Source organism: Tinamus guttatus, unplaced genomic scaffold, assembly GCF_059628265.1.
Source record: "Tinamus guttatus ecotype Peru unplaced genomic scaffold, ASM5962826v1 Tinamus_guttatus_pri_ptg000033l, whole genome shotgun sequence".
NCBI classification, from domain to species: Eukaryota; Metazoa; Chordata; class Aves; order Tinamiformes; family Tinamidae; genus Tinamus; species Tinamus guttatus.
Genome location: NW_028288567.1, coordinates 1,508,240 through 1,652,418, shown reverse-complemented (window position 1 = coordinate 1,652,418; position 144,179 = coordinate 1,508,240). Strand labels below are relative to the sequence as shown.

General features: G+C 42.1%; 4 protein-coding genes across 5 annotated transcripts in view; 1 reads left to right on the top strand and 3 right to left on the bottom strand.

Moving 5' to 3' along the window:
• Positions 1-4,021, bottom strand: part of ATF3 (activating transcription factor 3) — a 7,193-nt gene extending 3,172 nt beyond the window's left edge. Inside the window, exons 1-2 of one of the 2 annotated variants that reach the window (XM_088531888.1) lie at positions 4,014-4,021; positions 413-573 (exon numbers count right to left, since the gene is read on the bottom strand). In XM_088531888.1, coding sequence (XP_088388014.1) covers positions 413-481 — 69 coding nt within the window. In that variant the 5' untranslated portion in view covers positions 482-573; positions 4,014-4,021. Of the gene's footprint in view, positions 1-412; positions 672-4,013 lie in introns of those variants that run through there. The other variant, XM_010215976.2, reaches the window with a different exon arrangement.
• A 67,313-nt stretch (positions 4,022-71,334) lies between these two features.
• NENF (neudesin neurotrophic factor) lies at positions 71,335-74,860 on the bottom strand. Its single transcript, XM_088531390.1, has 4 exons — positions 74,738-74,860; positions 73,513-73,573; positions 72,516-72,619; positions 71,335-71,871 (listed from the first exon to the last, which is right to left on the bottom strand). The coding sequence occupies exons 1-4, from the start codon at positions 74,858-74,860 to the stop codon at positions 71,695-71,697; spliced, it is 465 nt and encodes a 154-aa protein (XP_088387516.1). The 3' UTR covers positions 71,335-71,694.
• Positions 74,861-76,176: 1,316 nt separating this feature from the next.
• PACC1 (proton activated chloride channel 1) lies at positions 76,177-92,840 on the top strand. The gene is made up of 8 exons (XM_088531871.1): positions 76,177-76,232; positions 79,343-79,439; positions 81,067-81,276; positions 83,277-83,431; positions 84,684-84,826; positions 90,167-90,311; positions 91,524-91,628; positions 92,594-92,840. Exons 1-8 carry the CDS (start codon positions 76,197-76,199, stop codon positions 92,753-92,755), a joined length of 1,053 nt encoding a protein of 350 aa, XP_088387997.1. The 5' UTR covers positions 76,177-76,196; the 3' UTR covers positions 92,756-92,840.
• Positions 92,841-95,558: 2,718 nt separating this feature from the next.
• Positions 95,559-132,960, bottom strand: PPP2R5A (protein phosphatase 2 regulatory subunit B'alpha). Its single transcript, XM_088532048.1, has 13 exons — positions 132,751-132,960; positions 117,023-117,219; positions 111,829-111,930; positions 108,200-108,292; positions 105,401-105,531; positions 105,174-105,233; positions 103,844-103,952; positions 102,060-102,113; positions 98,779-98,829; positions 97,697-97,816; positions 97,467-97,594; positions 96,674-96,775; positions 95,559-96,067 (listed from the first exon to the last, which is right to left on the bottom strand). The coding sequence occupies exons 1-13, from the start codon at positions 132,899-132,901 to the stop codon at positions 95,935-95,937; spliced, it is 1,431 nt and encodes a 476-aa protein (XP_088388174.1). The 5' UTR covers positions 132,902-132,960; the 3' UTR covers positions 95,559-95,934.
• Between the last annotated feature and the right edge of the window lie 11,219 nt (positions 132,961-144,179).

Below are 144,179 nucleotides of genomic sequence, written 5' to 3'. Positions count from 1 at the left end.
TAGCATGGACAAAGCACAGCAGCGGTAGCTCAGTGCAGCCCACGTGGGGCTTCGTGGACAGGCCACACTGAAGCGAAACTGCAGCAACTTACTCCAAGTTCAGCCACAAACAGGCAGAGAGAGAAGTTTAGCTCTGACCACTGTGAAGCACTGCCCATAATTAAAAATAATCGTTTAATTATTGCTCATAATTAAAAGTAAAAGCATTCAACTAAAGCCCACTTAACTGCAGTGAGAAATACCATAGGGCTTTCCAAAAGCACCTACAGAAAAATCAAGCAACAGGCTTTGAAGGATCAAGCCTACTAAATGCGTTTAGGTGGAGCAGTTGGTCTGTAGTTGATATAATTAGTGGTCTTGCCATGAAATCTGATCAGAGCCCTAATCAATCACACTGACATGCAATTCGCACCTCTGCTTTCATGATGGACGCTTCCACCGGCCTTTCAGAGACAGTCACCGTGTCCAGTGTGGAAGACATCCTGTGGGCTTGGCGCTTGTTCTGAATGGCGAACCGCAGTTCCTCTTTCACCAGTGGGGTTAAATTTGTGAAATCATCAAACCCCAGTGACCCTGCAGGGGACAAAGTGGGAACAATTGCGGAGGCGCTGACTTCTAATGCTGATACCTGGCCAGAGTGTTGGACCATCATTTTGCTGAAAGGTAAAGAAAAAAAAGATGATAATAGTCTTTCAGCAACTTTAGAAAAGCAAAACAAACAAACAAACAAAAATCTGCTAGAGGCATATTTTAAACTGTGAAATAAGACTATAATTCTTGCACTGCCTCAACACCCATGCCCTACATACCCCCATCTCCTGCTGGAGTCAAGCAATGAAGAATTTGCTCACTAGCAAAAACTTCTGCTTGCCTTCTGGTTAAGTTCAATTTGGTATTTAATGCTACTAGCATATCACACAATTTCTAGATCTCTCTGAAACTTAAGATGGAGTGTTTATATATGCATACTCTAAGGCTTTACCCTGGCAAATGCTATTATTATTTAAAACATAGAAGGAGGTTAAGAGAATCTCCATTCTCAGAGCTAAACCATCAAATTCCTGCTTGAAATGGAAAGAACAAAGTTCGAGCTCAGACATCCTCAGGTAAAGCTACAACAGCTCTTGTAGAAGCTGAGGTTTTCTGGGCATGAGCAGCCCCCAAAATTATCCTGCTTGTTTTTACACGGGATTGTTAAGATCTGGTTATAGATTCCTGAGCAGGAGTCGGCACAGGCATGAAGATGGGGTTTCAAAGCACAGAGCTAGCTGGAGGGAAGAAGCCCTGAGGAATGAGAAGTCATTTGTTTCATTCCTTTGCTCTTGTAAAATCTGAAACTGTCCTCGAGTGCCCTCCGCAAGGGTTTTAAATTCTTAAATATTTTGGTCAGATCTCCTGCTGACACAAAACAGTGAAACTGAGGAGACTTCAGGGGAATTATGCTAATGGATACCACCGGGATGGATACCCTCCCTTCCGTCCAGCAATTTTCCTAAGGAAATGAACCTGGCTGACGGCGCTCTCCGCTCTCCTCTTTTTAGTCACCTTCCTGTATTTTTTTAGCTGGTTGAGCAACAACAACTGAATGTGAAAGAGAGCGGGAGCGGTGCCCTCTGTGCTTCGTGTAAAGCGATGGCCCCTGGGCCACCAAACGGCCCGGCCGGGCGCCCCAGCCAGCCCAGCCGGCGCTGTCCACCCAGACACGGCATCACAAGAGGCCTGGGATGAGGGGCGATGGCTGAAAATCCAGAGAAAATAGGATTATTCACAAGGCGAATTGTCCTAAATTGGACTTTACCATAATGTTGGGGTTTTTTTGTGTGTTTTTATTATTATTTTTAATGGCTGTTGGGGCAATTACAGCACTTGCTATCTACTCTTGACTAGAACTGCAATAACTGCAGCTAAGTCAGTTACAGCTACCTTGGTGCAGGTGGGCAAGCAGTTGCCTCAGGGCAGCCACATGGGTTAAGTTACGTTTCTGCAAGGCCAGCCCAGAGTTGAGCAGTTCCCTGCCTGCCCCTCTGTAAGAAGACCAGCAAGAAGGGTTGGGGCATCACCCCATGCCTTGACAGAAAGACAGATTTTGCGCAGGGCTATTTCAAATACTGCGCTGCAAATCCACCCCGGGGCGAGCCAGAGGAGCACCCAGCTCATGCTAAGTGAGGGCAACATAAAAACCCAAGGGCAGCAGATTGCCTCTTGGCAAAGAGTGGCCTTGCCCAGGTGCAGCGGAGCCCTCGCTCGCAGGCTCGGTGGCCACGGCGCAGCGGGGACTGCCTGCGTTCTGGCGGTGAAATCCTGAACCCACTGCAGGCAAAAGGTGTTTTTTGTTTGACCTCAGCAGGGCCAGGATTTCACCTTTGGTTATTAGAGGCGGGGAAATTATTTGGAACAATTTGTTATTCAGAGAGATCTTGGGAAATTTATGTAATTCTGTTCAGAAAGCCCCTGCTCATGAGTCACATTTAAAGTACCAATATGGTTTAATCCCATAATCTCAGAAAGCAAGTGGGTACCCTTTTTCAACAGGTCAGAAACCTCCCTATAATTTCCAACTAAACTCCTCCCAACGCCATCTACCAATTACCAATGTCCAACAGGTTCCCAACAGCGTCGGAGCCGCTAGCGGCTCCGGAAACCCCAGCTGCGTTCGCTGTCAGGCCCCTTGGCTCCCGGGGACGGTTTCATTTGACAAAGTTAATTCTGTTTAACGCACTCAAACTGGGAGCCTTAAACTAACAGTAACAGCCTAGGAAGAATTCATGGGGCCAACAGTTTTCCAGCACTAGTGGTTTATTCCTCTATCCATACATTCCTCCCTGTAGAAACCAAGAATGTTCATATTTTAGCCAGGTGCCTGGGCAATTGTGTCCACATTGCATTTCTGCTAGTGCCGAGGGCAGCACTGGCACTAGTGAGTCCTGTACTATGCTGAGATATCCTTGGGTGCTCTAGTTGCTCTCTCCTTGACTAAAAAAAAAAAAAAAGAGAGAGAGAGAGAAGAGAAAAAAAAGAAAAAAAAAAAGGTGGGAGAAGGGTGGGAGGGTGCCCACCAGGAGAGGAAGCTCAGGGGGAAGCGCTCTTGGCCAGGGAAACTGCTGCTGTCCCGCCTGAGCAGTGCTCCGACCTTCCCAACATCCGACTTTTTGTTATTAAATAAAATAATAATAATAATAAAGCAGCATTTGACTATCTCTTCCTTTCTCGTAGTTTTCGTCCCCCCAAAACAAAACAAAACAAAAAACAAAACAAAACAAACAAAAAGCTCTGTCTATAAGTCACCCAGAGCAGTATCTCATTTTCTCCGCGTTTGTAAGGACAAGGAGCTGGGGAAGTACCGGGAAGGAGACCGAATGGGAGTCCCTGTCCTGCCAGGGCGGCCACCCCGGGGTCCGGCTGCCGCTGCGGCCGGGACGCGGGTCCAGGCGGGACCTGCCTGGTCGGCCGGGACCTGCCCCTGCCCCTGCCCCTGCCCCTGCCTCGTGCCCGGCGCCGCGCTCCCCTCCGCCGCTCCCCGAGCGAGGCTCGTCCTCCCGCTGCCTCTCGCTCGCTCTTGCCTCGAGATCCCCTTTCCCACCTCCGCTGGGCGCTTGCCGCTTGTTCGCCCAAGTTTTCACCTGAGGATGCGGCCGCTCGCGGCAGCTCCCAGGCTGTCGCTCGGGCTCGGACCCGCGCTCCGGCGCGAGCGCCTGGAGCGGCCCCGCCGCTCCTTTCCCTTTCGCTTCGCTGCCGCCCGGCTCGCACCGCCCGCCGCTGCTCCCGCCCGGGAGCTGCTTCCCCGGCGCCGCGGCAAGCGCAAACCCCGGCGAGCCCCGCGGAGCTCCCACCGCCGGCTCTGGAGCTCCCGGCGCCCCGCACGCTGCCGCGGAGCGCGGGGAGGCGGCTAAAGGCGCTCGGGGCAGGAGCCTCGCTCCTCTGCACGAGTTTTGGCGGAGGCAGCGGGGAAGCGGCGCATCCCGCCGGCACCGCGGCCGCCCCGACGGCGCGGGCAGCCCGCGGCTCTCGCCTACCTGAGCTGCTCCCGGCAAGGAGGAGGGAGGGAAGGAAAGCAGGGAAGGAGCGGGCTCGGCGCCCGCCCGCCCGCCGCTCCGCCGGGCTCTGCTCTGCTCGTCGCGGCCGCCGGAGGGGAGCGGAGCGCAGCGCAGCGCCCGCTGCTGCCGCCGCCTCGCTCTGCCGCTGCCCGCGGTTGCATCACCCGCCTTATATAGGCGCTGGCGGCGGCGCTGGCATCCGCGCTGGCGGCGGCCCCGCGCTGATGTCATGCTATTAATAGCGGAGCCGCGGGGGGGGGCGAGGCGAGGCCCCCGCGCGGTGATGCAAGGCGGGACCGGCCCCGCGCGGACCGGGCCGGCCCGACACGAGCGTGCCCAAAAGAGACCCCTTCTCCCGCCCCCCGAGCCGGGCCGGGACCCGCTTTTCCTTGGGCTGCCCCGCGGAGGAGCCGCCCGGCGCCCTCCGGGACTCGCCGCGACAGCGGGAACGAGCGAGGGTCGCGGCGAGAGGGCGGGAGAATCCGGGACCGGACGGCGCTGGAGGCGCGTGTGGCCCCTCGCACTCGCACTCACACGCGCGCATCCCCCTCGCCGGCCGCCTCAAGCGCCGGCGAAAAGTTCAGCTCGCGCGCGGAACGGGGACGATCCGCGCCGCGGCAGGACAGACCCGGCCGATGGCGTGACAGGGAGTCCCCCCGGACAAACAACAACAACAAAAATGCCCTCTCGGCAGACACGGCAGCTCCCTGCGCCCCGAGGGTTTCAGGGAGCGCGAGGAGCCCGCCGCAGGACACCGGGCAGCGCGGGGGCTTTGGGCTCCTTCTGTTTCCCCGCCTCCCGATTCCCTGGATAACAGGAGCTGCCTCCAGCGGCCCCCGAAGTGCCGGGGCAGGGATTTGCCAGGGGAACCCCTTCCCACGGGAGACCCGCGCTGCCGGCGGAGCCAGGCGCTGCTTTCCGGCCGCGGAGCGCACGCACCGCGGGACCGCGCGCGTTTGCGCCGCTGCCGCCAGCGCAGGTGCCTCCCGCATTTACCGAGCGTGGAGAGACCAGGACCTCCGAGACGCCTGGGGACGTCCCAGCTGCGTGAATTCAGATCTACAATTTATAGCCTCGGCCAGATTACAATTAATTTCATAACGTTCGACGGGGCTGCATTACGATAACATGTCTCCAGCTGTTTATTCTGGGAGCTATTTTAACGAGGGAATTAAATTGCAATTAGATTTTTTCCTCGTGTGAGAGCCAGCCTCACCTCGGCGGGTGCCCGCCTGTGTTTGCACACGCGTCCCCGGGCTGCTCGCGCTGCGCGCGTGCGTCCTCACCTGCGCACACACCAGCCCCAGCTCCTTCCAAGCAGGCTCATCACCTTGTCTTTGTTCATCTGTATTAATCAATATCAAATATAATATATATAATGCCAGGCAAAAAAAAAAAAAAAAAAGCTCTCCGGAGAGGTCTAGAGCAAGTTGTACATTTTGGCTTGGAGCACTCTACGAAGTGCTTTTTATTACTACAAAGGCATAATTTTATCGTTCATGCCCCACTCAGAAACAGCTGGCATCATTTTTCTCAAACCCCAAAGAAAAAAATATCGCTCCCGAACGGAGGCCAAATGTGGAAAATTTCATCTCAAGAGATAATTGGTTGGAAACTTTGGAGCATGAAGTTATTGTGGAAACGGTTTAGCAACATTAGTTTTAGTGGTCATGACCAGGTGCTTGCTGTAATTCTGACAGAGAGATTTAGCAACTGTCCGTTCTCGGTTTACTAGCTGGATTATAAATGGAAACTTATCCAGAGTATTTTCAGCTAAATAGAGCGATGCCACAGAATAATAAAGGTGAATAAACAAAAGCAATTCCCTCTTCCTCTGTGGCTGGAAGTACCTTCGGCAGAGAAGTTGAAGGGTCACGAAAATTTGCTGAACAGTCTCAGCACTTCCCCAAGCAGGCAGACGATTACTTTGTTTTGAATTGGACCAAACTAAAGCCAACACATTTGTTTTTTGTACAGCGCTTCTGCATCACCGCTGGCACCGCTATTGGCAGCGAGCTACACTTGGTACTAACACCGCCGGCTGTGGTACTTCCCCGGCGGCTTCGGAAACGAGAGCGCTCCTCCCAGCAGAGCAGACCAAGGGATTGCTCCTCCGTGCTTTTAGGATTAGGCCACTGAAACATGCCCTGGCTTGAAATCCTTCTGTAAAAAAAAGAAAATGAAACCTCAGTGAAAAATAAACTGAGTTCCAGTGCGTCATGTAGGTCCAGTCCGGCTCCCAAGGTTAACTTCACTGAAGAAAGACATGCCATGAAACTCCAATTCCTTAAAACCTATACACAACTATTAAGAATATCAGGGAGCCGAAGGGTACGGCCACCAGGCGCTCTAACCTCTGTACCAGGTTCCTCTCCCAACGCGCCCCTCAATGCTTTTCATTTGCCTCCCTCCGAACACCACGGTGCTTCCCCGTTTGCCCGTTGCTGTAGCAGAAGCCCCAGGGGCCGACGCCGCTGCAGCAGCAGCGCTCTCGGAGCCGCGAAATCACCACATGGGCGTCAGTCACCTCTGCCTCCCCTGCTACAGCCCCAGCGCGGGACGGGCACTGCGTGTTCTCTCCGAGGAGAAACACCTCCCCGAGGAGCATCTCCTCCACTGCCCTTGCAGCCTGCAGGGAGAGGAGCGAGCTCCTTCCTCTGCTTTTCCTGACCTAATCCTGCCTCCGCATCCCTTTGCACCGCTTCGGACACAGTGACTATTGGAATAAGGCTAAAATGCGGTTGTCCTGCGGAGCTGCCTAGCAAGAGACCTGCATCCTCACTGCGGGGAGCTTTCTGCCCTCCCTTGTCTTATGGGTTGTGAAACCGTATGATCCCAGTCAGAACACCGCCATAAAATCCAGAGCTTGCGTGGTTTTATGGTCATGCAATTCCACTCATCACAGTCTGGGGAAAATACACTGAAATGTACAGAAAATGTGCAGGGAAATCTTGAGTAAAATCCATTCCAGAGGTTTTAATTGTATTAACTTTTGACACTGCTGTGACCCTGATTGGTCCTGTTTTTCCCTCCATGGCATGTATATGAGAAGGAGTTTTCTGCAGCTCAGACTTACTGCATTGCAAAATCAGCACAAATTCCCTGCCAAGGAAAGGTTTTCTGCATTTCTGTGATGGGAATTGACTTTTGCCGTGACTTCGGCTACACAGCACATTCATTTCTGAACCTATGTGGAAAATGTCCCCTGCTCCCCAAAACATGCACTTGTTTTGAGACAAGTTTCACACCTGACAAGGGCAGCATTGAGACCTGGGGCTGCTCTTCCCAAAGTTCAGGTTGCTGCTGCTGAGCCAAGGGACTGTCCTGCAGTGGAAGCAGCCTCAGCAGCTCCCAACGAGCCCAGGGCTGCCGCCCAGGGACTCCCTGGGGATGCATGGACTTCTTCCAGGGCTCTCCCCAAAGGTGACTGTCACTAAAAAAAGAAGTCTAAAGTAGCCAGGGTAAAATTCACTGTGGAAGGGTTGGGCATCTCCTGGGACACATTAGGAGCTCCAAAAACTGAAGGGAGTTAAAAGCCATTTAATATTACTCAAGTGGATGGGCATGTGCCTTGCAGTGGGAAATTACCTGCTATTAAGGGCAAAATTTTAACATTGTATTCTTTAATGTTGAAGACAAGATTCGTTTGCCCCTCACTTTTCTCTCCTCAGTTTACCTTTCTTTCTTTGCTTCTTGTCATGATCACTGTCTGATAATCCTTCTAAATCCATCTCTCCTCTCTTTATTACCTCCTTTTTAGACATTCTCCCCTTTCCTCATCTCTTCTCTTTCCTATTACCTTCAAACAGCAACTTCTCCTTTCCTTTCGCAACTTCCCTCCCTTCCTTTCTTTTCTCTCACCGTATTCCTCTATTCCATCATCTCCCTTTCTGTTTCTTTTTTTTTTTTTTCCCAGAGATTTTCTCCCATTGGTCCTGCTGCTCCTGCCTCTTCAGCTTCCTGAGCTTAAATGAGTCATTTTACTTTTCTCTTTCACTTTCTATCATTTTACTTTTTGTTTCTCCCCTTGTATGATGGCAATGTAATTGCCAGGGCGTGCAGCGTATTTCAGGAGCAAGTTCTGGTACCCAAAATACCATGAGCTGCAGGGGCACCTTCCTAAAGGAAGCGCTCCAGAGCCGGGTCCATCGCTGCTGTCACGTGCGGTGTTTTCGGGGCGGCTGCGGGGGCGACAGTGCAAACACCTACTCTGTCCGGCCGAGCGCAGACTCTGGCCCAGCCAACCACATCTGCAGTTTCCTTTTCCTGAAACCTTTCAGGGTTTATTTTTTTATCAGATGGACTTTGCGCACTGGCACTGTAGTTGGCCAAGCCTGTAATTACAGTGTCTGAGCTGTCTGGATACATCCAAACAACCAACAAATAGTAACAGAAAATGAAAAGAGATCCCACATTTGAGATCCCTGGTATGAAAGAGCCACATCTTAACACAAACTGAACAAAGCAAAGTCACTGATTCCATGATAAACGATAGGCTTCATGCATTAACTGCTCTCCAGGCAGGTGTAAAACCTCTCTGCTAGAGCGTCCCTATATTGCCATCCATTTCATGGCAGGAAAAGCCCTGGCTTTACACATCTTCCTCTCCTCTCTCCCCTCTCCATCCCATCCTCTCCATCATGGTAACAGATGCCAGATTCTCGTCTGTGAGCGCGGTTTCGGACTCGTACTGAGCCTTGTCCGTGCCTCTGTGTGGACAAAGCTGCTCGCTGGGGAGAGCAATAGCACAGCTCAACCCAACTGCTCCTGAAGTCAATGGAAAGACCCCCATCAGCTTCAATGAGAGAGAAAATTAGCCTCAAGTGACTACGAAAAATCAGCATCTAGTCTCGGTGGTTGCCAGTGCTCCAAGTTCTCCAAAGGAAATGACTTCAAGGATATGTCTAGAAATTACTCATGGAAGGTGTAGCCTAAGCTTGAGTGGACTGCGACAGCTATAGCTTGTACTCCTGTAATCCCCCAGGCAAACCCAGAGGGTGAGAGGAGGGGGACATAACGTGTACTCTTCTACTGCAAGAAGTTACAGTGTTTTGGATGCCTTATGGGACCATCACGCTGCCACACACACACATGAGTGCCTCCTATGAGAGTCACCTGTTCCCCCTGATTTCACTCAGAACTGTTTGATACCTGGTACCATGAACAATACTGCCAGTAGCCCTTCCCACATGCGTGGGAAGCTATTCCACAACTCACCAGAAATACGTGTGTCTAGCTCTTAAACACTGATTTCCATATAAACCCCATTTAAAACAACAAAAAAAGATGTGTGGCACAGATTTATGATCTACAAGAGACTCAAACCCCAGGCTGTCACTGCAGCTTTCCCTCTGCTTATCTTGTCCTCTCACCTACTTTGCATGTGACTTACCACAAAAAGAACGCGTGAGCGATCTTAACTTCCAGCCTCTTATCTTTGCTGCTTCATTTTTTTGGCTTCAGCTGTGTGGTGACTCGCCTGGATAGTAGGTGCAAAGTGTAAGCAAAAGGAGAGCAACTGAGGAGACCAACCTGTGCGCTGTTTTCAAATCAGACGCCCCCGAGCGCGAACACACGAGCGTGCCGCTGACAGGAGCGCGAGCCCGCGATGCCCTCCGCTCTGTGGATCGGGCTGCCAGCACCGTCGGCACCACTGGTGAAGAAGAGGAGTTTGGTGGGAGACCTACGTGACTCTCAGTCCAACGGCGAAGGAAATCCGCCATCACGTAGGCTTTGCCTCCAGTGAAATGCGCCCCTCTCCCAAGGTCCTCACCCGAGGCTGGAGGCTCCGTTGGGTTCACAGTCTCCACAGCTTCCGAGGGGGAGAGGAGCCGCAGGCAGCGCAGCCCACGGCTCCCTGGTTGGACGGTCTCTCCTCAGCAGAGGGCACGTAAGTTTCATCCCTCTTCGCCAGAGGCAGGTGATGAACTCAGGACTTCTCCAGAGCGAGCGCTCTCCCTCGTGGACTTCAGAAAGGAAAAGAAAGGTAAAAAGTCAAGCCCCTGCAGGGTGCTTTGCAGCAGGCTAAGCTCCGAAGGGAAGTGTGGGGCCACCCATTGCAACGACGCTCGACTCCCCTGCTTGCAGGGAGAGGTGGCACTTGGGGCCACGCAGTGCTCGGGTGCTGCCTCGAGCCTTGCGCAGCCCACTCGCCTTTACTGTGCCGGGAGCTTAATGCACAACGGGAGCTTCTCAGCGCGTCTCCGCCTGCCAAACGCGGCGATGACCATTCCCACCGTGTCCGTCCTCATCTCGCAGAGCTGGGCTTCGCTCCTCCTGGGTTTGCAGTGATTGTTAACAGGGCAGAGTAGGAGCGAGGTGCCCGTGGAGCTGGCAGTGAGGAAACGACGGGGCTCCTCGATGAGTTGTTGTGGCTTTTGCGACCTTGCGTGTCATCGCTTGGTTCTGTTTCTCAGTCTGCTGAAATAGATAATGATATTTTTCATTCCAGAGTGAAGCATCTGAGACTCACCTATGGAAATCTTGTACAAGACTGCTGTCTTTAACGTCTAATTTTCAATAACTGTATCTCAAATCTGCAGCTTTTTTTGCTGAATGCTGTTCGATACACCACTAGCTATTCTTGCTATTCGGTGTGTGTATTGCAGTAGTATTAGCAGATCCAGTAAGGTTTCTGGGTGTTTTTTCTTTATGTGCAAGTTTTATATAGACTTATAAAATAGATGAGATCTTTCAGCCACCAAATAGAAGCCCAGATTTAGCACAGTAAATAAATATGCATCTAAACAGTCACAGTCAAAAATCTTCCTGAATTTGAGACTTTCTGTTTAGCAAAGAGCTAATATTATCCTTGATAAATATTCTGAATCTATATTATAACACAGCCTTGTGGTAACATATATTTTTTGCTATGAATTCAGGATGACAACACCTGGAAAGGTATTATATTGTAGTCTTTTGTCAAGATCAGTATTTTGGCAGTTTTCTTTTATACAAATGGGCAGATCTTTTACAGATATTTGAGGTATAGCAATTACTGTATTTTTTCAAGAATACAAAGGCTTTCTTTCTAAAGGCTTAGGATTTGCACTGATGCTGAACTGTCAAAATAAGTAAAAACCTCAATGGGGCACAGCGACATGGAGAAGAAAAGCTGAGTTTTCTGTCCACCTGTTAACACTGAAGTTTACATTAATAGCAGAGTTTGGAGGAGTGCCTAGCTATCACTAGTCACTCTGGATCTTATAACCACCTCTGTGGAAAATGGTCTTTTTTATTATTCTTTTCTCCTCTGATTCTAATATGCCTGGGATTTAACAAATCATTTAAATCTACTTTCCCCCCACCGCCGGAAAGTTATTTGGAATTGAGCAACTAATTCCTGCACTTGAGCAGGGATGCTCAGGGTTAGTGCTTGGGCACTCGCAGCCACAGCCCCGTGTGCCCAGATGATCCTCCGCGTACTCGAAGCCGGTGGCTCCGTGGGCTGCGATGCTGTTGGAAACTTCCCATTCCCGCCGCAGTAGCAGGGGCTGCTAATGCATCTTGTGTACAAGCAGTGACGAGCAGTAAGAAAAGCATTTTCTCATAGCTTAATGATCAGCTGGAAGAGTTTTCATCTCTGTATCTGTACTCAGCCTGTCACTTACTGACAGGAAATGTCTTTCCCATCAAGTGTTTTTACTGTTACACAGTAAAATGTAAAATATAAAGAGGAGGAATAAAATGATTGGTTCTGCTTTATTTACACAAATTAAATTCCCTCTGTGGCAAGTGACAAAGCAGAAGCAGAGCAGGACGCAAAGGACTGGCAGCAGGACCTGGAGCAGGGAGCCAGGAGGGCCGTCCCATATAAAGAGATTTTACAACCAATGCAAAAGAAATGAAAACCAAGAAAATTCTTTAGGGCAGCTACATGGCTAAAGGACTGTAGTTGGAGTTAGTTGGCTCCGGTCACTTCTGTTTGACTTATCGTTATTTTCTAGTTTATTATTTTGTTGCATGCTCTTCTGCGGAAGTGTCTTAGGCTCTTACGGTACAAGAGCAAGTGCAGGATAGTATTTTTAGGGAGAGTAAGATAGATTTAGGAATATGATGGAGTTACAAAATCATCTCAAAGAAATGAGACCTCATGGACTTTGCTCTAGGAAGTCTATGCCTTATAACTTCACTACATGTTTTTTTGTCAGTGTTGCAAGGGATTATTCAAATCGTAATTTGTACAGACATAGGACATACATTAAAAAAATTGGAGCTTGCTTATGCTGTGGTTTCCAGGACTAGCAAAAAACAGAGAAAATCCTGCTTATCAGAGGTTCTGGGCCACGTGAAGCAGAGCGTAGCTCAGTGCATGTGAGGATACACAGCTATCGACTTGTGGAGACAGAAAGCTGCCTTGTGAAAAGGGCTTCTACCCTGCACTCGGGCAGCTATTTAAAGTAAGCATTTTTGTATCACTAGGACTTACCAAGACATTTAAAAGCAGACGTGGGAGTTCTCTCTCTAATACCCCAGCAGTTCAGCGGGAGGTCAGTCCCAATTAATTTTGCAGGGCTGTGCCCACAGTGGCAGAGGACTAGAGCTCCTCATTATCCGCTTTGCTTTTGCAGATAAATATTGGAGGATTTTTAATGGCACTCTGCACATATTTTAAAATAGTTTAAAATCGCTTTCATCTAAACCTGTAAGGACCCAGCTAACCAAAGAGGCTGTGCTACCCTTATGTATAGAAATACACAATCAGCTTATGAGAAAGTAAAAATATAAAAATAAAATACTCAGGTAAAGGCTGGTCAGGAGTATTCAGCAGATCTCACTGTGACTTCGCTGTGTTCTGTACAGGAATTCAATACTGTATTGTTCCACTTTAAAGGAGAGATTCACCTTTTTTTTTTTTTTTAAGGACTCCTTTTCCAATAAATGGAAAGTGTAGATCATGCATATTTAAATTTGGCATATTTTCCCATAAGTGAAAGCTGATCAAAGCAAAACATGCCAGGCCACCCCATTTTAATGAGGTAGAGGCTTGCCATGTGCTGGAGAGGAAAACAGTTTCCTTACTAATGCTGAGATATTTCTTCCCCCTGCATCAGCTAAGACGTTCCACCTGGTATCAGGAAAACTGAAATATTGAGTTAAGGACTCGTCCAAATGACATCAACGTTTCAGCACCATTAAATATCAGGTAGCACACAGTGAAGCCTGGTGCTCTTCTCTCAATTTATAGTTGTGCCCTGTGCTTCAGAAGGAGCTTTTTTGGACTCAGGATTTCAGGTGGGATCAGAGCCATAAATTAGGCCCAATCTTCTGCTTCCTGGCTTTGGTGAGGACCTCTTTTAGTGCTGTTCATACAAGTACCTCCTTTTAACCAGCCAGATAAATCATCTTCCTGCTTGTAGAACAAACTAGACCTATGACAGATTAATGAAAACTGGCCATCAGCTCCTCCCAGATACAAACTAGCAAAACAGCTTTCATTTCGTCATCCAAGTTTTTGGCTTAGCTTATTTTTTTTTTGTTTTGCTTTGCTTTTAAAGCATTAGTATAAAGCAAGAGAATATCATAACCTTCAGGTAACATCTAAATATGGTAGAGTTTTTTTTTTTTTTTTTCCTGCAGATGATTTGCACTATGTGCAAAAGAGGGTATTCAGAGTATGAAGTTTTCTCAGCAATTTCCTTAGTAGTCTGTAAGAGTCTCCTGAACTCGGGCTGTAAAGCAGCCATGTGTTAAGCCAAATAAGCCTTTCACAACAAGAGTGATGGTTTTTGTACTGTTTTCTTTGCAGTTATCCATGTACTCAAGTTTTTTTTTTTTTTTTTTTTCTCTCTCTCTTTTGGTTTACAATTTTTAAGGTCAAAGGAATATTACAAAAGTGTATTTATTCCATGAATGCTCTGCACCCTTAAAATATTAGTGCACATGTCTAAGCATTTGCAGGTTTCACCACCACTTGAATGTATATACTAACCTCTCCCCTATTTTAAGAGCCCATTGTGCATATCTTTAAAAAGTGCTGAAAAGCAAGTTTCCTGGTCACACTCTGGGCCTTAGGGAGGTCATCAGCAAATCTCCAAAAGAGTAGGCCACCAGATCAGGTGATCCTATGGTTATGTTATGTTGTTTTGTTTTGTTTTATTTTATTTTATTTTATTTTATTTTATTTTATTTTATTTTATTTTATTTTATTTTATTTTATTTTATTTTATTTTATTTTATTTTATTTTATTTTATTCTCCTTTCTTTCTGTGGACAGGGATCATGGAAGGAGGCCCTGATTTATCCAGAACCTTATTATGAGTCTTCCTATCCTTGCCAGGCTTTCTGCTACGTTTTTTTGGTTGCACTGGTGTTTCAGATGCAGCCCTGAAGGGACAGGAGAGGTTGAACACTCAAACGGCTTCTCCCCCAACCCATGTGCTCCTAACCCAGGGTACCAGCAGGACAGAGCCATGGTCCTCCTCTCCAGACTTATCCTTGTAAACTATGTGACAGGAGAACCTCTACATCTTTTGGCTTCCTTACATAATTTATTACATTTATTATTTTAATATTAATTATTAAATTTAAATATATTATTTTTTCATTAAAACCTTCTTATTTCTAAAGGTGCCTTCCCCAAATAGACTACTTGCAAACTCGGGTGGGTTATAGTCACCCTTTCCCTATTAGCGCGTCCCAGACGTGTCCTTGCCTCTCTCAGCTCCCCGTGTTTAATGCCCGGGGCTCAGAGGAAAGGTCACTGGGTCGCAGTTAGTGGCCTGCAGTACACGGAAGGTCAGACCAAATCATCTGAGAGTCATCAGCTATTAGCATCACGGTGACTGCTACCACCTCGGCCACCTGCTAGCAGGGCGACCACCTATTTACCACTTCAACCTTTGCTTGCTCCAAGAGTCGTCGTCTTCTGCCTGTGCTCTCGACCTCGATTCTTTTTGGTCCCAATTCTCCGTTCACGTCCCAAAGCAGGCTTCAGTGTGGCTGCTTCTCATCCGCGCTACCGGGAAGACCATTGGGCCTTGAGGCCAGCCTGTGATACAGCATCGACTCACATCTGTGAGGTAAGACACCTAAATATCTCGCAAGGTATGGGATTGGGTATTTTTCTGTCTTCTTGGCTACCCTTCCTTCTGCTACGCCACGGATTATTTTAGACTTTTGCATGTATACCTTATTCTAACTGCAGCCCGTGTGGCTACGTTGCCATTGATGTAAGCATTAAGCAGGCAGCGGGGTTAGAGCAGGCCCTAATTATATTGCAGTCTAATAGGGAAACAGATATGTCAAGTGAGAGGTCAGCAGCATATTTTCGGAGCACGTCTCAAAGTTCACCCTGTGCGCGCCCTTTCCTTTTACTAAAATATTTATAGTTTGTTTGTTTTAAACTGGAAATATCCTTTCTGCGAGTTTCTCCTGAGAGCCATCGGGGACACAGTCAATGTACAGGACCCAGAGGTCAGTCAGTAACCAGGAGGGGAGTCTGGACGCTCTTCTTTTTGAGACTGTCTCCTATCACGGCTTCGCACAGTAATTGCTTCAGAGCAGGCTCCATCCCAGCTCTAAAACCCGCTTGGTGTCAGACCCACGCGCAGTAGAGCGGCCACGGAGCCTGCCCCGAGCCCGCCACCCTCTCCCATTCCCACACGGCCACCGCCGGCCGCATGCCGGGAGCTGCCCTTCCCAGCACGGCCTGGTAGCGCCGGCCGGCTCCCAGGGGAAAAGAAACGTGGATTAAACCTCTCCCCACCGCGACTGGGAGCGGACCTGCCTCCTCCATACTCCTACTGAGCACATAAGCGAAGCAGCCCTACCCCTTCCTCCCAGCACAGCTTGCAAGGAGGGAGAGATGCAAGAAGAACCCAGAGCCGCGGCTGGGTCTGCGGGGCTGCGGAGGATGGAGGTGCCTGCGCACGGCGCTGCCCCGCTCCGCTCGGAGGGCTGAGGGCTCCAGCCGAGGGCACCGCGCAGGACGCGTCCTACTCCCTGTGGAATGGTGGCCAACAGGCACTTGGGCCCTGTCCTCACTCAGTTCCCATGGTTAAAGCTACACAGGGCCTCAGTCGTCCTCGAGCCTCTCCCGCCGGTTTACTCTTCGCTGTAACAAAAGCAATTATTAACATGGCACGAAAACCTGTTTTGCTTTATCCTGTCATGATAAAAGTGCACCACCGCCAGGGACGACTCTCTTTTAGAAAGCAGTGGGAAAATGTTTAGACAAGAGAAAGTCTCAACGCCCCCATAACCATCTAATTTGAACTTGTAATTTGACAGGACTGTCTTGTGAATGTTTTCTGTGAGCAATTTGGCAAAGTTTAGTACATCTTGTATACAAAACCCATATTGCCACCCCTAAGTACTGTTTAGTTTTGAGTCTTTCTGGAAACATCAAGTTTGCATTGATGTGAAAATGAAATGAATACATTAAAAACAAAATTCAGCTCTTCCATGAAACATACTGCCTTATAAAATAACAGTGTGACCACATTGGCACGGTATTTATCTCGGCTTGTACTCAAGACATTAGAGTAAGGACTTCTCTCCACTGCTGCAAGTTTCAGCCACTCAGGCAGGTAATCATGACATGAGTGTTTAATTATGCCAAGTCTGGTACCTACATGCTTTGTAATACACCTTCCCTATCACGTGGCAGTAAGTCCTTTAAAATAAACACAACAGCAGTTTTATTAGGTGACTGAGTGGTTAATAGGATTTTTTTTTTTTACTCTACGCATGAGTGAGAGAACTTGAAAATCCTGACCTTGAAACACTTTCACGCATGCTTAATTTTAATCACGTGAGTAATCCCAGGGTTTCCAGTCCTACTAATATGTTTAAGCACATGCATAGGTGTTACAGCAGGACTGGGCTTTAGTGAAGCACAAAACTTAATGCCTGTTTTTTCAATGGTAAAATTAACAGCTTGACAAATTCAGTTTTCAAAGAGAATTCATTATATGAAGCACATGATAAAAATAAATCTGTATCTAACACTTTAAATGATGTATTAAAAACACTCTTTATAAATATAATTCCCAACATTTCCTAGAGGCTCAGCTTCCCAAAAACTCTGCAGGGAGAATAAAACCATGGACCTCTTCACGCAGCTAGCACGTGTCCTGTCATGGTGCTGTATGCCGTAGCCATGCATCCTGCTCCGAGAGCTTTCCGACATACCCGCTGCTGGCACGCCACGGCAGTGCTCCCTGTAGACCTTCAGTAGTGTAAAATGTGTCAGGACCTAGCGCGGGACCTCATGGAAGCCAGTCTTTGCAGGGGGGATTCTGAGGAAGAAAACTGCCCAACTCTGTTCTCCAACACCTTTCCTCCCACGTCAGGAGTTTCCCCTCACTTAAAAAAGAGTCAAAATCTCAGCTTCAGAAATCGTTGACTTTGTGAGTTTTGTGCAGAGCAAATGTCTCCCCCGAGGCATCTTCCCTGCCCACACCGCCCCACGCGGGACACCCGAGCGTCCTTCCCTGAACGACTTCAGCTCTCCAGGACCGCCGTCCTCACTCACATTAACCTGCCCCTTGCCTGCCTCTAAACACAACCCCGGGAGCTATTGCCGCTGCAAACAAAAACATTTGCAGTTCATCCGAGGACTTCCTGGCTATTTCCTAAGAGAGCTGGTGTTGCAAGTGAGCCTGTTTGCCTCTGCCGCAGGGTCAGTCTCACGTCCACCGTGATGCTCTCAAGCCCCTCGGCAGCCTTGGTACCGGCAGGGACTGCGAGGGGGTTTGCCTGTGGTTCTGTTGACGAGGGTGTACAGGCCGAATCATGTCACCTGCTGTGCATTTGGAGTAACATATTATCACGATTTCCAGAAGGCTATTTTTTTAACAGAAAAAAAATCCCTAAACTCAGTTACAAGATACTCCAAGATCTCCCCGCATTAATATCAGTTAATTTTGTTCTAAGTCAACATATAAACTAAACCTTGATGGATCTATTTCTATTTGTTCCTTAAAATTCTACCTATTTTCTATACTTAATAAATATCTAAGAGCATTTTGATTTTGAACTCAGCTCACAAAACAAGCTATCAGCAACAAAACTCAATTAACCAGTATAGGTGAACAGTATTTACAGGGTTTTAAAGTTGTGAAATTCGATTTTGCCAGTTACTTCCAGCAAACACTCCACATCACTCTGTTATTTTAAGTTAATTTGCAGAGCGTCAGGAAAGAACAAAGGTTAAATACTTGGAATTTGCCCAGGTTGTAAGTCACCGCGTATGTGCTCAGAAATGCTCATTTCTCTAGGAAGGAGAAAGGCAAAAACTGGTGGGTGCCCAGGTGCAGCTTCCCTAAACATCGGCGCGAGGAGGAAATTCCTCTGGAGTCAAGCAGCGAGGCAGGAGCTGGAAATGCAGCGCACTGCAGGGCTACTGCTTTCAAGACTGCTCGATCAAGGAGACAAGCAAAACTGTTCCACAGATACATCCTGCTACTATAAGGAATATGGGGACATGAACCTGTAGTAACCAAAGCTGGTCTTGCAATAATAGTTTATCTTCTTCAGCAATCTGAGAGGCGACTGCAGGTAGGTAGAGATACTGGCAATTAAAAGCAGTGGAGCTAGATGTAAACTCGGCCGATGCATCTGTGCAGAGGCACAGCATGCTGTGGAGGTGCATACAGCTCCTGGGGGAGTTTGGAGCAGTAACTCACAGTGTTCGCTGTGAATCTGTGACTGCCCGGTCACAGATTTCAGTAAATCTACACCTGCTGGGCTGGGCTCTGCAAAATACAGCCCTGCTGATGGGGCTTGGATTGAGCTGTGTCTTTATTTTGCCTGGTCTGATTATTTTATCAACCGGGGGCACATACATTCACACCGGTCATTGTGGCAGCAGCTGTACGACAGCAGCAGCAGCAGAGAAAACAGGAAACCTCCCAGCCCTGAGCCACAGCCTCCCAGCGAAGTGCAGTATAGTCCTCCAAAAGATACAGCTGCAACCCTCGCTCCTCGGCCACCTACGGCTCCTCCAGCACATTCAGCACTCGGCAAACCCCGCAAGGGCCCGGGACGATAACTGGAGCCAAGTGTCTGGCTCGGAGCCCGAGTAGTTTTTCCGGTGAATTAGAAGATGAGGTGCAAGCTGGACTTTTTTTTTTTTTTTTTTTGAATACTTTGCACATGTGTCATGGAAAACATGCTTTCTAGTGACACCTCTTATGCTATCAGTCTGTGTGTTTTTTTTTTTTTTTTCCTGCATTTCACTCTCTTTCCCGTTTCTGCTATTGTGAGTATTGAACAGGAAAACCGTTAACTGATTATGGTCAGTTTTAGAAGCACTAAGTGAAACTACAGTTTGGGCTGGTATCTTAAAATCAGGCATCTAGCTTGAACAGGCCAATCCTGGGGGACACCAAGTCTCCTCAACACTTCTCAAACCAACAAAAATTGGGTTCTCAGCACCTTGTAAGGCCTCCTCTGAAGAATATCAGAGGAAAAAAAAAATGAATTTCTAAATAGCAAATGTCCCAGTTTTTATTCAAAAGCTACTTGTAAACAAAGAGTCAGGAGAAAAAAAAATCCTAATTCTCAAACTCTGTTAAAAAATCCTGAGGAGGCAATACTTTTAAAAAACTGCAGGTAGCACTTGAAACAAGGAATCACCACGAAGGTTTTGATTTGTTTTCACTTTTTTTTTTCTTGCAATTTATACATTATACAGTAGATACTCCTTTTTAGTATTTATTTAACATATATTCATCATAGCTCTTCTTAATATCATTCAGACAGGTATTTTTATTACAGAGAAAAGATACTCCATCGTGACAAGATTACTCAGAATTGTCTTATTCTTACCAGTTTTCTTCCTGTGTATTATTCACACACATAAGGTTCAAAACATTTGCAAGATGACCTCATATTTTTTGTTACTGCTTCCTTTTGTGCTTTTCCTTGCTGAGAGGATGTGTGTCACTTGCATTTTGAAGTGAACTCTGGCAAATACAGCCACTACTTGACAAGCTCCCTGCTATCGCTTGAGCACGACTTTGCCATAAATACGCAAGTGGGAAGAAAACTATGAGGATTTTCGGGTGAACTACCCACAGGATCAGCCTTACTCCAGGCACAGCAGAACACTGATTCTGGATCCCTCTTCACAGCGTGCTACCTATTTCATCGCTGTACATGACCTAGGGCTTCAAAGAAGGGTAATTGTATTGTAAGACTTTTTAATTCCCTAACTTACTTCAGCTGTTATCAGCAGCTGGTTACTTCAGCTAGCTGATATGCCTTGGTGTCTTGTAAACATTCTCTCTAGTATTGTGCATTACTCATAGTTTGAAAATCACTTTGACTCCAGTAACATAATTATGTTAATGTCAAATGAGTCACAGAGAAACAGAAAACCTGTATCAGAGCTGCACCTAAGTGCCAGTTTTTGAACGCTCTTTGCTGGCACGGTAAAAGTAGGTTAGGGGGCTTAGAGGGAGGGAAAAACAACTTTCATTTAATGAGTGATGTGAAATAATGATAATGACTCATAAGGAAGCTGGCGTGACAATTAAATTCAGATTCACTGAAACATAAAATTGTTAAGAGAACAGACTGCCTGATTATTTATATCAGAGTGAGAATGAAAAATACTCAGTTATAAAGAACTATTTTCCCAGGAAAACTTTGCAGATATCTTACATGCAAACAGCTCTTGGCATTCATTATTTAGCTCAAACTCTGAAAGGAACTTATTTAAACTGACATCTTAATTAGTTTACATTTCAAAGTCAATCATCTCCTCTTTTAATTTTACCTCTATCTTATTAGTTGACACAAATGATCATTAAGGGAAAAAAAAAAGCTCACATTTTTGATCATCAGAGCAAAAAGCTGGAAGCTCTTCAACAAGGCTAAAGTTCTTGCAACACATTTTGTCCTAAGTTAAAGCCATTGAAAGGCTAATAAAGGTAGATCTTGTTCCAGAATTAAAAGAGGTGGGAACATCTGTGGCACACTGGCTGTCTCACCCTTAATGGTGGCATTTTTTTTCCTGTCATATACAAAGACTGGTTACTGTGGCATCTGCCTACCAGGATTTTACATGCTCAAACATACATCAATATCCACACATACCAACCTGATGAATAAGATATACCACCGGAATGTAAAAGAAGAAAAGAAGATATTTGCTTGGAGGGTAGCTTTTTTTTTTTTTTTCCCCCCCCCAGGATAGGAGTTTTAGTATTTTAACAGATCCTACTGACGTATCAAAGGAAAAAAAAAAAAAAGGGTAAAAGATAGATAACAGGCAAAAAATTACTCAGGTAACTAAACATAGAAAAAAAATATCATAATATAACATATCAAAAATACCTGTTTACAAACAAGCACATTTATACTAACAGAAATATATGAGAGAAGACTTACATTTCTTTAAGAGCTACATCTCCCTCCGAGCATTCCCCCTTCATCTGCTGACTTCTCATCTCATCCCTTCTGATTTTTCTGTCCACTTATGCTAGAAACCCAGTTAATAAATTAAATCTCACATGCCCCATAAGAAACCAACTGTTGTTACTAAATTGAGTGGGAATATAAGGTCATGCCATAGGTGACTAAGTACACCCTAGATTTCTCTGCGAGCCATGATCTAAATATGACGCCACAGCATCATCTCGACCTTACGGTGAGTGAGGGGCTTTATTTCGGAGCACATCCCCAGCCCGGGGATAACCTACTATGGACAACACCTGCAGCCCGAAGCTCTCCGCGCTGCTGAGCCCTAGCCGCTCGCATTTGATTTATTGCGGTCTCCCGCTTGCTACGAGTAATTTAATGAATCACTTGGAGAGCCTCGATTGCAGTATTTGGCCTTTCTGGGTTTGAGTTATGAAACAAGGGGGGAAACACACGGAAAAGGCTTCTTCCTTTGAAAAAAAAAAATTTTTTTTTCCTCCTCCTGCATTTACCCCACACAGACAGACACACATTCCGACCGCATAAATCTCATCTAGCCAGGCAGCTTTTTAGGGCAGAATATAGCAATTTCTTGTGTTTGTGACACAGCAGAGTGGATTTTCTGGTCGTAGACGACTGCCTTTGGGCAATATTGCGAAATAAAAGAAAGTGAAAATAAAAGTAAACAAGTACATGTTTAATACACAGGTTTTTAAAATTGCGACCTTAGACACCAAAATGAGCAACCCAACAGGATGCACGGCAGCATCCACCATCCCTTTGCCCATCGAGCCATCCGAGGGCGGCAGACAGAAATCGGCACTTCGGCCACTCAGGCTTCACCTAAATAACCAGATTTCGCCCACCACCGAGGGGACCGCGCCCTGAACGAGGCCGGCGTGGCAGGTAAGGCCGGCGGGGGCTGCCGCTACGCTTCCCGCGACCGTTAACGGACGCTAACCGCGCCGGCGGCCGTTAGCGGCGGCGGTTAGCCGTTAGCGGCGGACGCGCCCCCTCCGCGTCACGGCCGTTTGAACCGAAAAGAGCGGCTCTTCCCTCCCCGCCCTCCCCCCGCCGCGGTCACCTGCCCCTGCCCGTCAGCGCCGCCCCGCCCCGCGCGCCGCGGCCCCGCCGGGGGACGCTGCCCCTTTAAGGAAGCGAAAGCCCCGCGCGCGCATTCCAGCCACCCCCCTCCGCCGCCCCGCGCGGACGCGTCATCGTTCCGGGAAGCGGGTGACGTCACCCCGTCCTCCCGCGGCGGCGGCGCAGGGGCGGGAACCTGAAACAAAGGGACGAAAATAGAACGCGAGGGGCGGGCACTACGGTGGCCGGAGAGCGCGGTGACGTCAGCACGGCGGGGGGGGCGGGACCGGCAGCGCCGCTGCCTAAGGCGGCTCTGAGCGCGGCGCCTGTGCCCGCCGCGCATGCGCCTAAGGCGCTGCTATTAATAGGCGCTGCCGAGTGGTTGGAGGTGACGTAATGTGACAGGGCGCGCGTGCGTCACGTGCCCTGCGCGTGCTGGCGGTTGCCTAGCGACCCCCCTCCTTTCCTCTTCCCCGGGGCCCCGCTAACGGCTCCCGGCCCCGCCAACGGCCGGGGCGCTCGGGCCGCTGGGCAGAGGTGAGAGGCCGGGGCGTGAACGGGGATAGGGCCGGAGCGGCGCCCGGCTCTCGCCCGGCAAGGCCCTGGCCACGGGGCCGGGAGTGGCTGGCGCGGCCGCGGTGCGGGTTTCTGCTCGTAGTCATCGTGCCTCTGAGTCATGCGGGCGACACCTTCGGATTTATAGCTCCCTAAACAGAGGGAGGCTTCTCTGCTAAGTGCTTTTTTTTTTTTTTTTTTTTGGCATTGGCATTCTTGTGGCATAGCTTAACCTTCTTTTGTGGGATATTATGTTGAAAAAAATAGCAGTTGTACGGAGAGCAGCAGAAACTGGCAATGGGAGGTACTTCAGTTTCAGTACTATGCTCAGAGTGCTGTGAGTGAAGGAAAGTGCTGTCTGCTTCTAGTTTCTACACCTACTTGACTATAACAATCCTGCAGTTAGCTATTGCACAAATACCCAATGTATTCTTTCTGTTACAGCCATTCGCTTGGTGATACCAATAAAAGCGCTGGCTAACTCAGAATCTGGTCAGAAGGCTCCTTCATTTCTCATCCAGTTGCCAAACCCAACTCTGAGCTGTTCTGTTGAGTCTGGCCCTGAGGATTTTCTGTAGTCTTTGTGGCCATCATCTTTTGGGGATAAAGTGAAGCATAGAAGGGTAGGAAGGTTAGGTGGGAGCTGGACTTGGCCTTTCTGCTTTTCATTCCAGAAGTCAGGTTGTCCTACGTCAAAAAGAAGTTGTATTATAATTTTGCTTGAAGGGCTCTTGTGCAAACTATTTTGAGTAGCCTCTGGTCAAGAGGAGTTGACCACTTGGTTCTATAATTCTCTGTTAATCAGAATCCAGTGTTGCAAGAACACTGGGTTCTTTTGGTGCTTTCTCTAGGCAACTTTGGGAGGAGATGGTGCCTGGAAGTCAATAACCGTATGTCTTCCGAAGTCATTTCTTTTGGTAGACAAACCAGGTTGCAAATAGATCTTTAGTCTGAGATAACATCATCTTGGGTTGTTGGAGTTCGGTGAAACTGTGCCAGGCCATATGAAACAAGGTGCTTGAGCCGTATGCCACAGCTGGTAACTTCTGGTCTGTTTGAGACTGGGAGAAATGAGGGGAAAAATGAGCTTATCCAAGAGTTACACAATAAGCATCAAATACAGATTTTTCACCTACAGTGAAGTATGTTTAAAAACTACCTGAAAGCAAAGTGTGTGAGTTTCAGCTTCTGTCCCCAAGCAGCTGATGTGTTCGTATCAGCATGCTCAAACTTTTAGAATCGACTTCCTTGTATTTGAAAAATAAAGAATTCAAACTAAATCTAATCCAGTGCATGACATTATTTTCTTCCTGCAGTTTAATGGAGTAGTTCATTTGAGGTTATTTTCAAGTGTTTTCAATAGCCATTAATGGCCAAAATCTAGATTGAAAAACAGAAGAAAGTCTAGATTCAACCCTTGAAGCACTGGAAGGGTAGCTGAACAGTTACTGATGCTCCATTTCCATGTCTTGTTGTAGAGCAGCATACGTTTGCAGGGGGTCCTCCCCAGTTGTAAGGCATTTGTTGTGCAGTGCACTACAAATGCGGTACGAATTTATGCCAGGTAGCACTGCCACAGAGATTTCTAAGGAAAGATATTTTGTAAAGAGTGGCTGTGTCTTTTACTAGTTCAAATCCTACAGTGGAAGGGATGAAAAGCGTAGACAAGCTTTGAGATGTTCACGTCTCTCAGCTGTGAAAAAAGGTATTCTAGAAACCTGTACAAACACATCTGTGCTGCTCCTAAAATTGAGATGGTAGAGCTCTCTATGAAAAGCCTGGATTTCTTCATCAGTTTCTAGAAGCTTTAATCTGCTATGATTCCATTAAACTTCTTTTGGAATATATGCTACTACAAACACAGCTATCACCTAGAGTGGTCTTTGTACCAAGTGTGCAGATGCAGTTAATTGCTGTAAGAGTATAAATGTAAGTATATGTACACAGTTCTGCAGCCAACTCTGCAACAGCCCTGAAAAGTGTCTTTACAATACTCACCTTGCTAATAGAGATGACTGAACCCTGCCAGTTATTGGAATACCCCTGCAAAGCTTACTGTAATTCCAAAAGAAAATTTGTGCTGCTTGTACATCTCTGTCCTATACTAGAACCACTCTGGAAAGTGATTATGATCATTAGATCATTTTGTTATCCCGGAAAAAGAATTGTGCTTAGAAATGACTTTTTCCTAGAACATTGTTTTTGCCCTCCATAGCTTTACAGTAGTTCCCATAGCCGAACTGCCAGCTGCAGCCTTCCTGGAAGGCAGCGAGTGCCAAATAGGCTCAGATTATGTGCAAATTCTGCACAAGAGATGCCCTCTACAGCAGAACTATCAAAATGTCTGGATGCTCCTTGGGCAAACCTGAAAATGTAGTATATTTAATCAATGCACCAATGTCCTTGCGGAAAACACTGGGAAGAACTCAAGCAGCTACCAGGAACTAGAGGCAACACTGAGAAGCCAAAGGACAGAAATGCTTGCTTGGCACTTGGAGAATGCTCGCAGAAGGCAATTGGCGTCAACCTGCAGAGAGCCCCAGGACACAAGCCCGGATGATATGTGTATGTAAACCTCGGCGGACACCGAAAAGCCTGGCTTCAGCCGAAACACTAATTTGGTGCTTAATTCTGTCTTGATTATTTCTTTCTTTCCCTTTGCTTACTTATCCTTTGCTGCCCCACAGGCAATAAGGGCCATTCATCAGCTTCCATGAGGTTTAAGGCCCTTCCTTGTTTTTCAGTGCTAACCCCGCTTTTCTCTAAAAGCATTTGCCTTTTAAACATAGTCAAGATATATTCATTCTTATGAGAATGCTTCTTCCTAGTTTGTACTAAGCTTGAAGTTTGCGTCTTTCATCTTAGATCTGAGGAGGAGTTCGCATCCATTCAACAATTCACTTGTTTGTCTAATAAAAAGAAAATAAAAATCCTTTTCTACAATCCTTGCCTCCTATCGGGGTATTCATATCCAGGACAGACTAGAAAATGTTTCTGGTGGAAGTTAGTGATTTTCCTTTTTTTTTTTTTTTTTTTTTTTTTTTTCTTCTGACTCAACAACACTCTTTGTTTTTGAGTTGCAGAGATAAGAATTTCTCTTGAAATTCCTTTAATTATAAGCCGGAGGGTAGAGGGGGAAAAAAGAGATGATTTCTGTTTCTCAGTACCATGTTTGTGAGTTAGCTCTGCCTGAAGGAATTGCTATTTTGTTGCTATGTAATAAATGTAACTTTCCTGTGGCTGTTACGGAAATTTGGCTCTGTGACACTACTGAGTTGATTCCCTTCCCTTTTCTATGGGAGCTCTCCAAAAAAGCAACTGTGAGTTACATGTGTGCCTTCAATGTTCTGCTTCCCATTTCTCTCCTTCACAATAATAAGCCATGGAGTTCCTTTTATTGAGAACTAGAGCTGCATGTCAAGACAGTTCTTGCAGTCTTTTTCATTTTGGAGAAAACATGATGCATTTTAAATGTTTTTGAAATACCATTCTCTTATTACAGTGTTAGGTTATGCAAGGTGGAGTATGGCAGTTACCCTTAAAGCTATTTACTACACTGTGGTTGTGAATCAAATGAGGAAAGATGGGATTCAAGAAAGGACATGATAAGAATTTTTGCAAAAGTGAGGGTAATCTGGGTATGAAGGTATGAGAAGATTAGTAGAGAGGAAAAAAAAAGGGGGGGGGTTGCAAATCCTCACTGTGTACACTTCTGCCATTATTTATGAACAGTCCTTGATGAAGCATAGACATGGGGTCAATATATTGTAGCCTTTTTCCTTATGGGAATCTCCTGTTCTTCCAGCATACCAAAGTCTACAATTTGTGGCTTTGAGAAAGGAAGAAATTATTTTTTTTTCTTTAAGGTGATATTTTTGTTTGGAAACAGAAGATTTAGCAGTGATCCTGAGCATTTTTCTTTTCAGGTAGGAAAGAGCAGTGAGCAAGAGACTTAGGGAACAAAGTCTCCTACAGTATGCTTTCGGTAAGTCATTTAATGTTTTCTGACAAATAAGAGATACGATGTTGTTTACCTCACAGCAGTGTGGTGAGCGTAACATTAACGATGTTTATCTTGTAAACAGCTAAGATAAATAGAGATTGCACACTGAAGGACTTAACTGTTTCTTTTGACCTCTTACTGTTTTCTGCAGAGTGTTTCATACTGCAAGATCTGTATGAATTGAGACAATACAGCTATTCATAGAATCTGTAGTCTAAGAGTCTCACAGATCAATTTACCTCACTTGTGAGATTTATTTGCTAAGTTACTGGAAATTTGAGTAATTAAAAGTCACTTTTAAACTTCTTTCTTCAAATCTTGGTGATATTTCAAGCCATTAATATCTGTCAAATTCTGTTGTAGCTACCTGTGAATTGAAGTTATTATACTTCCATAATTATACTTCCATAATTAATAATAAAAAATAAATTATATATCTGTATGATTTCCATTTTATCATTTGGTCCATTCACAAGGTCAGGTTAGCAATGTTACCTGATAGCGTTTACTGAGACAGAACAAATTACAGAATTATGCACTTCTTGCTGCTGCAGTTTTCCAGTAACATATCAAATGTGACAGAAACAGATTAAAGCCTTACTGCTGAATTTTCTGCTCTCTTCCCCAGCCCCTCAAAATGACCATTTCCAAGACTGTAAAGTCAAAACCATTCACAGAAATCTTGCTTTCTATTTGTCTTTTCTGTTTGTTTCTTCCAGAACTTCCTGTGTCACTTCCTCCATATCCACTGGACTTTTTTCACTTGCTCTGGCAAGCAATTATTTCATATTGCTAGTGGTCTGGTAGCATGTGGCACTCTGTTTTTTGATCGTTATTCAAAAATGTAGATAACTTTATCATATAGAAACAAGCTTAGCATGCTGTAAATCAGTGAGGAATGTTTTGCAAGGCAGGAACAGTTGTATAATGAAGTGAAAACCAAATAAAAGTCACTGTTTTCCCCTAGGGGTCCTGTTTCTGTGATGTTAGATTCAGACTTTCCTTGGAACCTAGTCTGACTGCTTTATTAGATGCAAAAAGTAGAAAAAGAATCAGATCATGGCTCTTACTGAAATTTAGATGATCAGGAGGACAGTGTGCTGTGAAATATTTATCTGCAATGAGCATGGTGCTTCATAGAAATCCTTAGTCTATTACTCATTGAATTGAATGCATAGAACAAGCAAAACAATACTTAAATTTTTGTATCAGGGCAATACGTTAAACATTATCACCGGGAATGCATTGTACAAATTCTGGAGAGGAGAACTGCTGCTTTGTGGGAATTTTGTTTTTCATGTTTGGCTTCTCTGCATGCTAGTCTCACACAATATTATTTTTAATACATGAGTCTGAAAGGGCATCTTCTTTCTGCCCTACATGTAGAAGTAATATAAATAAGATAAAAGCATTTTCGAAAGTCAGGTGTGATGGTGTCCTTGTTGAACCTGATGGCAGAGCTCTTGCTGATATGAGTGATGCAGGACCTGGTGTAAAGGTTCTTGGGGTGGGAGAGTGTGTTTATTCCTGGTTTCTTTTCTTCAGAAGGATTGATGTGTGAACAAAAGCCACAGGTTTGGCTCCTAAAACACACAGCCTACACAATATTGAGTGACGATGGTTTTAAAATTTGATTCCCTTTGAGTAACTACTTTTAAGATTGTATAAATGTACTGATTTTGTTTTTAGTCTTTTTTTTTTTTCTGCTTAGTACCTCTTAGGCAAACTGTATTTTTGGCCATTGGTTTGAGTTTGAACTCAAATATCTTTCTTGTCTATGTTTATTGTAAGCAGGGTCTTCTAAGGCTTTAGTTACCTTTTGTCTAAATTTTCTGGAAAAGGTCTCAGAGTATGCAGAGCTTGCTGCTTCCTTCCTCCCGGTAAAATCACTAACTTACTTTTGAAAAATGGGTACAACATATACAATTATAAATTGATTTTTAATGCTTTTTAATTTGCTTTATACTATCAATAATAAATTGTGTTAGGGATTGGGCTACATAAAGTTTGACTGCTATTCAAGTTTATTCTGAAATAACTCATTTTGATTGCATTTTTTCTTAACCTATCATTGTTTTATTAACTTTTCAGAAAAATGAATTACAAGAATCTTTCATGATTGTGTATGTCTTAAGCCCTTTTGTAATCTGGAAAATAATATTTTGTGGTCTTTGTGCTAGACTGAACACACTACTTATTTATAAGTCTGCTTTTGCTTTAACTTCTGTAGTTCAAATTAGTTTTAATAACTCTGATTACGGTGTAGTATGCTGCCTGCCTCCCAGGCACTTACTCTGTCTTCAGTGCAGTCTTCAAAAGTACTTGAAAAACACAGATAAAGAAATCCACTTTTTATTCTTCTGCTATTTTGTAATTACTATACACTTTTTTGTTTCGTAATTGCTGTTCTGCTTAAATGCTAAGTTATTTAGCACTGAAAAGAAGCAGATTCTTCAGCTGTTGAAAATGAGTGCATCTGTAATAAAGGTTCTTATGATTCATTTTTGTACTTGTCAGTTCTTTGAAAACATAACTCGAAGTCTAAAAAGGCATATGCATTTTTTAATGATCTATTAGAATGTGTTCCTATGGCACTGAGAAGATCAGTGATAAAAAGATGAGGTGAACGCTGATAATTAAAGGTAAGATTAAGTCCCTTGAGATCCTTTTATTGTTAGTGGATAATATCCTGTGCCTAATAAAGTAGAAATTACCATTTATTTTGAAAGGAACTAGAGAGGGCTAAATTTGCTGAAAAGCTCTGCTTTCACTCAGACTTGGAATATGGGGATTATTTGTTGACATGTGTATTTAAAACAAACAGATGTGAATACCAAACGGATGTTTATCGGGAATGTTTTTATAATACGTTTGAACATAAAGACTAGGCGACATATTTTTGATCAGTACTTAATGATTTTTGAGGAATTGTATATTCTAATAGATACAATTATATTTTGTTTATAAATTATTTTTTTATTTTCAGGTCCTCATTCAGTTACAAGATAAAACAATTCTATAAAACATTGAGCTGCAATAAAAATCTATATACAAAATAAAATGACCATCTATATAAAAGAATATCACATTGACCTAAAGCTAGTGAGTACTCAGTATTTTTAAATAATTTTCAGAAATAAATTTTAAGGATGAGGTTAAATCTTAATTTCTGTATGCATTCTCCCTGAGCACATGAGGGGCTATCAGCAAATAGCTGATGACATTTAACAAGGAATCTAGTACTTCAGTATTAACTGCGTTTACCACACATAGTAGCATTATTTTAGGAGGATATTACTATTTTAGCACTTCTCCTGTGCTGTTCATTCTCGTCTTGTGAACCCTCCAGGAGCGAAAGAGATGCTGCATGTTCCCTAATGGTGCAGTCTCTCTTCTGCCCTCATAAAAGCCCTCCATAGGGTTGAGGAAGAGCGAGGGCAGTGCTGTTTGAAGTTGGTCTCCTCCATGCGAGGATGTGGGATGGCTGCTTCCAAGTGCCTTTTGCAGGCACAGCTCTAGGAGACTGTCTTGTAACCGGGACTCATGAGCACCAGAGGTGGTTATGATATTTCTAGTAAAAAGAGCAAAGGAAGTTGCTCGGAATTGTTTGTAATGTTCTTTCTTTTCGCTTCATGTTTCTCAAACTTGAGCTCCACAGTTTCTGTTTTGTTATAGTGATCTAGCATCTATAACACACAAGTTATTTTGCTGGTACTCTTGTTAAAAACAAAAACTGCCTGAAATTTGGGCAATTGATTACTATAAATTACTTAAATTATTGTTATATTAATTTCTGGTTCACTTCATTGATGAGTGTTTTACTGTTCACTTGTGCAGAGGACTTTCTCAGTCTTTACCTGGTTCTTCTAAATATGTAGGTCCATAATAGAGCATTTAGTCCCCACAGGATTGTGTTTATAATTTAAAAGAGCACAGTAAACTCAAAGGTGGAAGAGTCACACATAAAGGGAGTAATGTTTTCCACCCTTTCTGCACAGCTTTCTTCTCACATGTATGATATAGTACGTAGTAGAAGGTAGCAAATGTGCTGAAAGCCACTTTTTCTTTTTTTGCTATCTTCAGATACCTTTTCTTCAAAACCTCATGGTTTACCAAGTAGTCTTATAAATCTAGCAGTGGGGATGACCTTGAGGTTTTGTGACTTAGGCTGACAATTGTGTCAGTAGAGCGTTGCAAAATATTTTAGTAGGACAGAATGTCCTTTCTGTTTTTATCAGCTTTTTGCAGGCTTCAGTTTTAGGATGTTGAACATCAGTTTCTTTTCTGATGATTGGCGCTGTGATTGCATAGGGTATAAGTCATATGTAGTACTTCACTGGGTACAGATGCAGACTGGAAGCAAATTTACAGAGATGAAATAGAGCCTTTTCTGAAGTTTGCTGTGCATGTCTATACCATTTAACACTACGTATGTGGGGATACCTAAGCTTGTTCTGAGCAAGCTCGCATTATCCACGTGTCACAGCACGGTGTTTGGGTCTTTGATGTGCTCTTGTGGCTAGCTGAGTTCATGTTAGAACCTATACCAAGAGAATATGCAAGCTCAAATGGTATGTTGTAAGGACATCTTTTCCGTTGCTGAAAGTGGGAAAATCCTGTCTAGAAGAGAGGGGCGAAGAGCACCTCAAACCATATGCTTGTGCAAGTCTATTAAGGCAAATTCAATATAGGCCGTGATCGTGTAGTAACAACTTTATTCTATTCACTGAAGCATAGATATATTAAACAATGTAAGAGTGCAGTTTTAGGCAATTATGTTCTGTATAGTTAAAATGCACAAAGCATGTTCATAGGGCAAAAAGCTGCTTCTTTCCTAGGTTTGTTTATGCATTGTTTCCTCTATCTCCTTAGTGGTGTTAAACCCTGGGAGAAAGGAAAGAGCATCTTAAATAACAGCAACTTGTTGAATGAATAAGAAGTAGGTAATAGTAGGTGGACTTAGTATATGCAGGTCTGCAGCAATGACAGGGGTTTTAGCACTGTTTGCTAAGCCTGTGTATATAAACTCTAATGAACGTGGAGCTGAAATATTTGCCAGATTTCCTGGAAACTAACTTTAATTGTAACTGCTCAGAACACAGGGAGTCTGACTACTCGGAGACCATGTATTGGTTTAGGAGCTTAGTTCAGTGATCCTTATTTAGCATGCGCCCAAGTGCTCAAAACCACCTTCTCTTTCTCCTGCACCATTGGCTTGTTTGACCCAAGAGCTGTTGAAAGCTGCACAAGTCTCTCCATTGAGCCTGTTTAGTCAATCATCCTATGACTGTATGCTAAGCGTGTGTTGATGAATTCCTCGCAGTTCCTAATAGACACCCACACAAAATGGAAGACTATTATTGGCCATGGTTGCTATTACTCAGTTTCCAGTAATATCTCATTTATATTTTCAGCATGAAACCCTCCATCCTACACAATGTTACAACTGAAATGTGTAAACAAAAGGTTCTTGCCACATAAAGGGAATAGTAAGAGCAACATTTTCTAAACTTGGAACTTTCCCTAAATCATGCTTACAGATCCATGTGACATGTTACAAAAGTTGCTTATATCACTGTTTGGTTTTTGAACATGACTTTGAACTTGTAGACAGCGAAAGGTTGCAGCCTTCTGTAGGTGGAAGGGCACAAAGGGCAGCAAGTTGCGTAGTGAAATGGAACTGTGACTCAGCCCTTGCCCGAGAGTAACACTCGCTTCGTTTCTGCTACTTCCTCCTAGTTATCAAGAAATGTCTTAGAGCACTGAAAGAATGAAATGTTCTGCCCATTTAAATAATTCTTTCAAAACTTGCTAAAAATAGTGAACTGCAGAAAAGAAAAGAATAACTGCCGTATTGCTTTCTTTGCTGCTAAGTTTGGTAGGTATGCCTAACTTTAGGGGCACAATGCCTATCAGTCCTTGCAAACAGGTGCCATAAAATGTTAGACAGATGAAATATTTCTGTTGATATATCCCCTCTAATATAATTCAGCTTTGCTATATAGGTGTTTGTCGGCTACTGTAGCACAAGTGTGTTGGCCACTTTTTTTGTGCTTGGTATGTAACTTGGACATCAGAGATGGAGAAGTTGCATCGGGATAGAATGGTCACTGCATTTTGTGCAGAGCTTTCTGACCTTTATTTCTTTGATGCGGCTGTGAACTGGTACTTCCCCATTCCCTGAACAACTCTCTCTTGTGTGAACAACTTAGTGTTAGAGGTAGTTTTGTTGGAGTACTCTTTTTGATGAAGTATGTTTTTAATTTCTTTGTTATTGGGAAAACATAGTTACTCCTGTGGCTCGCACATGACAAAAAATCCAAGGTTTCCATATTAGTGTCTCCTACAACTCTTGTAGATTTGCCCCAGGACAGCATGTCAGAGGTAAATGCAGTGTGTGTGTGTGATTTTTTTAAGAAAGGGATTCAGAAGTTGCCAGTGATACTGACAGGATTGTTTTCTCAAAGACTCTTTACCCCATGTTCTGATCCTGACAAGAGGAATGCCTAGTCAAGAATTACAGAATAATGCAAGTTTGAAGGAAGTTCTGGAGGTTATCGGATTCATCCCACTGCTCAAAGCAGGATCCCCTTAACATCAGGTTGCTCAAGGTCTTGTCTGGTGAAGTTTTGAGTGTTTCCAAAGGTGGAGATTCCACAACTTCTCTGGGTAATGTGCTCCAAAGGTTGACTCTCCTCATGGTGAAAAGCTTCCTAACATCTGATCAAAATTCCCCTTGTTGCAATTTGTGTCTGCTGCCTCATGTTCCACCACTCTGCATTTGTGGAAAGAGTTTGGTCTCATCTTCTCTACGCCCTTCTATGGAAATGGAAAACAGCAATAGGATTCAGACAGATTCATTTCTGTTGGAGTGCTGCTTTAATACTATTTATTTAATACTATTTAACTCTCCTCAGTAGGGTTGAATGCACACCTCTTATCCTTGGGGAAAGAGAAGGTATTCTCCATCTTCCCAGAACAGTATCTTAAAGATCACTAAAAAGCCTCAAGAGAGAAAACTACATTTGCATATCTCAGATAAAATTATGACCTTTCTTATGGCAAATAAGAGCCAAGGCTTGTTGCTTTCTAGCAGTGTCCACTGCTCAGGTCCTGATAATGTGTATTGTGTGTGGATTTTAAAATTAATTATTTTTATAAATAAGATGACTTTGTTTGTAAAGGGGTGAGGGTGAAAAAGACTGAAGAGAGAGTCTGTGGCTTGATGGTTGTTCTTCAGTCCCAGACTCCAGGTAAAGTTAAGCCTATTTGGCACTGGTCTGATTATTCTGGAAGACCTTAGTAACTCTTATTAACTACAAACATATGCACTGATCAGCAGTACCAGCACTCTTTATTTTTACAAGGGCAAAGTCTTTTGAGATTTCACTCAAGTTTTTGACAAAAACCAGTTTTGACTTTCTCTTCAATCAGCCTGTTAATTTTCCGTTCTCCTTCCTGACTTCATGGGCACAAGGGACACAAGAGGTCCACAGCCTCACATTTGTCCAAGTTCCTGTGTCATTCTAAGCTGAAGCCTTGGCGTTATCCTCTTCCTGTCACACACAGGAAGAATGAAGTATCTACTGTACTTTCCATCAATACTTTCTAACTGAAATACCCTCTGGACTGTATCCTTTTATTGAGGAGCTAGCATGTCAGGTTGTTATAAGGTTCTAGGTTACCTTGCTATTCAAAACAGCACAGGCTATTTAGTAGGGAAGTCTACCTTTATTCTGCGGAGCAGTTACTTGGTCATCCATTCGTACCATTGCAAAAGCACTTTGCCCTTTTGAGGGCTCATACAGTCTTGGTAATATTCTTCATGTCTTTTAAATATACCACCATCTGAGCATTTTTTAAATGCGTCTGGGAATTCACAAAAAGAAGAGCTTGTGAACACAAGAAAAGCAGCAATTTTGGTTTTTAGACTTGCCTGCTATATAGAGTGTGTTCTACCTGTTCTTCTGTTTCACTGTGTGTATCCAACTGAATGATAGAACTGGAAACAGGTCACAGTGGTGTTTAGTTGTGGATTTTAATTAATGGCAACATTTAAAGTACAACATGAACTAAGGTTGTGGCAAAATCAAATTTCAGATTCGCCACACTCCCGAAAGCTTTCAGGAGTGACTCCTGCATCAAAAGTAATAGTTGATCGGCATTAAAGTCGCATGCATTGGCCTTTTGAAAAATAAAGGTACTAATTCTTATAAATACAAATGCAAAAGCTAGGGAAGTGAGAGCACTTTTCATCCAAGCGTGTAGCCTGTATTAAAAACTATAAAAGAGCATAATTATAAATTTGTTAATCTCGGTTAAAAGTGGCAAATTGTGTTGCTGTTACAGAATTTTCAATTCCATTGGCTCGTGCCTCCTTGAAGCAGCCTGTTCATTAGCCGCTGCTGAGCTCTGTACTGCCCTGCCTAAGCCCTGCAGGTATCCCTGGAACCCTCCTGAGGCTGGAACAGGCACGTCTGGCTTGTGCTGCAGCCACTGTTATGACTGCATGTTTAATTACTAGGAGTTAACATTTTTTCCTTTATGAAGGCAAATCTTGGAGACACTACTCTCTGGTTTTGTTGTTTCCGTTAGTCTAAAATAAAAGACTCAGATGAGAAAAGAATAGATATTATTTTTTGTGTGTGAAAAATCTGTGCCAGTGTGAACATGTTTTACATAGAAAAAAAAATAGTATTTTGGTTGCGCTTAGCACTTTCAAAAAGTTCTAAGCAATAGTCTACACAAAAAAACTTTAAAGTAGCTTTGAATAGGACTTTATGGTGTATATATTCTAAACAGTGCTGGACTTTGTAGATGCAAATACGGCAATAGCAGAATTTCTTTCTACATGTGTAGAATCTGTCATGTGTAGTTGCATCATGTGTAGATCACTGTTGAGGACCACCAAAATGATTGCTCAGTGGTGACAGTAGTTCTGCTTTATAAGAACGCTTCTCTGGGAACTAGTGATATGTTGAATTTCCATTAGTTTCACATGCGAAATTAAGCTTTCTCTTCCCTTTATAGCTGATTAGTTTTCCCTGAGAATGGGAATTTGACTAAATAATTCTGTTTTATGTCACCAGTTTAGAATTTAAGTCTCTTAATGCGATTCTCTATGTATTTATTCTTAGTTATAAAATATTGTGACTTAGGTACATGTTAAATCCAAGTAGAACTGTTCTAGATAACCATCCAGTAACAGGGCATGGATGTCCATATTAGTCTATAATCTCATCTCTTCTGTCAAAATTTTGACTAAGCAGTGTCAAATTCACAAAATTTTACATAAGACATTACTTGTTAATGATTAAAATATGTCTAGCATTATTTTAATGCATATATGAACCTGACTCCCCACATGATATGGGGATATCAGTGGGAATTTTTAGTCCTATACTCTAGTAAGGCTTTTTGGAAAGAAACTAAGTATTGGGATTTTGTGTGACTCACTGTGGTAGGTAATTCTTAATCTCTGAAGAATATATGATCATTGGAAAGTACCATGTTGTTTGTATAAGAGGTATTTGAATTGTTGAATATATTCCCAAATACTAGATTAGTAAAAAATGTTTTACGTAAGTGAATTTTGCTTATGGAGAAGTTTCACACTAGCCACAGTATGCCACGGACTTGAAGTAGATGAGAATGTATTTGTTTTTCTCAAGTATATAATCTGGAATGACAGCATAGGAGGGAGTTATTCTGTACCAGAAATCTTAGTAAAATCCAGACCCCACACAAATAGATCTAATTTTGAATTTCATTATGCATGCTGGATGTGAACAGGGCTCATCCATTCTTACAAATCTTCTAAAAAGATGTTAATATTACTACTGATATAGATGTCTCAGAGGACTTGTGTTATTTGTTCTACAAGCATGGAAAACAGACAATTCTAATGCTGAAGCACAAAGTTGTTGAAATCTCATGATTTTGTAACAAAACCAGCTGAAATTTAGTTATTTGGCGTCAGTGTTGTGAATGTTTTGGGTTGGGTTTGGCATAAAACCTTGTTAAGTTGGTTTGTTTTGTTTCATAAAGCAGAAAGTCTGGTTTTGGAATAAGATACATATTAGATTTTGTAAACTTCAGAATATTTCCTCTCACTACCAATCATTCTTATACCATGTGTTCTAAGATAAACAATCCAGGTTATAGATGATGTTGAGGTCTGCAGTCCAAACATCTGTTTTATCGTCCTTTAGTGCTGGTGAGTTATTTCCTCTGTTCAGCTCTAACTTGTCTATGGAAAAATTATCCAACTGTGAAATAAGCAGGTTTCATTATCCCCAGTTTCTCTGTGGCATTCAGCCACAGCTAAGTGCTTCCCTAGATAAGATGCAGTGTATGTATTTTTAAGCTAGGCCTTGCTCTGTACCTAGTGTTTAAAGCTGCCCTTGCTCTCCACAGAAACATTTTAGTTTTTTCATGAGGTGAATGCACTAAATTGATTCTTATACCTTGATTTTCCTAACTTAACCTTTTTTCCCCCCCATTATTTTGCTTTATCTGGGTTAATTCCTCTTCTCTTACAGTACTGTATATCTGAAATTCAACTATAGAAACCTTTGCTGAAGTTTACATAGTGTATCTTTCTTCACTGAAGTCACATCTCGCATTTAGTTACTTACTTCATTGGGTTTATGTGCTTAAATGCTTGCTGTTACCAGGCTTTAAGGGTTTAATCCTTCACAGCACTTAGTTATTGCATCACATACATAAGATAAAAAGCCGTGACCAGGATGGATAATGCTCCGGTTAATGTGATGAGAACTGCAGCTGAATGATAGTCCTCTCAGGCAGGTTCATTTTCCCTCCCTGCTTCGCTTCTGTTTTGAGCCTATGAGAGTTTGGATTTTTCTGAAGGGAGCTCAAACCAGCATCGCACCCTGAAGTGCATGAAGACGGCAGGATCAAAGGCTGCAGACAGCACTGCATAGAATCAAGCCCTAGAATTTTATTAAGGTAGTGTGAGAGGTTTATTTCACCTCTCAGGAGAAACAAATTACAGCATCCTTTATGCAAGGAGTCACTGCCCTTAGACTTGTAGATTTTTTTTTTTTTCCTCTAAGTCTATAGCCAGCATTTTTCTTGCACTCTTGCACTTGTGTTTACCTTGTGCTCTGCACAGAGTGCATAGCAGGAAGGTTATCGCTACCCAGGCTTCCCAAAAGATGCTCATAGTGCAGGGAGATTGCTGCCAGACTTCTGACCAAATTCAGGACATGCCTTCAACTGTATTTATTAATTCAGCAGGATGATACCAGTGATACTGGCTGAGCAAAGGGTGGTCTAGCACTCAAGGCATTAACATTCTTCTGACTCCAATGCCTTAGTTTTTGGCGAAGCCATCCTGCTTCTTCCAAAACTTCAAGGAATGCTGTGAATATGGTTTAGAGATTTCCTTCTGATTATGATGTAAATTCTGATTTTGTTAATTTTATTTGATCATACTTTACATATCTTAGTCCCACTGGGTGTTTTTAGGTAATAAAGAGGAAAACCCTGTCTTAGAAGAAAATAGTCTTGTGATTTGCAAAGAAAGAATAATGAAAGGCAAGCAAAATGATGTTTGGGGAAATTTGGGATTGATTAAATTAGGATTTTGGTTGTTTTTTTTTATTGTTGTCAGAAAAAATAGTGTTTCAAATACCAAATGTTTCCTTAGAATGAGCAGAATTGTACAGTCATTTTCCTGAGAAGCAGGTAGACCGCTTCATTTTGTTTCTCTTTTCCAGCCAAGCAGACAAATCCTGAGGGAAGCCAGAAGATAGGAAATTCTTTTTATTTTTATTACAATGTAATTGTTGCTTTTTAATTTTCAAGGCCTTTTTCTACAGGACATTTCTAGATGTGAAGGTAAACATGCACTGTTTCACGTGTCTCAAACTGGGGAAATGCAGTCTTATAACATCTTGCAATAAGGCACTTGGAACCACTTCCCATTGCTCCATATAGAGGGTTTAGTTTTGCCAGTGAAAAAAGCTAGTACCACTAGAAAAGGGTTGTGAGTTTTCTTATAAATTAATTTTGCATCTGATTGCATCCACATGTATCTGTGGAGTGATGTACCTTGTGAATCAGCATGTTGCTATTCCAGTCTGAAAGAAAATTATTTTCCATTTCTAACACAGATGACTGTATGTGGAATGGCTTACTGGGAACAGTCAGTTACTTCAGTCAAAGTATGTAATTAGGTAATTTCTTTTATATTTTCATATGTCACATTATTGTTTATTATTGTAAATGATCTGTTTCTGATTTCTTGAGTGAAATGAATAGCATTCTTGAAAAACGTAAACTGCCTCTGGCTTCCTTACAGTAGGTCTGTATGGTGGTGATTATGAGGACACCCATGGCTTATTATTCATCTCCAGAAGTTTAAGCAAGCAATTCTGAGGCTGGCTAAGTTGCAAAATTAAAATATGCCATTCTTATCCTTTTAAATGTAATCAGTTTGTATTCCCTGTATTCATGCTTCCCGAGGATGGCTCATTAATAATATGGAGTTTAAAAGTTAGGGTGTTACATAATTCCTTCCTGTTTCAACACTTCAAGGTATGGTAACAATAAACAGAGTACCGGTAGAAAATTTAAAGCAAGCTAAAAGCACAGCCATTTCTTTGCAGGTAACAAATGACAGTCTTTAAGCCTCTTGCTTAAAATGTTCACATTAACAGACATGGTTCACTCTATGTCACTTTTTTAAGTTTTGTGAGTTAGGGCATTAGCTTTGATAAAACTGTGATGAGAAGCGTGCACTGAGTGTGCCTGTGTTCTAAGATTTGATCTTAAAAAGTCTGCATTTGGGATTCTTACCTCTAGGAAGATGTGGCAGAGGTGCCTTTTGGAACAAAAAGCCAGTTGTGGCCAGTAAAGATTCCTTGCAAGGTTGTTAACCTCTGTATCCTTACAATGTATTTATATAGATGCCTAATTATTTCTGCAGTTTCAGCTGGAGTGTGTTTCCCAAACAAAGCAGTTGTGTAATGTTGCTATGCAGTTACACAGCTGTTACCATTTGCCCCACAGATGCCTATGTTTCAGTTATGGGTGAAGAAAGTTCTGGTCGGCTTCTAAGTCAGTCACAGTATTTTAAAGTTTTTGTGTGCATGTGTATTCAAATATTAATTAGGTAGTTAGGCTTGTTCATACTATTATTATTACTGCATTTTGTCAAGGCACAGGACCTTTTTTCCAAAAGTGTTCTGTATTGGCTCACAATGTTGCCTACAGCACTATGGCAATAGAGCTGCTTGACAACAGCCTCATTAGAATCAGAGTGCATGTGCTGCATTTATCTATTAAATCACAGATTAGTTTGATAATGTGTATGCACTAGAAGGCTATGAAAAAGTCAGTCTTTACTTTGAGTGCATGTGTTATTATATACAATTGAAGATGCATAAAAAGGCCTTGTTCCATTTCATGGAACTAGGAACTAGGAACATGATGGTGCTAGTATTTTTTTTCCTGTCTTATCAGTCCTTGTCTTTCTGCATAAGAATGACGTGTCCACACTGCAAAGCCTTATCTGACTTGCATGATTTTTCAAAATACTTATCTTATTTAAAACTTGTCTAGCAGTTCCAGAGAACAGTAGGACATGAGCTACCGGATATGGTGCCATTATAATCTTCCCCAAATCTCTATATTCATCGCGGAGGAACCAAGTCCTTAAAAAATATCTTGAGATTAATGTGAAATATGACGGCTATTTTTTCTAACAGCTTCTTAGTCTAGATTTGGACAGCAAATCTGTGGCCCATAGGAATCTGGGTCAGTTCATCTATGTCATTATCTAAGTGTAACAGGTGAGGGGCTGTGTTTCATTACACACGCTATAATGGGGTTTAGCATGCAAATTAGGGAGTATCACTTGGCTTCTCCAAATGTGTGTATTCTGATGAGCAGGCCTGTGAGAGCAATGATAGATGTTTCTTGTTGAAGTGGGAGGCAAGTACTTAATCAGTGCTCAAAACACCAACATAATAAAAAGGAAGACACTTCAGTTTCCTAGATAGATTCCTCAGATGATCCTTTTAAGATCAAACTCCAAATCATGAACCACTGGAGTTTGTGTAGTGAATGTCACACTGACCTTGCATACCACCCATAATGAGATGGATCTGCAAGTTGACATCATTATTTAAATCTACCTGTGCTGTGTTTTACCACTAGAAGTCTTTGCTAGGCGTCTCTGCTCCTTTACTAGGAGTCAGTCCTGTTGCTGCTCTAGGTGGGCTGTCTGTCCTGTCAGTCGTATCCGTAGCAGGCTCTTCTAGCAGGTTTGCCATGGATTTGCCTTTGGATAATCCTTGTAGGAGGTGGGATTTCTCTGGAACTGGAAGGCATTCATCACTTTGCCTTAGGCAATAACAAAGCTGTATTGTATGTGTCACTTCCCCACGGCCCTAATCAAAACTTGGTTGATTTAGTCATTGTCAAACTGCAGGAGTGAGAGCATAGTCTGCAGTGTTTTAAAATCCTCTTTTAACAGAGAGTTATTTTGTTCTTTGCTAGACCCTTTATTTTGATGGTTGCCCAAGTTAATGGGATGTCTTGGGTTCAGATTTTAATGTTAGGTTGTACGGCTGCCAAAGATACGTGCTTACATTTGTAAGATCTGCATTCCCTGAAAGTGTAGGCTCAGTGTATTAAGACTTCTTGACTTACAGCTGCTAAAACTTGAACCTTTTGTTTTGGTTTTGTTTTCTTGCAAATAATCATGGATTCCCTGCATACAGGGTTGCTCAATTCCCAAGTTTCCCCTGACTCCTGTCACGGTGTGTTTCAGAGTTGAAGACAAGATGTTGTCCTCTTGGGTTCTCCTCTAGTAAGGATTAAGTAATGAGTAAGATGCTTCTGTCTTGTACTGCCTGCTGTTACCTTGCACTTGTTTTTCTGTCCCTTTAAATCAGGACACCAAGGTGCCTTCGATCCACATACCGGAGATTCTGCTGCTTTCCTCCCGTGAATAGAACTGCCTTGGCAGTTGTCTCTGTTTTTTGACTGAAACTTAAGATGTCTTAATTTCTATGTATTTTATCTTTCTGTAAAATGCTTCGTATGCTGTAAATGAAGATGAAGATGCATCATCTTGGAGTCGAGTCACATGTTTAATAGCAAATGACTTGAGCTTACTGTATTTTCGTGTAATTCTGTGCTGTCCTTTCCAAAGAAACAGCACATGATTGTTCGTAAGCTTGCCATACTGAGGAGCAAATTTGATAAGGCTTTCAGAAACTGCACCGTAAGGCTGGTAATTGCTGTGATCCAATGAGGGAGCCCTCTGTGGTGGCATCACTGGAGAGGGGAAGCGTGGTGTGACTGCTGCCGGCTTCTCGGATCACGCCGGCCAATGAAAGATTAATGAGGAGATGCTGTTTTATAACAAACACGTAATGCTGCCACCAGGTCACAAGCTGGATTTGCACCAATCAATATAATTCCTTCTCCTAAAGGGAGCTAATGATAGCATACTTATGAGAAATCAAACGGGCTGCAATCTAAGACAGCCTGCAAGTTCTTATCGTGTCAGCTTTAAGGAAAAGGTATTCATTTTATAAAGTCATCCAAACCTTGGAAAGAAGAGTTTAAATTCAGGGGGAAAGTGTTTCAGATTGCTTGAGGGGAGGAAAAAATAAAAGCAACAAAACAATGCCCCCCTCCCCCACCAAATCTGGAAAATTCAACTAAGTGAATGCTGAAATTGAGAATACATTAGAATCAAAACTCACTTCAATATACAGGAGAAAAAAAAATATCTTTTATTCTCAGAGTTAATAGTTTCTGAAAGAGTATACATTAGAAACGAGTATTTGATTTGACTTTAGGGTTTATGGATCAGGTATACCTTAATGTCTGTACTCCTATTCCTAGCAGTGACTGAGTCATATTGACCCATCTGAGCAGGGCTGGAAAGAAATTGGGCAATCCTTCTCCTGCCCTTGTAATGACAGATGTCCAGATAAGTTTCTGATGTAACTTAGATGAGTCTATAGATTTTTTTTTTAATATTACTCCATAGTTCCAGAAAGTGAGTATAGGACACAAAGGAGGGTATGTAATTCAAGTATTTCCGTCAGAGCTGATCCTGTGAGAGACTGGACAATCTGAAAATTAGAGAGAAGAACAAGAAAGACAAACCCAGCTTTTCTTCCTAACTTTGCACTAAAACCTCCGTGTGTGACTTTGCAGCCATACTTCTTTCTGGTAGTATTGTACTGCAAGTTGTTGACAGTGAGTTATTGTGGCTACTCGTGGAATAAATTGCTGTAAAATATGAATAACGGACTTCAAGTTTGAAGCTATTTATTGTTAAGTCTCAGTTTTCTGAGCTTCAGAATAGGAACTTCCTACTTTTCTCTTAAAAATGTATTTAAATTCTGTAATGATAGATTCTACCGAAGGTTTTCATAGAGGCGTACTGTGGTCTTTTCTTTATATACAGGACAGTGCTGACCTGATTTCAGTTATTTCTTATGTATGAAATAATATTTCCAAAGATAATGACAGATTTTTTCATTAATGAAAATTATATTTGCCTAATATTTAGGGTACTAGGTAATTTCTGCCTAGTCCTGTAACATCATAAACTTTTAAAAAGTTAATAATATATCTAACAATATAAAGTTCCTAATACTTGAAACAGATTGATAGAGTGAAATTTGTCACCGAAAATGTCAATAGTGAATTTTAAAATAACAATAACTGGCTCTAGAAAGGACTGTAAGTGGGCAAATACACATTAAAAGCCAGGAGAATCTTTGTGCTATCATCATTCTCCAGGAGGACAGGTCTACCAAAACACTCCCTTGCAGTGAGTAAGCAACCTATTTGGTGAGTAAGGCAATGAACAGCGATTCTAAGAGCAATTACAGGCTCGTATTCTACCACTTCTGCACTGTCGTAAGAATATATTGTCATTAGATGGCACTGCTTAATGTTTAGCTTTGTGGTTTTCATACAGTAGGACAGAGAACAAATTAATCAAATCTAGTTGCACTATGAGATTGCAGTCAGATACTTGTTTCAGTCACTGAAACATCTTTTTTTAATATGATTTTTTTCCATCTGTATCAATTGTATTTTGTTTCTAGACTGCACCATACTCCAAGCCAATTGTGTTTCTTGGGTTAACTTGGAATTTTCATGTTATTCTTTTTTTTTTTTTTTTTTTCTCCATGTTTCCTTTTTTACTCCTGTGAGTATTTAACCTTTTTTAATAGAGCACCTTTCGCATAAAGGGTGGGATTTATTAGAATCCCTTCCTGGGAGAGGAGCGTGGCCTGCGAGGCAGTGCCTACCCTTGGAGATGGGCACGGCCATGTTCTCACCCTCATGCAGTTTCTTGGTGGCATTACATAGGTTGCTAAACTACATCCCTGAAGTGCTGTGAGGAGCAGTCAGGGAAGATTGCGCAGCACCCTGAAGAAGCAGAGTACTTAACATTATGTCCGACATTAAGAGCACCATACATTTACTGTAAACCTCGAGTATAAACTGCAAGGTGAGTGGAGGAGCTTGTGGGGTTTTTCAGGGATCTTTCCCGAAACATGACAGTAAGGTTTCTGATTCTGGTACTATGACTTCCTAATTGCACAGGCTTGCTTTTCATGATGAAATCCAAGTTTGTCGTTCCTGTTTCTCCTTGATGGCTGATATTTCTGATAAAATTTCCTGTAAAGCTTAGGGGGTGGGGGAAAAATAAAACCAGAAACATAGCCGTATTTGTGAGGAATTGTGTTGAAATAAATTTCTGAGCTCTTGCTCTCTGGAGTCCTGGAATGGAAGATGGAAAAAAGACATGCTCAGAAGACAAAACTGATGTCTAGAGAAACAAATCTAGTATATAATGCTAATGATTTTACTTAATTAAAAAAAATAGTGAATTTCATCAGCTCATGTATAGTTTGATCATTTTTTTTCCTTTCTTTCATAATAGACCATTTATGTATATCTTTAGCATTTATCTTATTATTGTGTTATCTGACAGCTCAAGTCACAGACTTTTCTGTGATTGCTCTGCTTTGTTTTAATTCTTCTTAAATATGAGTGAAAAGACCTTCTATGACTTTTATTCTGATCAGTGCTTTGCATTTTGACGTTAATATTCCTCTATATTTCCCAGAAACATCACCCAGAATACCCTGGATATCCCCATCACAGTGAAGGCTTGTAGTTATCTATCCCCTAATAGACTGGTAAAACTCCTCTTTCTCCTAAACTGTTATTTCCAATTTGTCACAGGAACTCATATCCCTATGTATATGGCTATGCACTTTATTTCATTCTGTTTCTGTTATGGCAGATTTACTCATCATGATCTGGTGTGAAATCCAGTCTGGAGAAATGGGAGCAATTTGTTTTATTTGTTCTTGGCTGCTCCTCTCTAAAACCGGATGCTCAGTGGAACACAGTGTAGCTCCGTCGAGGCTGGTGCTTTATAATGTCCTGACTCTAGAGGGATTCTTTAGATGAGGTGAAGGGCTGTGTGACCCACATAATTTCTGAACTTAAGCCTGGTTGAGCAGCATTGTAACCGTGTTTGTGTGCTGTTGGTCGCGTATAGTCAACCAAAGCTACCATGCACAAAGATATTCTGGTGTCCCTACACCTATGTCCTGATTTATCTGCACACTAGGTAGCCTACCCACAAATCCTAGAGTTATCGAGTGTGTGATGGCAATGGGATCTCCTAGTAACTAGGTAGTTGACAGTCTGAGCATATATATGTGTCTTTTTAGTTCATGTTTTCCAAGTCAGCCTCCTGCTTGTGTTTTGCAAGTGACTTTGCAGATACGGAGTCATTTGCTAAGTTTGTATCTGATGTCATTCTCAAATTAAGCAGATGTTTAAGTGCCCCTATTTACCCTTGCAATTATTTGGAAGCGTAGAATAAATGGTGAGGGCAAGAAGCCCTTTGAAACTAGCCCTTTGGTCTTGGTTTTGCTTCAGCTGAAGTTTCTGAAGAACTTCCCTCTGATGTTTGTGGGAATGAGATGAGGTATGTTTGTAGAATAAAGACATTATATGGACTGACTGTGGTGCAATGTGTGTGAATGCAGCTGGTTTTATATGGCTAACTGTTGAAAATTTTCCTGAATTTACTTTCAATATTTCTTGTTCTCTGTCAGTAAAATGTATAATTAGAGAAGCATACTATATAGCAAACTCAATTTGAAAAATTGTTGTTTAAAACATAAAAGAGGCAGTGACTGAAGTCCTGCCAAGCTCTATTGAATACTCACATGTATTATATTGTAAACATAATATGATTATATAGTATGTTGTCATAATAATTGGCAATGGTATTGGAGTCAGTCATTGAGTGCTTTGTTCTTGTGCTAATAGATGAGAAGGGCTACAAGGTTTGTTGGCAGCAGGCTTATTTTTCCTCTTTTTTTCTTTCTTTTTTAGTAAATTAGTTTAAAAATACTTTTTTTTTTTTTTTTTTTTTTTTGAAGCTGAGTGTCTTAGGATCCTGATGGCTTTACCTCTTTATAATGACATTTGGGACATTTTCCTTAGAAGCAAGCTTCACTCAGTGCTTTTGCAGAGGCCCCTTTGCTCGTTTTCCTTACAGCTGATGCTACTACCAGTGATGGAGAATGCAGCACGGAAGGGTGGTTCAGTCAGACTCCCTCGAATCCAAGCTGAAAGGTAGCACGAGTTGAGAGAGAACAGGAAAACTGAGTCTGGAGGCTAGCAAAAAACTTCAGGTGCCGGGGAAGGAACAACTTCGTGTCAGCATCCCAAAGACAGATTAGGTCATCCTAACTCCTGCAAGCCGTGGCCCTGGGTTTGACAAGGCCACCAGGTGATGGGAGCGAATCATGGTGAGGAAGCATGGCACAGCTCTTCATTTATTTGCAGAGGTCCCAAGACAAGATAAGAAGTGGGAAATGGGCATTTAGTACAAGCTTAACACAGCTGTGAGAACGGCAGCCTTCACTGTTTTTCCATCTTCCATCCAATTCGGACTAAGACTCAGCCAGTTAACTCCAGGTTCCTGCCAAATTAGCCCCACCACACACACTGTTCATCACCATTCTTTTACCTTTACGTACATCCCGTGCTCTTTGCCAGCTGGAGTCCTGATCCAGCTCTCACTGACTGGAGTGGTACGTGATACTGCAATACCCTTCCTCGCTTCCCAGGCTCCCGCGCCTTTGCTCACACTGCTTTGAATACCTGTCCTGGCTGGCTGCGGGTCGGTCATTTTTCATGGCATCCCTCATTTCATATCCGCCCCCACTTCCTCTCAAAGTCTTCCACCTTCTGTCATTTTTTCCAGTTTTTTAGCACTTCTTTTGCTTCTATGAGTCTCCTTTGAAGTGCCAGTTGCAGAAGATGGTGCCGGGATGTATCTCTAGTTCTGCTAGTGGAGCAGGGATTGCAGTATTACCAGTTCTACACCACCCAGCTCCTAGCAGGCAGGCAGCACATCGCTGAGTTTCCCACTGAAGGGGATACCTTGGGTTTCTTTCAGAATACCTGTGTGGTCCCTGCCCAAGCAGTGGTGTATCATATTCACCTGGGTGCATGCATGTGAGATGCATGCACCCATAATCAGTGTAAACAGATCGGAAAGACAGTATGGCAGCGAGTGAAGAACAGCAGGTTTAGTTGGATCTTCAAGGAAATATTAGAATTGCCATAATAATTGCCCAACATAATAATTCGTCTGGTCTCAGTACCTCTTTTTTCTCATGAAAATGCCAGTGAAACCTCTTATAGTGCAGCACTGCTCAAGCAATATTGGGGGATTTATCCAGGTACCGAGCCATGGGAAAGAGCTGCATCTGAATCGCTAATACAACTTGGAGAAACATCTTAGAAGTTCTTTAGGGATTTCCTAGCCAGGGGCTGTCCTTGGGTAACTGTGTTTAGCTTTTGATCATCTTCAAAAGCGCTGCTCAGCGTGGTTTAGTAATTTAGTACTTTGCTGAAAAACAAATGGCTGTTACACACAGTTATCTCGATAATTTCCATTTAGAAACCACAGTGAAAATTGATACTTTTTTCAATGCTGTAGGGTTTTTATTACTTGCTGGGGTGTCGTCCAGTGTATGATGAAACTGCCATTGTTTTCCCACTAAGATGTGCACACTCTGATACACAGTGAGTTCCCAATGCAGGTATCACAAGCATTGCAAACTGCAGATGTTCCAAGTGTTTTGCTCCTCAATATTCTCATTGTTACTTATGTGGCTAATCAGCATTTAAAAACAAGGTTTGCATAGAAAGACCCTATTCATCCAGCAGGGACAGGCTAACAAGTTCCCATTCTACCCAAGGGCTGGCTGCAGTAAGATGTGCATTAACGACATGCTGCTCAAACCAGACCCAGAACAGAGGAGTTTTCATAGCGTACAAGGTAGCTGAAAATTGTTTTTCATTTTTCTTTTTTTTTTTTTCTTTGAAACTATGATGATATTTTTTTCAGTGAACTTTACACCCTCTGTGGGGAAATCTATTCATGCAACAGTACTTAATGCTGCCATTGGGACTGATTTAGCTTTGACTGTGTGAAGAAAGAAAGGAAAAAAACCTTGGTGTCTCCAGAGTCTTTTGTGGCTTTTGTCCACTCTGCTTCTTTAGCAGCCAGGCTTTTTTAGGCCATGGAAAATCTTGAAGGCACATGGGTGCCTGGGCACACACCTCTTCCTTGCAGTTTCCATGAAAGGCACTTTCTTGTGATTTCTGCAGGGCATGGCAGAATGAGGTAGAAAGGGTCCTGTTCTCAAGCTGTTAACCAGAAGTCAAGCCTGTTTATACCATGTGCATAGCAAATTCAGGAAAGGGTAGGCTTGACGCTGCTGATATTCTAAGGTGATATGTTTGAAGGCACATAGCCACCCAGGCTTAGCAAAATACACTCTTCACATGTTTACAGCCCTTTTGTATCTTGTACCAAAGAAGGAGGGGAGCACAGCTACAGCTTTTCCTTGGTGAGTCATCTTATTCCTTATAAATCTCCCTTTGATAAAATTATTTCCAAAGAGACCTTAAACTCTTCAAAGTGAGATGGTTTTGGAAAACTGGAAGACCAGGAGTTAGTGTCTCGAGCTTCCTGTGCACCGATAAACATACCTTGCTTCAGAGGCTGTTGAAAGAGATGCAGAGCTTGTAGACATGAGTGCTGCACCACTTTGGAGTCATGTTAAACTCTGTGTGTTAGCATAATACCATGGCCTTTCAGCAAGTATTGTGCAAAGTGTGAGCTGTCATCCTTTAAACAGCACTGCATTTGCATTTCTCTTGATCATCTCCCCAAGGGCAAAGGTCAGTAGGGTGACACACTATTGTTTAAGTGCAATTGATCTAAAAATATATCAAAAGGAAACTGTTGTATATGAACAAATTATGGAGAGGCTTTGTAGGGACTTGTTGATGTCTATAAATACATAAAACAAGGAAGAAGCAGCTTATGACACAGTTATTTCTGGAAAAGCGGAAGATGTGACTGTCGTTGTTACACTATGCACAGAGTCAAGCTGCTGCCGCTGCAAAAAGTGTGAGCAGAGTGAAGACCCCCAAAATTAGAAAAATAAAATGATATCCACATGAAGTGTTTTGTCCGAATCCTGCCTCCACACAAATCAGAGCAAATCACCTATTAATGTTGGTTGGATCAGGCTTAAGAATTTTGCTCCCCTCTTCTTTTCCCACTCTTTGTTTTTTTTTTTTTTTTTAAACAAAAAAACAAGTTTATTTTCCAGGGAATACCCATTCTGCCCATGAGCCTAAGGATCCAATAATCTTTAATGATTTCTGGCAGATCACAACACAGAATATTGCAAAGCTAGTAGCGGGGTGCAAGCTCCCTTTCTTGTAAGAAGGGAGAATAAAATTCATTTATTCACAGAGCAAACAGCCAGGAGGGACAATTTTGTCAGTTAGTTTGCTCTCTATCATAACTCATTATTACTCAGTCACCTGAGTTACAAAAGAGAACCCAATACTTTGTGTTCAGCCGCTGTAGAACGTACACCTGTTCAGCTACAACGCTGAGAAAAGTACTCAAACTTGAAAACCCCAGAAGACAAAGCTGCATTTAAAAATTCCCATATTGTTTTAGTTGTGAATAACTTTATTTTTTATTGTTTCCTACTTGAACTTTTTTTGAACTAAAAAACCCTGCACAAGCTAGTATTTTCTATAAAATTTTAAACCATTTAATCGTGTTAGCAAGTAAACTTCAAGTCTTTTATTAAGACTTCTCACTGTAAGGCATCTTCTCCTTAAATCATTTTGTCATTTTTTGTTCTCTCTGCTCTAAAAACATTCTGTCTAGAATGTGGAATTGATGTGGTGTTTCACTGTAGGTTTCACCAGTGTGCCTGGGGTCACATAAAGAGTATTTGGCTGTTCAGTGCATTGGTATCTGTACGTACATGGATAATACTTGTTCTTTTTGCTGCAATGTCAGACGTTTGTGCACTGTGATCCCCAATATCTTTTAGACTGTGTTTTCCAGGCAAGAGATTTGGCCGCTGAGGTAGCGCATAGTCCTAATCCCTTTGCATTTGGGTGTATTAAGACATGTTTAATTTGAATGGGGTCAGTTTATCAAGTGATCCAAATTGCTTTGTATGACTATCTTCAGCTTTTATCCTGACATATCATTTTACTAATCTTTATGCCACCCACAAATCATATTATTGTGGATGTTTAGATTTATTTCCAAATCATAGAGGAAAATGCTAAACCCTAATATATGTTTTGGTGAGGATTCTCCGTTAATTTTTGCATTAATCTGTCAGCTCTTAATCCTTTTAATGTATTTTATCGATATTGTGTTTTGCTAAGTTTCATAATTGGACTGTCATACAGCATTAAATCAAATGCTCTCCACCAATATATTGCACCATTACTGCTGCCAGCGCATCCTCTGTCTCATCAAACAATTCAGTAAGTTTATTTTATGAGATTTATTTGCCATAAAAAATGTGTTGACTGATACTAATTATGCTCACATACTTCAACTCTTTATTAATTTAATTTTATTGCAGCTTTACCATTTTATTACCTGGAAGCAGCGTCAGGCTAACTACCATTAGGTCTCTGAGTCATAGCCTTTATTTTTATTGGCATAACATTAGCACTTTTCCAGTCAAATGGAATGTCCCTGGAATGCTTTAATTTATTAAAAATAAACATTATTAGTTCTAAGGCCTCCTTAGACTTAGTTCTTAGGTGCAGTGTGGATGGATTGGCTGATATAAAAATGTTTATTTCTAGTATCTGTTGTATAACATTCTGCTTGGTTACCAAGGGAGTGGAAAATACTTCATCATCATCATGTGACATAAGAGCATATTTCCAAATATGGAATAGAAATATTTCTAAAAATTTCTACCTCGCTTGTATCTCTGTTAAAAATTTTATCATTTCCATCTGGCAAAGTTTGTATATTATTGGAGTATTGCTGTAGCCTTGATGCATTTCTTAAATTTTTCAAGTTATATTGGTGCTGTCAGCGGTGGACTTTCCCCTGATATTCTAGCTTGCGTTTTCAACCTTTGTCCTTTGTTAACTCCTAATTTGTGAGTATTATTATTGTTTCTCTTCATTTATCATATAATACTTTTTATTAGTAACTGTTACAGACGGCTTTTTAGCTGAAATTACCCTCTTCCTTGACTGTGGAATTATAGCCTCTTAACCATCCTAAGAATTTGTCCTAAAGAAGCTTCTCTCTTTTGACTTTCCCATAGTCGATTCCAATCCTCATTTTAATTAATTTTAAGATATTAAAGTTGCAACTTACTCATAGCTTGTTAACACAGGTACCATACTCATGGCTTTATGTGGAAGTGCCTTCCTCATCTGTCCTACTCATTCTATCCTTTTAATGTTTCTCCTGTGTTTCTTTTTTTTCTTTTTCTTTTTTTTTTTTTTTTTTTCAACACTGAAATCAGGTGAATCATTGCACCATGTTTGGTGATATCAATGCTGATATCAAATACTTTTGCCTGGATGATAATTTCATATTCTTTTGTTTATCATCTCTTCCAGTCTCAATATGTAAGGGCCTCAAAAGTATAATCTGTGAATATTCTTCGCTGTATGGATCCTGTTTCTTCATGGAAAGTTTGTGTGTGAACTGTCCTCGCCTTCTTACCAACTTTTCCAAGTGTTGCTACTTTACTATTTTGCTTGCTTCTACTTCCATGCAGACAGAGCCCTTCTAGTGAAATCTACCCACGCCATCCCCTCGGTTACAGCTGGCATCCAGCAGACCACGCTGTTGTGGAACGGACGCGCTTCGCTCGTGTGACAGAAGTAGTGGTATTTCTTAACAGTGAGGGTGACAGAGCCCTGGAACAGGCTGCCCAGAGAGGTTGTGGAGTCTCCTTCTCTGGAGATCTTCCAAACCCGCTTCGATGCAGTCCTGTGCCATGTGCTCTAGGTGACCCTGCGTGTGCAGGGGGCTTGGACTAGATGATCTCTAGGGGTCCTTTCCAACCTTAACAATTCGATGATTCTGTGATTCTATGTCTTATTGATAGGATACTGGTTTTAACACGGTTCGATGGCAAGGTCCCTGTTACTTACTGCACCGATAACAAGTTTCTACAAAGTTACCAAGGAGACTCTCCTGTTGAGCCACAAGGTTCAGATGAGAACCCCTGCTTTTCAAACTGCTCCTCAGAGGGGCCTGGTGCATCTGGATCCAGTCTTAGTCCCAGACTTGGTCAACATTTTATTCTTAAGGGATTATGTGCACACACCTATTCAAACCAAGGCTTTTGTTTGCTTAATTCCTAATTATTTTCTACTCTTAAAATCGCCATCATATTATAGCAATTTCACATGATGTTTTCTAGGGATATAAAATTTGTACCTGTGGTACCTGAGTGTCACACATTTTACGCTCTGTGAAATGATTTGACCAGATCATTTAGCTAAAGAAATGTTTAGGTTTCATGAGTACGTAAGAACATTTATTTCCCTCCTGAATAAAGATCACAGCAGTACTTATTGCAAAAGCAAATACAACCCTACAGCAGTGTTACACTTGATAAATGCAGAAAGAGTCACAGTGACAGGGCAGGAAGAGTCAGTGACTGAGCCACAGCCGATCTGAATCCAAACTTGTTTCAGTCTTTGACAGGGAAAATGAAATTGTCACATGGCTGCTGATTACATAGTGATTGAATTGTTTCTAACTACGTGTGCTCTGGGAGATACGCTCTGCAGCTGGAAAATCCCCAGCGTGTGACTGGTACAGCTGTATTTGATAGTAGGACCAAGGTTTACTGCAGACCTGAGTATTTCACCGTGTTGCATTTGTACCCTGTGGGTGTCAGCCTATTGCAACATGCAAGTAGCTGCCAAACATCCCCTGTGTTTCAGAATTTGCATCAGCATTTGGACATCCTCAGAACTGCTTGTATGTGCTGCTGTTTTTGAGAAAGCAAAGAGGAAATAGACTCCCAATTGCAGTGAAGAAGACAATTTATTGGTAAGAATGAAGAGAGGATCTTTAGGCCATCTGCTTTTGTGCCACACTGCCACAGGACATAAATAAATGGTTAGGAAAATGGAAAGCTGGGACTTCTGCTTTTCTTCAAGCTATTTCATGCTTATCCACCCAAATCCTGACTTTTTGTTTCTTCTGCCTGGGGCATCTTGTCAGCAATTAAGGTGGTGACTTGTTTGTGACAGGAGCTCTTTGTTACTTCATGGTACAGTCCCAAGGACAATAGGACCCGATATCTGATGAGAGTCCTAAGATTTATTGAAATACAAATGCATGGTTTCAGCTAATGTTTCATGGGTTGACTCATTCTGACCCATTGCACTCTCCAGCACCCAAGTGTTAGCACCCAGTCATGCAAACGTTCACATGGGCGAAGGGAGATGCTGATCCCTGACCCTGGAGTGATCCACAGCAGTGTTGCAGAGCAGGCGCCCAGCTTACGTGCTTGAAAGTCTCCATCGTTAATAACCGCAACTCATCGCTGCATCCCCTTCATCTCTTTAGTTGTGAAACCTTTTCACAATTCTGCCTGGAGATTCTCAGCTGGGGCAAATGCTGTAGCATGTTAACCTCACTTTTCTTCATTTTAAGCATAAACCAAGTTCCCAGACAAAACTTAATGTTAGTGTTCAAGGTTGCTTGTGCTCTGCTTTACATTGTAATGAGAGAAAGGAAAGTTAGTTTATAAGTAAATGTAATTTTTAAAATGTAGCGCTGTGGTCTATATCTACAGGTTCATATGGTCTTCATTTTTATAACATTTTTCCTTTTATAATACCTTTTAAAATTAATCTCTTTATGAGTCCTAGAGGGACCTGGTATCTCAAAATCTAAGTATTCTGTGCTTTCACTCATTTCATAATGAAGAACGATCTACAGTTTAGTTGATTTGGTTAATTACTCATAGGATAGTGAAAGATGACACAAATGATTGATAAAGCACATAGTAAGCATAAGCACAGCAGCAAAAAAAATCATGAGATGAGCTATTTTTATTACACCAGTGTGTTGGTTCTTGATTGCTGTATGTTATCTATATTTGCATGTAGCATGGTTGGGGAAGTAGTCAGATGAAAAGTCACAACTGCTTTCTGAAGGTGAATGAATCATGTGCTGATTCACTGTACACAGGCACTGTGTGCTCGACATATTTGTGCTGGACATTCCTGTACTAGCTTCCCGTCTGCTCCGCTGTGGGACCTCACTCAAAAGAGATTGATTGGGGTGCAAGTCAATGAAACAGCAATAATGCTACAGTACAGCCTCATGGGCTTGAACTGAAAGTTATACAGTTCTTTTAAATTTCACGGGTGGTTTATCATTCGGTACAAATGCGGGCCTCATCTCTGAAGTCTGTGAGATGGAATTCAGATATACAAATATTTGCATGACAAAAGCAGGGCGTGGAGAGCATTCCCATTGCTTTAAGTCATGGCCTGGAGGACACACTCCCTTCACTGGGTGCTGGGATTATGCGCAAGCGTCCCATAGCTGAGGGGCATGTTCCCATTCCAGATTCAAAACCCACCTGGACATGATCCTGTGCACGTGCTCCAAGTGACCCTGCTTGTGCATGGGACTAGATGGTCTCCAAAGGCCCCTTCCAACCTCAGTCATTCCATGCTTCTGTAATTCATGCTAAGTTGTGTAAGATGAAGATGAAGCTCGCTGCCTGTCTTGTTTCCCTGACATTGCCCTTGGTATGGAAAACCTCCCACAGCTGGAGTTTGAGGAGGGCAAGCAGGAAAAATCTCATGTCCCAGAAAACAATCTGAAGTAAAACAGCTACCAAAGATTGTAATGAGGATAGTAGAAGACTGGGGATTTTTTGCTTGCTTTTAAGACTGCTCAGGACAGAGTTGGCATGTTTTTAAATGCTGCACTTTGCTCAGTCATTTGGCTCATTTTGCAGACCTGTAGTGCTTGTTCTGTTACAAGCAAATTATATAATGTGGAAGGAGTAAGCCAACCTCATGTGCTTCAGTACAGTGATAGGTCATTTGTCAGTATGTGGAACACAGTATAGTATAGTGAAAGGAGAATCTCTTCCCCCACTTTTTTTTAAAACCTTTTTTTTCCCCAGAAAACAGAAAATTCCATGCTTGTGAAAAGGCTTCATGCTAATATTAGAGAGAACTGGCACTTTCTTTTTGTGGACAGCACATGCTCAGTATATGCTGTACCACACACAGGCTTTCCTGATGCTATTGTGACAGCATCTCAGTTCCCACATGGAAATGAAGCCTTCAGGGCTGAAAAAAACTGTTCAGGCCAGCTCAGGCATCTCAGACATTGTCATTAAATCTTCTTGCTAAGACTAACAGAGCATTAAATCCAAATGAAGGCTTCCCTGTATCTTCAGCCAGTGCGGACAGAAGTCCAAGCTATCGACTGATGCAAAGCACCCCATTTGCTAGAGAGTTGTGAGATCTGTTACTTGAGCAACAAATTTACTTCACATAAATCACAGTCCAAAGCTTTAAAATGGGATATTGCAGACCCAGACATGGTTATGATATTAAAAAGAGGCTGCATGTGCATTAAAGTGCCATGTGACTGAGCATACTACTTGGGGTGAAGTAGAAAGAGCGAGACAGAGCGCTATTAGCGACCCCAGTAATCTGATTTAAAGTACTTTGGACACTAAATCCATATGCAGGATCCTATCTAGCAAAGTACTATTAAACTTCTATATGATACTCTATGTGAAAGCTAAGCAATTTCTTTGGTATTTTTCCGGACTGAGGCCTCTGAATTCTTCTAATGAAGAGTATAATTGTGGCTCCTCTGACCTTTAGGTGGCTTAATGCAGGCATCCAAGCCGGGCTGCTGTACACTGTAGCGCGGGAGTTCTGCTTTGGCTTTCCCTTCCTACACCTACGAGCGGAATGCCAGCCCCATGTGCTCAGCAGTGAAAATAAACCCCGCGGCACGGAGCGGAGCGCTGCTGGGCGCAAGCCTTTGGGGTAGCCTTGCTCTTGTAATGCAGTCCTTGGCACTTCGTTTTCAGCAAAAGTAAACCGCTTTAATTTCCAGCTTTTCCTCCTCAGGTGATGTAAGATTACCTTATATGGAATTGAATAAAATTTCAGAAGTTTTGCAATGCAAATCTTTGGAATTACCTTGCAACATATCTGTTATCTACCCGTTATTGCTTCATTCTAGCAGACACTGGTGGTGGTATTTTTTTTTTTTCAGCTAAAAGAAGCTTTAAAAATTTTCTTTTCAATGTGAAGGGACAGAAATGAGAAGGGAGAAATGTATGGCACTATAAGATTTAATCCTAATATCTACAATTACTTACCATTGCATGTGCATGCGTTATGAACCCTGGGATCTTGAGCACAGTTTTACCCCCTTCCAATAGGCACAGAGCTGATCTCTTTCTAAGATCAAAATTTACAGTGTTCAAGGGGAAAAATGAGAACTTTTGATTCCCCTTACAGTTATTTCTGTAATTACTTATGCAAATTATCTTCCCTGTAACCAATTTAAGCTGCCTTGGATGGATGTATTAAAGATATGCATTTGTGTGGTCAAATATTCCGTTATTAAAAATTGAGGTGACCTTCCTGAAACTAGGAGACTTTACCACTGCCCCTTATTTTATGTAGTTTCATGTTTAAAAATGAATAGGCCATATATGTTATATGGCCTAAAAGACAGTCAAGCACTTGTCACTAAATCTCAACAAAAGTAAGTGAAGATTTATTGGTTATTGGAACCATTTGGGCAACACTAAGTAGTCTTGGGAATGGGGAAATAGTTATGCAGAGGAGAAAAGTCGCAGTTGAGAAGTGAAAAGCAGCAGCACAGTGTGAAGCCTGTGCTGAGTAAGCTCTTGAGCCAGCATCCTCTTTAACAAGCACTAGGAGCACTGAATGAAAAAAGCTGTCTCGTGTTCGATTCTCTGTAAAAGGGGCTGGTAGTTTTATCTTGAAAGCATTGCTGGTAGGTAGATTGAAAACTTAACAGAGAGTAGAGTCTGTTCTTGTTTCTGCCTTTGCTCTGTGGGAAGTTTCTACCCCTCCAGCAAGAGCGGAAGCACGCAAACAGGTCAAGTACCTGCATTTGGCAGAGCAGAGAGGCTGAAGCTGCGGTGAAGAGTGCAGAGGGGGAGATGCCATCATCAGAAGGCTCCCAAAAGGCAGCTGGCATCGACACAGAGAGTTTCTGTGCTCTCAGCAGCAGAGTCCTGCTCCTGCTCTGTAGCAAACGCTGGTGCAGCGACCTATGTGGCTACACCATAACTGGTGGGGTGGGAACACCACGTAGCAGACTGGAAATGGGTATCAGGCACGAAAAGAAAGGGGATGTCTTTAAATGGTATGTTAATTCTAATGATTAAAAATAATAACCAAAGTTTATTAATTTTGTGAAATTGGGAATAAGTGAACTAGCCACCATCTCCAAGTAAAATTCTGCACCAATATCTTCTAACTGGAAAGGCCTCCACAATCCCGATCCCCTTCTAGGTGCTCAAGGCAAATAAGTTGAGAGCTGAGCGCCTCAGGCTGCTCAGAAGCTTCAGCAGTGATTAATGACCAGACGCAGCTTGCACCGGGGCTGTGGCTTCACAAATACTTCTTTGTGGCACTAGTGCCATCACCTAGCTCTTCATGCTCGTTTGCTCTCCACCCTTGCCCACATACTCACTTCTGCCAGTATTACTGTTTCTGTGACAGCATCAGCAAATGAATGCTTTTATTAAAAAAAAAAAAAAAAAACTTTTCCCAAGTTATTTTCCTCAATACAGTTCATGATGTGCCCAGAGAGAGGTTATCCTGACACAAATAAGGTTGTGGTGGCATAAGGTGGCAATAAGCTGGAGGGAACAAGGTGTTGAGGCCAACAGTGTCGCTGAAAGAGCATACTTATAAAATATGTCTTGTTTTGCTCACTCATTGGAAAAAAAAACACCAATATTTTCGGTATGTGGTTGTCCTTCTGGGCAGTCACCTCCTGGTCCTGTCGCGGGCAGGAGATGGTGCGTGCGGCCTGCAGGCCCCTTCGAGGGGCTACGCGCCAGGAGCTCAGGAAGGCGCCGCTCCTGCTTCGCTCCTGTCCCCAGGCCCTCACCCCCAAGGGCAGCTCGGCCACAAGTGGCCTTTGCTGTGCCATTGGTTACCTTGCACTGTCCTCTAGTGGCGAGGCAAGCTGCCGAGCAGCCACGCAGCAACGCGGTTCCCAAGCATCCTGTCTCAAAGTGTGTGTTTTTTAAGAGTTTTGCAAAAAAATCAGCATGAGTTCTTGCCATATGTATCTCACCACTCTTAGAATTGCACAGAATCAAGGAGAGGATAGTGAATATTGAAGTGTTACTTGGTATCCACCCAATTGTAATGATATACAGGACTGGTTCTAACTCCACCCGTTACCCAGTTCATAACCGGTAACTCTTCTAATAGCAAAAACAATCACATGCCTGTTTCTCCACTCTTCCACAGGAAGAAGCATAGTTCTCCCAAGAAACTGAGTACCAATTCCAGACCATGTCACTTTTTTTCCTCAATGGAGCAGTAGTTTGTGGGACTTTTGCTCTCCAGAGAACAACACTTCGGTAAGAGTTCGTGATTTTCATGAGTCCAAGCTGATGGAAGGATGACACTGTACAAAGGGAAAATCACCATTCAGTTTGGGGCCATCTCTTTCCCAATTACACCATTAAAAAAGTTTTAATTTGTGGTATCTTTCTCACTTTTGGCTAGTAGTTGCAGCTCTGAGTGGTTCAGTTTTGTTTGTTTAACCTTGCACAGTGATTGCCCTGTGGCCCTCAGGGGGGTCACTAGGAATTCAGTTGCCATCACTTATGGCAACTTAAAATCTGTCTGTTACTCTGTAGGCAACATGCCCTCGTGGAAGACTAAGCCCAGCATCAATATTCTGAATAGCCTGCTGAATTGCATGACTTTTGCATGAGTGCAAGAGCTGGGCTCGGCATATGCAGTGACCTTGCATTTCATCACCAAATTGTTATCTAACAAGACATTACTATACTGTTATTCTGACATTCCATAGACTAGACCTTAAAATGGATGCCAATTTTTTTGTCTGCTAACGTCTGACTATGTTGACAATTTGGCTGTCTGTTGTGAATGGACAAAAAGCCTGGGATTTTTGCCTGTAAGTGCTTTGAAGCAGAAATGCTTTTGCCTCTCTGGCCTCTGAGACCACTGTTCAAGACCTGGCAGATAGACAAATCCTCAGCTTAGGTCATTTGCGTGAGACAACTGAACAATGGATTTAACCCTGCCCAAAGGCTGGGAAGGGAGGAGTGACAGATGTCTGATAGATGGGCTAAGTGTCTTGTGAAGTATTGCTGCTACTGCATCCATGAAGGGTTTCTGCTGTGGAAGAAATATGAATGCAAGTTCTGTGTTTTGTCAGAAAATCCACATTCTTCTGTGCCTGTGCTAAGTCAGTGCTGAGTTGCTGTTTGCTTCAATGACTTGCTTTGTGTATAATATGGCTTTCCAACATCCTACAGGTTCCTAAGATGCTGGAGAGTTCCTTAGAATTTAACTCATGTGTGATTCAACATGTGTAAGATCCTGTTTAGTTAAAAACATTAGTTCAAGTAAACATCCCTTCCCAGTCTTGTCAAGGCATGATGCTTGCAGACAACTGACCTTCTACTGCTAATGAGGCTTGAGGTGAAGGTGTGCATCTCAGATGAATGCCATGACCTGTACACATAGATGACAAGATATTGACACCAAATAGCCCTCACATAGTCAGTAGGGAGAATATACACTCCTAAATCAGGTGTTCCAAATTGTCAGTTGGGCACCGCTGAGTAGGGCTATGTTAGATCCCTAAAGTTAGGCAAGCTCAACAGCTCTGCCTTATGACTAGTCCAAGATGCTCCTCCTAAAAAAAAAAAAAAAAAGGATTTCAAAATGAAAATAGGTCTGCAACATATCTAATAATACTCCATTTTCCATCTGTTCCTTTAAAAACAGAAGAAGAAAAACAATATTTTGATAATATATTTAAAGAACCAGAGCATTGTCCAAAGCTTAAGAGTAAAGAGACTGCACTTAATTTTTGGAACTTAATATTCTGATTTCAGCTTTGGATTTCTACTGATGTAACTCTTGCTTCAGTGGATGCTCTCTGGCTTTACAGCAATATCAAAAATGATTTAAATCATAATAGAAAGGTATGGTCTCACATTCAAACACAGTTTCACAAAGGTTACATGCAGAAGAATTCCATAAGTATAGAATTCCATAAATATACTGGTTCACAGACTTTTATAAAGCAGATTCAAATAGTGTTAGTGGTTGAAATTAAGTCCAGTGGACAACTGGTAGTCAAGAAATATATCTATAATTCACAGAATTAAAGCACAGAATTAATCTTGGTACAAAAGCTATACCAACCAGCTTTTACTAAGCAACAACAAAAATTGTGTGGTGGACATTGCCTGCTTTTCTTTTTCCTTAAAAAACTTTGCAAGGAGATGTGCAGTTGAGGGAAATGTTTTAGCATAGGCCACAGCACAAGGCCTTCTGGGTTTCTGTTGTTTGATGGTTTATTTGTTTGGGTTTTTTTTGCATATTGGAAATAACTGTATTGCAGTGCAATATATTGTTTGGCTTGTGTGTTGGAGATTTACAGACACAGGTGGTAAGAAATGCCAGTAACTGCCTGTTTTCAATATTTCCTTAAATTAGAAGCATTCCTTAACCCATTCCTTACTCTTTCACCAGAACTTTTCATACATATCTTTGAAGATTATAAGGTGCCAAGCCCTTAAAAAAATATATTTAACATCTATCAGTGACAAAGTAGCATTTTACAGATATATTTTTTTCCAAATTAATATTTTATATATTGCTGAATATTGCTTATATTTTGCTGATTAATTTAATCATCTTTTCTCCATACTCCTACACAAAGATCCAACTACTGAATTTAACTACGTTTTACTACATTAAATCTCTGATTTATGTCAGTAAAACTCGGAAGTCTATTAATGTGCAAATAAAACAGTACCAGCAGAGTAAAGGTGAGAGAGAACATTTGCATAGAAGATTTTGGAGGCAAAAAGTGTATGTCTAAATGACAAAACATTTAGAATGAGATTCTGAGTTGGCAGAAATCATTGCAGTTCCCTGGAAATTGTTAAAAAAAAAAAAAAAAAAAAAACCACTTAAATGAGGCAACCACTGGATGTCTCTCTTGGTCTGTTTACATGAAGCAAGAGCGGCCTTTCAGAGAGGGAAAAACCTACAGAAGATAAATGATCCCTGTGAAAAGACCAGCTGTCCAGGAGTGCCCAGCTGATGGAAATGGTATGACACAACTCCTGGTATTGCCAGCTCCCAACATGCTAGGCTGTAAGTACAAGCTATAAGTAAGACCTGCAGCTGAGAATTGAATTTTTCTTAAGTTACAAAATCATTCCTCATCAACCCCATCCTTTTCCAGAGCCCAGCAGAACTATATTAAATAATCTGCTGCCAATAATTGAATATTGTTTGAGAGAATAAGTTAAAATCAGCAGAGCTGTTTTCTATCATTAAAATATGTAAGCAGATACTGCGTTAGGCTGGACAGTGAAACACCCCAGATATATTTTCTTTTTTTCTCCCCATGATTCCTGGTTCAAGTCAGTTGATGTTGGCAGTAACTTTAGCTAGACAAGAACCAGATTTGCCTTTATCAGAAAAATCTGCAACTTCTATTCATTTCTGCATTCTGAAGCAGAATTGAGAGACACATTCAGAACTTCTCATGACGTGATGTTCTGGAAAAATAAATGTTTGGTGAACTTTTTTTTCCTCACGTGAGTCAGAGGTACAGGATTGGTCTTGTTTTGCTCAGCCTTATTGCTTAGGCAATGAAGATCTCTCCGCACCCACGTTTTCAGCTGTTGCTTGTCTGTGCATTAAGAGATGAGAAAAAATAATGAATGCGGGAAGATGTTTTGAAAGTCTTTTTGAGGTTAAGATCTCTGACTTTTATTAGTGTAGTATCAAAAAAATTCATAATACTTCATAGCACATTTGCAGCTTGCCAGTATGCTACAATGTAGGGAAGAATAGAGTGAAGCCTGAAGTGATGATTTCAGAAGGACCTGAGTGCTGAGGAATTAAAAGTTAGTGATTTATCTAGGATAATACAGGAATTTGGGGCTGGAGAGGAATTTGTCAGAGATCTTTCAGTTTCAGGGGAGCATGATGGCTAGATCGTTCTCCTGTTCTTCAGGTCCTCCTGCTTTTTTCAGAAGAGTTTCATCTGTGTATCGTGGGATAGTACGTCTCGTTACATTAATATTACATTTTTTTTTAATTATTTAAGTTAAAAACAACTTAGATAATAAGTTCTGTGAGGATTTTTGACTTATAAAAAGCTTGATGTCTTCAGGAACTTTGCTGGATTTTTTCTATGTCTCTCAGTATATACAAATCATATAATTTTTGACCTCAATGTTTGCCCAGCATTTGAGATCCTATATATTTAGGGGGACTATTGAAATTAAGTGATATATCTTTGTGCACAAAATGGCATTAAAATGAAGTGCTGTTTCCCTGACCGTAGCAGGAAGAAGGACAAATTGGCATGCAAGTGGAAAAGAAGTTTGGGGTTGACTTTTTGAATTTTTTTGCCTACCAAATCAGAACCAAGGATCATCACAAAGTATGGTTTCTTTTCGTCGCTTGCAGCGATTAGATTTAGGGATTGCTTCAACGTTTATTATTAATTAGCTTATGCCATATCATGCAACAATATTGGAGCCAGGTGTTGTCGGAACTCCCCGCAGTGCACACTTGCTAAATGCTTGCAAAGGCAGATGTGAAGGGAGAGGGGTAATAATGTATGTCGATGAGGGCAGGACGGAGTTCAGAAGTCGTATTTTCAGTCCTAAGGAAATTTCTGTCTAATTGAAGAATTATGGCGAGAAGTTGGATCTCTAAATATTTCATAATGAGAGAGGGCCTTTTTGGAGCTTAATGTAAGTAACATGAAATGTGTAGTTTCCTTAGCACCACAGAGAACATCAAAGCTGAGAACATAAGAGCTCACGGTGGTGGAGGGAGGGACTGGTTCCTGAAACGCTGCTCAGCGGGAGTGCTTCGTTTCCCTGGATGTGCACCACTTGGAAATTGGTTTGTGACTTCAGGTTGCGGAGAAACAAAGCAAACCAGAGGAACTGTTGTGAACGCGTCCGACTAGGAGAAGGCGAGGGTAGAAACGTGCTGGGAAAACAGAACTCTTTCTAAATTAAATTTATGACTAAATTTACAAAGGTTTCCTAGTGGGGAATTCCTGGGAGATTGAAATGTGAGGCAAATCCTGATTGTTCTTTTAACTGCCTTGACAGTGTATTTACAATATGAAGTAAATTTAATTTTCTGTATTACTTCAAAAGAAGCTTTCTAGAGAAACACACCCATGCCCCATAACTGCCTTAAGAAGCATTTGCTATGGTTGTTGCTAAAGGAACAGCTTCATATTTTCATAAATACCAAAGTTAATAGGCTGCTAAAAACAAGCAGAATTGCCTGTAGGTGATTTCTGCTTATACAGAAATAGCTTACTCTCTGGAAATTAAACTCTCAAATTTTCTCTCTAAGTCTGTTAGCTATTATTGCATGTTTTGCTCTCGTGTTCCTACTTCCTTGAGCTGTTTTGAATCAAGTATGTGTAGGAGCAGTACTTAAATGAAATTTCCTTGAGGGTAAAACCTGATTTGATAAATTATAGGAAATAAACAATATTAACTGTAGCTTGTGGCTACGATTAGATCAGAAACAGCCCAATAGAGACTTGTGAGTTTTAAAAGTCAAATGGGTGCACACTTTTTGGGGGGAAAATATGATACGTATGGCACATGATCATAAAGCCATACTGCCTGACTAGGCCTCATATGGGTCATGCTTAAGGAAAATAAGAGCCCTTTCCTCCCCCTAGAGGTGCAGGAAAACCTAGCTGCTGGCAAATGCAATTTATGTTGAGCTTTGCTTTATTGTCATGTAACATTTGTACTGTATTCGGGGCCATCCTCTTTCCTAGCCTCTCTCTTCATACTTCACGTGGCCTTTCATGAGCACCATTCTCCGAGCTATCTCCTAATGTGATGCTGCCAGAATTTGTATTTCTTTCCGAAGAAATATAGTGCGACATACATTTCTTCTAAGCGCTTGGAACAATATAAAATATAACCACATCTCTAACGTTTCTATCTTTAAAATGTTATATTGTCTTTTCCCACTGCGCTGGTCTGACATAAGGATGCAGGAGCCAACCACATAATCAGCCTGGCGGCGCTCTGCTTGCACTCTGAGGTACGTGCCATCAGCAAAATGACCTCTCTCTGCCTTCATTTTGGAGGGTCTTCTCTGTTCTCACTTTCCTTGTTCCCCTGCTCCCTCCCTCCTGCTCGTAGGCGCTCTCTCCTTTTCTCGGTTCTCCTCCGCTTCTCCGCTTGCTCCACGTCAGGCAGCCCGGTGCTCTGCGCGTTCCGCTCCACCCGGCAGGATCCCTCGCGTCGCGCCGCCTGTTGTGTAACCGACTTGTCCAGAGCGTTCATCGTCATTTGCTTCTTCTGACATTCTTGATGAAAAAACATGTGCAATAGAGTCGTAATGTAATTACAGACGTTGCTTTTAGCATGAATATATTTCTTCTCAATGACACTGAAATTATTTAGTACTCCTAGCATTTATATATTATTTTGACAGATATGCAATGAGCTGTGAATAATTTTAAGATGGCACAGTTTACTCCATGTTGCTTAAAAGCAAGGATTTTCCCTTTCCTTTTGCACCATCACATTTTATTATTGATGGGCGCATCTGAATTGTGAGCTTTACCAGAGCCTTGGTGTATGGTCCAGAATGAATAATTAACTGATCAAATTAATTTAGTTGCTTAAGCAGGTTATTGACTAACTAGCAGTGCTGAACACCCTCTTTTTTAATATATATATAATTTTCCTGGCTGTTCTTCTGCTATTTGCTTCATCCTGTTGGTTTATACATAGAATTGAAGGCTGGAAAAGTCTGTAATGTGGAAAATGTAGACTTGCAAGGTAGGAATAAACTTTTGACTTTGTCTGGAGGCAGGATGCTAAGACCGCTCAGCCAGCTGTTAATGATGATTTTCATGAATATGAAATGCTAGAACCAAAACAAAACTCCCAGAGAGACATTCACACACCTTTTTGAAGAACCAGCATCACCAGCTCAGAGAGCTGCTCTCTACAGACTTTCTTGAAAGAGCACAGTGATGATGCACATTAGGATGATTCCTATAAGCCAGAAGGGCAATTTGTAATGCACTGTTTGAAAAGCAAGGATATTCATTGTTTATAGTTTGAAGCACAAATCTGTTTCTGAAGTAGTAAATGACAGGCAAATGATACCTGTGCTGTGCTTTCCTGACATCCTTCAAAACAGTTTTGAGCTTCGTGCTCACTAAAAATGTGTGCAAGGGATGAGCCTGACCTTTCAGGTTCATGCCAGCCCTCTCCAGCACGCGGCTGTATTCCCACCCCCTCCTCTGAAGCTCCTCTAACCCCTTCTTTGTTTTTTTCTTCTCCAAAAACACCACATTGCAGGGCACAGCACAGTAAACTACATTTGCTTATATTTCTTCCTTATGATTTGTCCCAGACAGGCTAAGAGCTTGCTGTTTGCAGAGTTCTTCCTTTAGCTCCAGAGGTGTAAACAGCACATGGAAAAAATTAGAACTCAAGCAAATTTCGGATGAAATTGGATAGAATTGAAACACCAATGTAAATGTGGGATGATTCTATTAACAGCACTGCAGTTACGCTCGATTTCTGGAAAGATATATAGAGACAAAACATTCTCTGTGGCCTAGAGTAATCCTTATAGCTAAAGAATGTGGGGATCAGATTCTCAGCTGATAGAATTGCACATAACTTCCTTTACATACGTGGGTATGTAAATTTATAGCAATTTAATATGTGGTTCAGTGGTTTTCAGACGCCAAAAGGAGTGAGTTGAAATAACAAGGTAGGTTTTCTTAGATAACAGCCCTTAGGCATGATCCATTTTGTGCTGTTATTCTGAATATAAAAAGATAAAGTAAATTCAAACTATTTTTAGGTGGAATGAGTCAGTCTAAATGAGTTGATGGAAAAAGATATAAATGAACGGACAGTCCAGTTAGAGGAAGTTTTGGAGTGCAATGCTTTTATATAAACATTTTGCAGAATTTGGCCCTTCAAATCCTGTCTGTATTTCCAGAAGTGCTTTGCAGTGGCTGATGGAGACTACCCTAATCATAGGGTGCTGGCTGCTCTCTTTGTTTTCGGTTAGGTTACATTAAAAACATATTTTTGTAAGTAGAATTTTTGAAGTATTTACATAAATAATTGATGGAGTTGTTAGAGATGTTATGTGACTATGAACGGTCTGTGCGATCAGAAATAGAAAAGAAATGGTCCTAACTGTGAAGAAAAGTATTCAGTGGGATCATTTCTCTATTAGCCTGTCCAGTTATGAAACAAGGATGACCCATAATTTATTTGTGTTGCTAAACCAAACCGTGCAGTGGAACTGGAGATATTTTTTCAAGGGCAGCACAAACCAGACCCATCTACGAGGTACACCTAGACTACTTTCTAGTTGCCTTTTCACAAAACCGTGAGGAAATCACACCCATCTTCTCTGACAGGGATTGCAGTAAGGTGAGCTACACACTGCTGGAATTAAGAGGCTGTGACTGTTTCCCTATGTATTAAATGTTCTTGTAAATATTTATTCCTTTGTGTAGCAAATACAACTAATATAATTATTCATGTAAAGTTTGGTTAAATGTTAACTTTTTTCTTCCAGGATGAAAAGTTCCATTAAATACTTAAGGAAGTTCAGGTTTATGCACTTTAATCTGCAATGGCCACTAACAGCTGTTTTGGGGTCAGAGACCTTTTTATTTGAAATTCTCGAGTCTATTTTAAAATACAACAGCTAAGCCTATTGGATGAAGTGTTTACCTCTCTGTTCCAGCTGGCCCTCCACTTTGCACATTTTGAATGTGTGATTAAACTTCTTGATGATGTTGTGAAGCACCTTTTATCAAATGTCCTTAAGTGGCTGAGCCAGAAGGCTGTTGGAGGGTCATCAGTGCTCTTAGCAGTGTTTAAACAAACAGGTGACCAATGGACACACAAACTCCTGCTGACGACAGATGTAGATGATCGTGAGTAAAATACATTCACTTTAACTGTGATGCCCCTTTCGAGGAGGAAAGGAGAGCGATGGCTTTGGTAAGTTGCAGTCTCTATGTTACAGGCACGCTTAGCCACCAGCTCTAATGCTCGACTGACATTGCTTCTTTCAAGCATCCGACAGTCTCAAAAGGCAAGATGGACAAAGGGAAGTTAAGGGCAGAGTTGGCTCGTTCACCAGCCAGGAGACACAGCCATAAGGACTGCAAGGTCATAGTGGAGCTGGGAATTGGAGGGCACCTTCATCTCCATGTCCCTGGTCATCCCTTCAGCAGCAAAACTCCAGCCTTCCTTGTAAACTAGAACGGCTGACTTCAATGCTGAAATGAGAAAAAGCCCTAGCTTAGAGACTGAACGGCCCCCATGGGATTTTCTATGAATCCAGGCACCTGCAAGGTATCAAAGCCTAACGCATTCAGTATTTTTGGAAAATAAGACTGAGGATGTCAAGCAAGGAGCCAGCAGTCACAAACTGTTTAATTCATGCTGATTTTCCCAGAACTGTATCCAAGGAGGATGTCACACTCTTCCGTTCTCGAGTTCAACCTTTTCTCTGAGTGCATCAGCAGGTTTCACTACTTCTGAAACTGTACTCTCCTGCAGTTATTTATAATCACCTGCTGCTCTCCGTAAGTAGGATTTCACTCACCTTCCTCCTCCCTGCCTCAGGCTGTCGTACTCCTCTGCTATGCTGCTGCTTTGCATACAGTCCTTCCAACAGCCTGTTTCCCTGCAGCTCCAAGATATGCTGAACTCCAAGGAGACCATTCACAGACGTGGGAGGGAAGTGTTTACTACAGGCAGCAGGAGCAATTTAGGAACACATATAGTATTAAAAATGTAGAATCACAGCAGCTCAGCACATACTCCTAACGCATCCCTACATGTTTTTAAAGCTCTTCAGAGTTTACTAAAGTTCACAGGCTGATCCTGTACAGGGTAATAATGAGAGTTTTTCAAATGTCCTTTTAAGTCTCCCCATCATTTCATGTCTGCCTACTGTTCATTTCATTAACACTGTCAGAGATTAAAACTGCAGGGCCTTATTTCTGACCTGTTCAACTTTAGTTTAGGAAATACATGGAACAGGTTAGAGAGACTATAACATTGCTGCTTTTGCCAAGTTGCTAGATGTGTATATGTTGTATAGCTCAGATATACTTTTTTCTCTGTATAACACAAATGTACATTACAAATGCCTTAAAATAGCTTATTCTTTAAAATACTGCAGAATTATTTGACAGTACAGAGCATGGTTATACAATAAATAAGGAAAAAGTCAGTGCCATTATTGGCACCTTCAATATAATATAGTAACACACACATGCTACCAGCAGTATTATCTCAATTCAATCATATAATCCCTTGATTTAACATCTTTGTCATAATGAAGTATATGTAAATGAGAGGTGCGCAGCTGTAGTTCAGAATCAGTACTTTGCTTTTCATGGATTTTTCACAGATTTTATTTATTTTTTTTAAATCAGACTATGTTTGTAGGAACTTGATTCTATCATTGGAAATAATAAAGGGTTAAATGTAATTAGCAAGCTTGTGTTACTTAGCCTTTATCTGTGATTATTACAAACACAGCACTGCAGTGTAAAATGAAGGCAGGTACACTTATCAGTTTGATCTAGAAAGTTGGCCTCCGGGCTCATGGCTTGGTAACCAAACTCTGTATAGCCAAAACATCTGAACTTACTATCTGTGCAAAGAAGTGTAAGAGAACTAGGTACAAGGAAGTTTTCACTTTAATCATCTTCTAGTTCTGTCTGCCCAAATGCCAATAACAACAAAAAACCCCTTCCTTTTCTGACTAGAACAGCTACTTCTCATAAATCTTATTTGTGCGTTTATTAGACAGGTTCTAGTGCCTACAAAAGAGGGGGGCAAGCCGTTAAGTTCAGCTCCGCATTCAGACATTTCTGCAAGTTTAGGCCTGTTTGGATTCAGTTTATGTATTCCGATTTAGTTTAGTATCTGCTGTTTTAACCTCTGCACCTGAAGTAGGTAGGCCGAGGAACAGAATTTTCACACAGCTAACATTACATCCAGGTTTTTGCTTTGGCTGCCACCTTTCCACAATGTGACATAACATTCAGCAAAAATAAAACGGGAAATAAAATGAGGACTTGGGACATGGTTTCTTCTGCTCTTGAGAGAGGTTTCTTTCAGTGGAGGGCAAATTATACCAGAGTTTGCTTTTCCTGGGTGTCTTACCTCCCTGGTGTCTTGTACTCAGATTCCCCTATTTTTTTGGCTTCTCAGAAGGACAAACCTCATGTCAAAATGTTCTGCAGCACATGGCAATCTGCAGCATTTTAAGCAGTGCAGAATTTCTGAGTGCAACAGCTACAAATAACATAAGGGAAATGGCAGCAGGAATTGTTTATTTGAGAGTACTTCCCGTGGCTCTGTTTTGTGAACTCTGCAGTTTATCCAGGTGCACGTTGTCTGTTTTTCACAGAACGTTAATCTCATTTTCTGTCTGTTATTGTGGATTTTTTGTCAACAGATAATGCAAGCCAAGAAGATCTGAGCATGAGTTTTGTAAACAACTAAATTAGGACTCACACCTTCCACTGAACAGGAAGAACAAGGCCAAAACAGAAGTAATTCTGTGAAGATCGACAAACAGGCATGGGTGCAAGTTAAGATTGTTAACATTGACTCACTTTGACAGAAATGAAAATAGGAAGCAGTGTTTGTTATCAGACTGCCTCCATTGCTCTTCCAAATCTGCCTCAAAGGTAAAAATTGCCCCAACAGCACACTGAGATGCATTGTCGTTTCCCACCTATTATGTTTTATGGTTAGTTTGGATTTTTTGTTTGTTTGTGAGCAGCAATTTATATAGCACAAGCTTTTACTGTCCTCTGATTGCTGAAATACTGCCAGAGAAATCTGATAAAGAGAGGACTTTTTTCATCCGACAGAATCTGCAGTTTTACATTAAGTTAAAAAGAATATTTGAATGCACATCTCACTGCAAGGGCAATGATGAAACCAGACTATGACAAAGAAAATATGAAATTAAAAACAAAAGTCTGAAATTGTCAATGTGAAGATGTTAAAAAATATCCACAAGATTCTAAATTAGTGTAATAAACTTGTACTACAGGATTATGTGGGAAACAGTGGGTTATCATTTCCTTCTTTTTTGTCGGAGAAAGAGTAGAGGAAGGTAAAAGGAAATCATCGTAATCTAATATAGTTGACAGCTTTGAGAATTCAAAAAAAAGTGTGATTTATTTAAAACTAACATAATAAGAGTCTTACTGTACTGAGAATGTCACAGTATGTCTCAAGGGAGAACAGATATATTTTGCTTGTTTTGTAGCTGTAGGCTTTGCATAGATATTCTACTGTAACTACATTTTAAGAGACTGACTCTTTTTATTTCCAGTATTCTCAAACCTGTCAAACATTAAATTGTACAATACCTTTTAAAGGCAAAGGTTCCTTTACACTTATTTATATATGTGAGTACCTATAACCACAAAAACTACAGCATAGAAAATTGCTGTTAGCTGGTCCAAATAGAACATTAAGTTTTCAAAAGAATGGAAAACAACTAGGGATTTACACAGAGATCACTGATGTTTCAACTGTTGGAAACTTCCTTCTCTTTTAAAGAATGTAATTTTAAGTTATATGTTTCTAGACAGAGAAATACAAGCAGTAAGAACTTCCATAAGAAACTATACCAACAGTTCAGAGCAAAAAGCACAACCATATACCACTAACAAAGGTCTGTTTCATTCCCTATTTTCTAGAATTCATTCCAACAATTAGCTATCAGCAATTCGCTTTCTCTTTAGTAAATATATAAATGTGTAAACGAATAGTTCATATAATATGTTCTTCCTTCCAGGAAACAATCCAGTAATCATTCTGTTGTGGCCCTGTGGATATTCTCTAGATACAAAAATGCTCATCAAAACTCATCTGTAATGATGAAATGGGGCTGATCTTCAGGTTTAAAGTCTAGATTGGGGCTGCCGTCCTCATTCAGGATTCTGCGAGACGTATAGCCGACAATTGGATATTTGGCCTTGTAAACATTATTGAAGGTATCATCCAGGGACTTCAGTTCCTCTTCTGTGAGTCCTGTCTGAATGAAATATTGTCAAAGAAATGAAAATGCAGATATTTACATATTGTTGTTGATTGGTCTAAATCTTAGGGTCAGCTCTGGGGTTTAATTTGCAGAGCATAATTAACAAAGTTGAAGGTATAGTTTTATTCTTCCCTTTCAAATTCATCTTTGATAAAACTTTAATAAGTTCAGGTGAAACAAACTGTTAGTTCACGGAGCAAGTGACATGACAAACGAGCAACAACTAACTCACTGTCACAGTTAACGTCCACTGCCTGCTCATTAACTAAACGAGTTAAAGAGTGATTTACTCTCTTTGGAAGTATCTTTTTAAACAGCAGGTAATTTCCCCTTAACACACTTACTTACCTGTGGAAGTTGTACTTGTTCCACAGATTAAAGCTTTCCCTTTCCAAGGCTTTTAAGACTTCAGCATTCATGAGCAGTAAACACATAATCATGTTATATATTTAAAGAATATTAATTAATTTTGTTTTCAAATTAGACTAAAAATGTAAATCTACTTAATATAATACAAATTAGTTGAATATAACCATCAATCATCTTTCGTAGCTTTTAGTATGTATTGATAAGCAGAACATACAGCATAAGAATAAAACTTTGCAAAATGGAATTAAGTCAATAAGCCAATTTCTTACTATGTCATGAGTAAGATCCGCTGGATCCAGAGACATCTTTGCAACCCCTCGTGTGGAGTCTTTTCCAGCCAAGGCATTATATGGGGCTCCTTTTCCATAAAACTCTGTTGTTAGAAGAAAAACAATGCTCTGACGTTATAAAGGGCAGACTCATGTTAAAGGGCAGACTCAGCTTCTATTTTTCAAGCAGTTCACTTCTCAGTGAGCCAAAAGCAACAATTCAAGTCTATGATTTTTTCTTTCCTAAAATGGGTTTTGAGTTGCTACTGTATTTTGATAGTATACCCCAGTGCTTAAAAAGAGATAGTGGGATTGTACAATGCAGCTGTTTGTTAAACTCCTGTACTCCACTCCTAAAATCTATCTGTTAGGGAATGATGCTTTAGATTCCCATGAGAGGTTCAGATACTGCAGAGTTTGCAGTGCCAAACTTCATCTAATTTAGGATTTGTCAACATGTCATCATGCAAACAAAGCAGTAGAGCATTAGGTTGCCTATTATGACCTTAAGGTGAATATACAGGACCCTGTTGGTCCTCCAAATATTTTACAGCAAGTGTGTTTGCTTTCCTGTTAACTATAACAATATCCTTTCAGTCAAAACCCAAGACATAGTTCAGAGACTACTTACCTCAACTAGGTAACATAGTTAAAAGTATTACTGTCTTTTCTGTATTAGAACTGTAAATTGAATTCAACAACAGGAATTCAAATCAAAACATCTTTGTTTCCTAGCCAAGGCACGGACAGCAACTTCAGCAATAAATGGTTGTTGTGTAAATGATGAGACATAAAGTCTCTTGAAATAAGAAAACTTTAAAAGAGAAAATGTTACGTAAGCCTCCCTACCTGCACCCATCGAGATTAAAAAATAAATAAATAAGGTATCATTTCTCCTTCAGTTGAACTTTGGATTTGTAGGAGTTTGATGATATTAGAAAATGACTGAACAGCATCATGAAAACAAAGCTGACCACAGAGTGACAAAGAAACTCACCTTTTCCAGAAGTAACATCAAATACTACTCCCTTCACTGCCAGGTAAATGGGCTCTCCTTCCTGGAAAGAAAGAAGGGCTGTAGGTCCTCAACACTTACGTATAATTAAAAAATAAACCCCTGCTTTTGGCTGTGAAATCCATAATCACTCCACACACTGCAAAGAGAATAAAATTCCCTACTATGTATTTCATGACCTTACAATCAAATGCACTATAAATATACTGATAAGGTTTTTTTCTGACCCTATAATCAGCTGCGTGGTAAAAATGACATCTGTGGGTGTCTGGGCAATACTTTACATGGCATTTCTATACTGCTTTCCATTCTGAAATGTTTTGTTGTTTGGATAGTAAACAGTAGAGCAGACGTCGGTTAAAGCTCTGCTTGTGTTGCAAAGATCTGTCTCCTGTTTCCATAGACACACGTGGACCAACACACACACACAGTATCTCTCTTGCTCGTACTTGAAACTGTTCCGGAGGCTTTCTGTGGAGCTAAGCACATGGAATGGGGGGCTCTATTTAACCTCGACGTCACTTCTGTCTTGCAGGTCACCTAACGTGGCTTGTTTGCTTGGAGCCGATTAGCTGCATCTTTTTATTCCTAGCGCAGATGGGTATTGCTGAGATAAAAAGATGTTTGGCAAGCAGCAGTCTTCATTTGGGTAAGGGAATAACAGATAAACACACAAATCTGATGGGCTGACAGCAGTTACTTAATAAGCTTGCGCTTCTGCTTTGTCTTCTGCTGTTAAAGTGAAGTTTTAGTCAGTAAGATGATGACTGGTTTCTTTCAGGTCTCTCGAGGATACCCTTGGGCCAGCACAGGAGAAGACATCCGTGCCGGATGTTATCATTTTGAGCCGGGACTTGGGTGGCAGGGAAAACTGAAAACTCCGGAGCTGAAATTCCTTTGTTAATTCTATAATCTTGTAGGGGTGGGAAAGAGGCAAAACAAAACAAAAACCCAGCATACGTGATTTAATGCACTAACGCTATTGAGAGCAAGCTGCTCAGGGCCCAGCTGAAGAGACATGCAGACGCTCAGCGGCGTGTTGTGCAGCAGGCCGCAGCAGCACGGGCTGCAGGTCTGCCCGCGCTGCGGGGCAGCGCTGAGCGTGCCCGCAAGCCCCGAGTCACCCCTGGCTGCACCAACACCTCCGCCACCACCGCCATCCTCCCCCTCCTCCTCGGCCTGCGCTTCCTGCGCGCGGCGGCCCCACCTGCTGCCCGTCGTATCTGGCGAGCTCGGGCTCGGTGAAGAGGCGCACGGGCGGCTCGCGCTCCCACCACGCCGCGCTCAGCGCCGCGCACAGCAGCAGCAGCAGCCGCCGTGCCGCCGCCATGGCGCAGGGCGCGCGCACGGGCCGCGGGAGCGCGCGGGGCGGCGGCAGCCCCGCAGCAGAGCAGAGCGGAGCAGAGTGGCGCTCCCTACAGCTCTGCTCTAGCTCAGGCATCCGCCTCGGCCTGGCAGCGCTCTGTCCGCTTGGCCCAAGGCATGCTGTATATTTACCTGTTGTTCTGAAACTATTATTTATTTAGTGCCTCTCCAAGGAAGGGCAGACGGAGCACTGTACTTGCCAACACGTCTCAGGTGTTAATGATGCAGGAGTTAGTCTGTCTTTGAGCCACAGCTGTATGCAAAATAAGTAACAAGAGCTGAAATACAGTATTTCTAAAAGGAGAAACTATATATTTGGAGTGTTGTCACAGGATTTCAGATTTGGGTTATTAGCTTAATATGTGTGGTTTTTAGGCAGAGGAAAACCACCTACTGAGCAACAAACTATACCACAATACTGTGTCCCAATGCAATGTTTTGTGTGCTTTTTCTTGCTTATGAAATGTTTACCAATTTCCTACATGCCAGTGAAGAAAAAGCTGTGCATGCATTTGGGGCTGGGCTGTGAGTCAGTTCTTGTGTGGTATTATCAGCTTTTACCCTTGTAGGGCGCCCCACTGCTGCCGCCGCCCCGCAGGATGGGTGGATGCCGGGCATGGCCCTGCAGAAGTTTGTCTCGCTGCCAGCGCGGGCGCTTGCTTTGGTGTTCTGATAACGGCCCCCAGTGCTGGGAAAAAGAAAAAAAAAGAAAAAAAAAGAAGAAAAAAAGTAATGCCATGTGTGCATCTCAGAGCTTCGCAAAGCCTTTTTAAATTGCTTTTCCAATCTAGTTGAGAGCTGCTAATACAAAGCACCCTTACTTTGTGTGACAAGAAAGGGCTACGTGAGGAGACAACTTCATGCTGTTTAGAGCAGGAGAGCTCCGCAGAAACCGCTGAGCCAGCTTTGGAAGCTTAAACTGCAGCAAAATGCTTGGTTTTGCTTTGTCTTGCGGCATCCGGTGCCTTTCCAAAGCTCCGTCTCCCCCGGGGAGGCTCGGCGGCAGCGCCGCCGCTGCTGCCACACGAAGGCGCGGGCCCGCCGGCCCCGGGGCTCGGCTTCCCCGCGCCGCGGAGCCGCCAACGGTCGCCCGCGGCCGTTAGAGCGGCTCGCGCCGCACTACCCCTCCCGGCAGCCCCCGCGCAGCCGCGGCGGCGCCCGGGCAGGAAGGAGCGAGCCGGGGAGCCCGGCGCCTGCGTGACCCGGCGCCGTGCGGCGGGTCCCGGCCCGGCCCGGCCCGGGCAGGACGGCTCGGCTCGGCTCGGCTCCCGCCGCCGCGCCCCGCCTCCGCGGCCGGTGCCATGAGAAGACAGGAGGTGCCCGCATCTTACCGGGAGGTAGGGCCGCGCGCGGGGCGGAGGGGCCGCGGCTCCGCGCCGAGCGCCCCTGGCAGCCGCGGGGCCGGGAAGCCGCAGCGCTCCGCACGGGCGCCCCTTCCTACGGCGCCTTTTAGCAGGGCGCCCGCAGCAGCGCCTCGGCCGTGCGAGGGGAGCGCGGCGCCTGGCGAGCCCCGTGCCGGGGGCGCTCACGGCAGCGAGCGCAGGAGGCGCCCCTGCCCCCGGACCTGCCGCCCGCGGGCTCCGCATCGCCCGGCTGCGACACGAGCCCGGCCCGGCTCGGCTCGGCTCGTGTCGGTGTGCAGCCTCGCGCCGCGTATCGCCCTGCTCCTCTCCGGGGGTCGCCAGCGCGGCCGTGCGTGGCGGGGCTCGGGGCCTCCTTAGTCGGCTCCAGTGCAGCTCAGCCCTGTCCATTTAGGTTCAGCTCTGCTTTTCTTGTTGGACCACACTGGAAGGAAAGGACCTGCGTGGGCAAGCTCCTTTTGCTCATGAGGTGCCCTGACTAGCAGGGTGGCATTCACTCATGCAAGAGCTTGTGTGAAGGGGAAGGACCTGAGACAGTTAATGAAGCTGTGGTGATGCTGACAGTAGGGACCAGGTGATGCACGATGCATTTCTCCCATGTGTACCAGCCACCCTGACTTCATGTGCTTTGCGGCGTCCCAAGCTCTGCGGAGCCTGTCTTGATGGTGTGCAAGTGCAGCAGTGCTATTTCCATCTCTTCTCTGTTGCCTGGGGCAAACTGCTGCCTCTGCCCAGGTGGGATGCAGAAATGCCTGGAATTTCCTTCCCTGCGCTCCTGTTTGCCAGGGCCTCTCTCCCCATCAGCACCCGACTGAAAAGGAGCCACTGGGTCACGAGGAGGCTCCTGCAGCTGCTTGGCTCAGCCGAGCGCCACGGCTTCATCCTCTTCCCGTTCTTGACATCCTACCCTATCTCTCGGCCTCCTGTTGCTCCCTTATCTGCCCTGCAAGCTGGTGCCTTTGCTTTAGCGCTCAGCTTCCCCTGTTTGCCCAGCGCAGCCGGTAGGAGAGGCTGCCTGGTGGGGGTGATTGCCCTTAGTGTACGGCTGCTTCCACTCTCCTTGCTTGCCTCGATGTGGGCGTTCGGTGGAGCCTGAAAAACTGGAATCAGGTGTTTGGAATCGCAGTGGAACTAGTAGCCTTGGGGTGGTCTTGCGCGCCCACTCAGTGTACTCCGTGCAGCACCCTGTGCTTTTGACTTTTTGCAGGTTTTTAAGTGCAAAAAGCTTATGGATTCAGTATGAAAAATAAGATATATACTGGGTATTTTGCTTCTAAAGAATGCTGCAGGGCTGCATTTTCTGACTTTTCTTACATATAGGCGTTGCTATACATCCTCTAGAAAGGGAAATAATGCATGTTGCATATTGTGTTCTCGTTTAAACTTGTAGTGGGATCTTCTTCCTCCGAGGAACAGCATTCGCTTACCTGCTGTGTCACCTCAGTTGATGAGGTGTCTATACTGGGAGAACAGGGAGGAGAACTGGTCAGGAAACTGCAGTAACTTTGTAACGTATGTCATATTTTTGGGATCCATTCTGGCATAAGGGATTTGCATGAGTGTAACTTCTTCTGGCTTTAAAGCTGGTTTAGCTAAACCAGAATATAAGGTTCCATGAATACTCTTTCTGTGTCAGAACAACTTATTTTGGGTCAGGTAAACAACTAGACCTGATGTGATACTACAAAAACGAGCAGAGATTCTTAAATTCAATCTATTTTATTGACATAGGTAAAGTGAGTGTCTTTAATCTGGAAAAGTCTCCTGCAAATGAGCCCATTTTAGTACGTTATAACCTGTATAGCCCAGGTCTCACACCATGGAAATCATGCTTTATTTATGTGCAGAACATTAAAAACCAGCTGCATAACTGCTTCAACTTGCATTGCCTGGTGGAAATGATACAGAGCTGTGGCAGGAGGTGATGGTGGCTTTATCTCAGTCTTCGAGTGTGCAAAACAAGTGCACTGTTTCCTATGAAGTGCAAATGCTGATTTGCTAATGGTATATGATTGATAATTGCAATACTTAAAGCTGGATCAAAGAAAAGCCTTTCATTACAGACATGTGCATGTTACTGCGAAGTACGTTGGGGATGCAAAGAGTGTTCAGTGCAGCTGCTCCCTTAACTGTGCCCGCGTTTGCTGCCCTCCCACATCTAATCAGGCAAGTGATACCCTGAGCAGTTCACTGGACAGCACGTGACGTGCCATAAGCCCATGCTGTAGCTTGTACGTCGTGTTCTGACGTGGAGGAAACTTGTAAAATATGTGGGAGGCACTTTCTTTTTTTTTTTTTTTCTTCTAAGTTGTCTCATGCTTCATGCTCCCTGGTGATGCCAGTCTGATGTGACAAGCTTCAGACTTTGACAGAAGTGTCTTGGCAGTTTGGGCCCTGAGCTTTGAATAGCAAAACAAGAAAACATCTGAATAGCAAAACAAGAAAACATCACTGCTGCTGGTTTAGAAAGACTGGAAGACTAATTAGTTGCATAACCACTAATATATAGTAATGTGTTTAGGAAGCACCAATAAGTACCGGAAATGTAGCCATTTGTGTGTTGTCTTGCAATGACCTATCTGCATATATGGCTTAAGAGTATGTTTGAATTATTGCCCTAATACCTGCCAAAATGTAGCTTACCCTTTATGCACCTCTTTATTAAGAAGTGCTAATATTCTGCTTGCGTTATTGTTTGTTTACACCCAGAAATGTGTTCTTGAGTGACAGAACCAAGTTCCTGCCTATTTCAGGGGCATTGTCCTAGTTGGGGATTTAAAGTGGGCTGAAGCTGCCAAGAAAAAGGTAGCTTTGATCATGAAAGAAAAGGTGATGTTACTGTTGAAGCGGCAGAAAAGAAGTAGGTTATATTTAATGTGCTGTCTTTCTCTTATTGCAGCATGCAAGTTACATAATTTTTACATAAATATGGCTTTTATGTTGCGAGCAGGTGGAACAGAGTTTGGGTGCTCGAAGGATGGGCGCATATTTTTGTACCTCTGGTTGCTTCTGGCCTTTTTCATTAGTGCTGTAGAAATTGCAACAGTTGCAAGCTTGGAAATTGAGCCACTGTTTTAACTATGCAGCTGAGTGAAGATGTGGAGCAAGTATCTCAACACCCAACAGATGAGGGAGAAGGAGAGATGGAAGATCATGAAGATACCAGCTCTGTTATTTTACCAGGTGAGAGCTAGTGAACCAGAAATCATTGACTGCTAAGCCTGCTAAGCCGTTTCTGTGTGCGGTGTCTTTTGTTTTTGTTTACTTAGTTGCACTTCTGACAGCAAGTGAGACACTAAATAGCTTAGCGTGTATAAATACTAATGGAAAGTTAAATTTTTCCAGGAATTGAAATGAGAACCCTTCTTTGTTGTGAGCTGTGCTAGCTAAAAGAGATTCTGAGATAGCTTTATACTTTTTTTTTTATGTTGAACACCTCTAACCTGAATTGCAGTGTTGATGATGGCAGTGGATTGTAAGCAAAGTGAGTGCCAGATGAGCAAGATGCAATATGGAACAGATGTGCTCTTGAACAGATTGTAGATAAGACTATTCAGCCCCACTTTTTGATGGGGAGGGGAACATAGTGTCAAATGGTTTTGTTGCAGCTGAGGTTTAGGCATTAGATTATACCAACCTGAAATGGGTATCCCCAGAGATTTTGCAACTGTTCAACATATTTTTTTTTAAGTAGTAATGTAATTTTGTGCATACTGATATCCTAATTCCCTTTACTACTATCTCCTGACAGTGAGCTTGGGAACACGTGTGTGGCCATAAACCTTTATGAGAGGGTATGTGCTTTGCAGGAGCTATTAAAAGGCTAGTGCTTGCTGTGGTAAGGAATAAACAGCAAAACGTACTATTACAGTTGAAAAGCGGAATGTGGCCTGGCCTGAGAGCGCCTGACTCATTAAATTACACCTCACAGAAAAGTCAACTTAAAATGTGCCTACTTATCTCCTTTTATATGTTGTTTTTTTACTGCTTATTTTGTGTATCCAGCTATATATCGCTCACAGTCAAACTGTGACATGTGGTACTCAAGAATGCCTGACCTTTTTCCTCACAAATGTTACCCAAGGAAGTAGAGAAAGCAAGGGGCAAGGGGAAGCACTATCTGCATGGCTGTGCATCTACAAGAGAGGCTAGTGTGAAAATCTTCAGAGAATAGGCTTTGAAGAAAGGCAGAGTTTGAGAGAACCTGGTTTGTCTTTTTCTAGATGCAGTTGGAAGAGTCCCTCTTTTGTGAAACTTCTGTAACAAGCGCAAGGAGTTAGAATTTGGACTTCAAAAGTGAGAGTAGCAAGGACCTAGTCAGATCTACCATAGGGGAGTTGCACTGCAGATAGGTGTGTAAGAGTATCAAATCTCTCTGCTGATTTATATGCTAAATGTGGTCAGAAACAAATTCAGACTGGGAGGAGGGGAAGAAGATACTTTTTTTTTTTTCTTTTCCTCTTTCTCCAAGAGGAAAGATTGACCATTAGCAGACTCGGTCCATGAACTTTGAACTTTGTTTCTGAACTGGCTTTCCTGAAAAAAACCTTCGCTTTCTGCCTTTCTTGTCCTTAAGCAGAGTGCCAAATACAACATGTGAGAAAGAGGCATGGTCTTTTGATGATTGTGCCTCATGTTTGACAAGGAAACAACTTTCTTACCGCTCATCAAAAACAGCAATAATTGTGTTTTATTAATCAAACAGCTGGCGGTTTACTCTCCTCTCAGGTTGATCTTAAATGAATATTGCGTAAATTCAGCCCAAAAGTCTGTATTTTGAAGTCCTAATTCATGCTCTGTTTGGTTTCAGACAGTGAACTGGGTCCCAGTGCCCCCTATTTGCGTTTCAGCAAGACCTGCCTAAAGAATGTTTTTTCAGTAATTCTCCTGTTCATTTATCTGCTGCTTATGGCTGTAGCTGTGTTCCTTGTCTACCAAACCATCGCTGACTTCAGGGAGAAGCTCAAGCACCCAGTGATGTCTGTCTCTTACAAGGAAGTGTCCTTGTATGATGCACCTGGTAAGACGAGTAATGGACAAAGCGTCTTTAGTTACTGTACACATTTATCCTGGGTTTTTATATGGAATAATTTTTGATACTAATTCTCCAGAGCCCACCGTTCCATACAATGTTTCCATGCAGATTTTCCACTTAGTCTTGTTTAATCTATGGGGTGTTGTGTGGATTGTTAACATTATAGGACAGGCTTCTGGGCCTGTTGGGCACTGGCAAGGTTTTGGCCAGTTGGTCACTGATTTTTTTCTGGCCAGTAAATCAATGGCAGGGGCTGTGGAATCTTATACTATGTTTAGTAGATAGGTTTTTGCAGACTCAAGAATTGGCCCTTTTTAGAGGTAAGAAGATCATGCATTATAGAAGTACTCCCAAAGGTGTTTCATTGAGCAGCGTAGCACGCAGGATCTGTAGCAGGACCTCAGCCCTGCAGTGTAAAATCAGGTACTGCTGACAATAAAGGAGGCGGATTTATCAAACAACCACCAAATGATCACAGTGCTTCTTTCTGCTTCTGTTCTGCAGTGTTTACTACTTGCTGTTACATCAATAGGCAATGACAGCATGATGTGACTGGGAGGAAGAGTGTTGGCATAAAAATGCAGAGCAGCATCGGAGTGCTGTGCTGCACTTTGTAAGTGGGTTTACTCCACAAAAGCATTTTTGAGTAGTGACTTCCATTATTATTTTAATTATCCTGTAACTGTTCATAAACAGAGCTGCGGTAGCAAATGCAGCGCAAGCAGCATTGGAAGCTACTTGCAAGTCAGTTTCCAATGTCAAAATAACACTGTTGTTTGAAGTGTCAGGGCATTTTACAAATACCTCCCTGCAGCAGTTGTTGCTAAAAGGTGTTGCATGCTGTTGACAGCTTCCTGCAGTTGTTTTTCTGTATGGTCAGTTAGGCTCAGCTCTGTAAGTATGTTCTTGGATCTGACTGTAAGAGCAGCCTTTCCCTGTGTTTTTAGGTGAGCTTTTCATACAGCGAGAGGGGGGAAATGCCATTTAGAGAAACAGAACAATGTGACTAAATCTGAAAGTATTGGCAAGGGCTCCTGCTGCATCAGAGATCATAGAGTAGCCCTTTACTGCTTTCTGCTGTTGAAGTGACGGGATTCCCAGTTGCAAGCTTGGAGCACTGAGCAGGGGATAAATTGTTTGTAGATTTAACGTATTCTGACTATTTTGACATTTTGCGTTTTGGCAGGCAAGTTATTTCTGTTGTGCGAAGTACTGCATCATACTAATAACTCAGATTATAGTTACCTTTCAGTAATTGATCTAGATTATCTTCAAGTGAGTTTGCTTCCAATATTAAATGTGGCATGAAAGGATTAGGTTGGGGGGTTTGTTTTTTTACTAGCCTTCTAGGAGATAAGAAAAATACAGTACAGCCTTTTTTTTAAATGGATGCTCTTGGTCTACAGCCATTGACTTATGGTATATACAAGTAGATGAATTTCCATACAGGTGAAAAAGGGGCCTGCTCACCTGATAATATAGGCAATAAGGGATGGTAACTGTTTGGAATTGTTGGATGGCTTTGATTTTTTATCATGACATATTATTTGGTGAACAGAAGATACACGAGCATCTTTCAGCTTCATTAAATTTGAAAACACACTGAATATTTGAAAACACACACCTACTGCTCACACTGAAGCACTTCATGCTGCGCTTGACTGAAGTGGTCTCCTGACTTAGGCATTCTTCTCACCTGCGGCCAGAGGACCTGATTTTGGGGAGGGCTGGTGCAATTTAGTAACTCCTGTGAACCTTGAATCATGTCAGCAGGGCAGGAAGGCAGGTTTTCTGCAGGGCTGCTGTGCTGATGTGGCTGGCACTGCTCTCCTGCTCTTGCACAACACGGAAGCACGTGGTTTAGCTGAATTCTTTGCTGGATCTTGGCAGGATAGCACAGCATCCTGTGGGATTAAATCCTAAAATGCAATTCCATGTACTTGGGAAAGAAATCAGCTGTCTTCCGCCTTTTTCGTCCCAAACAGGTATTGCCTTTTACCCAGGCAAGGCTCGGCTGCTTAGCTGCAAGCATCATTACTATGACCACATTCCGCCTCTGATAAATCCCGGTCAGCCAGGAGACATTGAGTGCATCACTCAGAGAATCAACTACACAGACCCTTTTACTAACCAGAGCATGGTAATAGTAACAGAACAAAACTTAGTCTGTGTTTTTTTGATTTGTTCATAATTTGAAAGTAAAAATATAGCCCAAGTGCTGCAAAAACTCCAGTGCTGCTTCTTTTTTATTATTATTATTTTGTCTCTTTGTTTTCAGAAATGTAAAGTAGGTGTGTGTGTGTGTGTATGTTATGGATGATCAGCTGTTGTGTGGATGTGTATAGCATGAAACCCACACAAAAAAAATCCAGAAGTCTAATTTCTGACAGTGCAACTCTTGCATCTTTTTTTTTCCCAAATGAACTAGCAAGCAATCTGCTTGATATTGTAAAACTAGCTTTGATTGAAAGCAGTAACAGTTACTTCATTAAATAAGGATATCTTCTGTGTTTTTGTGTGTTTGGTGGAAAGGAAATACTGTTTTTGTCACACTTGGAGTAATTCAATTGGACACCAAGCGTTTCATTACATCAAAACACAGAATATAAGGTGAGCCAAAACATGGATGCATGGAGTCTGTCTTAAGTCGCCCTTAAAATGCAGCAAATCTAGCTCCTGAATGGATAAATGTTCAGAAAATATAGTATATTAAATATGGTACTTTGTATGTCATCTAAAGTTGTTGCTCAGATTGTTTTTAAGGAAGCTAAAAACTAAGAAATAAACTGTTTACCTGTTCGGCCTGTTTTTTTTTTCCCTTTGTGTTTTGCTTTTCATCTGGTCACCATTTTTTTTGTTTGTTTGTTTGTTTTCTGGGAAGTAGCTCATTTTGTTTATTTAAAACTAAGGTTCTAGGTGCAAGTCTGGTATTTTGTTTCGGCCGCTATTTCTCTTTGCGTACATTTTAAGAGCTTGCATCTTGTGGAGCCCTATGTTCTCCACATCAGACTCCAAATTAACTTGTTTATATTGAGAGCTGAAAGTTTCCGGGCTTTAACGCTCAAAACAGTTTTGATTTTCTTCCTGCAGAAATGCAGGTTGAAGAGCTTTAGCTGTTAATTCCTCACAAGAAGCCAAATGACTGTGATAGAACTAAAGCAGATTTCTTAGGGAAAAAAAAATCTTGGTTTAAAGTCCTTATTCTTGCACTAAAAGTAGGACTTTAAGTCTGCTTTGGCATTCTTGTTAGATATTTTAATAGATGGTACTTAATAGGGGTCTGGAAAATCTCTGTGTGTATTAGATTTCTATAGGGCGTTTGTGACAGATGGCAAAATCATGAACAGGAAATGAGGATTCCTCTCTTATTCTCACTGTCTGTCTGCTTGCAGAAATATGCTTTGGTTGTTCAAGGCCCTCGTGATGTGAAGAAAAAAGAGCTGGTGTTTTTGCAGTTTCATTTGAATGGAACAGACCAAGACTTTAGTGCAATTGACTACCTTCTGTTTTCCTCCTTCCAAGAGTTCATCAACAGGTATGCACAGAAATAAAGGGAGAAGTCCATAATTTCATTGAACTTGCTATCACAACAGTGCTGATGAAAGCAAGGTTATTTAAATGGAAATTCCAGAGCTTTATGATAATTCCCATCAAGTTTGGGTATGTTTGGATTAGTTTGGTACACTTACACCTCTTATGGTTTCTAGTTGCTAAAATCACGCTTTAAAAAATGAACTGAGGACATTTTCAGTGACAAAAACAGCCTTTCAGTCATGCTTCAGTCATTTGAGGCTTTAATCTCTAAGTTTGAAGAGGGTGCTGGCCATGGGTGATGGGCAAGTGGACTGTCCCAGCCGGTGTGATGAGGAAATGCACTGAAAACATCTGAAGTTCTGGCGGGGTTGGTTGGTTGGTTGTGTATTTCTCTTTTAATTATAATAGAGATCAAATCTTCAACTGAGTTAATTGTGACCAGTGAAAGATTAAGCATATTTGTTTATATTACTCGTTTTATGTAAGATGCTACAGAACGATGTAATTCTGTGGGTGATGCTTTCAAAAATACTGTTTATTGGTTTAATGCTGGTGCTGCTGGAGTGACTAGTGGACTTCCATTAATTTTAATAGGAACAGAGTTAATCGTGTCTTGATCCTTCTTTAAAATCTCACTCCTTTTCCAGGCTTGTATGAATAAACTCCACACTTAACTATTTATTTCTGTGTTTAATTTCAATTCAAATTAATTTGTGTCTCTGATCCAGATTAAAACACTGGACAAGAGCCGTTAGTGGCAGTGAAGTCTAACAGAAACCTTTGATTTGAGTCAGAATGCAAAGAGATAGGGAATAAAGAGCCTGTGCAGGATGAAAAGGTGTGAGGGAGGCAGAGAGAAACAGCCCTAGAGATTTCACTGTACCAGGCGTTCTTGGAGGCTGCGCTGTGGTCATGCTGGGCCTAGCTTGAAGGTGGAGATTGGGCCAAGGTGGGTGAATCTCACTGCTGTGAACATGTGTGAGCTGCAAGGGAGAAGCCTGGCCCCAACCTCCTGCCTGCGGCTTGGCCCGGCCAGCAGGCTCAATGGCAGAACTGATGCGGGAAGAGGAAGGGAAATGCCACCTCGTTCCTAAAGAGCTGCCCCTTCACAGTGTTGGAAGGCACCGGAGCTGAAGCTGGGAGAGTGAAGGCTGAGTGTGAATTGGCTAATTTATCTTGCTCAGTAGTGTGTATTGCTGTCCTAGTGTCCCGGGACATGAGCTGGACAGTCTGGGGGCAGGTTGAAAATGTAAGTTTTCTCCTACATGAAGTGCCTGTGAAATTTCATGTTACATGAAATGCTTTTGTTCTGTCCACTTCCAGCAGAAGAGAAAATAGCAGCGACTTCCTTCTGGCTGGTCAGCTGATGCCATATTTAGCTGATGGAAAGTCAGGACTAAAATATCCTTGGAAACTGTAGTGTGTTGACAATGTAAATTTTGTCCTGAACAAGCCCTACGTCTCCACTTACGGGCTGCCATTATCTAATTTTCCTGATGAAGTCTCTCACTTACTGGTTCTGAGAGCATATTACCAGCTCTGCATCTGGCAGCTCATGTAAAGTAATTGTTACTAAAGATGACAAGAGATAGGATAATTCTCACCAGATATAATTATCTTTACAGATGTTTGCCATGGCTGCAAACTGCTTAGGTTGGACTTAGATGAGCAGACTGTTGTAAAATATCCTTACAGGGTATTCCGTCATCTTAAACCACAATTCCAAACCCCTTAAAGTTGGTGGAAAGAGTCCTACCGTACCTACACCACAGTTTCTCTGTAGGCATCAGTATGTGCAGCTCACTGTTGCTTTAAATAGCAATAACCCGATCACGGAGGCTGCTGCGAGCATCAGCCAGCAGCAGTGCCAGGAGTGGTGCTTAGAGACCTGGTAACTTTATGAATGTTTTTTGGGGTGTAGCTAAGTGGTGAGGACCTGGGCAAGGTGCACTTGTTTCTGTCAGGGCTTTTATTCTGTGCAGCTCTTAGGTTAAGCCTGCATCACCCGACCACACGGGGCAGGCCCTGCTCTCTAGCTGGGCTCTTGCTGGCGCGCTGCGGGGCCGCGTGCCGTTGGTGGCCTGGCATCACTGTGAGGCTGCCACTGCCTTTTGTTTCTCTCTTTGAAGACAGTGGCAGCTGCTGTCTCTGCCATATTAATTGCAGGGAAGGAAATAATGAAACCCTTGCAAATCACAAAAAAGTGAAGCTAAAAATACAAGTTCCTTTCTCAACTGTTATTAGTGTAATACATGGGTTTAAGAAAAAAAAATCCTCTGAACATGTTACTGTCAAAACTGTTGTCAGCTCAGCATGTAAAATCCTGCGTGGGCCGTGGGCTCGGGGCAGGCGCCGCGGGAGGAGGCCGGGCAGCCCCGAGGCCCGAGGCCGGCCGCGGTGCACGGGGCAACGCGGCCGCGCAGGCGCTCGCGGCGCCGCTCGCCACCCGAGCCTGCCGCCCGGGGGGACCTCGCTGCAGGGTTTGCCCCTGGCTGAGGCCGTGACCCTCCTGCTTCTCCTTCCTCTGCTGTGAAGTGAAAATTTCATCATTGTTTTGTGTGATATGGAGGTAGTATTAATATTTTGGGAGAACCCAGGAATTTTACAGTACACCAAAAGCAAGTGTAAGTTTTCAAAAGGGTAATAGGTAGAGAAGCCTAAGTGTGTAGCATTTGTAGGATGTCTGCCTGTCTTTGGGGTGAATACAGGGAGCTGAGACGTGCCTCCTCAGATAACCACTCCACAACCTCTCCTCCAAAGAAATGAAGCTCTCTTTTTCAAGACTGCCATTGCAGTTGAAGGCCAAGTGTGCTGTTGCTGTGTGCTTGCCATGGAAGCTGTGGCCGTGCAATGTTAAGATTCATTTCGTGTCTTCCTGCCTGGATTTTCCACGTCGGTTTGGAAAGCTTTTCCAGGCTGCCATGCCGTGTTGAGTCACGCCGCGGGCCCGTGGCTGGGCTGGGGTGCCTGGGATGAGTGTTCCCCGCGCAGCAACGCGCCCTGCGCCGCCTCGCTCTGCCGCCGGCGCCGCTGCAGCCGCGCGTCGCAGGAGGCCCCGTCACCCCCTGCGTCCCTGCCTGCTGGGGCACGGGGCTCGTGGAGGGATGCGCTGCCATCCTCTGGGGGTGACCGAAGCGCTAGTGTTGCAAATAGATCAAGGTGTTCCCAAGCAGCTAAAATGCTTTAGGATATAATCTGCTTAGGCATGGAGAGAAATGTATTATTTTTTCTTTCCAGAAGTGCTTCCTCTTTCTGTCTGCACCACACAAGTGCTCCCCCACCTGAAGCCCTGATTTGAGATGGTTGGCTTTGGGTTTTGCTTCTTACAAGTGTGTGCTTGTTCACTTGCTAGGCTCGAGCAGGCGCCGCCGTACAGAGCAGCCAGTGGAAGGCTACTGCTCTGTAGACATGACCCTGCTGTGTGGAAGGGAAAAAGAAAGAGCCCTATCTCTGAAAGCTAAGGAGTAAAAAGCACAAGAAAAGCACAAATCTGCCAAGAGATGGTGTGGGGCTGATCTTCCCAATTGGTCCCTTTTTCAGATAGCGCCTTGTTTTCAGTTCAGCTTTTCTTCTTTACATCTTTCTCATGAAAGACCAAACTGTTCTAGGCTCCCAACAACCTTAGCCATGTTCTCCCTCTGTCAGATGGGAGAAGAACTTTTTTCTTTGTCTGCAAAGATGGATTTATTCTGGCTGAATCAAAAACCTGGTTCTGCCCCCTTGTCTCAAAGGACCAGCCTACCCTGACACATCTCTCCAAACCTGAAATCTCCCTCTAGTGAAAATCGCCCCCGGTCCTTTAGTGACTCATCACTGTGTTCACCCCTGGGTTTCAAATGAAACCTTACTAGAAAGCAGCTGCAAGGACCAACTTGTTTCCTGGAGACAGCAAGCAAGTGGCTAAAAGCGCAGTGCAGAGGAGCTCCAAGGAAACACCTCGTGAGGGTGGTCGATTCAGAGTGCCCTGTGCAGCTGCTAGAGATGAGGTGGGGACCACGCATGCTGTATCATAGAGCTGCACCTGCCAGGTGGGTTTGGGAAGCCTTAAATTGCTCAGGGTCACAGTATTAAAAATGGGCACAAACCAGTCCTGCTCTTGTGAGCCCACAAACAGCTGTGGCTGCAGATTGTTGTGAGGATGTTCAGGACAGATGGGAGCCTCACATCAAAGGGACCTTGTTCCTAAGACCCTAGGAATGTAAACTGCAAAGCCTGTCAGCTGTGTCTGCCTTGGGACTGGTTTGAGTGCACCCCGCGGGCGGGTAAAGCAGCCTGCCCTGCTCTAGGCTGCTTCTGTTGCCTTCACTAGCTATCAAAGGTCATGCTAGTCACTGCTCTAATTGATCCCAACATCAACACTCCAACAGAAACTATTGTCAGCACAAACCTGTTATCTGAAGCTCTCACTTCCATAAAGCACACAAAGAAGTGATGGGCAGTCAAGGTCTCAGAACAGGCCTATTTTTGTGTCTCCAGGCCTAACATAGGGAAGCAAAGAGGTGGATGATCCTGGCTACGTTTTTCTTAGTCTCCCTTAGCTCAACTAAATAGGCAGAATTGGTAAAACTGACCATCATGAAGGAGGATGGTGAAGCACGAAAACTGTTAGCTCTGTGCAGAGCAAGGTTGTATCCTACAAGTGGTGCTGTTAACGGGCTTGGGCTTTGCAGCTCCCTGGTATTTATTTTCTGAGTACGTGAGCCCTGGAGAAAGGCAGCCAAAGCTTTCGTGCTCTGCACAAGGGCCTGGGGAGCAGATGTGAACTTGCCAGCCTTGAGAAATGAGAGGTAGCTCAGACCTAACGAACGGGGTGGTGCTAACAGAGCACCAAAGCTGCTTTTAAATCCTCTCTCCTTCTACATCTACCTCCTAGAGCAACTGTGGTCCTGGCTGCCTACAAAGTGTTTTTTTCTTTCTTTGTTTGTTTTTCCCTGAATTCTGTGAAAACAAACTCGTGTTAGTAACTAGAGAAACCTACTGCTTCATCTCCCACCTTCCCTCAGGGCCCTGACCTTGGGGCAAGTTGTTCCTGGGCTCCTGGCCACACTCCCACATCTTTGAGAGGAGTCCTGAGCAGAACCAAGTTCCCCTACAAAGCAGAGGGATCCCTGGGGCGATGCCGAGCTGGGAAACGGTGAGGAGCCACATCAGTCTTCTGCAGCTGGGAGCAGGAGTGCAAGTGCTAACCTTCAGCAGAACATCAGTGTTGCCAATAGATGTTTTAGATGTAGTGTGTTTTAGCAGCTGAAATTGAAACAGAATTTTGAATGCATTTCAAATGTCCCTGGGTCTGACATTGTGCTACGAGCAGCGCTCAGTAAAATGATGATTTTTCTTTTAGTCCAGAAAAAGCAGAATTCATGAAGGACTGTGAAAGCTCATACTCCAGCTGGAAGTTTTCCGGGGGATTTCGAACTTGGGTGAAGATGTCCTTGGTGAAAACCAAAGAAGAAGATGGTAGCGAGACTGTTGAATTCAAACAAGAGGTAAGAAAGGAAACTTGGGAAGAGTGTTTTGGAGCACTGACAGTTAATTAAAAAGTAGTTACTGCCAAAAAAGTTGGTGTTTGTGGATGATAGTTGATTGACAGAATTATTTCTTGGAACAAATGGCAACAGGAGTTGGAGATAGGGAGAAAGGTCCTCTGTTTTGTGCAGTTATCTAGAAAGTGGCTTTTGTTTTGGTGCTTTCCTTATCCCAGTTGCCACTGAGCGGTTTCAGTTACTTGTGTTCCTTCTTAACCTGGAGGGGTTTTGCAAAAGCATTAATACCTTGATGAGCCTAGAGATGTATCTCAAAAAAATATGTCCTGATGGAGAAGCCAGAAGATCCAGCCCGTGACTGATTATAAGGGAGCCTTGCACTCTGCTGGGATTGATTTCTCAGAAATATTAACACAGCTACCTTTAGTTCCAAGATGTGATTTCCAAAGCAATTGTCTTAAAAGATGGCTAGGAATGAGAAGAGATGTTGTTTGGGTTACCAGAGGGGCTGATGTTAGGGTGAAGAGGTGAGCATGAACAGAGTATCCTTTGTAGCACTACTGATGTCTGCTTTTTGTCTGGATTTGGGACTCTTACCTGTTGAGAAGCCTTAGAAACAGGGAATTACTCAATTTCTTGCATTGTTTAAAATTAAAAAACATGGACTGAGGCTGGGAACAAAAGTCTTGACTCCAACGCAAAAAGCCCGAGTTCTTCATGGCTGGAAACCTTCACGGACTAGTAGCTAGGGAATGGGAATGGGCACAGAGGTGATTCCAGGTTTCACCCGCAGATGTGCTCAGCAAACTCCTTGGCCAAGCAGGGCTGTGGGCGCCCCCCGCTCCGCCTGGGCCGGGAAGGACCGGCCGTGCCCGCGGCTGCTCCCGCCAACCAGGCCCTCCGCGTGCCCGGCCGCCCGCAGCTCGAAGGGACGTGGGCGCAGGAAGGGCCGCCCGGAGGAGCGCGGGCAGCGCTGCTCTGCCTGTGCTTGCTACGGGAGAGAGGGCAAACACGAAGCGGCGGGGGGATGCTGAACTTCCCTGCTTGGGGCCTAGCGTTCCAGGGAGGCCGAAGGCTGCACTGGGAGACCCTTGATGATCACCCTGCTGTTAAGACCTGCGCTTTGCACCATCCACCAGGCCGTGGCTGCTGTGCAGAAAACTCCATTAAAAATCAAAGCAAGTAACATGCACGTCTTTTTTTTCCTCTCTCCAGACTAGCGTGGTTAACTATATTGACCAGAGAACTAAACCCAGAAGCGACCAGCTGTTTTTTGTGGTATTTGAATGGAAAGATCCCTTCATACAGACTGTTCAAGATGTGAGTAACTCGCTGGTCCCTCCTCGAACCTTTGCCTCCCTGCGTACCTATGTATGTGGTGCATGTGCACCTGCCTTATCCCTCACCCCAGGTGGAAACTAGAGGAAGAGGGAAGTCACTCTTAAAATTTGAGTCCAAGCTCTTTCCTTACAACCAGTTCTGTATCTTCTGCTGGGGGTCAGGGCCATTTGAAGCCTTCATTTGCTTGGTGACACTCCACTTTCTTCCTACAGCTGGATATGCACGTGGCTAAGAGAAAGCCGGGGTGCCCTGCCCTTCAGCAGAGCCCAGCATTAGGTCAGGTCTCAGCTTTTCGCCTAGATAAGTGTGCTTCAGTAAATGGGTTTAGTGAATTTTCGTCTTAATTAAAAATCAAGAAGCTAGACTTAAATGAGAACAATAGAAAGAGATCAGCCAGTGTATTTTTAACTCCTTATTGGACAGAATTTGGCATTAAAATGCACAAGGCCCTCCCAGTTGAGTGCCCGTGGGGCACGCTGGGGCCGGGGGGTCCCGCAGCAGAGCGCGCGCTGCGGCCGTCCCTCGACGGGGCCCTGCGCGGGGCCTGTCTCACCTGAGGGCTTGCGCTCCTTGACGAGCTCTCTTCATGTGACCGGTGACTTTTGGTGAATTTTGAAAGGAAGCATTACGGGAAGCTTAATCGCTAAGGCTAAACTGAGCAATTTACCTGTATCGCTAGACATGGTTTAAACAATTTACCATCTTGAAACAGTCTAGGAGAATTTACCAGCTAGATGAGACACCTTGTGGAGCCAGTGTATTTTCTTCCTGGCTGAAGGACGATCCTGGAGGGAGGTGGCTGATGATTGCTTGGTGACAGCTCTGCAGGGCAGTGGTACCTGCTGCAGGACATTGCGGCTGGAAGACTGGAAGTGCTGGTTATGGAGCAGGTACGATAGTGGCTGAGTCGGCTGAGAGGGAATAATGTTTTTAATTTCTTGCAGATAATCACAGCAAATCCTTGGAACATGATTGCTCTTCTTTGTGGTATCTTTTTGGCTCTGTTTAAGGCCGCAGACTTTGCTAAGTTAAGTGTTAAGTGGATGATCAAAATCCGCAAGAGACATCTGAAGAGAAGAAGCCAAGTAATGAACCACATAAGCTGAGACTGCCTTTTAAGTGTTCATAGCAGAAGGAATAGAACATAACTGGAATAAACTTCAATCAGCAACTAAAGCCGTAAACCAGGTATACTCCCTGCAGAACAGCCCCCCAGCCTAGCGAACTGACACTCCAACTTCAGAAAGGAGCTAACCCTAGGGCAAGTCTAACAAACTCACACTTTTTAAGCTCAGATTTAATACGTTTACCTCAGTGTGTGGTGGGTGAGGGGGACAGAGTTCACCAGTGTTCAGCAAGTCAGTGCTGTAGTGGCTGAGCTCTAAAACTGGCCGGCATTTGAACACATCTCAGAGCAGGTGGGCACTTACGTAAGGCCCCGGGCTGCGGCCTCGAGGCGGTTCCCTGCAGCGAGGAGTCACGCGCAGAGCCGCACGGTCCTGCCGCCCGCCTCCGAGCTGTGAGCTGAAATGCACTGGAGCCCTGCTACGTTTTCATTTAACAATGTACTGATGTTTATTATTAAAACACACCTAAAAATAAGTTACTGTGTGCATTGTTGAAGATTTCTGCTCTTAGCGTCAATTGAAGATAATCCAGACAGGAATATTGGGCAAAAAGAAGTCAAAAACAAAAAAAAATCCATTCCCCGTGTATGGAGTGTGTATTTTTACTTTTTTTATTTTCCAACTTAGCTGCTAAATGATTGATTTGTGTAAGTTGAAGATGGCCTTCAGTCATGCTTCATGCTGGCATATTAATGTGATTTTTTTTTTTTTTCTAGAGTGAATGTGTGTTAACTGCCCTGTGGTGTAGGGTGTTTGGTTAGTTTTTTCCTGTGTTTTTTCCTTTCTTACATGTCCTTCTCTGAGGCAAGAGGCCCAGCCTGGGGCTGCAGCGCGTGCAGGGCAGCAGGCACCACAGTTCCAGCGGGGCTGGGGTGAGGGCTGTGAGGTAAAGACAGGCTCTTCTCTATGCCATTTCTTTTCTTTTTTTAAACTAATTCATGTAGCAGCTGCCTTCAGTCACTCCCTCTCATCTATCACCACCTTTTGTTTTATGAGGAAGCGTCACTGCCTCACACAGGCCACCTGTTTCCAGCCAGGAAACCTTTCTTGTATGTGCACTATTTTTAGGTGGGATGCCAGTAACAAGCACTACTGAATTTATTTGAAATAGCTTCTTAAACTATTGTCTTTTTCCCCTACTGCTTATTCTTATGTTCCTATTTGTAAAATTTGAACAACTTTGAATCCAATTAATTACAAATGCCAGTAATTTGTCTCTACCTCAGCAAGGTGCGTGTTGCAGACCCTGACTTTGGCAGAGCCACTCTTTCCTTAGTGTTGTAGGACAGCTGTGACTGCTCTTGGCTGAAGCTCAGGTTGGCCCCCTTAACAGCCCTAGGTTGAAGTCTTGCTTCAGGAAGCACCATGAAAAGTATTTAAGTATTTCCACCCCCACCCCAGCTCCAGCTTTTGGGAAGGCATCGGCCTTCAGGAGCTGGTTACACCCTCCTCAGAAGGTGACTTGTAAGAGTAGCAACAACCCCAAAACTGCCTGGGAACAGCCTGGGCTATGCAGGTGTGAGGCCCTGGTTGAACAGGAAAGTGGAAAAGTTCTTCAGCCTCTGCTGTGCCAGGTATGGCCCTAGAAAGGTGTTTGTGCAAGGGGAAACGTGCAGGGCACAGGAAAGGCCCTGGAGCCCATGCCAGGGGGGTGAGGGGAAAAATGCCCCTCAGAAGTAGCTGAAGCTTCTGCTGAAGCCCCGCAGAAGTAGCTGAAGGGTCCAGACTATCCAGGCAGCACCCCCACCTGGGTACTGCTGCTTTGAAGATAAATGACTCCTGGATCAGCAACGGGCTCTTAAAGAGCTTCTCTTGTTTAACCTCTCCAGGGAGGGTTAGAGAAGAAAGGGAGCCCCTCAGAGACAAGGGCTGAAGTAATAACAGAAGTAATTAAAAAAAAATGTATTAAAAAAAAAAAAACCACTGTAATGTAGACTTCTCCCTGGTACCTGGGTTAAGTCAGTAAAACAGTCAAGCAACAGGCAAAAGAAACTTGAGGACAGGATCTCAGCAAAACCTGCCACCCTCAGTCACCAAAACTTAGACCTCAGGGCCCTGCGGCTTTCACTGCTGTCAGCTAGTGACAAACTATGGGTTATTTAAATAAGTGTGGTACAACTAACGCTTTGTTTCTAAGAGCCATTCGACTTCTCTTGGTCTTTATAAACACAAAGATGTGATATACAGCACTAAATACAAACATAAAGACTTTATTGAATGCTGCTCAATTCCCCAAAGGTCTTTCAATACAAAAGTTTTCCACACAACTGCAATTTAAAGAGATTGGAATGGTACTCTGATAAAAGATGTGAAAAATACTTGATCAAGTAAAACAGACAAGACTTCTATAATCAACTTTCCACCTCCAAGGAGCAGACTGCATTTTCTTTCAATAAAACAAGGAACTACTTGTGGACAGTCTTCCCACCTTACCACGTAAGCCTGGCTGCCCCAGGCCCTGCCGGCAGCGGCCACACTCGGCCTTGGCACACGACGAATGTCACGGCCAGGCTCACGTGGGGCAGGAGCAGGACCAGGCGCCCGCCCCAGCGTGGGGCAGACGCACAGGCCACCCTCGGAACTCACCCCTTCCATGTTTTGCCTCACTCTACCATGAGCTGTTTGCAAAGCTAAATTCAATCTGGAGTCCGAGACCACCGGCAAGCCACGTTCCTTTCGGCGTTGCGAGGGGCACATAGCAGATGTCTCAAGTTCCTGGTAACGTACCTTAGTTTTATTTGAGAAAATACAGCACAACTAGAAGCCTCTTCTATAGTCTTAACCAAGGTATGCAGCGCTGTGAAAAGCACGTATAAAACAAGGAAAAAAATGTACAGAGCAAACTATACCACCTATGTGCAACACAATCAAAAATTCAAGTCATAGTTCTCACCACTCCCATAATTATTTCACTCATTAAAGGTAATTCAGTTCTATGAAACGTTGGAAGTGACAATATATCAATAATTAGACAAAATTTACAATATGCTGTGGTAATGACATCACTTAACTGCTGAACTTAAATCTTTTTCATTTACATTTTGCCAGAGAAAAAGTCGGCTGTTCCTATTATACTGATGAGGTTTATTTTGCAAGTTTTTCTATATTTCAAAAGGGTAGGAAAAAGTACATCTGTTGTGTAGAGGTTGTCATTTTGTTTATTTGGCACTTGAGTTGTGTGCATTCAGCACGTTGTGAGTGCTGTTCTGTTTTTCTGCCAAGGCCTTCTTCAGCTTCAGCTCCTCTAGCTTTCTCCACAGCTCCTCACGTTCCAATTCCTTCTTCTTCTCTCTGCAAAAAGAGTGAAATACCAAATTTCAGATGTGCTTTAAGAGCAATGTATAGATGCAGATGCCTAAAAACTGATTAATATCCAGTAAGCCCTCAGGCTTCTCATGCCCAAAGCTATTCTTTGAGGCAAAGGATGAAGGTACCACTTGAAAAGCTCCATTGCAGCTTCGTCTTTATTCACTGATGACTGCAAGGCTCAGGAGGTTCTTTTTTGCAAGCAAACAAATGGAGAAACCGAGCGCCATGGGAGGAAGAGCAGAGCTGGCGGGAGGAGGCCGAGCAGGGGTCTGGGCTGGCCTGGGACAAGCTGCTGTCGCCTGCGCAGCGCTCAGGCTCAGCAGGATGAAGAGGAGGCTTCGGGCGAGCTGCTCCCCAGCCCAGGCCTCCCGCAGCGCCGGGAGCGCCTGGCAGCAGCTGCCGGGCTGCCCTCCCGCACAGAGGAGCTTCCCGACTCGGCAGGGCCCGGAGCCCCCGCGGCTCCGCTCCCTCCGCACTGCCCACGGGCCCAGGAGCTTCCCACGGGCAGCGCGGGGCAAGTCTGCTCCTCTTCAGGGGGAGCATCTCAGGCACACGCTTAGCAGCATCGTTTGGACGAGGTGTCAGTACCTTTGCCTCTCTGCTTTGTAGGAGCTGGTGAGCTCATCGAAGAGCTTGCCGTTCATCTCCATCAGTGTCTTCAGCACGTTGTACACGAGTGCCACGATGGTGCTAGGGCAGGAGGAGCACACCAGCAGGTTACTCAACACAAAAGTCTCTGGTGAACAAGTGTCCAATTTCCTTTTTGGACTCAGAACTTTGTTTTTAAGATGCTGCTCTAAGGTCAATGAGTTCTTGGAGCAAAATTATTTACGGTTACTTTCTCTGTAAATAAAATACTTTTTTTTTTTTTTTTTTAATGGCTCTATAACCATAAGCTTCTGACTCTAGCACTCACCAGGGCATAAGCATTACCGTGGCTGTATAATAAAAGCCATTCAGCTATGTTAACATTTACAAAACTGAGTTTTCACAGCAGTTTTATAATACCTGAAATACTTTGAGTCCATAAAGCTTCTGGTCATCAACTCCAAGATTGGGCAGAAGAACAGAGCAGAGGACTGACAGACACGTGGTTTAAGATGGGGTTTATGGACTCTACCAGAAGTGTTTATGGATAGCACAGTTTTGCTGCACATGCACCTCTAGAGAATTCAATTAAGCTACAGCACCAGATAAGGATTTCAGTTTTTTTTGTTTGCTTTCTTACTGTAAATGAGACTGCCTGTTTTGTACAGTTGTCCATATATTATAGCTGTCTACTATTTCCATTCCTATTCCATCATCTCCTTATGATCCAACCATGAAAGAGCAGAGTAATACAGTTGATTCTGATAGCACGGGAAGAGTTAACATTACATACGGATTCCAGTGTTCTTTGGAGATCTTGTATAAACTGCCAAACATAATTGGTAGAATTTTATCAATGTTCTCCTCAATCAAACTAAGAATATATTCATTATTCCAGAAGTACAATGCTCTTTCTGCAACCTGAAATACAAAGTTTAGAGGTCAAAGTTTAGGGGTCAAAAAAGATAAAATAAGTTACTACAAGTTATTTTTATGCTTAATTTATTTATTTATTTTTTTTACCTGAAAATGTGAACTTGATACACACTTGGATATTTGCTTAAATAGAGGCTCTTCTACTTTTTTGAATTGTGTTGGTTCTATTACATCTAGGATTTCTTCAATTTCACCTAAGAACATTACCTGTTTATATAAAAAAAGCACATCAAAAAGCATGAGAACATTTTGCATTGCCAACACAAACAAAATACAGCTTGCACGTTAGTCCCAAATCCTGCCAAGAGCAGAGTGTGTTACCACGTTCTACGAGACAGCCACAGCTCAATTCTCCCACAACCTGAAAGAAGGGTCGCTTTTATCCACCACATTCAAGCTCCCATCTTGGATTTCTCTTGGATAGTTGCTCTCAAAGCTTCAACCCTGCTGCTTTGTCTGATTTTTTTTGTTAATAGTTTAAAAATGCTAAAACCTTTTTGTTTCTTCAAGAGAGGCTGCAAAGGCTGTTGTTAGTGGCGATCTCCAAAGCGGGTTCTAGTGGTAGGTTGTTAACTTCAGCTTTAAATGACCGGCAGCAGCGGGGGCAGCGTGCAGGGTTCAGCCCTGCTCACGCAAGGGGGGTCTCATGCTAAGGGGCCCCTCTTCTAAAGGGCAGCCAGGGAGGTGGCGTCTGCTGGCATCAAGCTCCCATCTTTCATTGTATAGGAGACAATCAGAAAAATGAATTTCCTGAGGTCATTTAAAGTTACATTTACACAGAAGAAACATTTGCACTGAAGTAGAATTTCATACGATAGCTCATGCACCAGCTCCACAGCTGTCCTGGTATTCCAGTATCAAATGCAGCACGTTGCAGACCGACTGCCTCTGAGCTGGTACTTATCTACTAAAGGACTTTTCATCTGGAAGAAGTTATTTCTCTCTGAGAGATCTGAAATAACACGCAACTTTTAACATAGCTTTAAGAGACCAGCAGCACAGTAAGTGGTAGATACAGAACCAATGTTGCACTGAGTGGCAGGACAAACATCAGCACCCCAGGAATTTGAGAACTGCAGGAACTCCAATAGATCCCCTGAGAAATGCAGCAGAGATGAAGTATGTGAACCTGCTGCTCTAACGTTTTATAAAGCAGAAACAAAACCAACCTCTTTCTGACTGCAAGTTTTTGGCCAAAATTTCAGCAGTCCTCTGATTACCTATATTAAAAAAAAAAAAAAAAACCACAAGTTAAACCAGAAAGTTTGTATTCAGTATTTGGTAAGATTCATTTAAAAATAAAATTAAATACCAATTTGCTTCTCCTTATCCTAAAGGCAATACAGCTAAATATAGGTCCATTCACTGAAAAATAAGACTTTAAATGAGACCAGGCAGTATTTATCTTACTTATTCATCTTGTATTATTTCAGAATAATACACATGCTATTGCTTTAAGAAGTCTTCACGCTGCACTCCCCTCCAGTACCCATATTAACTGATGGGACAACATCGAAGCTTCACAAATGTGCATTTAACTCCCCTGTAGCTCCACTTTCCCAGAATATCTTTTACACGGGCTATGCCACCAGGGCTCTACGGAGGGCCATGGACTCAATCACCTTTTCTCTTCTAGAATTTGCAGTGGCAAAGACTGGAAACCGGGAAATAAAGATGCAAGTTCACAGAGAAAGTTGGTTTCCAGAGGAGGTGCAGGAATAATCTCATGTGAGGTTGGAGAACACCCCAGGTGCTCCCAGGAGCAGGCGACACAGCAAGTAGGAGACCGGAGGCCCATGTCCCCCAGACAAACACCCAACGCAGCGTCCCAGCGACCAGGTCGGTGCTGGCCGCGAGAGGCGCCCGCCCGCCCGCGCGGCCAGAGGCGGGAGCGTCTCCGCGCGGACAGTTCCCCCTGCGGACAGGCCTCACCCCCGCGCGGGCTCGGGCCGCCCGGACGCGGCTCCTCCTGCCTCCCTGGTGTTTGGTTTTACGCCACCGGCAGCCCTTGCTCTGCAGGGCTGGGCATCGCCCCGTGTGGAACGGAGCGGCCGAGGAAACGCCGGCCACTCACGGCAGTCCTAGGCTCAAACCCACGAGAAGCAAGTTCGTGTTTGTATCCACTTGGTTCCCAGCTAGTTAACAGATGCTGGATGTGTGACACGGTTACCCACTACTGAGATTTCGTCTCCTTACAGAACCCCCACAAGCATTTACAAGTGTAACACCCCATTCTGCCAACCGTTTCTCTTCCTCCAAAACAAGGGAAGAAATCCCCAAAAATTCAGCCAAGCACCTTTACTCAGGAAAGGCAGCTAGAACCTACCACGCACCCTTAGCTGGAAGGCAGGTGAATCTAGAAGCATAGCAGAGTGCAAACAGAAGAGCACAAACCTCTCCAAGACACCTACCTAATCCTTGCTCTTTACTGACCATACAATTTCCACCTTGACCACACTTCCATATTAAAACACCCATGTACAGTTGTGCTCAAGAGTTTTATTCCCCGCAATACTCGTGTGCCTGCACAGCTCCGGCTGTTGTTCCTACACGAAACCCCTGGGCTTTTATCGCTCCTCCCTGCGCGACTCCACACGCCCCCGCGCCGCGCTGCAGCGCCCAGGCGCCGGCTGCTCCTCGCGCGCAGGCCCCGCCGCGGCAGGGCCGGCCAGGCGCCCTCGCGTCTCCTCTGCAGAGGTCCCTGTGAGCTGAGGCTCTCGCCACCCGCTCCACGTGCCCCAGCACCGACCCCGAGCGACGGCTCCTGCCAGAAAGATACACACGTGGTGCTCAGCAGCCTCCTTCCTAAGGGGGGGCTTAAAATACTCCGTGACCTACAGCCAAAACGTCCTTCCCTCGAAACAACAACAAAAAACCCTCTAAATACTATTTCATCAGCTGCCCTATCAAATTTTGACATTTACAGTTCAAGCATTTCAGAAAGTTTCTTAAAGCTTCACTTCTTGCCCTCTCAACTTTTAGTCATCCCTTATAGGGCCCACGACCAAGGTGAGCAGAGGCAGCGATTCTGCAGTCACTTCTTGTATCTGCTCCACTCTGAACTCACTTTTCTGACCAGAGCGTGACCAAAAATGTCTGCAGTGATGGCCCAGGGGAGGTCTCAGGACAAGGTACCAGGGCATCCGTAGCTAAGGGAGAATCATAGAATGCTTAGGGTTGGAAGGGACCTCTAGAGATCATCTAGTCCAACCCCCCTACATACGCAGGGACACCTAGAGCACGTGGCACAGGAGGGAGGCACAGGGAGCCCTGACTTCCCGCTTAAAAGTCTGAGTTGGATTTGGTGGGATGCAAATTCATATCAGGAAGTTCTGATTTTGTCACTTCGACAAAAAAATTCTTACAGGTCTTTATGTTATATTGTCCATTTGCTGTTCACATCCTACCCAATAAAAGCAATTCACTCTCCAGTTTTAATGAAACTGGAAAACCGATACAGTTAAATCCTCATCTAAATCCCTAGAAGTTTTGTGGAAATCAGTAGCTGGAGAGCGAATCCCGCCCTGGAGACCTGCGCTGGGACAGGGACACTCCGCGGGAAGGAAGCGCCTCGAGCAGCCGGCACAAACCCACACAGGGCAGCCCGGTTGCACCATCCAAGTCTGCCTGGTGAAAATTTACAAGTTGTTTCCACAAAACTATTTTTTTCCCTAAGAAAAACTGCAAAACCTCTTGATTTTTTCCATCAAAACCAAAATAAAGTACTTAAAATTCAATACAGCCTTAACTGAAAGTTTTACAACTATTAAACTACAAAGGGTTTTTGTCCTAGCTGGCCTGGCCAGCTCCCATCCCCAGGAGCTGCCCTGAGCCTGCATTTCTCTTTGGGGACTCTGCAATGAACAGCACAAGCCCCTGCGCAGCCCAACTGCCAACAGCCATCGCAGGAGATGCGGCCTGCAAAGGCCACCGGAGCCCGAAGCACCTCTGTTAAACACACCAAGAGGCGCTGACATCGCTGAAGAGACAGGGCAGAAATACATCTGGAATTCCAAAGTTCTAAATAAAGTAGGGTTGCTCTTGTCAGCTTGTATTTTGGGACTGTTTATTTCCCTGAAGCTTCATCTAGTGGTTAGGTACAAGCCAGGAGCATCAAAAATATGAAGTTTCAGGTCCTAGTAGGAAGGAACACTGCAGGTAAAGACTTTTTCATATGAGATGATCCGCATCATCTCAGCGGTTCCAGTTTTTATTTAAATCTGTGCTCCATGTCAGTCATGGATTAAGAAGATAACAGTACTTGGAAAAGCCAGATTTCTCCAACACTTGTCCTTGACTTGTTAAAAAAAATACACACTACTTTTCACCCCAAATGCCTACAGATCATAATGCACGCTGCAGTTAGTGCTGCCCTAGGGTTCTAATGAGCTGCACTGAAACTGGAAGTTCAGATTAAAAGCAGAAAAACATTCAATTCAAAAATACTTACAGGCTCTGTTAAGGTTGTGTCTTTTTCCAGGAACTGTACAACACAATAGGCCAGCTAAAATGCAAGTCATATACAGCTTTTTAGTTTAAACAGACACTGAGTGGATATTATAGCATAACTAAGTACCACAAATTCTAATTTCAAGCATTTCAAACTGGAAAAAAATAACATCCCGAGGCAGCTATTTTAAATTATTCCCCCCCGCCCAAAAAAAAAAAAAAAAAGGAGGCAGCCCCAAGCGTTTCCCGAATGTTTGGAAGTGTGGAAACAAGGAGCTAGGGAGCTGAGCCACCTGCCTCTGCCCAGGACAGAAACCACACCAGAACCCCATTCCTCAGGTGGCTACAATCCCAGATTCCCCTAGCATCGGCTTCAGCAAACTGAGACCATTTGCATGCCTTACATATATTTCCATACTTGAACATTTGAATTTAAGTATTATCTTTCCATTTTAATCTCTTCTACCAAACCAGATCATTATGGTGCTGCAATTACAACACGTCTATTTTTTTTTTTTTAAACACTCAGATAAGGATACGTGTGGACTAAAAATGGTGTCACACGAAAAATAGGAGCACCGTTACAGTATTATTGTACCGTACATGAACTATTTAAACAAACTCAAACCAGCTCCAGGGCCCTGCCTCAAGGCAGCCCGAGCGGGCGCTGCTGCAGCAGAGCACCTGGCTGCTCCCGGCTGCAGGACGGGACCGGTGCTGCTCCGCTTCTTGGGGCAACGTGAAGCAGGAAACAAGGGCTGCTCTTTCATTTCCAGGTGGTGTTTTCTATACTTCTGACACCTGGGCCTGACGCATTGCGAAGGGGTGGATGAACAACCCGCTCCAGGAGCTGCGTGCTGCTCTCGGCAGAGCTGGCGGCACTGCCGGCTCCCGGGCGCCAGGGAAGCTTCCCGCAGGAGCAGGCGCTGCCCTCGGCCTCCCCGACGAGGCAGCAACGCGCCACGAGGACAAGGCGCTTCGTTAAAAGGGCTGCCACGAGAATCAGGAATTAACGGAGCTCTTGACTTGATCCCGTTTGTAGGCTGCAGAGTTATCATGACTCCACTTTAATTAGAAACCCATTTCTTTCCCCGTATCTTCTGTTCGTATGATATTAGTGAGCTGGCTAAAGTTAACAAAGCAATTTTTTAATGAAATATAGCAAATTACTTGTTCATTTGCATAAAATGTAGTCAAAACTCAAGTCCCACTCTGCCTGGAAAGGATGCATGTTATTCAAACAACTGTTGAGTGCCTGTGCTAAATACAAGAACAGAAGTGAACCAAGGAACCGTTCCATTCTGGCAGGATGTCATGGAGCTGCATAATTCCTAGCTGATCCAACAAGATATTGGATTTCTGCCTTCAATTTGTCTATTTTACTTATGTTTTTGGATATAGGATTTTTTTTTTTTTTAAAGACGAAAGAAAGCATTTCCGAAGTAAGCGTGCGACCAAACTCAACGTTCCTTATACACAGCATTTAGTTTGCCTAAGGAAGTGATAACAGAACAAGGCCTTGAGGTTATGTTTTAGGCTTAAATGTGACAGTCTAGGCAACCAAAAACAACTTCCCATTTTAGTTGACATGACCAACTGCCACATTCTTTCACTTTTGAAATTTACAAGACACTATCTTAGAATTAGTATTTACCTAAGATCCCAATGAAATATTCAGTGATTACATTAAGTATTTTGGAATACAGACATTAACACACACTAATTTTCATTAGTTTCAAATGTAAACACACAAAAAAAAAATCTTGAAAATATGTAAAGACTTACCTGTGCGTGAAACAAAGCTAATCCCTTTGCAGTATGCATGGGAATCAGAACTTTCATGAGGAACTGTTTGTGCTCTGCTTTCAGTGGCAGTGCAAAACCATTGATAATACTGAAAACACGAACAGGCAGAATTTATTTTTATATAAATATATTTAAAAAGTTCTTCCCAATAGATCAAGAAATACCGTAAATTAAAGCAACATTCAATTTCTAGTTCATTTTCAAAATCTAGTAATTGCAGGGCCGCACACAAAAGCAGCTTTATACAGGCACAATCTCTAACGTGCCTGTAGCATACAAGTTTGGACACCTGGTAGCAAAGAGGAGGAAAACAAATCCCAAAACGAACAAAAACCCCCCACTCGTAACTGAAATTTGGTAATACTTGTTAGATTGAAGTATTTAACATGACTTCCATGTGGTGAAATGATCTACAAGTTCAGCAAGGAGTCTTGCTGTCCAGCTGCAAGGCTTTGACAGATTCAAGGGGAAGCTGATCCCTTCACCCACAATCATTCAAAGGTAACTTGAAAAGAACAGGGAAACAAAAATACACTTGGCCACACACCTGAGGGCACAGCACCTTGTAAAGGCTGCTTTAATGCTGCAGCTTGAACATGTGTTTTGACAATGTTTCTATGTTTCAGACAAACTTAAAATCAGATGAAAGGAAATTGTTAGTTTCATAAAGATTTATTCAAATGTAGTTTTGCGAGCTTGGAATTTTTCATTGAATCAGTAACATCTATGAATTTTTCTACTGTGCAATATATCTGTAACAATTTTGAAATACTAATAAACTGATACCGCACAAAACTCAAAAATTAAAAATAAAAAAATAGCAAATTAAGGGCAAAAATGACAGTAAGCTCTAACTCTTAAAATTTTCGCAATTGAAGTAAATCAGCCTGCAGATGAAAACATGAGGGCCAAAGTTAATACTAGCTTTTCTGAATCAAGACAAACTATTAGGAAAGGACCAAGAATAGACAGTACTGCTTATTTCCAAAGGTTTTAAAAAAAGGCGGGGGGGGGGTGAGAATGGGGACAGATGCTTTTTTGATATTCACATATCATGCTAGAGGCAAACAAGTACTCTTAAGCAGATTGCAGACCACCTTTAAAATCTGCAGTGAAAGGACAAGTTCTAGTCCATCTTCCAATTGGACAGTCACAGACTAGAGAATGGCAGGTATCGGTGACAGCACTTCATCTCTACTGACTAAAATAGCTTTGTTCTCCCCCTTCCTTCTCAAAGCAAGAAAGCTGAAGCTTTCCAGAGTAACCCAGAGTAACATTTCTTATTTATTCCCCATCCTATCAAACTTACCTTCCTAATATCTCAAGAAGCTCAGCAACACCATTGAAGTGCTCGGTTTCATATATAAACCTGACACAAAGAGGCAAAGTGAAACAGAAGTTAGAAATAGAAGAGTCTTCAATAAGCTTCAAATATTTGACACCCAGATAGGAGAACCAAATCTGGTGTTTCAAGAACAAGTAACTGCAGAGGCGAGCTAGGAAGCCTCAGCCTAGTCACGCACACGGACAGCATACCTGAGGAAAATGTTGTTTATCTGTTTCCTGATGAATGCTCTTAAACCAAGGAATTTTCCATAAATTCGATGAAGAACTGTCTTCAGGAAATCACGTTCTCGTGGATCTTCGCTATCAAAGAGCTCCAGCAACTTTAAAAATTAAATTGAAATATATTAATTTTAGAAGATTTAAAAAATCTTTGCCATCATGTTACTGACTTGAATTTTACCTGCACTTTACAGCTTTGCAATAAAGAGAATGTTTGACCTGAAATTGTATTCTATTGAGAAGCCTGTATACAGACAAAGCCATTCCAAAAACTGAGACACTATCAAAATAATGAAACAATTAAGAACGAGGTTATCAAACCCTAGTGGTTTTCAGTCAGCTTTTAAGATTCCCCAATTAATTACATTTGTATCAGATAATTATAGCTTCTTAATTAAAACCTTGTTCTTCATTTTAAACCTTCCTGTCTTTCAAGTTAAGCAAAGCATAATTCTCCGCAAAATCATTTTGCAGGATAAATGGATAGGGATAAGAATTATGTACATTTCCTCGGGGAAAAAATAAAGTGTTATATTTAATGGGATGATAATGCATTAGAAGCTATAGAAAAAAAAATACAGCATGTAGAAGTTGAGTAATTTCTGACTCCATCTAGCACCAGTATTCTCCGCTAATCCCTCCTGCCATTTTCTGCTCATCTACTCTGGATGATGAACACGATTCCTTTTGTTTAGATGCAAGAAATATCAGAATTCATAATTTAATATGAGTGTTCATCAAAATTAAGCATATGCTATGAAATGTCAGGTTCTGGTTATCTGCTAATAGAGACTGAACACCCCAAATAAGACAGCATGATACTCCAAAGAGATTTTTCTTTCTTTCTTTCTTGACTTGTAGGAAGCTTTCCAAAGACACAGAAAATGCCACACTACAATTCCATGGCAAGTCATTATTTTAAGTTCTTTTTCCCCGCTCTGTGTCCAAGCAAGAGCAAATCCAGAGATGGTAACTACGCTAAACAAGTTCGTAATTTGCTCAAGCAGTCACTGCCATCTCCTGCTCAGGCCAGGTCTGCAAACTTAGGAACGTCTATAGCATGCAACGTATGGCAGGGGACACAGCTGTTTGGAAACTTGCTCAGGCTCATTTCATTTTTATATTTAGAAGGTCTCAGTGTCACCAGTGTCCACATTTTTCTCACTCAGAGATGTCTCTCTCGTACTCTCTAGAAAGGTCAAGTCAAACTTCAGGAATTAAAAATTGAAAGAGGGCTTCCAAGATCAACTAGCAAACAGGCCATTCACAGCCAGCTGTTCGCAGCAGCTTCAGGCCTGGATTTTGTGGGAAAGTCAAACAGACAGGAAGGGGATGCTTAGAAACAGGAACAGTAAAGCCAAATAAATAGAAACATAAATGCAATTTCTGAAGGTGGGGAGGGAAAGTACTCAAGCAATTTTCTACTTTACCCTTACTGCAGAGTGATGCACTTACTCATCTGGATTTGAAATGCCCAGAAACTGAGTTTTCATTACATAGCCACTAGGTCCTGGTACCTTTCCCCTTTCCCTGCCATAGTGCAATGCTGCTCCCAACCCAAAGGCAACTGGTTCCAGCTCCCTCTCTGCCTGCTGCTAAGAAAGCTGCTCCTGGCTGGGAAAGCCAATTCAGACCTTTGGAAAGCACAAGACACTGCCCTCTCAAACCTGCAGCTCCTTGCCCTGACTTGCTGCAGATTTTCTGGTCAAAGGGACCCACAGCAGCATCTTCCTGCTTGTCTCCCTCCCACCTAGGATTTCCACTGAAAGGGAAGCAAGGTGCAAAAGAGTCAACAGCAACACAGGTCCCAAGCTGAAGTGGAAGCACAGAGGTTACAGTCTTTACTTTCTAAAAGCTTTATCTTTTTCTCCCTCTCCACCAAAACTGATTAACAGGAGTTTAAGACAATAACAGGTTTGTACCCAAGACACTAGAAATATAGCACCATAACATAATAGTCTGTTTTAGACAAAGCAAGTCAAATGATACCTGCAAGTCTTGGCTAAACCCTAACAGAAGTAGAAAATACAAATCTATCTTTGGGGCCTAAAATTTCAAGCTATCCCTACTTTAAAGGATAATAATTGGATAGCGTCAATCAAAACAATAGAGCCTATGTTCCTGATGAGTTACATTTAATATTCAATCTCAATTCATTTTCCTGATCAGTTACTTTGCACAGTGAAGCATCATTTCTCTCAATTTTCCCATTTTTTCCATTTATTTTTTCTTTTGTATTTAACACGGGACAATAAAGAAAACAAGACTGTCTCATAACAACTTAGCAGATGATGGAGCACATCTCATTAAATATATATATATTTTTTTTTACAGAAGACAAAACAAAAACAGAAAGTCAGCTTTGATACAGATTTTACCATGATAAACTTCTGCAGGGGTGGAAGAGTGAGAGGGAAGGACAGGGAGAAGAAGAACAAAGGAGGGGGGGAGAAAAATCACAATGACAAAAGCAGTAAAATAACTCAACCAGCACACAAGTGATTTCTCTGGAAGTATGACTGGATATTTTTTTCCACAAACACAGGAGTTTTTATACTCTTTTCAGATATCAACCTCTACACTTTGCAAAGTGTTTCAGAAGTTACTAATTAGCTGCATGGTATGATGTCCTGTATATATAATGCTTTGCAGAAAGCATTGTAGTAACAACTAAAATTTAATCCCTGTTAAAGTGAAAGCTTTAGTTTCAGCCAGCTTCATTTTGAGAGGTGATCTTTAAATCCGTGGGGAGAAGGACTCTGTGCTTACCTGCTGTACAAACTTCTGGTCAATGTATCGCTTCGCAATGCTCGGCTGAAAGTCTGGGCTCTCTAAAAATCTCAGGAAAAATTCATACACCAACTACAAGCATTGAAATGAAGAGTTTTTAATAAGTTACAGTACACCATACACATGGGTATAAAATACAGATAGTAAAGCACCAAAGAGCCCCTCCCTACATAAAAATAGTCCCACTGACTTCACACATGCTTAAAAGATGGACTGGCCAGGCCTCCCATACCCCTCAATTATGGCCTTCAGGGGAAGGCACTGAAAGAACTAAACAATAATCAAGAATATTTTAACTCCCTCAAGTCGAAGCTTAATAAACAATCCCCTAAAAATATTACTACCAGACAAATCAAGTAGAAGTTCTATGTATTACATATTTTCCTTTTTTGCTATATTAAGAATTCCAAATGCTTATACCACCACCAAGAACAGAACTAAATACCATAACATTACAAAAATCCATAAAATAAGTCTATTAACTGAAGTGTTTCTGCTAAGTTTCAACTGCAAGCTGTAAAAATGAAAGGTCATATTAGAAAGCTGAATAAATACACAGACACGTAGCATTTGGCACACCACTGCGTTTCTATACCCTAGATACTCAGTTCAAACAACACGACCCTCTGCATGTTTATACTCAACACCCTCACATTTTGTAGTGTATTATTATTATTATTACAGAATTCAATTCCTTAATTAATAGGACTCCACAAGACCCACAGGTGAAAAGACAGCAGGAGAGAATAGTGAGGGCCTGTTGAAGTTGCAAGTCAGGAAACTTGTCTTCCTGTGCATGAATATAGTGTATATGTAGTTGCATAATTGACTACGCAGCACAGGGTTTTGTTGGGGGGGGGAGAGGGGTTTGTTTGCTCGTTTGTTTTGAAAGCTTGACAGTAGCAAATCCATTAAGTATTCCTGTACTCCATCGTCTGCCTTAGTAAAGGGATCAGCCATGGCTACTAAATTCCCTCAAGCTAAGAACTGTATAAATTCACCAGTGTTTCATACAGAAATGGGAAACATATGGCTGAAGGGAAGTTATTAGCACAGCTTCATAGTGCTTAATTCTGGAGTTAAGTCTCATTAATATTTCTATTGATGACACCCTAGATGACACCATGAAGTTGGAAGCTACCACCAAAGAAAATGTACCAGGTCATCAAGAAGAAAGGACAAGATCCTGAAGACCAAGTGTAACACATATAGGATCAAACTGCGTGACTGCAAAGTGACAGCCCCAAAAGACCTTGGCTGTGCACTAGCATGCTTCTAAGCTGGGGAAAGGAGGAGGTCCTTATTACTAGTCAGCCACAGGATGATAGATGTATTCATGCCATGAAGACAGCAAATGAAACCTGGAATACAGTAGGAACACACTGAACAGTGACGCATGGTCCTACATGCTTTGCACAGATACTCAAACCTGCAAAAAATGTAGAGCAGGAACCACTACAGTTATCATGGGACAGAGCACCCTTCTGAAGGGAGGCTAAAAGGGCATGTTTTGTTGATCCTGAAGGAGGTGGGAGACAATTATGACTCCTCTATTGAGAGAAGGAACAAGCCAAACTAAGCAATAAAGCTACAGCATAATGCTTTACATCAGTGCATGCATACAATGTAAATGCATAACAATATCTGCAGGTAAATCGTCAAAGATTGAGGTTAGGATATAAATTGGTACTGAAAACAAGGTCTTAGAGTAGATCTCTCCATTATAAAAGGAATCAGCACTAATGCATGATTCTCCTTATAGATTACAAACTATAAGCAGTTGCATGTCTCATATCTAATACAGGAGGACAGCAGCCGCTTACCATTCGGGTATTTCAAAGAACCATATATAATGCCTGAACCAGGAACACTGCTAGCAACCTTAAAAAGAGGAGTTTTCAGAAGAGCGGGGAATAGGACAAAGAAGTGCTCAAAATTCCCATTTCTGGGTTGTGTCACAGGAAAGTTCTGTATACTGAGGAAATGTTTATGCAGTTCTGATGTTTATAGAAACTTCCATCTTCCTGACTTCCTGACAATTAGTTTCACTGCTCCTAGACCACATACAACCCATTAAAGGTATCAAATAACTTTGGAAACCCTTGGGAAAAGCATGAAACTATCCAACCCACTTCAGGAAGCAGGCTGTGATGGCCATTCTCCCCACAGTCGGTCTTTCCCTTCTCCTGTACCCTAATGTTTCTGAATTCAAAAACATAATTTTAAGTGCCAAGCAGAGGTAAGAACGGATTCTAGCCACAGCCAGATCTTGGTTGCTTCTGCTCAACACAGTTTGGTTGCCAACAACCATCTTGGGTATTGCTTTAAAGCTGCCCTGCATGTGGCACTCATTTTTCTGAAGGTCTGCAGTCTTTGGCAGTGGTTACACAGGCTGGTAACTTAGTAAGTCACCATCTATCACACAATTTTATAAACAAATGCCAGCAGACTCAACCAGAGTGGCGATTCTGTTTTTCACTTTTCCTCCTAGAAAACTAACTATGCATCCAGCAGCACAGGAGAAAACACCAAGTATGGTTTGTAAAAAATAGCACAACTCACTGCAAGCAGGAAGAGAAAAAATAGCAAGGAGAACTTCAGAGCACGCCAAAAGTAATGAGGAGTTTTGATGTGCAGGGAATGGATGCTGACACCCCAGAATAGTTAGTTATTCTCTGCAGTAACCTTTTCTTACTTGGTTTAAGTTTCAAATACTGCCCTGAAAACTCGCTTTGTAGCTAAAAATAGAAACCTCATTTTTAATGTTGGTATTCTCTGTTACATTAAAACTGTAAAATTACAGCCACAAAGTAACATTTTGAGCCCCTCAGAGGGGATGGCAGGCAGATGTGCAGCAGCTACTCATCTTCTACTTGTCACAGCTGCTCCGTAACAAGTTTTATGTAACGGACGCTACTTTTTCAGCAAGAAATTACCCACAATATGAGCTTGGATCACAAGTGATCAAGTGATTTATGATTGTTCAACTTTTAACAGTTGATAAAAAAAACAAAAAACAAAAGCCACAGCATTAGTGCAAGTCGATCACGTGGTTGATACCGCAATGCTATAAAAATCACGAGATTGGTAGAGGAGCACAACAATGAAATAAGTGACCAACTGTTAGCAAACAACAACGCCGATATTGTCAAGTTTTTGAGGGAGGGAGGGGTTTGGGAAGAGAGGAATGAGGAGATGGGGAGTTTTTGTAAGCTATACATAGGCTATTGCTGTCTTATAAATGCTATCGCTGCTTTTTGTTGCTGCTGCAAGAGAGTGAGTGGTAACATCCAGCTAGATTTCACAGAAAATAAACAAAACCAGAAACCTGGCATCTTGTATAAAGAACATAGTTATCCCAAATATCCATGTACTTTAAGACATACATACACCACATTTTAACAGTTCCATACCTCTAAAAAGTACTCATAACAGGAATAACATTCGGTCGTACATATAACAAAAGCACCAGTTCTGTTCTTTTCCATATACAGGCACTAAATTCTTGTAAAAAACAATTTTGATATTAAAAAAAAAGTACAATATTGCTCACAGCCATTCACAGTTCTAGCCCTACAAGAATACTTGAAAATAAAAGAATCACAGACCTGTATGTGAGGCCATGAGGCTTCAAGAGTTGGTTCATCTTCCTCTGGATCAAAATCTGGGTTATCACTAGGTGGAAGTGTTCTGAAAATATTAGAACTAATCTGGAAAAGGAAAAAAAAAGTTTAATTGTATCATTTAACCTTCCGCAGCCCACTGCAAGCAGTACACTGTTTTTAGCTTATACTTCAATAAAGTAAGATCAGCTTTACATTTATTTGGACTTTTATTCTTCAACTTTTCTAATTTTCCTGCTAAATTCAAAGACTCAGATGTTTGAATCAGACCCATGGGAAATAACAAGAAAACTTTTTTGCCTGTTATGATTTTAGAGAGACACGGGTCATACTTAAGATTTTTTTTTTCCATTAAAATGAAGAATTTGTTTTTAAGGAGACTGAAATTTTCTTTTTATTAGTTGTCTCCAAAAGCTACCATTTTATATGAAACACCAAATACAATGAATACTAACTATGGTCTTAAGCAGAACTTTCTTTAAATGTAAGAGACAATCCCAAAAATATACCTAGTTTCATGATTCTTCACTTTCCTTAATTTCAACATGTCTTAAGGATTGGGGAAGTCAAAACCAAGCTTACAACTGTTATGTAAAATTTACATCTAAGACAGACCAACCTAGAAAAGTTAAGAAAAATGGCTACCAAACCACTTTAACTATAATCTAGTCTTATCAAAACAACTTCAAAGGGGTGGAGATGTTTCTTCGGCAATTTTCTCAGTGCTTACAAGTCTGCATAGAAGACCAATCTTTCAGATGCCAAAAAAAGCATCGTCTCACCCGCTACGCTACGTGCTGGTGTTAAATAGATTTAAAAAAATCCAATAGAGAATGTAAGTTTAATTTCCTCTTTTGCATTTCCTATCCTTGCTTGCAAAGACTGGTTTAGCCACTTTTTTCCAATCAACTGCAAATTCTTTAGGCTCAAGCCTGTTTCAAGCTGCTACCCCCAAGCCAACTAAACACAACCAGGTACCTGACCGGCTGCAGCCGGCGCTTCCACACAACTTCCAGGGAATCTCCAAGGTCGCTGGAAGGACCTTGCAAGGGGACCTAAAAGATCCTGAATTCATCCAGGTGGTTCTGCACAGAAGGATCAGCAGCCTCAGTTACCAAGATATAATGCCTTTGGATAAATAACTGACTTCTCACTTCCCCCATGCCCTTCATTCCAGCTTTTGCTGTCTTCTGTTGGCACGTGCTAAAGCTGCTGGCACTGATGCCCTAGAGAAGGCCAGGGATGCTCTGCATGGAAGGGGGTTAGAGCAAGGTGACCTCGCTTATTGCACAGCAGGGAAAAAAAAAATCTAGTTTGCTGTTTAATGTAAAAATAGAGGATTTAGGATTCTGGGGTACAAGGAAAGATGGCTCAGGTGGGGGGAGAGCAGAGGGAGAAGTTTAAGAGAATTTAGCTTTTAATCAAATCTCAAAGCCAAAGCTATCAAAGAAGAGATCTGTGGTTATTATGTGTATGCTTATTAATTATCCAATAAAAACATCTGTGATAAACACCCAGGATTCAAATTAGTCCCCTGCTGCAACTTCCCTAGGAAGCCCTTACCTCTGCTTCTGTCTTCTGCTAATATTTCCTCAAAATGCATCTTTTTTTATTTCTAGTTGCATCTTACTAAGCTAGTCAACTCTTCAGCAAAACCACCTCATTGAACAAGTTTTATTCCAGAATATAAATTCCAAGTCCAAAACAAGAGTACTAACTACTGACCATGCTCCCAGAGTAGCAGTAAATAGCAATTCTCCGCTGAAGCTTTAGAAAAGTAGCCTGATGATTTTTCAGGGTCTTCAGTACTTGTATTAGCACTATAGGTCTCTTTAGGATTCTGAAACTTGGAACAAAATGTAATATATATATTTCTGTATTAGCCAGTCTCCTCGGTGAATTGGTTCAATTACTCATTGTGTTTGAAATAATTTTATTCCTCATCTGAGCTGCTTCTACTAACATTTTGCTAATAGGATTTCTTGAAAATGTTTTTGGGTTAAAAATCCCACTATTGTTCTGTGGGCAAATTCTTTCGTAATTCTCTCTCCTACTATAACTGAAAGGGGATGTTTTAAATAAGTGGTGTCTTGATTCAAACAGTGCTTTGAGAAACACAAGTGATAAAAGGCTTTTACAGCTGGACAACTTTACAAGAAAAATCAACAATTGTTTTCTAAACCTCAAAGTTTGGAGAAAGCAACATCTTAAAATGTACAACTTCTAGACTGAACCATTGGAGGAGTAGTTAACACATTAATGTGCAGCTTTTCCAAGTTTTTTGTGTTGTTTTAATGACAGAGTCCCTCATAGGCTGTATACTTTTTAAAGGAACTAGACATCTGGAGAGGTACCAGGCTCAATCTCAGTCTTTTTTAGCATTCAGACATGGACACCCACAGGTGTTTTGAAGTTCAGAATTCCACAGGCTGCTAGGAAAATCACTGACATTAGATCTTATATGAAGGTTGGAAATTAGAAGAGGCTGGCAGGCACAGAAGAGGAACACGTCTGTTATGTTCCCAAACCCAACAAAGTCTAGAGCTCCCTAACTTTCCAGAAAGTTTTCAGAGAAGTTACCATTTGCAATGCCAAACCCTAACCTGCTGTTAGCTTCACGCTGCACACATACTGATTTAGATGACCTAGAAAGGAGGCGCACCAGCCATGGCTGCCCCTTCAGAAACTATTGGTAAGCAAATCTCCTTCCTAGCTCTTGGTTCAAGCATTTTTAGCAAAGGGACCCTCAAGTTCTTGGGACAAGAGGAACAAGCATGTATCCTCCTCATTTGCCTAAATAAAAATGAATTCTTTATAGTCTTTATGGACCTGGTTCCATCCATGGTGGCTAGAAATGTATTTTACCACTTCAACGAGTGCAGGATGATAGCAAAGTAGGGACAATTACACTAGACACGATCGTACAGCATCAGCTCTGCAGCTGCCCTGCTTGCAGAAACCGTGGGAAGGAAAGCAATGCTAGGAGCGCTCCTCACCTGCACAGACCTTGCCTATGCACTGGTCAGGAACAACAATATTTTTCCTCTTGGTATCTGTAAGAGAGAGATGACTTTGCCTCCCTCAGACTCAGGCGACTCCAATGAAACTGTGCAGCTTCCTCTGCAAGCTGAAGGAAAGGGGTCCCAGGCCTAGGGAGAGACAAGGGGCTTTGCAGAGGAGTTAGCTGTGTTTCTGCTGCTGAGCCTGTTCTGGCCATTTTAAGGGAACCTCCATGTAACCTGCTCAACTTTGACTACAAGTCAGATAGGAAGGAGGTTTCACTGAGATTGATTTCTCTTCTTATCCCATCCTTCAAACTCTGCAGAAAGTGGGTTTTTTTTTTTTTTTTTTTTTTTATTAATGGTGCAACACTGAAGAGAAAAAAAAAAAGAAATAGTACAAGAAAAAAAAAAGTCCTTCAAGACTCTTGGAGGTTTTGCTACAAAGGATACAAAGGAAATCCTCAAGCCTGCCACAGTGTTGTTTGGGAGGAGAAATCCATCCAGAGCACTTCCTGAAGCCTGGTCCTTATCCCCAGTTCAGGGCAAAGATCTTGTCTGCTGCCAGTTGCCAGGGAGACTAGAAACACTATTCAGGCTTGGAGAGATCTTTTGTCTCAAGCTCAGCAAAGCTCTCACTGAGTATTTAAGACTAAGACCTTCTTCACTTTTTTTTTTTTTTTTTTTTGGTCATTTTAGGGGAGAAAAGGAGGTGGAAATCTGATGGAGAGAAAAACAAGCATTCACAGAGCCTAATCACTTGCACAACAGTAAACCCAAAAGAACAGCCCAACACCCTAGCTCCAAGAAGAAACAACTCCGGTGGAGAAGAAAATCTCTTCTCCCTTCAACAAGCATGACAGTATAGCTCTTTTCTAAAAGGCTGTAGAGGACACAGGACGAGAACAGACCGCAAGGATTCAGGCATGTTGCCACCAGCAACAGGGGCAGGGAGGGGAAGCAAACACACACCAACAAAGCAGCAACTAAAAGACCAACAAAAGAACCCAACCTCCCAACCAAGCATGGAATAGGTGGGTGCACTCCATCCTTGACGCTTTTGCATAAGGGACATTCACAAAAAGCCAGCTCCTTTTAAAAAGGAACTGTGCCCTAGATCTTCTCTGAAGCTTGTTACAAGCTAGTGAAATGAGTTATTAAATGTTTTTCTATAACTCTAGCCTGTCTATAAAATGGTAAGATTTCTACACTTATCTACCTGATAGCAAAGGTAAAATCCCGTATATCAGTTGCTCACCACATTGGATTCCACTATATAGGAAACTATCACTATAGAAAAGTTGCGGGCCACATGATTGAAACTGGTCTGTGTACATACTCAGTAGCTAATTTTAAGTTAATGTGTTGCATGTCTATCAACCCAAAATTTAGAGAATCCAAGCCCCAAACACATTGTTTTTAACCTTTCAACTGTCTAGACAAGACAGAATTGACAATATTCTAGAAGTTATTTAAGAAGTCCTTCAGTTACATCCCCTGCATGTGAAATATCAAACACCCCTTATGTAACATATCAGAATGAATAACAAAAGCCAGTGAAAGTCAGCAGATAATGACCACAAATACTTCGGTGCTTATTCAACAAGCCATTTGCAGAAATTGCATAGTACAACTCACCCTGTGGTTTACAACTTGAGCAAACCACTCATGCTACTCAAGCATAGTGCTCCAAGGCCCAAACAGTGCCAAAGACCCACATAAAGTATTTACAAAGTAGATCAGCTTCTTGCACTGATAAACCTTTCTGCTGACATTAGTATCCGCAAGCATCTTTGCTGGAGAGCTGCAGCCCCTCATTCCACTGCCATTCCCAAATAAACAGAGGCATGCAGCACTGGCATACTTCCATTTTCTGAATGAGTACAACTTCAAAGCTTATCCAGAACGCTAGTGCCTGCAGTAAACTAGTTTTAAATTTTCACTATCCTGCATGCATTGTATTCCAACTAATAATTAAAGACTTATTTTTTTAAAAGTCTTTCTACACAGTTCTATAGGTCAAGTTATTATGAACATATGACGCCATGTTTCATATGCAGATTTACCAATGGCAATGCAGTTGGATGCCATTATAGCTGTAAATTATTGAAGTTCAAAAAGCTGAAGTTGAAGTTCAAGTTTAAATTTCGGAAGAGCACTGAATTCCAAACTCCACTCACCATTTTTACTATGTCTGCATAAGCTGATTCAACAATCACTCCACGATTTGTTGAAACATATTCAACCAGTTCATTCAATGTTGCTCTCTTGATTTCTTTGCTTTTCAGGTCAGAAACAGAGTCCATGAAGTCAAAGAGCACACAACACTGCTGCAGCTTCTGACAGAAGAGATCTTGCTGCTCATTGGAGGTGGCATCTACAAACGGAGAGGAAAAAAAAACACTTAAGTCTGCAGAAATAAAATCGGATTTCTAAGTCTGTTTTGTTGTCTACTGTAATGTTTTTAATTCAAGGAATAGCATTTTGTATGGAAGGCAAGTTAGCAAGCAATACTGTCACAACTGAAAATAAATGCTTGTTTAAGTACATTAGAATGCAGGATCCAGCATTCATTTATGACTAAAAATACGGCAGTATTTTTAAAAAAATAAAAATCAAGCAAGGGAATTTAGGTAAAATATTTAGCTGTGCAATAAGTACCAACCCACCCACAGAAAAAAAAGTCATACCCAGAAACAGTGCGTCATCCTAACCTCTCATTCATCCGATTTGTCTCATTCTGTTCCCTAATACTTTATTACATAACCTGCTTAACAGCCACAAAATCTGCTTGGAAGGAACTTTGTCTTTTTACCCCAATGCAAAATACTACACATACTTTTGACATCATGTGACAAATGTTTCTCTTAAGAATCAACTTCAATATTTCAAAAGGATTAATCCTGAATTTTCATGCCTTGGTCTAGATAATGTACTACAGTCTTAGTCTTGGAGAGTTGTCCAGCTTTTTGGGGCTATTAAACAAAAATATTTGCCTACAACTTGGCATATCTATTTTAGAGGGCAGTCCATCTAAAACCTGGGAAATACAATTTCCTCCAACAGTATTTCACATTAGATCTATAGCAGATGGATTAGGTACTGTATATTTCAGAAAGCGTAGCAAATCTATAGAATGCAACTATTCAAAATGTAACTATTCAACTGCTCAGGACGATAACAAAATCGTCCTGATACTACATAGTAGTATGAACTCAGAGGGCTCAAGTGTCCTCATTTCTGGTTAGAGTTGCCTGTTGGGTTTCTTCTAAGCCACTCTGGTTTTCCATCTCATCTACCAGCCAGTTGGGAAAGCTTTTGTTATGGTAGAAAAAAATGTATATATAAAATATATATTTTATATTTTTTTTCTGAATTTTATCTAGGATTAGGCATGCTTTCCCAGTGAAGAGCTTTCACACCTGTTGATGAACAGGCTCTTTCAATCTAATCTTTTAGCTTCAGTCATTCATTCTAGTAGTCATTATTACTGCTGTTTTACTAGAAAGAAATTTGCAAGAGAAAAGAAGGTCTACTGATATTGGAAAGTCTCAGTTTTAACTCTGAAAACCAAAAGAACTCAGGCTTCTTTTTGCTGTTTTAAACAGAATTAATCTGAAGAAACAGGTTCACATGAAATTTGTAAGTTCAGCAACTCAGCCACTCTAATAATGCCAATTCCTGACATTTCTTACCAAAATATCTCCCACTTAGTGGCTGGGACAACAACAGTTTGCAGTGGTTTTAATATTCAGCAGTTATCTGCTAGAACTGTTTAGCTTCCATATAAGCAAAAAAATAATTGCCAAAATGGACTGATGCACTTCCATTCCAACTGCTTCTTCTACCTGCAAAGTTCCAATACCAGAATATTTGTATTTATTCCCTTTTGCCATCTTACAGTTCTGATCCTATTGTTAAGTGATCACAAGTACTTCAGTGAGCTTTGGAAAAGACTTGCAATTACTCCTCCCTCATAAAGAACAATTCATACTACTGAATGTTAATTCTGCAATTTCAATATCATGTTTTAAATAAAAACCTTGCAAAAATCTAATTTCTCTCAGATAACTGCAAACCTCTTGATATCGAAGACAGGAGCTGCTACACCCTGCAAAATAACCCAGAGCAGCTGTAAAAACATTTGGAAGTTACATAATGTTTTAACTCAGATCTTCTAGCGTTCTACAATGGATTGCATGAATAAGTATTGTAGCATAGCAACAACGCAATAACAGTGACATGCTGAGGACAACATCCAAAAAGGCTAACTTAAGAAACCAACATCCTTTTTTTTTTTCCTCTTTTTTGGACACTAACCACAAGCTGATAGCCATCTTCAAACATAAGTCAAGACTAATTTTATTTCTCCCCTCACCGAAAGTCCATTTATACCCTAAATACCCTTAACTACAGGACTTTTGTAACTGGTACTATCTATTTATTCAATGGTCAGCTAGCTGAGGTTTCACTGACCAAAACATTGACCTAGACATTTCAAGAACTAGAAGGCATCATCTGTGTATTCCTAATACTAGTTAAAAGCAACTAATATCATATAAAAACCTGTATTAGTCACTTTTATTTAGACATTAGAATAACTGAGGCTGCATCTCTGCAGCCCCACAGCATCGCTCCATTTCATGAGTGATCTGATCTATCTCAATTAGACATGTTTTCCCAAGAGAAAAGCCTGCCATTAATCAGCTTTGTTACTTGTATCATTAAAGGAAAAAGGTTATTTTCTATGCATACATCCATACATAGAAGCAATCATAAAACAGAGACATTTACAAGAGGAAAAAAAGTTAAAGTGCAGCTATCATAAATAAAGAAACAGAAAGCTAGTCCTGCTTTATCAACATGACCTGTCTTCATGCTCAATCCCTACTTGATATATAGCACATTTATCCCAGGAATGTTGAGCGGTACCATGGAAACCATCAAGTGATTTGGGAAATTTCACTTGTCAGATAGAGCGCTTGACCGGTCAGGTCTTGTCATAGTAAAACTATGTTTTACTTTAGCTATCTGAGCACAACTGAAGTTAGACAACTCTACATCAAAATAAAAATCATCCTGCAATAGTTTATTCCAGTTCTATGAATAAACGAAACTATGCCCCTATAATTACATCAGCTCCAGGGACTTTTAGCTTTAATAGCACAGTAGCTGTGGCATGACTTTAAACCATTTTCCATTTAGCATGAAGACTTAGACCAACCACACAGCTGAGGTTCAAGATAACTGCTTTTCTGCAAAATTCATAAACAGCTCAAGAAACACCGAAGTCGGAGACAGCAAACGAAATATGCAAAAGAAGGGAGAAAAAGCATTTAGTTTCATTTGGAAAAGCTTAAATGCTTTCAAACTTACCAGGTTATCAATGTAATTCTGAGCATGAACCAAAATACAGATGGGGGAAAGATTTTTGCAAACACAGTTACTTCATCAGTTACTTCATACTTGAAATACAACCACTGTCGTATCACTACCTGTGAGACTACAATAACCTCTTCCCTCAGAATATCTATCTCATACATTTAAAAGCATTGCAGGGAAAAGGAGGATATTTCATTCTCAAACAAACTGTTTACCCAAGATCTACTGTTCCAAGCCAAAATATCTAACATAATCCCTGCTTCATTAGCAGAAACTGGAATTTAGGTCTATAAAAATTCCTCTCAACTACACAATTCAGAGAGGAGAGAGGACAAAAAGAAAAAAAGAAAAACCTTCCCTCCAAAACGCAAAACCTCTCAAACATGTGTAACAAATTTCATTTATATAAATCTCTAATTGAATAGTTCTACTTTTTCCTGAGAATGCTGCTCCACAGAGATGCAGAGGAAATCCAGAGCCACAACCATAACATTTTGTCCTACGAGCTCCCCAAACAGTGCACATTCAACTCTTTATTAACACTTTGAGGACAGTGGTATTGGGGAATACAACCATCCCTACACTAAGCTAAACCTTACGGTCAATCTTACAGTTCTACATAATTCCCTGACAAAGTGAAATACAGAAGATTGAAAAGGAATGTGCCATAGTTCAACATACTCTAAAGTTTAGCATATAGTGTCTGTACTCCAGCTACATTTATCGTGCTCTACAAGGCCGTACTCAACAGTTGTAGAATCTGCTGGAGCAGAATGAAGACCTGACACTAATTTGGAGAGAGGAATGCACGTTCTCTGAGGCACCACGTGTTTCTTCACTCTTGATTTCTCTAAGTTATCAGTACTGTTGCGCAGCCTGCTCTCTTCAGAGATACTGTTAGTCTGGAAAGAGGGGAGTCTGGATAAACTCTGGCTTTCCCAACATAAATCAGGCATAGGCAGAACTGCTTGACCTGAATCTAAGATTTGTTTTTATCCCATGGAGTTCTCATGTGCCTTGATTTCTTGTAACATCTGAAAGGCTAAGCTGCCAGTGTTTACATTAGAGGCAAGTTAAAGCACTGTTAATGTTACAGCATGGGACAGAAGGTATTGCCAGGTTTCCCAGCTGTACATTTGCAGATTCCCAGGCAGCTAAATAGCTGGCTGGCACTAAAAGGAAGAGGTCTCAACCATCACGTGTACCTCCTTCCCTCCTCCAGCCCTGCTCATTTATTCCTCCCTTTCCTCCTCTGCTCCCAGTCACATCCATCTCTCACACTGGCTCTGGAACTTGTCAGACTCTACAGTGAGCAGCTTTAACTCAATAACGTGGCCAGATTAGAGAGTTTAAATGGCTTCTGGAAGGGCCTGATGAGCAGGAGGTCTGGCCCAAGGTTAGTCATGGGAGCAGACTTCTTTCAGCTGCAGTGAACGGTTAAGTTATTCTCATTTGAAGCCGTCATCCAACCTTAAAAGTATTCAATAACTGGAAAATCATAACTATGCAGTTAAATTAGGTTTGTGGTTTTTTTTTTTTTTTTGAATAATACTTTGTTTTCTTTTGGAAAGCAGCTTTAGATCTTTTCTTAAATTAAATTGTTGCCTATGTATAAAGCTCAGAGAATACTCACTTGTGCTTGTGTGTCCACATGAGAAGTTAACACAGTTCTAGCAAACTAGTGGATCAATAGCCCAAAAGAAATGTGTGGGGCTACTAAGAGCAGTAATTACGCAGCTCCTCAGGTAGTCAAGGAATCATGTAATCAATATTTTCATTTTTCCATACAGAAAAAAATAGAAGAGGCACCTAAAGTTCTATTTCTTGGTAGACTTTCCCCCTACACACATACACTGGGCTCAACAACATGTATTTTCAAGTTATATGTGACCCCAGGCCTATAGCTACTGCGAGAACTGTGAAAGGGGCCAAGGGAGCTTCCCCACGTATTTTCACTAACTAGAGCTCAGATTTCCCAAGTCAAAGAGAACCTCGCTCTCTCTCTTAGATGTTAGCCAGCTCCCTGTACAACAGGGTGTTGTGTAGGTTTGCTCACTTGGGGGCAAGGCTTGGAGATAAGTAGATAGAAAGCTCAAGTATTAGGCTACAAGGTCCATACCACATATCAAATTAAAGACCTGACAAAGAATTAAAGCAAAGAAAGCACATTGGTCAAGCCTGTTGTAGTTTACAAAGTTATCTAGGCTACACAGAATTGTACGATTGTTTACTCGAAAGAAGCACTTCTGAAAACCTTTGGAAGTCCAGTAACACCAATTGTTTGTTCTATGAGTCCCTTCTTCCACTGCAGATAGATGGCCAGCAGTTGACCTTAACAAATCAGCTCAAAAACTTGAAAAGCCAATTCTGATCCAGCAACATCTGTCATGACTCTTCTGCAACAAACCTCCACATCAGGATGGTCAACTGTAAGCACCTCCCTACCTAAACCATTTCTGCCATCTTCCAAGCTTCCTGATAATCTTATACAGGTATAGTCTCTAGCTCTTAACGTGTCGAATCTGCCAATTTTAATGAAGATTTAAGTCAATCAAAATACTTCAAAACATAAGAGAGCAACTGGCCGGAGTGCCTTCTTTTTTAAAAAATGGCAAGACACTACACACACACCACGAATCACTGGAATTATAATTTAAAACACCCTGAAATTAGCTTAAAAACTCTACATGAACCATATTAGCATTGACCAAAGAAAAGTAGATCACTAAAACTTAACTGAAATTCAGAGTTACATATAAAAAAAAAATCCAGTGACAGGACAAAGTTGATTCAATACTGCTTTTAACAGACATATTAACAAGTTCAGCAATTTGCATATGGGTAACCATATGCAAGAGTTTGGCTCAGCATGATACTATGAACTTATACTATGCACAATTAAAAAAAAAAAAAAAAAAAAAAAAGTCTTCAAAGCACCACTTATGTCACTTCTCCTGAATTTGAAGCAAGCTTTCTTCCACAAGCAAGCCAACTATTAGGTTCCCCTGAACAATCACCTATGGTTTTGGCATGCACCATTACTATACTTGCTGTCTTCATTTAAAAACCATCAAGCAGTTTTAATCATTGATCTTATGCCAAGATGGACATATCTGGAATATAAGCAGAGGCTCTGGGCATCAACATTCTCTCTTCCACATGAGATGTTATCCCAAATAACAGTTTCATGGGTTCGATGGAGAGTTAACAGCTCACGACCAAACTTTAGCAGTTTTGACTTTAAAAAAACATAGGAAGGAGCCCTGCCTCTTTAAGTAAGATTGTGCTAAATTTAAGGGTGTTTACCTCCTGTCCGGGTATTCTCATGCACAGGCAGATCATTAGCCTGGAGGAGGGGGCGGGGGGGGGGGGGGAGATGGAAATTGTTATTTTGAATATGTAAAGAGGGACTGGATGACAACCTTCAAAGTAAAATTACAAAGAGTGATACAAAGCCCTGAGAATTGGAACTGCTTTCCAGAAACACAAAATACAAGTCTTGAGCAGTTTTTGTTATATGGAAAGTAGCAAAGGCTTTGTTATGGTAAAACATACATGCTTTCAAAATGCTCTCCTGAAAAGAGAGCAAATTAAGGTCAAAGGAAAGCTCTGGGTATATAAACAGGTCTTCCCTTTAAAGGTTACTAGTGTAGATCATACACATGCCACAAGCTAAAAGCACAGAAATAGTTACCACAAATAAGCTGGCACACAGCAACTTCTTGCTCCTTGCAACTCACTCATCTACCCAAGTGCAAACACATGGGAGAAAAAACAGCAAAACACAAGAGACTCCAAGGAAAGGACAAGAGACTAACAGACTGCTTCTGACCTTGTCAGACCAAAAAAGATCAGAAGGGAACAAATTAGTATGATGCTGCTTACTCCTAAAATGCGTACTGTAACAAACTAGCTTTTGCCAGCCTCAGAACAGACATGTCTACCTCAAACATGTGTTCTTTTAGACTTAGCATTTACTGAAGTCCAAGTGTTTAAACAACTTTTAAGCAACTCGGGAATTTCACACATCGTTCTGAAGATGCAAAATGCCCTGCAGGTTGTAGACTCAAGGAACTGCTTCACACCTACTCTGCTCAAAATTTAAAGGAGAATGATCTGAACAGTTCTTTTCCCCATTTTTTCCAGCAGCTGTAGCACGCTGTATGTACAAGTACATACAGAATAAGGACCAAAAACAGCAGGTGACAAAGTTGTATGCCAAACATTAAGTAAATGTTTAAATTCAATAATCATTACATAGCACAGCATTTAAATGCACCCTTAGTTTATATGAACATAACTTAAAAGCCTGAAACAAATTCTTAATTTGCACTTTTTAAGCTTGAAAGGATAGAAATTGTTTTTACCATTTGAATAACTTTAAATCAACTGAAATTATGGTATATTACAAACACGGAGTAGTGCTAAAGCAGCATAACATAAATGATCTAAAGTATGCTATTAAGCTATTGACTTGTACTCTTTCCCTCCTGCACCACTTACTCGCCCACCCAATCTAAGACTAAAATTGAGTAAAACATTAAAGTTACTTCAGCTTTGGCATGACACTAAAAAATATAACTCAACATTACAAACCAAGTTTCCTCCCATCCCAAACAGAAGAAATGCTCTTGTCATTCCCCCATAGCAAAAAACAGTGTTGTATGCAATACAAATATATCTTTTTTGAAACCAAGGGGTAACTCTTAAACATGATAGTAGAGTCTCACAGTCTGCAGTGAATTTAGTACCGATGCTATTTAAAATGTGTGAAAAGAATGTATAGGGGAGTAATTTAGTAAGGAAAGTGTGCCAGAGGAGACATGGCTAAACTCTTGCTTCATAATTTTCAGAAGTTTAAGACATGCTTAATCATGATATTTAAGTTTTAGTATGAAGACCCAACATTAACTTAGGCTGAAAACACAGGCGAAGTCCTGGTTCTTCTGCATTCAGTGTTGTAACTCCCATTGCCCTCAGTTGGAGTAAGATTATCATCCTGAGCAGATGAATATTCAAGTACTTCAAGGATCTCTTTACCCACTTTGCTTAAATTAGGCATCCTGCCTTATAAATAAAAGTCTGTTTGAATTATTTTCCCCATCAACTTTTACCATACTCTACTAAACGGTTCTGTTAATTTTTTTTAACCATACACTGTCAGTCTGTAAACTGAAAGTGTTCAATAGTGAGAGATCCTACACCGGATTAAATTACAGTTCACACAGTTTAGCAAAATCTTAGCCTTTTTTTTTTTTTTTAAAAAAAAAAAAAACTTTAATTTACACTATTTTGGTGTACAAAGTTTATTTTATTCCTGCTTTCTACTCCTAATGGAGAAATATAAATTCTCGAACCTTGCCCTTCCTGACTGTACTGTGGAAGTCTACCTTTCTATAAAGTTTTAGCTGTTGCATTTTAATTTCCAGTCTTAAAATGAGCTGCCTGTTTGTCTATTAAATAATATAATGCAGAAACACACAATACATGTTACATATATGATTCAACATCTACATGCAATTCTCATTTGTTCCTGCCACATACCAGTGAGAACAAAATTTATGCTACTTCACAGAACTTCAGCCTCCAAGTAAAAAGTTCACACCTATGCCATGTTTTTAAAAAGTACACTTTTTTCTAGATTTGAAACATAACACAGATTTCAAAAATTTTACCCGATTACCCTAAACCAGACCCTTTCTAATCCAAACTCTTTCCATTTTCCCATAGAATATTATATGGAAAGAAAGAATACAATAAAAAGACACACTTCTGCTTTACATTTTTTAAAGACCTACATCTACAGAAACAAAGTAACCTATTTAAAAATCACTTCTAAAATTTCACTTGCTTATGCAATGATGCACCCTGCTAGCTCCCAATTACTGCAAGGGCAGAAGTAAAGCTTCACACTTTGACTAATTGCTGTGACTTCTTATTTCTACTCTCCTTCAGATCAGCATCCCTAGGCTATGGCATATTGTCCTTCTCCAGAAGGACTCAACTCCACCTTCCTCTTGCAATTCTTCTGCAAACATCTATCTGTCTGCTTTCACCTCTCATATCCAGAGTTTGTCAACTCTCCAAGCGCACAATGATCTCTGCTTTAATCAATAATTTGAAATGTAAACTTGCATAACAGATTGAAAGCTTTTTTTCTTATATAGCGAGTGGCTTTCATGATATTAATTCTTGAGAACAGGAGTTTGCAACTCAACATTTCAGCTTTACAATAGCTGGGGCAGAGAAGCTAGTTTCTGCTATGGACCCTTCTGCCCACTCTTCCCACTCCTCACCTCTGCTTAGCCAGCCAGTGCCACAGTGCCCTGTCACCATAACACAGTTTGGGTGTCTCGCTTGTAAAAAAAATAAAGCACAAGCTTTCCATACACTCAGCTGCAGTACCTTGCACAACTACAGACAAGCAGAGCACAGAAAAAATATGCACAGCAGCCACAGAAGAGGTGGTTCTTCATAGCACGTGAAGTAGGCTTAGTAGATACTGACTGGGACTTGATATTGAGCTAGGAAAGCTTAGATGAATTTTCATTAAGAACTAAGAATTAAGAAAATAAGCTCTAGAGTACAGCAAATATTAGAGCTCAGGATAACTGCAGGTTTAATATTGATGATATTATATTCATTTTTAACCTAGTCTTAGAAGCAGCTGAACTGTTTTTGCGGAAACTCAGAAAATTAGCTTGAGGAACAGCTCCAAAAGAAACCAAAACAAAACAAACTGTCCATACTTGGCCTGGAAACTTCAGCCCAAACATTTAGCAGTGTTGTAAGCAGCTGAGAATAAGGTCTTGCAAAGGAAAATTGTATGTGAACTTAATTAAGATGGGTTCTGCCTTTAAGCCAGAGACATCAAATATGCATCCCATATTTTTACTAACCATGAACTCAGCAAAACTCTGTACGAAGTAGTTCAGTGATTCTCTGATAAAAATCAATGAATCAGATAATGATTTGGACATTAAAGAGAAGCTGGCATTGTCACTTTAATTCCTGTAGGGAGTTTTGCCAAGGGGGCGTCACGCAATAGAAATTACTCAATACCTATTTGTTTAGTTAAGCTCCAACCTTCAAACTCCACACATTATGAAATCACATATAAATACACTATATTTGTTAGAAAACTATATATACGTGTGTGTATATATATATATATATATATATATATATATATATATATATATAATATGTGTGTGTGTGTTAGAAAACTATATAATTTCAGCCTGCTAGACTAAAACAAGTATCAGGATTATGCTGGCACAGAAGATGAATTTTGTGCCCTTCCCAATGGAAAGGCCTCTTCTATACTTATACAAAAATACTAGTCTCCAAAACTGTTGGTACAGCATGCTTTCAATAGCACAAAATAATTCTAGGATAGATGGATATTAAAAAGAACATTGTAGAATGATGTGATGTTTTTTGCCCAAATACCCTGGAGCAGTAAGTAATTACATTCATATTTCTTACAGCAACTAACATTAAATTCAGCACCTGCAAAACTAATATCTGACTACGCTAGAAAGAGGCGAATATGGAAAAAGAAATCTGATATTAAGCTGGCACACAGAAGACGTGAAAGATTTAAATAGAAAAGTTCATGTGAAGACTGTCAATAGGCTCTATATTTAGGAATTACTCTTGATGGAAATATATATTAAGACCAAAAATTCAAGTCTAAGGATAAGAAAGGTCAATTCTTTAAGAATAAAAAGACCAAATGTTCCACTCCATAAACTAAGAACGGTTCCTTAGCATAGAAAGAAACTAAACAGGTCATTTTTCATGGAACTATATTGTAATGTAAAAAAAATAAAGAACTTCAGCCTTCTCTAACTCCTGTATTTTTCAAAATTGTAACCTCGCTAAACAGAAATATTGACTATATTAACAGTGTTCCCTATTAAGATTATACATAAGAATTAAACCAAAATTCATTACATAATTCTCATTCTTCAGGTGGGAAAAAAATGAAAAAGAATAACAAAAAAATCTTACCTAGTAAGATCATAGCTGCAAGTGCTATCGAATACAAAAGGTATAACAAGACAGGGAACTACAAAGGAGGAAGTAGCAATCAATCATATGGAATACAAGAAACCAACATAAACTCAAGACATAGGACTGTCATTTCACTTATAAATATTTATGAAGGCAGTAGGAAAAGTAAACCATTCCAAAATTTGACGGATGTTTTCCTCTTGGGAAAAGGCAATCTAATGTTAGTATGAGAGTAAAACCCCCTAAGCTCTTTAACTCCATTTATTTTTACTATTCTGAAATATTTTCTGTATGACGTAAAATATCTAAAATTTAACGTTTGAACTGAGTCAGATGAATTTAAATAATGTTAAATTAAACCTTCAATCAAGCTTATGGGGCCTTCCACAAAAATCTCGTTTGAACACTGCATTTCATTTCCAGTAAACAACAAGCTCTGTCTCGGGCTGAGAGGAGATAATACTACTGTTAATATTCACTTTGGATGTCCAAACCACATACTAGAAAGTAATTTTATAAGCATCATATTCCAGTATCCTTCACGATTCCCACCATAATCCTCTGCTCCATGGAGATCCTTATAACCCTCCTTAGTCTATGGTTGACATTTTTCGACTGGTTTCCAACCCCTCAGTTGTAAGGGTCTGAGTTTTCTCTACAGGGAGACAATTTAATTTGGACAACTTAATTAGTTTAATTAAAACTAATTTCATTAGTTTTGTTCTCTGTATATGGAAATACGTCTGGGGTTACCTATCTCTCACCAAAAGGATTTTCAGTCTTAAGAAGGTCACAGAAAGATATCAGAAAATGTTTACCCTTTCCAACTGTACTTGACATGTTCAGTACAGAGAGAGGAGAAAAGAAAAACAAAACAACAACAAAAAAGGTATTTGCTTCATAATCAGACCAAATTAGCTGTGCTAAATAAAAATAAACCGGATGTTAGAAGTAATTTTTCTTCCCTTACTCTGTTCAACATTTTTCCATGCTTCTTCACCCCCCATATATGTACATATATACATACCCACATTTCAATTATGTATATGTATATGAAATGGAAACATGTATATTTACTTCTATCATAATGAGCAATATTGATTTCAACATCAAATTGCTTACAAAAATGAAGCTAATTGCACTTGCTACTATAGTCTTTTAAAATGATTTGCCAAATAATTAAGACGCAATTACCAATTCTTAAAATGCTAAATTAAGACATCCTCTGCCAAACTTCTTTAAACCTAGCAGTGTCAGGATTGTTCTCTTAATCACAAAATCTTGCTATTCGTTGACCAATACTTTTTTTGGCTGTACATATTCAAAGGATTTGTAACATACAAAATATAAAATGCAGAGCAGCTAAAAAACAAATCCAAAAATCCAAACTGTACAGCTTGCTACAGCTTTAAGTGTGTGGAGTTTTGCCTTTTTTTTAATAAAGTAATTGGGTCATCATTATTTTTTATTCAGCTTTTATATAAAATAGTCAAACAGATCCTATCCTGAATAACAAGCACATAGGAAACATGCAAACTTAACTGAGGAACACATTGCTAATTGATGTATCTGACATTAGCTAGGCTCTGCTGAGCTTTTATCCAAAACTGACACATAATATTATACCACACACAAAAATAAGCTGAATCTTAGTGAGTCACACAACTCTACTCCTTCCCCTCACCCCCAAATCCCTGAAGTCACAGATCACTATCATTGAGACAGTGACTTACCAGTCACAGATAAGTGCTTTCTCCTGGTAGTGACATATCACGCAGCTAAATTAAGGAATTTTGGTGATATGAAACAGCATTACAACTGAAAATAACACACTTTTAACAATATTACCTGTCTACAGGCTTCAAACAACGCTACTTAGAAGCTTGGGAAAGTGTTACACAATCTGATCTGGCTGTTTTTCTTGATAAATACACAACATTCCCTAGATAAAAGAAAAACAAACTACCTACACTACCTACTCTGTGAGATATTTGTTAGAATTAAATGATTAGTTCTTCTTTCAGAAAATCTTTTCTTACAGCAAAATAACACACAAGTATTTTGGGCGAGTCTGACATACCTGTCTGAGAGTTTTGGAATACTTTACTTTCCCCTGAAATAATGAGACTAGATAGTAACTATAAAAACAGATCAAATAGTCTACAGCAGTAGAATAAAAACACTTTTCTCACCTAAAAAACAAAAAAGAAAAGAAAGAAAAAGTGATAAAAGCTACACATATCTATTTTAACTATTTATCTGAATTTACCCGAAAAAAGCAGAGTCTTTTCTAACTTCAGAAAGGCACATGGAGCACCCTTAGGCATTAGTATAATGATATACTTTCCTTTTTCAGCCCCTCCCTGGCCATGCTGGCTGTTACTTTACTGATGACATGATACTGGCAGTATCACAACTATTTAAAGTTTTACAAAACCATATATTTCTGAAGAAAATGCACTATCTCTAAAAGCTCTTTTGTTTTGGGAGGTGGAGTGGGGATTTTTAGGAAGGAGAAATGAAGAGGAGGAGTTCCATAAAAGGGGAGAAAAACATGATAAGCTACATTCATTTCACAGCAGCAAAACATCACCTAGCTGTGTTCAGGACCACTCAGATTCTCAGTTTATTCAAACATCATAAATCCACAGGAGGAAATATGCAAAAGTGTCCTAACTTAACCTTCTGGTAAACTGCTAATTGGGGTAGCTGCTAGTGAGTTTTTATTTTGCTAATTCATAAAAGTGATTCTGTATTTTCTTCACAACTTATATTCTGAAATATAGGTTTGGAGTATGAGTCTTTAAATTTAAACCATAAGCACAAAGACAGATGTTGTTTTCCATTAAGAATGTAATTCAGACTACTATAAAACTCTGAATAACTGAAAACATTCATCTAATGGTTTATGGCCTCAAGTTTCCAAATGCCTAGGCTACCAATGCCACGCAGAACTTCTCTATAGTTCAAGAGCACAGCTTCAAAGCTGCTCTCAAAACTGTAAGGTTTAATTGTACAGAAGTAAAAAAAAAAAACAATAATATTAAAGTCCCAGTTCAGCAAAGAATGTAAACTTGGGCATTTTACTTATTTAAACTGGATTACTTCTTGCATAAGTATGCATGCTTAACTGTTTTGCAGAACAGGGACCAAAACCTCCCGAAGTCTGCCACCTACGCGTGATGTTTACCAAGTGCTTCTACAAGGTAGCAGCAGCAGTGTTACAAAAATCATATTTGAACAAAAACAGTGTCTAAATGTCTAAATGTCTAAACAGTCTTTCATTGCTAAAAATGTTGAGAAATTGAACCAAACCAAAAGCAGAAAATTATTTTCTGATCTCAAACAAGTTATTCTGGTTAAGAATTAATACGATTATTCTAGCTTCCTCAAATCCAACTGGTTTAGCAATACAGGAGAGAATTTGACAGAAAGCACCCGTAACCGAGCAGCAGGAGCACCCACAGCCCCTGCCAGATACGCGGGTTGGAGGGGGGAGTGGGGAAACACCTCCCGCCCCAGCTTATTTGCGTTTAATAACATTTTGGCTAAGGCAGTTTTGTGATTTAGGCTGTCTCTGTATACACACCTAACACTTGAGAGTCTCGAAACATAGTCTGTAAACATAGGCTTGTGTATTGAATAACTCCGTTGGGATTTTTTATTTTCCTGTTTCATTTCTAGGACTTTTACAGTCCTGCTTAAGACGAAGTTAGAATGCAACTTGCCCGACTATTTGCTGCAAACCGAGACTTCTTTCCACCACCACGTGATGCAGTTTCAAAAAACCTGAACCCAGCACTAGCATCAGTAAGTGCAGGCTTTGGGATAGCGTTAAGGCAGCATCTCTCCCGAATTCCCCAGGTCGGAGACGAGCACTTTGTTTTCACAGGAAGTTTACTTAGGTAAACAGTAGTAACTACAGTAACTTTGGGCTTTTTTCATATTTAAAAATAGAATAAAATAAATATAAAAGGCACAAAATACGTACAACTTCAACTTGACATTTAACGATGTGGAAGGCTAGAGTTAACTGCTTCTGTAGTTTTCTAACCGACATGGTCTTCTCAAATTTTAACCTCAGGACACTATACATATACACACACACACACATATATATATGTATGTATTTCCTCTCTCTCTCTCTTCCCCAGGGAAGCCAGCGTCTGAACCCCTTCCTTCCCCGCTCGCCTGACCCCGCATCCCGCTCATCCAGAGATCGGCTTGGGGGCAAATCCCGGTATTTAAACACAGACAAGCGAAACCCAAACAAAGCGGCCGGGCCCCGGAACCCCCGCTTCTTCCCCCCCACTCCCGGGCAGGACACGGCAGGATCCCGTGCCGCGGGTTTAGCCCCCGCTCCCGGGCTCCTAGCACCCGCGTACCCGCCGCGACGAGCAGGGGCCCCCCAGAAGGGCGCCCGCAGCGGCGGGAAGGCCCGGCCGGGGATGGGGGGCACCGGTGGCCGCAGGGATTCGGGGTCGGGGGGCAGGGGGGTGCGCGGTACCTTTGAGCTGGGGCAGCGGCGAGAGCTCCACCTGGCTGCTCTGGCTGCGGAACTGCGAGGAGCCCTGCGAGCGCTTCTGCCGCTGCGCCTTGCGCACGGATTTCCGCGTGAAGCCGTCCACCTTCTCCGCGGCGGAGATGGCCGCCGACATGGCTGCGCGGCGGGGCGGCGCGGCGCGGCGCGGCGCTCTCCGCGCGCATATAGCACGGCGGCCGGGAGCCGAGGGAGAGGGGCTCAGAAGGCCAAAAAATTAAAAAAAAAAAAAAAAGAGAGAAAAAAAAACAACCAACCAAAAAAAAAAAAAAAAAAAAGCCCCGCAGACGGGGCAGGACTGCCCTTGCTGCCCAGTTCCTGCTTCCTCGCGATTTCCTCTCCGCACCGAGCCGGCTCCAGGGGGAGGAGGGAAAAGAGAAATATATATATATATATACGTATATATATGTATATCTCGCAAGAAAACAAGCCCGGCAGCAACTTCCCCCGGCGGGGCGGGCACACGCCGAACTTCTCCGCGCTCCTCAGGACAGGCGCAACAAGAGCGGCGGGCGGGCGGCCCGGGCCCGGCGCCGCCGCCGCTGCCTCGCTCGCTCGCTCCGCGTCGCCCTCAGCCGGGCTCGCCAGCCCGCGCCGAGCCCGCTGTCATGGGCCGGGGCCGCGCCGGGCCGAGCTCGCCGCGGAGGCGGTTCCCCCTCGCCGCTCCTCCTCGTCCCAATCGCTCGCGTCCACACGCCCCTCCGTCCGCCTTCAGCCGCCGCCGGGAGCGCCCCGCGCCGCCGTCATGCTGCCGCCCCCCGCGGGGCTGCGCTGCGCTGCCCGGGCGCCGCGGCCGCCGGAGCCCCGCGCGAGCGCCGCGCAACTTGGCGGCTCGGCGGGAGTTGAGCAGGGGAAGGCGGCGGGGGGCGGAGCGGCCGTTGCTGCCGGGCTCGGGTGAGTGACAGCGCCGCGCAGCCAATGGGGAGAGAGCACCGCGGAGCGCCCCCTCCCCGCCGGAGAGGGGGCGGGCTCCGGAGGCGACGTGATTGACAGGAGGATCCCCCAATCGAGAAAGGTCGAGGGTAGATGGGCGGAGCTTTATCTCTGACGGGCAGAGAGAGGAAGGGCAGGGTGGGGTGAGTCTTGGCCAATCCGCGCGGGGGGCGGAGCCGCGGCCGCTGTTCGCGCAGGGGCGGGAGGGTAACGGTCGTGGGTGGCCGTTAGCGGCCGTTAGCGGCCGTTGGGCGCGCGAGGTGCCGGGTCCGCCGCAGCTTTAACGGCGGCGCCCCGCGCGCGGGCGGTGGAGGCGTTTCTCAGAGCGGGGTGTCCCGCTGTTGCTTCACCCGTGGTGTCACGGAGCGAGCGGCGCGGCTGGGGCTGCCCTGAGGTCACTAGTGATGCTGGGAAAGCGGCGGGCGGGCTCGAGCCGTTCAGCGATCCGTTAGTAGTTTCGTGTGGTAACCGGAGGCGCTCCGGCCGTGGAAACGGCGGAAAGCGCCTTTAACCGCGGACGGTGTCGGCTTAGAACTATTCTTGTACCCTTTGAAGCACAGGCGGCAGACCAGTTTTATGTGTATCAACACATCTCCTGCTAATGCACACTTCTAGGAACCGATTCAGAAAATAAGTATTCATGGTAATTTAAGTGCATGCTCCAGTCTCTGTTTTTGGTAGGCTGTAGTTACCTGTGAGGTAACTGTATGTTTCTTGCATGCTTTCACGAGTTGAGAGTTCAGATATATAATAAGTAAACCAAAAAGCAAGTGAAGGTTATGGCTTTATGTAAACACAGAAAACTTAGGCTGTAGAAGTGTACTCTAAAGGAACTGTTTCCTTATAACATTTTTCCGTGATTTTTCTTTTCTCTCTCAATGCCACCTCTAATTACTTTTTAAAGCATGATTGCCTGTGTGCCTTCATCTTTTGTTAAAATTAATCTTTAATATTCCGAGAATGTGGACAGTAGTCTTTTTTTCTAGATATTCCCAACTATCTAATATATCTCTTTACATTATTTTCCCTAAGCAGAGGAGCAATTGCAGTGGTGTACATTTACCTTTCTGGTAGGTAGGTAGGCAGGCTGTTTATTTCATTTATATTTTTATAAGTGCATATTTTACCAAATCCATATTACAAGCAAAACAGTCACCTTTAGGCATTCATTTTTTTAAAAAAACTGTGAGCTTGAGTGCTTGTTGTAATAAAGGAAATTCATGCATTGCTTAGCTGGGTAATTCACATTTCACTGCAAAGACCGTACGTAGTTCCTGCTCACAGACAACTAAGGCCCAGCACCCGTGTCACTGTGTTTCCCTGTTCCTGCCTGCCTCTAACAGCTGTCGTTTTCTGCTACACCCATTTTTAGAAAGTGTCAGTCTGATGTGTCCTATGCAGTCTTCAACGACAACCCAACTCGTGCTGCCTCTCTTCAGTGTAAAGGAATCTGCCCTAAAGTTCCAGCAATTTAGAATTTTGAAAACTTAGTGAAAAGCACTATACAAATTCTAATTAACATAACAATATTTTCTGAGCTTTACAATATTTTCTTCGAGGTTACTAGGGTTTGAAATAGCTGCCATGTTGGTAAGACAATGTTGTAAAAATCCAATGGCAGTTGAAATCCACGATGCCAAAACCGAAGTGAACAATAGCTGTCATCCTGCAAAGAGGGAACTTTCACACTGACTGCATCTGAAAATATTTTCACACCTTTTCTTTATGTATCAATCATACAAGGAATATCAGTGAAATCTGAGTCAGCCAACAAAAAGAAACAGTTTTATTCTCTCTGATCTATTTTTTAGCTATTGAATATGCCTTTGCCTTTTTAATATATCTCTTCTGTTCTGGAAAAGGCTTGGCAGCAGCTCTATGGATCAGCTGAATTAATGTCTGCCATTAATGTCTGAAGCCAGTGGAGTAGCATGGTTGAATAAAGACAGTTGAGCATACAATTCTATGGGATTGGGAAGTTAGGAGTAAAAAAAAAAAAAATAAAAAAAAAAATGGAGAGCTCTGGCTGGCAATTTGAAGCAGCTACATTTGAGAAAGCTGAAGATTGCCCTTCTCTGCCTGCTGCACATGCTGCTTCCTACACAGCTGTCTGAGCTGCTCATGAGTCAGCTTCTGCACCTCATGCTTTTCAGAGTGTATTTAAAGGCACACTGTGATGATGCCGGGTTATAAGCTGCTGGCTCCAAATCTAATTCATAAAAGCGTCCACAGAGAATTTTGTGAATGCTAATTTTATGGCAAGCTTTTCCAACTCTTAAATCAGAGCCTCCAATATACATTGAAGCATTGATCCAGCAAAACTTTATGTGTGCACCTAACTTTACTAGGAAGAAAAGCCAAAGGATTAGAAAATAATGATCATTATCATTCAAAACAGAGAAGCAAAATTCTAGAACAGATTTAACTAAAAGCCAGATTTGCAGCACTTTTCTTCAAAAAAATCTTAGCATCTTCTCTCCAGGAGTGAGACTTTTGAAAATGTGCATGAGAACATGTTGTGTCATTAACTTTCAAAGTTCTAGCAAACTACCTGTAGAAGTGTGAGACTTCATGGATGAGGTTGCTGCAGATGACAGAAAATTAATTGTCTCATTGCCAGTAACGAAGGAGCTAAGTAGTTTCCCTTTCTTCATAAAGATGCTTCGAGGTCCAGCTGCAAGAAATCTCCTTCTCAGAGGCAGTGGTAAGAATATTTTAGTAAAGAGGATGCTGTAAATGGGTGAACTCTCAGCCAGGAAGTTTTGTGGAGAAAGAGATTATGAAAACTTATTTCGATGTCCTTCTCAAAATGGAAAATTTAAAGCAAAATCCCTGTGGGGATTTTTGCTTGTGTAAAAATTTACTCATGTGCTTATATTTATCAATGTACTACTCCAATGTTATTTTCAAGCTTTTTTTTTTTTCTTCAACTAACTTAAAATACTTTGGGGACTAAAGCTCTGCTCTTTCAAGCATGCATTGGATTAAGTTTAAGTGCTTGAAACTGCTACTAAAATCGAGTAAGTTATTGACATATTTCAGGTTAAATTGTGTAGACGTCTGCATGTTCTCTGGCCTGCCCTGGCTAGTCACTATCTAGCAGAAGGGTTCTTAAATCTTTTGCTTGATAAATCCTTAAATAATATAGATTCAATTATCTCAGAGACCATCTGTTATCTTCCTCCTAGAGCAGGGTTTGAAATCATGGGATTGGAAGTCAGAGATTAGTTGACAGGATCTTCTCTTTTGAGGGCTCTGAGTTAGATTTCCTTCAGTGTACCTATGAATGCATCGTTATGGCCTTTCCAGACAAAGTTATGTGCTTGTGTGTGTGTGCAGGCAGTGAGTTGTTAAAACTGGACCTGAATGTTTGTTTGTTTGTTTTTTTGTGATTGGATTTTCTTCAATGTTTGTGTTGCAAATATAAAATTTATTTTAAGAAATTTGTACACATGTGCACACACATAAGCACAGTGATTATCATAACCGTTAATCCAGTGAAAATATTACCCATTTTAACTCCTTAATTCTGTTTCTGTATTGAACTATCTTTTTGGGTGGAAAGAGTGATGTCTGAGACCTCAACAGGAGTCTCTCTGGATCAGTAAGATGCAAAGTGTCCCTTTGGGGCATACATTTACCACTAAGCTTTCAAATTTGGTTAGCATCTTTGCCACAATGCAAAAATCTACAGAACATGAACACATATATATACATGCGTATATAAAAGTCTGTTCTTTGTGCTGAAGATTTGTTTGTGTTATATATACGGAATGAGAAAGATTTTCAGCAGGAAAAGGTAACAAAGAGCACCCATTTTCACTGAAATATTTTTTAAGGCTGCCTTTCTACCACCACTTTCTAAGTGTTTCTGTCTGTGGCAAACCAGACCTTGCAAAATACCAACTCACACCGTTTTCAGCTTTCAGTCCACTATAAAGGTTGTTCAACACAACGCTTAGAAAATAAAAAGGGACTATTTCTGTTATGAAGTGTTTGCATTTAAGAAGTGAACACCTGGAAGCTGGAGTTCTTTCAGCAGTAATTCCTAATGCTCAGTGAAAGGAATTAAACAAACAAACAGCAAGGTTTATGCTGTCAAGTTCTCAGCAGGCTAACCAGAATTGCTGCACGCTAAGAATCAGCTGCTCTTGGAAACTTAATGAATGTGGCAGCCAGAAAAGTGCAAAACTTGGCCAGGAGATCTACTTGCTGTAACAAAGAGAAGCGAAGGGAATGGTTCAATCGCTCAGCGAGTTGAAGGTGGAAAGAGTTTGCTGGACTGGCGTTTGGAAATGCCTTGACAGCGTAAAACACTTCCCATAAGGAATTAGTTTTGCATCTCAAGTTGTAGTTCTGTTCCCATGTCAGAAATAGCAATTGGCAAATAATAGCTGCAAATTGTTTTTATGTTTTCATCTGTCTCTTCTGTGATTTAGCAACTGGAAGCAGAGAGCCAAGTCTTGTGCACAACCAGTTCTCTGCGGCCTGCGAGCAAGTGGCCTGACGAGCACTGTTTGGAAACGGCTGCCCTGTATCCATGCTTGCTTCCAAACTACGGCTTCACAGGGACATTTTTGAGAAACGTGTTTTTTTTTTTTCTTTTTTGTAAAGGCAGAATGAGTGCTACGAGTCCCAAATACAGCATAATTTATATACATATATATTTATTATCGGCCCTTCCACTCCCTAGATAATGAATGAAACCAAATCATACATACCTGTGGATTCCTTTGATTAGTCGTGCTTTAGCGTGCATTTATGTCATGTTTTCAGGCTTTTCCCAAATAACATGAGAGCTGCAAAAGAGGCTCGCAAGAGATTCCCACGTAATAACACGAGTCTTTGAAAAAAAGTGTTGTGAGACTCCAGGTGAAGTAAGCAGTGTGGGTGAACCCACCACGATGGAAGCAAGCTTCTGAGGGATCTTTGTAACATTTGTAATAATTTAGCCATTTGCCTTTTTGTCTGCAACATGCATAAAACATTTCTTTTTGCCGGCAGATGAGGTGAGCGTACTCAGTCTCATTAAGATTTCACGAGCACAAACATTCGTGTTAGGACTTGCCCACCTGCGGGGAATTCTCGCCTTTACTACGGCAAGAAGTGGTTGAATGAGAGGAGCCGGGAGCTGCCGGCAAACACGGCTCCCGCAGACATGCCCTGGTCCCGGCGGCACGGCGGCCGTGGCTGGTGCCGCCGTGCCCCTGCTCCCAGCGGCTGGGCCGCCGCTGCAGCCGCCGCGCGCAGGCCTCGCTTAATCCCGCCCGCGGAGCACCGGAGCCGCGGACTGCGCTTCAGTCTGTAAATTGTTCTTTTGTTTTGCAGGCTTTACTGAACACAGTTTTATTTCATGTGACTGTGCTATTTATGGAGGAGTAAGTATTGCCGGGGGTCTATTTAAAAAGGCCAATGACCTGGATTTTTTTCCATTTGAATTATCTCCAAGAGCCAGATATGTTTAACAACTGATTTTTTTTTCTTCCCTTGTTGCTGTAGCCTGCAATCGCTCCTAACATCTTAGATCAACACCAGCTAAAAAGATGAAGATTTAGAGAAAAACAAAACCTTGTGTAGTAAGAGAATAATTAGATGGTTTGCAGCTTTTCCATTTCTGGAAGTGATGTATTCCATCCAGAATTGCCGTTATCAACATAGCATGCTTTGCCCCTAAATATTAGCCTTTTTATAGTTTCATAACGCTGTGGTAATTTAATTTCATAACTCTGGTTTGCTCCTTTAATTCTTACTCTGTTTTACAAAGCCCAGTATCTGGTGCGTTTCCAGATATTATAAATAAATAAACAAATCATGTTTTCAGAAAAGGAAGATTTAAACAGAGTAAATATTCTTCCTGCTGTCTGTGATATAAATACTGGTATTGCTTTACAATTCAAGAATCAGAAAGCTAAACATTGCAGGAAAATACTACTTTATTTTCACTTTCGAGACGAACTTTGTGAAAGCAAGCAGGTAGCCAATTGTCAGGAATATTAAACATGTTTGGATGAGCCAACCATATCTGTCTTAAAAGATGAGCCAACCACATTTGTTCTATACATACCATTTTATTAGCAGTATAAAATGAGTTGACCAAAATGCCATTAAGTATAATGGACTCCAACTTGAAATTTTGCAGAAAACATCCTACTCTATACCTAGTCATGTAAAACCATGGGAAAGATATAATTTGTGTACTCAGCATCCTTCCATGCATGCTCTAGAGTGTAAGTTTTGCCGTGCAGTTATAAGGCACCCTGGCTTCAGTGCAAAGCCATATCTGGCACTTACAGCTCACATCTCCCTCGGAGAGGTGGGACTAAGTGGACAGGGTTGGGTTTTCTCAAGGCTGCCTTACTATCAAAACCATCATTGTGTGTAACTGCATTTCTTCCAAATGTGGTCTCTACTGGAGAATGAGCATATTGGGCAACATTTAGATGGTTAGGAAGTAAATTAAGAACACATCTTTAATATGCTCCTAGCTTGGAGTGTGCCATATCACCCATTTGACTTGATTGGCCACTTTTCCTATACACAGCCCACCAGTCCTTTCCAGTCATTCAGGAGAAGCCCAGGACGCAGTGGCAGAACTTGCCATTTTGTTGATGTCTTAGCACAGACAGTTAGGTCAAGGTGTTTGAAAAATATTTCATGTTACTAATCAAACTAATAGCAATTTGCACTTACGTTTCTTTAACCAGAACAAACTGAATTCTTGCACATTTTCTAAGATAAAGATTTTTGTTCCTCACAAAGGAGAAAGCTTTTGAAGGTTTCCCATTCAATCCCAGCAATTATTATTTCAACCTTCTCATTTTTTGTGTCCCTTTTCAAACACATGAGTTTACCACTAGGTTGTTTCACACTTTTAAAGATTGTACTCTGCCTTGAGTCAAAATTGCTGCCGCGCTGCTGTCAGTGACACCTACAGCCTCCATTAAGATTATTTGAACAAGTGCTGTTTCATTCCCAGTTGAGTAACATATGTTTTCAGTTCTCATTTGTATTACTAAACAAGAGTTTTCAGATTCTAACTCAAACCATCTTTCAAAATTAAATTAGCTAAAGCCTTAATTAGCCAGCAACCGATCAGAACAGATTGCAATGACTACACATGCTACTCCACTCTGTCTCTTAGAAAGCTGCCAACTTGTAAGGAAGGAAAAAAAAAAAAGGCAGAGACTCTCTCTCTCTGCAAGTCCTAAGATAATAATGGTTGCGAAGTCTTTCTTAACAAAAAACTGCTGTTATTTTTTCTGTGGGATGTAGCATATTGTCGCTGTGTGCACTGCCTGCGCATCACTGCACTGCTTGTGCAAGCTTGCAGGGGAGGAACAGGGTCCTCTGTTGAACCATCAACATCCCTGGGGTCACACCTTTTAGCCTGTAAACACTGCACAAGTAAAGCAGCCATGAAGCTTAGAAATTTGTGAAATAGCACAGTATGAATTCATATAGTCAGGGGAGTATATGAATTGGTATTGGACATGAGTTACCTTGTAGATGAAAGATATTTCACAGAGGTGGCTCACAAAATAGCATCAGTGCACCAAAGCTGATACTTGATATGCAGCACATATGAATAATAAGGCAGAAAAATATTAGGTTTTCTTTCAACACAAGCCTCGATAAAACAAGATCTTCACTGATCCCAAAATACTCAGTGCTGTTACTGTTTTCAAAAATGTGAGTTCCAAAAATAGACTTTGTTGCATAGGCTTTGTTTCTTCTCTTAAGTCTAAGAAAGATTACTCTGACTTCTGGATTTTATCCCTGTTGAGAAGCATCACTAGTATGTTTGCTGAGTGAGAGTGGAGTTTTTATAAGTACTGTTGCTTTGCCTGAATTTCTGAAGTAGTATTTTTTCATCCTGTCCTGTCAACAGCTGTACTGGGTCGTGTGTCAGGTGTCATGCTGTGAAGTCTGTGCCTGTTTTTCCATTGTGCAAGATGAAAAATGTTCTTAAAAAAGGGGAATATAGTTCAAAGATATCTTCCTGTTTAATCAAATACATTCATATTTGACTACTTTTGTAGATTTCTCTAATGGGCAGAAGACAGGATCATTTAATCTGACAAGTTCTGTTAATATTCACTGCATATCCAAAGTAGCAAAGACAGATTGCTAAAATAACCTTATACATTTGATTTTTGTGATTACAAGTAATCCATTCATGTCTTTGAATATATGGTCTACACTATAAATTGCTTTCTGTCTTCAGCAATTTTTACTGCAGAAGCTTTTCAGAAGATGTATAAGGTAAAAAACATCTTCACTGTAGCATGATGTTGACTGTACTGCTGTCCACACATGTAACTGCCAAATGTTACCAAGCTGTATTGTTATTTAAATGTCTTTAATATTGGTTTACCCAACAAGACAGTGGGGATTTCAAACACTGATATTATTACTCTTGACTACCTCTTCTTTAGAAAAAAAAAAATGGTCACATTTCAAAATCACTGTTACCAGAGACTTACTTAAATATCTGAGCTTACTGAATGGCTGGTTAGCTGTTGTTTATGAGACTAAAGTAGGTTAAGACATGACTCGGATGGTCTTTGGACTTCTTTGAAAAAGGCCAAAAATTTTTTTCAAGCACTATTTGGTCCATGCCTATAGGGTGGCTAATATGTTCTATGTGCTTCTTACGAGTTTTGGACAAGGTTGTTATGAATATGTTATATTTGAATTGTGGAATATTTAAATGTGCCTGGCCCGCCTGGCCCTCCCAAGCCCTCCCAGATGCCACTGACCCCGGGACCGGAGCGCACACGTGGCATAGCCTTATTCTGAGGATTAGCCTCAGTGCCAAGAACTGGTTTCAGAAATGTTTAATGTAACAGTGCAGGGGTGTCCTTAATGTCTGAAGCACTTGGAAATCAGCTCAGACTCATTTGCATTGTATGTATATCACAGCCCACAGTTACCCTCAGCCTGGCAGTCCCAGCCTGCAGGATCCATGTCTATTTTGCTTCAGGAAGGAAAAACTCCCAGGCTCTGGCTCTTCGCTTGGCACTCCTTAGAAATTGGGTAGCAGCGCTCGGCTGCTTTGGCCCTTGGAGCTGGAGTGCTGTGGCTCTTGAGATGCTTGGCACTCTCTGCAGATTGTAAGAGGAGACTGTCAGCAGCGCTTGGAGGAGAGGAGGGTGTTGAGTGTGTAACCACAGCCTTGTAACACTGTCCACCTGAATAATATAAGCACACTTTTTGTTTTGTTTTTCGCTAGATAATTTGAAATGGATTTTTTTTTCTTTTAATTACCATCCCACTTTCTAATAATTGCTTTGGGTCTTCTTTCTTTCTTTCTTTCTGTCTTTCTGTTTTTCTGTCTTTCTTTCTTTCTCTCTTTCTTTCTGTCTTTCTTTCTGTCTTTCTGTCTTTCTTTTTTAGCTTCATTATGTAACATAAGCCCTTACTTTGACTGGAGCTATGCTGATTTACATCAGTCAAAGATCCGGCAATATCTTCAGTCTTCTCTTAAAACACTCGTTTCTGTCCTCTCTGTCCGTAACCCATATTTATTGTAGTATATTTGCTGTTTTCGCTGGCCACTGATCTCTTTTAACTGCAAACAGTCTGTCACTGCAGGAATTTATTATGCTGCAGACCAGAGCTGAAGCTCTTTGCCTCACTTCATCACACCGTGCTGAGGGGCTTTAATCAGATTGCCTGCTGCTGTCATTTTGCTGCATCTAAGCATTAATTAGACCTTCGGAGGAGTAAGTGTTAATAAGCTGATAAGTATTTTTTAGAGAAGAAAAGGAAGGAAAGATCATAAGCACAATGTTCTGAGCTGACACGAGCATGTAGGAGTTCCCAGTTCTTTGTCCTAACTTAGCACATTGTTCTCTACCTTGCTATCTAGTTAAATTTCAGTGCTGATGTTGTCAGAAGCATGAATTGATTGTGATTCTGCTGAGTATTTCTTGGATAAAACTATTTTGAAAGTAGTCAGAGAGAAAACATCTTGTTTTTATTTCAGATAGGTCTAAGAGCTGGCTTATTTTCTGGAACAAATAGCAGAAAAAGAAGTAACTCTTCAAAACACAAGCATATGTGGGTTAAATGGTTTTAGTGGGTGCTGTTCATGTTGGGTTGTGTTCACGGCTCTGTGAAGAAAGGGAGGAAAAAAATAGAGAAACATAGATTTGGCAGTTAAAAAAAAAAAAGCGGTGGCCACAGAAATGCCAATAATCTGGCAACGTTAAAAATAATAAAATAAATTAGGACCTTCTGGCAGAAAGCTAGCTACAAAGACAACTGGACTTGTGAGTAAATGCTGTTCAAGCAAACAGCTTGTTTTCCTTCTTTATAAATAGAATTGAACAAAGTAATAATTGTCACCAGCTTCTTTCTCAAGAGAAGAAAAATCGTATATTCCCAAACTCTAGTTAGAAAATGGTTAAAATAAATCGGAATGCCATTCTCATGGTTGCTATCCAGATTCTGAAACTTCC

Excerpts from the sequence above, each read along its gene's own strand:
- NENF (XM_088531390.1), bottom strand. The coding sequence starts at position 74,860 with ATGGCGGCGGCACGGCGGCTGCTGCTGCTGCTGTGCGCGGCGCTGAGC. Across the intron at positions 73,574-74,737 it reads CCAGATACGACGGGCAGCAG|GAAGGAGAGCCCATTTACCT; the intron begins GTGGGGCCGCCG and ends CTTTCTTTCCAG. Across the intron at positions 71,872-72,515 it reads CGGATCTTACTCATGACATA|ACAGGACTCACAGAAGAGGA; the intron begins GTAAGAAATTGG and ends TATTTCATTCAG.
- PACC1 (XM_088531871.1), top strand. The coding sequence starts at position 76,197 with ATGAGAAGACAGGAGGTGCCCGCATCTTACCGGGAG. Across the intron at positions 90,312-91,523 it reads CTGTTGAATTCAAACAAGAG|ACTAGCGTGGTTAACTATAT; the intron begins GTAAGAAAGGAA and ends TCCTCTCTCCAG. Across the intron at positions 91,629-92,593 it reads TCATACAGACTGTTCAAGAT|ATAATCACAGCAAATCCTTG; the intron begins GTGAGTAACTCG and ends AATTTCTTGCAG.
- PPP2R5A (XM_088532048.1), bottom strand. The coding sequence starts at position 132,901 with ATGTCGGCGGCCATCTCCGCCGCGGAGAAGGTGGACGGCTTCACGCGG. Across the intron at positions 111,931-117,022 it reads ATGCAGACATAGTAAAAATG|ATTAGTTCTAATATTTTCAG; the intron begins GTGAGTGGAGTT and ends TTCCTTTTCCAG. Across the intron at positions 102,114-103,843 it reads TAGCTTTGTTTCACGCACAG|CTGGCCTATTGTGTTGTACA; the intron begins GTAAGTCTTTAC and ends CTTGCATTTTAG.